Source organism: Mercurialis annua, linkage group LG8, assembly GCF_937616625.2.
Source record: "Mercurialis annua linkage group LG8, ddMerAnnu1.2, whole genome shotgun sequence".
Classification (NCBI taxonomy): Eukaryota; Viridiplantae; Streptophyta; class Magnoliopsida; order Malpighiales; family Euphorbiaceae; genus Mercurialis; species Mercurialis annua.
This window is the reverse complement of record NC_065577.1, coordinates 4,872,212-5,016,390: the sequence shown is the minus strand read 5'-3', so window position 1 is coordinate 5,016,390 and position 144,179 is coordinate 4,872,212. Positions and strand designations below refer to the sequence as shown.

General features: G+C 30.5%; 10 protein-coding genes, 1 long non-coding RNA gene, 2 other non-coding genes and 1 pseudogene across 14 annotated transcripts; 3 read left to right on the top strand and 11 right to left on the bottom strand.

Annotated features, from left to right (window-relative positions):
- Positions 1–1,624: 1,624 nt before the first annotated feature.
- LOC126660693 (metacaspase-1-like) lies at positions 1,625–4,795 on the bottom strand. The gene is made up of 5 exons (XM_050354308.2): positions 4,083–4,795; positions 3,675–4,008; positions 2,763–2,871; positions 2,472–2,648; positions 1,625–2,203 (listed from the first exon to the last, which is right to left on the bottom strand). The coding sequence occupies exons 1-5, from the start codon at positions 4,432–4,434 to the stop codon at positions 2,144–2,146; spliced, it is 1,032 nt and encodes a 343-aa protein (XP_050210265.1). The 5' UTR covers positions 4,435–4,795; the 3' UTR covers positions 1,625–2,143.
- A 592-nt stretch (positions 4,796–5,387) lies between these two features.
- LOC126660687 (uncharacterized) lies at positions 5,388–10,657 on the bottom strand. Of its 2 annotated transcripts, none has more exons than XM_050354299.2 (5): positions 9,705–10,657; positions 8,828–8,966; positions 7,600–8,745; positions 6,674–7,065; positions 5,388–5,746 (listed from the first exon to the last, which is right to left on the bottom strand). In XM_050354299.2, exons 1-4 carry the CDS (start codon positions 10,577–10,579, stop codon positions 6,685–6,687), a joined length of 2,541 nt encoding a protein of 846 aa, XP_050210256.1. In that variant the 5' UTR covers positions 10,580–10,657; the 3' UTR covers positions 5,388–5,746; positions 6,674–6,684. The 2 variants fall into 2 exon arrangements, with proteins under 2 accessions (XP_050210256.1, XP_050210255.1); XM_050354298.2 differs by having other exon boundaries at positions 5,388–5,743; positions 9,705–10,656.
- Positions 10,658–11,412: 755 nt separating this feature from the next.
- On the bottom strand, positions 11,413–11,497 carry TRNAM-CAU (transfer RNA methionine (anticodon CAU)). Its single transcript is given in 2 exon segments — positions 11,413–11,448; positions 11,460–11,497. It is a non-coding gene; the product is annotated as a tRNA-Met (tRNA).
- A 3,809-nt stretch (positions 11,498–15,306) lies between these two features.
- On the top strand, positions 15,307–16,400 carry LOC126660695 (uncharacterized). Its single transcript, XR_007635426.2, has 2 exons — positions 15,307–16,063; positions 16,186–16,400. It is a non-coding gene; the product is annotated as an uncharacterized LOC126660695 (long non-coding RNA).
- A 1,313-nt stretch (positions 16,401–17,713) lies between these two features.
- Positions 17,714–19,865, top strand: LOC126660689 (7-deoxyloganetin glucosyltransferase-like). Its single transcript, XM_050354302.2, has 2 exons — positions 17,714–18,259; positions 18,731–19,865. The coding sequence occupies exons 1-2, from the start codon at positions 17,749–17,751 to the stop codon at positions 19,669–19,671; spliced, it is 1,452 nt and encodes a 483-aa protein (XP_050210259.1). The 5' UTR covers positions 17,714–17,748; the 3' UTR covers positions 19,672–19,865.
- Positions 19,866–23,346: 3,481 nt separating this feature from the next.
- Positions 23,347–25,919, bottom strand: LOC126660688 (7-deoxyloganetin glucosyltransferase-like). The gene is made up of 2 exons (XM_050354301.2): positions 25,338–25,919; positions 23,347–24,422 (listed from the first exon to the last, which is right to left on the bottom strand). The coding sequence occupies exons 1-2, from the start codon at positions 25,846–25,848 to the stop codon at positions 23,482–23,484; spliced, it is 1,452 nt and encodes a 483-aa protein (XP_050210258.1). The 5' UTR covers positions 25,849–25,919; the 3' UTR covers positions 23,347–23,481.
- Positions 25,920–42,494: 16,575 nt separating this feature from the next.
- On the bottom strand, positions 42,495–46,454 carry LOC126660691 (GDSL esterase/lipase At4g16230-like). The gene is made up of 4 exons (XM_050354304.1): positions 46,022–46,454; positions 45,071–45,295; positions 43,886–44,141; positions 42,495–42,937 (listed from the first exon to the last, which is right to left on the bottom strand). The coding sequence occupies exons 1-4, from the start codon at positions 46,400–46,402 to the stop codon at positions 42,696–42,698; spliced, it is 1,104 nt and encodes a 367-aa protein (XP_050210261.1). The 5' UTR covers positions 46,403–46,454; the 3' UTR covers positions 42,495–42,695.
- Positions 46,455–53,411: 6,957 nt separating this feature from the next.
- On the top strand, positions 53,412–53,515 carry LOC126662386 (small nucleolar RNA snoR97). The gene has a single exon (XR_007635763.1). It is a non-coding gene; the product is annotated as a small nucleolar RNA snoR97 (small nucleolar RNA).
- An 8,481-nt stretch (positions 53,516–61,996) lies between these two features.
- On the bottom strand, positions 61,997–66,781 carry LOC126661510 (GDSL esterase/lipase At5g08460-like). The gene is made up of 4 exons (XM_050355362.1): positions 66,473–66,781; positions 64,899–65,123; positions 63,072–63,327; positions 61,997–62,238 (listed from the first exon to the last, which is right to left on the bottom strand). The coding sequence occupies exons 1-4, from the start codon at positions 66,779–66,781 to the stop codon at positions 61,997–61,999; spliced, it is 1,032 nt and encodes a 343-aa protein (XP_050211319.1).
- A 1,219-nt stretch (positions 66,782–68,000) lies between these two features.
- Positions 68,001–70,500, bottom strand: LOC126660300 (7-deoxyloganetin glucosyltransferase-like). Its single transcript, XM_050353713.2, has 2 exons — positions 69,841–70,500; positions 68,001–69,026 (listed from the first exon to the last, which is right to left on the bottom strand). Exons 1-2 carry the CDS (start codon positions 70,493–70,495, stop codon positions 68,080–68,082), a joined length of 1,602 nt encoding a protein of 533 aa, XP_050209670.1. The 5' UTR covers positions 70,496–70,500; the 3' UTR covers positions 68,001–68,079.
- A 3,338-nt stretch (positions 70,501–73,838) lies between these two features.
- LOC126660302 (solanesyl diphosphate synthase 3, chloroplastic/mitochondrial) lies at positions 73,839–83,606 on the bottom strand. Its single transcript, XM_050353714.2, has 13 exons — positions 83,311–83,606; positions 82,509–82,733; positions 81,669–81,752; positions 80,995–81,075; positions 80,760–80,831; positions 80,094–80,225; positions 79,884–79,970; positions 78,009–78,080; positions 77,452–77,537; positions 76,224–76,356; positions 75,048–75,137; positions 74,279–74,377; positions 73,839–74,209 (listed from the first exon to the last, which is right to left on the bottom strand). Exons 2-13 carry the CDS (start codon positions 82,635–82,637, stop codon positions 74,030–74,032), a joined length of 1,245 nt encoding a protein of 414 aa, XP_050209671.1. The 5' UTR covers positions 82,638–82,733; positions 83,311–83,606; the 3' UTR covers positions 73,839–74,029.
- A 10,884-nt stretch (positions 83,607–94,490) lies between these two features.
- Positions 94,491–98,301, bottom strand: LOC126660301 (7-deoxyloganetin glucosyltransferase-like; annotated as a pseudogene).
- Positions 98,302–100,561: 2,260 nt separating this feature from the next.
- On the bottom strand, positions 100,562–102,226 carry LOC126661509 (uncharacterized mitochondrial protein AtMg00810-like). The gene is made up of 3 exons (XM_050355361.1): positions 102,211–102,226; positions 101,672–101,880; positions 100,562–101,569 (listed from the first exon to the last, which is right to left on the bottom strand). The coding sequence occupies exons 1-3, from the start codon at positions 102,224–102,226 to the stop codon at positions 100,562–100,564; spliced, it is 1,233 nt and encodes a 410-aa protein (XP_050211318.1).
- A 3,124-nt stretch (positions 102,227–105,350) lies between these two features.
- On the bottom strand, positions 105,351–108,648 carry LOC126662306 (uncharacterized). The gene is made up of 6 exons (XM_050356238.2): positions 108,316–108,648; positions 107,685–107,897; positions 106,713–106,808; positions 106,437–106,582; positions 105,795–106,014; positions 105,351–105,681 (listed from the first exon to the last, which is right to left on the bottom strand). Exons 1-6 carry the CDS (start codon positions 108,448–108,450, stop codon positions 105,499–105,501), a joined length of 993 nt encoding a protein of 330 aa, XP_050212195.1. The 5' UTR covers positions 108,451–108,648; the 3' UTR covers positions 105,351–105,498.
- Positions 108,649–144,179: the final 35,531 nt, after the last annotated feature.

Here is a 144,179-nt window from a genome sequence, read left to right as displayed (position 1 = left end):
TTTAGGTAAGAATTTCCCGCTTTTATAAGCATATTTGCTAATAGATCATCACACTTTATAAATGAAAATTAAATAATTTTCAATCAAAAAAAAATCTTTAATAAAAAAGAAAATTACACCAATGTCTGGGCTTTTTTAAATCTTTTATCTTGATATTTGAACTTTAATTTTTTCTATGTTAATATTTAAATTTTATAAATGTGTCAAGTGACTGTTTTTAGTCATTTTTCAATTGCAAGGCAACTATTAAAACTAAAAAATATTTTAAATTTACAGATATGGTTTGTCAATTTAACTTCACATATACAAATATATTATTACACACAACCATCGTTTTTATTACTAATATGACAAAACGTTCAAATAGAAAAAAAAAAGTGGTGCTACTAAACCCAAGACTTTTGTCCCTTTTTATTGTATCACCTAACGTGAAAATAAAAGAGTAGAGCAATTTAAAGAGGAAAATTGAAGATAGGTAGTGAGCAAATTAAAATTTGCCACGTAAGGAGGAATATTAAAATTGGTATAAAATGGTGGGTTAAATAACATTTTCCTAAAAAAATAACTTATTTTTATCTTTTAGGACATTGACGATAAAAAAACGATAAAAACACTCATGTGATACGATCTTAATAATTAAAAATCACTAATATAAGTATATAAGAAATACAAGTTCAAACACCGAAATAAAAAAATAAAAGAAGTTCAAACACCACCACTAATAATTTTTACATAATGAAATATTTATCAGCATCAATATGTTTCATTCCGTTATGTTTTTATTATCACAAAATAAATTCATCTTTGCCGAAGGTGTACCCAAGTTCAATCATCAATCTTTTAAACCGTATCTCATAAAATTATTTGGTTATTTCTATAAACTCTACCTTTGCAGTCGGCAAAACAAGGCTTAATCATCCAAAAATATCTCACATAAACAGTAAAAAAAAAATTCAAAAATGATCGAGCAATAAAACAACAATACTTACTTTTTACTTCTCTAAATAACCAGATTTTTCTCTCCATATTCCCTCTCTTAGAAGACACTTTCGAATATTGAAGTATTCAAAGAACTAAAACTATATGATGTTTCGGCGCATTGTGACTCGACACTAACTGCATACGCAATATTCGAAAACGCGTATGTAACAAATAATAGAACTTCCCAACTAACTTATGATATCTCCCCTCGCTAGTCGACCCTTGATCTATTTCTACTCTAAAATTAAGATTATGGATTAGGGGAGTATCAATCGGTTTACAATCAGCCATCCCAGCTTCCTAATCAGTGTATTTAGAATTTGTATTTGAACTTGATCGGAAAAATAGCATGATGACTCATTGTTAAAGTACACGTATCATATTTCCAATCATACTGCTTATTTAAATTAGCTAATAAATCCGAAAGTATATGTTTCATGTAGCTAAATATCACAGATTTTGCTCATTTACAGAACTTATGTAGTGAGTATTGTAAACTTCATCGGAAACAAAATCGTTTACAACGTCGATTCTTTGCTAAAATACAAGCATCACATTTCCAATCATAGTCCTTATTCAGATCAGCAAATAAATCGGTAAGTATGTGTTCCTGGATTTATGCCATAACAAGAGTTTTTGCACATTTGCAAAACTTATGCCAGTCTTTATCTGAAACATAATCATCTACATAGTATATAATACTACAATGTAATTTCAAGCATGTAATTTCAGCTACTAGACAAGTAGTTGAATTTCTAACCTCTAGTTAAAGCAGCAAATGGTTCAGTTATTTCAAGCTTGGATCATTTCATATTTAAATCATTTTGTTTTATACTTTTTAAGGTCATTTTAGATAGGGAAAAGGGTCATTTATGCCCTTAAGGTTTGACTTTAGAATCAAGTAAGCCCTCAACGTCCGAAAAGGTTCAAATATATCCCCAACGTTTTAAAAAGTGAACCACCATGCCTTTGATTTTGACAACGAAGCCCCCAACGTCTCATTTATGTGTCCAAATTGGGGGCGTGGTTGTTCACTTTTAAAGACATTAAGGGTATACTTGAACCTTTTCGGACGTTGAGGGTGGTCCTCGAGACAAATCTTAAGGACATGAATGACTCTTTTGGCTTTTAGATAACTTGATTTTCCTTCTGATGGATCAGACTACAACTTGAATCTTATTTGTTGAATGTCAAACTTGTGCGAAGATGATAGTTGGACCTCCTGCATACCCATTGGTAAAAACATTCATCAACATCAAGATATCCAACTCCGGGGCTTACAATAATAATCGAGATTTGACTAATTTATTTATACAGCTTTTCATAATTTAATAAATACTTACAATAATACCTCTAATTTTAAACTAAAATTTAATATACATATTTTTAATATTAAGCGAGTCAAGCCAAGTTGATAACATAACTTAATCTATGAAAGGAACAGAAATATTTGGGCATGAAAGAAACCAATTTTGTGAAAAAGTTTATACCTGTGAAAAAGCAGACCTGAAAAATGTCCTCATAAACCAAGTTTTGATGCCTCGTGCTTCAATAGCGTCGTGAATCTTGTTTTGAACAGAGGTTACTAGCTCACCATATGTCAATTCAGGGTTTCTGTTAATCTCATGGATGAAATTATATGTTAAAGTTGTCTTTCCACATAAAGTCTGCACTTTTCATTTATCCGTAAGAAAATGTTAGTTAGTCCTCTAATACATAGTTCCAAGTTGAATGAAAATACTGCTCAACTCAAAATGATCAGAAGGATTTGAAGTACTCACCGAAGAATCAACAACTAGTTGATCATCTCTGCAAGCACTAATACAAATGGCAAGCCCACCACTTGTGCCCTTATAGATCCCTGATGGAGGATTATTATCTGCCCACTTCCTCCAATTAAAATTAAATTAACCAAAGAGACATGTTATTTAGATAATATACTTTAACAGGCTATTTAAGTGCATTCTAAATTCATTTTCAGGAAAATGAAGTCTGTCCATTGTACAAGTTAGGATTTTAAAAAAGGATTGTACAAGTTAGGTTAAATGTATTAATTGATTCACAGTTCAACCCATTCAACCAATTAAATATAGGGTTAATTACTATTACCCCATGAATTTAGATCCGAACTACCGTTTTCCCCTCAATTTTAAAAAATCACTATTTCCCATTTCACTTTTATGTTTTATATAACTGAAACCTCCTTATAAAAGGGGGTGTCACTTAAAGAAAATCAAAAAAAGAGAGGGAGATAGTAATATTTTTAAACCCATGTGAAAAACAGTAATTCAGACAAACTCATGCGGGTAATACTAATTAACCCTTAAATATATATGTAAAATATATTTTTCTAGAAGTCTGCATGTTTACAGTTTAAACATATACAAAACTTCTAACTAGCAAATGGTTTTCCGGTTCTAGTAAATAAAGAAACGGACAGTTTAACCGGTTCATACGGTTTTTTTTAGTTCAAAGAGATTGAACCGTATTTCAGATTTTTTAGGAAGAATCAAACTGGACTGACCAGTTGAACCGGTCGGTTCGGTTTGATTCTTAAATCCATGTTTAATACACACCTTATCTACCCGAACAATTCTAAAATATTTGTTAAGTTACTGTTATCATAGTGAATGATTAGCTATGGATAATTAGATAAAGAAATTCTGAGTCTCAATCATGCAGCAAAAGCTTACTCGTTTGCACTGAAGATATGTGGCAAATCGAGCATTGTTGCACTGTGGCAAGTATCCATGATGGCATGAAGAGTGACTCCATCAATAAGTGGTCTAACAATTACGGAGTTGATGTAGTCATCAACGATCATTCCATTAACTTTAAAATCAAGAGGACAAATTATTTCATCATGTCCATCAATTTCATCCTCGTCAATGTCAGTCTGCTGTGAGCCATGTCCAGCAAAGTAAAAAACCAATGAGTCTCCTGGACAACAATCCTCTACAAGCCATTGCAGGGCCATCTCAATATTCTTCCTAGTGGGAATTAGTTTAGGGTCTTGATATTCCTCATCTGAAAAAACATGTTTTCGACAAAAAGCATATCATTGGCAATTCGGAGAAGCTGTAAGAAAGATACATACATACCTGTAAGTAGCCGGATGCAATCTTTCGGAAACTTGAAGTTGTTGATCAGAAAATCTCTCATATGCTTAACATCACTTATGGTACCCTTTAACTTGTGCTTTGTGCTGTCATAAGTAACTCCGCAAAGAACTGCACGCTTTCTCTTGAATTTTAGTGGTACTTCAGGAATTCCTCGACTGTGCTTGGAACTATTGCAGTCTCTATCTCTAACCTGGAAAGTTCGACTAGATTCTTCGCTGCCTGCAACTGAATTAATATGTTTGCAAGCTACACAGCGACTTGTTTCCGAGCCTGTTCGTACCCATAAATGATGCTGACAGGATTGGCATTTGATTATTCTAGTCTCTACCATAAGTGCTAATATTTTTTCAGCCTGTCAGGTTGAATCATATAGATTGATGGAAATGGCAACTTGATAGGGAGAAGATTTGGAACATGATAAAGTTCAACCAGATTGCTAACGAAACGAAGATTCCAAGGAAACTTGGCATATGATCGATGTTAGTACAGATCAGAATTTCATTGTCCTAGTACAGATCAGAATTTCATTGTCCCCAAATGCTCAAGGAATATTGAATTTCTTTATTTTAGAGTTTACCCTTTATCTGGTTCAGTTCTATTCTAGAGTTTATTTTATTTGTAAATGAATTCAATTTAGTAGCTTAACATAAACATAACAAATTCTACAAATTTACAAAATAGAGTTGCTAATTAAATTTCTAGATAAATCAAACACAAGTATATTCATTTACAAATGTATTCTATAAAATTTGTAGAGATTATCTGAACTAGATGCACAATTAGAGTGGATAAAATATTAGCAGATTCGGGTGGAAATGATTTCTTTGAATTTATCTGCTTTTGTACTTTCAGATGTGTTCTTCCCTTTATTCCACCCCCTAATGCAAATAGAATCAAATCCTTTTTATCTTTAAGTTTTAGTGGAACAGATATCAACTTAATAGATTCCCAAATGACAATGGGGCCAGTCAGTTTAATACCCCCTTCATCTTGGGGATGAAATTTGAACTCCAAGTTCAAAAAGTTCCAGCAAAACTTATTTTCTAGACTACTTTTCCTTATGAGTACTCTAATAAACTTAAACTGTTCATCAGCAGGTTGCAGGCAACTTAAAAATCTACCAAGATTAATTCTGTTCAAACTTAATAATTAGAGTACCCTACAAACCCCAATCTTTTAAGAGATGTTGATATGATCCATTATGCATAATATTACCCGCTTCAGATAACAGAAGTTGCACAAGAAGATACATGCTTTTTTCATATTTTTATCCAAAGAAACCCATTTATGTATAAAATATACTGAATCAATGGAGGGTATAAGGGATTTTAATGTAAGAGCTACATATGATGATTCCTCAAATACAATCCCTATTTCAGAAGTAAGCCAACAAGGGCCAAAGACTACTCCGTATCTACTTCATCTCATTTGCAGACAACATATTATGATACATCATTGCACACATCCCGATGGTCTTCATAATCGGTATTTAAGGAGACAAAAATGGGCAGATACCAGATACAAATATCTACTTCAGTACATATATATACAGATAACTTAAGATACACTGACCAACTTCTTGCTGCAAATTTTCAGTCCCCCAACTTAGCTGACACATACACATACCTCGTCCCCAATATCTGCTAGCAGAAAAGGAAAAAAAGCATCAACGGCCAAGTCAACAACATGTCGAAAAGCAAAAAAAAGGCAAACATATGATCAATAACTGCTACAAACAGACTATCTAGGAAATTCCTTTGTGATGGAAGGGCCACGGTTAGGTTAGTCTAGACTTCAGAAATGAAGTATTAGTTTGCAACTATAAAATAGTAAAGTTTTTCAAAGCTTCATTTCATGATTTGTTTGCAATATCTTAATGGTCAAAGTCACTTTGAACACCAAACATATATGAGGAACTAAATTTAGACTGAAATTTCATAGGATTATTTACAGGCAAATGATGATAATGGATCCAGTAATCCAATAAAAGTTGTAATCCATGTGTTAAAGAGAGAAAATGTCTAAGATAATGCGACTGATAGCTATGTCATTTCCATATTGTATATCTCCTGCAACCTGCCCTGTGCTCAGGATAAAAACTGCCTGCTAATATTTAGATGTTCTAGCAACAGAATAACTTATTAAAAAAAATTCGACACCATTTCTAGGGACTTGTATTTACAAAAATGAAGCATTGCCCAAACTATTTATATCCTTTAGTTTAAGATATCAAAAACAACCAGGCACATGAAACCAAAAACAAAGCAAATAACATATCTTATTCTATGGTAAGGACTACATAGCAATACAAGTAAATTCAAAACAAGATACATAGATCTCGATAAGGAACATATAGCAAAAGATGAATGCAACGTTTTATGATAATCTAATCATATATCACATCTTTATATAAATAAGGCACAATAATATCCTAGCAGCAGTAAAACAATTATCTATTCCTTGTTTATGTTAAAATGTACACATACCAAGGAGAATATACATATCACAAAAAGATGGAAAATACAGTTATTTAGCAAATACTGATCCAAAGAAATTGACCGATTCCTCACCTAAAAAGGCTTCATGAGCAATTACCACCAAATGCGTTTAGTTGCCCAGAAATTCTTGCCTTGCAGGTTGAACACATATAACCAACTGAATTTGACTGTATTTCAGTATCAACAGCCTCGTGGATGAACTCTACTCCGCACCATACACAGACAGTAAGCTGCTGTCCATCAGCTGTATCTCCAATAACCTCCGATTCAAACTGAACCAGGGCACCATATGCCTCGGCCATTTCTGTATTGTTTTCCAAATTTAATGGCACCTCTGCCTCAGAGTTAGGTTCTTGCCCAGTCCCAAAACTAAATTTTAGTTGTTCAATGTCCTCCAACCTCAACTCCTCAAATCCTGATATTCTATCATGCCTCTGGTCCGTTGTACTAAAATCATTTTCTACCTGTTCAAAAGAAAAGAACTACCCACTCAATCTCCACATGCAATCAGCTATCATGGAAAAATGTGAGTTTATATTGAACTCATTAAAAGCTTGATTGCATAAGCTAAATTATAGAAACAATCAAAGCAACCCTATCAAATTTGACACGTAAATCGGCACTCAATGTAGTTTCAATAAGATATGCAAAGTTAAATATAAGAATGTGCAAGGAGCATGAGATCTTGTTACTTCTTTCTTTGACATCTAACCCAGACTTCTTTCAGATGCAAGTTTCATCTTTATTCACCATCATTGAAAATGATTCTCCAATGTCTAATATCCAGAATAAAGATATTTTATTTGCTGGGTACCATCATAGCACTTTGAGTATATCAAAAATCATAACACTTTTAGTAATACCTTTCCCGTACTAGCTGGTACAATCAATATTTACTATCACCTAACCTAAGACAAAATAATTCACTTGACTGAGATAAAATTGAGGGGCTAAAAATTGCTTCCAGCTAGAAATTATCCAAAAGTAGGTGAACTCACATTGCGTGCTGAAAGACCATGAGATATTTGCAATAGAGATGCAGGTGATTCTGTAATGTCATGCTGAAGTTCATCTCCGTTCATAGACTGATGGTCAGTGTTTTGCACAATGACGATATCTTGTATGTCGTCGTTGCTTCCAAAACCGAATTCTATCTCAATACTCCTTGTTTTACCAACTTCATCAGTCTTGCACTTGTCTTGATAATCTTCGTCTTCGCCAATCAAAAGCATGTTACTACCTGTGGTACAAACTTTTGGATAGCTCAATGGATCAAACCCGTGGAATGCAAAACCTGTTTCCTGCTCAATGACAGACTGGCCGATGTCATCTGTGCAAACTAATGGACAATCTGTTCCACCAAAAGCGTCCGATGGAGCACCGAGTTTCTTTTTAGCAGATGAATCAACCATAATATTCATAATATTTCCAGCATCATTGAGCTTCTCTGTCTTTTCATCACTAACAATATCATCTGGTTTTTGCTGAAATAGCTCCAATTCCTGAGTTTCATCAATCATTGCATATTCTATGCCTGGTTCGCTGAGAGTAGAATCAGATTTCAGCTCATGATCAGAAACTGAAGCCAGAGGTTCTTGATCAGGATCCACAGTCTGCTTATCATAAGTAAATACACTACTGGGTTCACCATTAGGATCAGAAGATGTTTCTCGAATCGAATTTTGAGCTATTTCAATCAAGGCATCCATTTTAGAAATTCTAGTAGGCAATTCATCTTCAGTTGGAGATTCACTGTTCTTCTGCAAAGCCATCCTGCTACTTGGTGATTCTTCAATTCCCCTTACATAATTCCTCACATGTATCCCTACATGACCATTATATCGACGTCTTTCATGAAATACCTTATGGCAAAACTGGCATTCATATTTTCCATCTTTAACTATTACACCGTCACCAACAGAAGAACCCAGTCTAAATCTCCTAGTAGTCCTCTGGTGAAATGACAAAAGGTGCTGCAAATATGTGTCCTTTTCATCAAACGTCATGTTGCATTTGTGGCATTCGAAAAGATCTTGTATTTGAACCTCTGCCAACTCCAAATTCTCAACTCCAAGCAGGGCAACTGCCTTCTCATTCTCACCAGAATGCCTCTGATCTTCCTCTTTCCCGTAATATCCCGCTTGCTGTTACATTTATCATAACTCTTCCTTAAGAATGTTAACTTTCAGCATTTTCCAAAGTTACTAAAAGCAAGTATTAACTTACATTCTCAGAAGCTACTCTATGTACTTGTGGAATATTGTCACTTGCGCGACCCGTCACCTGTTGTGCATTGAAAGGTGTAAAGAATGACTGCAGGTATGCAGAAACTTCCTTACAGGACAAAAATTGCTCCCCGCTAGGGCTGTATAACATAAAATAAGAAGAAATTTAAGCAATTAAGCCACAGTGAGAGACAGAGAAAAGCCTACAAAAACACTAAAAAGAAAACACAATATCTGATATAAGTAATTAGTATGATGAGGAAGATAGTTCTCGAGGTGGATAGTAAGGCTGCTGTGGACAAAGTTCTTAGTCAAAATGATGCGGCTCATTTGTCAAACATTGTTACTGCCATTCGGAACTTGATTACAAGGAATTGGATTGTTAAGGTGCATCATATCTATAGGGAAGCTAATTTTGCAGCGGATCATCTAGCGACGATTAGCAACGATTATGTTATTGGGTGTACGTACCATGACAGCCCTCCTCCGAGCCTTAAACCTTGGATTATTCATGATCTCCATGGTACCTCTTATAATAGGAATGTTAGTTTCTAATTTTTTCTAGGCTTTGCCTCTTTCCCTTGTACCAAAAAAAAAAATTCTACTTTATCACGAATAAAAGATCATCACTCTCATAGTTTAATAAGGTTTCATTAACTACAAACATGGATGGAATTTCCCAGACACTTAAAAGTTGCAACTAACACTACAAGAATAACTGAAATAACTAATTAGTTTGACTGGCTATCATCTACATTCTACCACCATCTGAAAGGACAAAATCTTTTACGAACTACCGATACACATAACACCCAACTACCAATCATACAAAACAAAACTAAAGTCACAAAATTAAACAAGAAAACTAAAAGAATCACCTTAAATATCTGCGGCAATAAGCCCAAGTTTTCCCTTCTTTTCTCTTAAGTCCAAACAATAACTTCCAACCAACTGGCAAAAAATCACCAAAATCATTAGCATCAACAATTCTCCTCTTCCTTCTCCTACTACACCATTGCCCATTTAAATTCCGAAAAAACTCTAACAATTCCTCTTCACTACCCATCCCTTCAGTCCTCCTCTTCAACTCCTCTTTATAAGGATCCTCCGCGAAACCCGCTAATTTAACCAAATCAATAACAACCCCATTTTTGTTCACAATCTCCCTCTCCTGCTCCTCAATACTTATCACTTTAATCTTCGGTTTTCTCCCTCTTTTCCGCGTCCTAATTTCCGAATTAAAATTAGAATTAATATTAGAATTAACATTTGTACTGTCATTAGGGTTACGGTTGAAATTAATGGCGTCGTTTAAATGAGTAAAGCTATCGAAGTCAACCAAATCTAATTGACTAAATTCAGAGTGTGTGGAGAGTAACTGTTTGAGGAATTTGATAATGGCGTGATTTTCAACGCGGTCGGTGTCGTTTGAAGTAGGGTTTTCGGTTGGGTTAGGGTTTGGGGTTTTGGGGAGAAGGCCAGCGAGGCGATGGCGGTGGTGTTGATGGGAGGATGGGCGGGAGTAGGTTTGGCGGCGGGAACCGGCGCTTTCGTTGAAGCTTGTACGGTCGACGGTGATTGGGGGGTTAGTAACAGTTTGATTAGGGTTTAAGGAGGAAGAAGAGGAAATGAGGGAGAGAGAGTGGAGTTCTGATTGGGTTAGAGTTGTCATATCTATGAATGGAATGGAGTTGAGTGGTAGGTACGATGGTTGTGGCGGTTGTGGCGGTGGTTCGGTGGTGGGAGTGGCCATTTTTGGTGGTGTTGGTGGTGGTTGTTTATGAGGGTAAGTGGGGAAATGTTATGAGCTTGAACTGAAGCTCACTAGAAGTAGAAATTTTACTGTTTTTTTATAATAGTAACGGTTTATTAAGCTTTAAAAAACACTATTTTATTTTGAGAAAAAATAATATATGGACCAATAATTTCTTCTATATAGGTTTAAATGAGAATTGTTCCCATTATAAATATTTATGAGAGTTGAACTTTCTAAAAATTATCTTTATAAAATTAATTTTAAAACTATTGTATTTTAAATAAATTAACATATATAATAAGAAATTTCTATAAAATAGAAAAATTAAAATTTGCTACTTCTTCACCCTAATAAACTAGATTACGTTTTTGCGAACTATCTCGTAATTAAATATAGAATATTTTATCGATTGATTAAAACTACATAATTTTAAATAAAAGTAATTCTATGAGTTTAATAATTTTAATGTTCAAAAATACAAACCAAACATAAATGCTTTCTTCAAAATTCGAACAAATATGAAACAGAAATGAACACCTCGTTTATATAACAGATCAAATATAAACACTTCAAAACTAACCTTGGTTTATTTACAGCATCAGTCGTGTTCGTCCGCATCTTAACTAGAAAGTTCGTAACTATGTTTAACTTAGAGTTACTTGTTCAGTATATATAATTTTATGAGTTATTGTGTTTATATAATCTTTGTAAGACTTTTATTATCAATACAAAAATGTTTGGGGAAAAAAGAATTACCTACAAGACTTGTTTGAAAATAAAGGAGGGTTTGTGCCACTAATGGAGCGATTATGAGCAAAACAAAAAGAGATTGGGGTGAGAGAGGCTCGAACTCTCGACCTCAGGATAACTCAGAAGCTATGAGACCTACGCGCTAGCCAACTGCGCCACCACCCCTTTGAGTTTTATCAGACAATTAATAACATTTTATTCCTTAGATACTAATTCAAGATCATAAAATATTTTAAGACAAAGTGTTTACGTTAATACTATAGTGAGACTGTCCCATCCATCAACCTAAATTCACATATAGAAACACTTCCGGAAGAAGTTAAAATGCTTACTGTTTAGGATGTAAAAGTGGACTGGCGGGTACTGTTCGTTCGTGTCATTTGATTCATCCTATTAACATGAATACACACCATTAGGGTCGATATAAACATAATCCTTTCAATTAATAATGTTGAAATTTCCATATCTAATACGACACAATTTATAACGGATTAACACGTTAAAAGAAAGGCTTAATCACCAAAAAAATGTCAAACCTATACGTTTTGTGTCAATTATAGTCAAACCTTTAAAAATCACCAGATTTAGCCAAATCTTATATGCTCTGTTTCTTTTTTAGCTATTTTTGAATCGAACCGGTTTTTTTGACACCGTGTCGTCCACGTCACCGCCAACTAAGCAATTGGCTGACATGTTTAATACGACTCATATAACCACTAAAAATATTTAAAACATATAAAATTTTAACCAAAAATATTTCAATCCATGCTCATATTACAAAAATTTAATATACTTATTTCATTTACATATTAATATAATTAAATTAAATGTCCACAAAAATTGTCATTCTATATTTTAATGTTTACATTTGAATTTGAATTTGAATTTTTAGATAATAATGTTATATGTTAATTCCAAAAAGATCATCTGACCCGAACAAGATTAAATATGGGTAATTTACACAAATCCCCTAAAACATGTGCTATCTATTATTTTTACCTCAGGAATTTAGTTTTGGCAGTAATCACTCAAAATATCACAAAAGTTTTTATAAATCTCTCATACCCCAAAATAAATTGATTCTGACATAAAATAGGACATTTATGCCCTCTTCTCCTCCATTGAAACAGAGAAGAAAAAATTAATGACAATTCCAATTTTGTTATCATGATCGGACTGCGGTGGTCGGACCGGCAGCGCAGTGGTCACAGCCGAAGAGATGAAGAGATCCTCCAAGCTTGCAAGGTACAACAAGAAGGCCACAAGTACTTCTAGGAAGATCCAGACTACTGCTAGATTTATTATTCTCAGTGAATTGGCTAAAGATGAGGTTTCTGAGGGCACCAAGGAAGTCGTCACTATGTTTACCAGCTCTTGGATCAATGGTGGACATTTTAGGTATCTGATGGTTTCAAATTAGGGTTACATTAATTTGTTGGGTAATAGAGTTGTTTATTGGTTCAATAGCCCGATGGTTTGATGTTATGATGATATTTCTAGTAAAATACTAATCAATAATCATAGATGTAAGAATGTAGTGGATCAAATTAAATGGCAATGCTCCTCTATTTGCAAATTGTTCTTCTTTCTTGAAGTTTTGGTGGTTTAGTTTGTTATTCTAATTTTTTAATTTATTGGTTCAGTGTTCTGATTGCTAGATCTTGTTTTTTTTTATTTGATAGATGGTTCTCATTAGTTAATCAATTGTGTATCATGCATCAATTTTCTCAGTAGTAAATATATATCAACTTTATGGTAAATAGTTTTTGTTCTACATCAAAGCAATGATGAATTTTTTAAGCTGACTTCAATTTGATATGAAGCTTGTTTTCATCTTTCCTATTAGTTATGCAAATGCACTACCATTATGTATGCATCTGATAATGGTATGTTTGTTGATGTTGTATTGTAAATTGATTTGGATTTGTTAGCTGGGTTTGTTAATGGTGATTGGCTAGAAAGATGCTTGATTTTATTTAAGGATGTCTAAAGACATTGAGTTTACATTAAATTTATACTAAACACAGCGGAAAATCTTATAAAATTTATTTTCAGTTTACTATTAGATTATTTCTCACTTTATATGTTTAATTTGAATAGAGTAAGTTAATTTTAAATTTATAATCATTTTACTAAAACTTTATTTTGAATAGTTTATATTGAGTTAATATTAAATTTACATTAGGTTCATATTAAGTTGATATTAAGTTCACATTAGGTTCACATTTAGTTTATTAAGTTTCATTAAGTTTACACCAACTATCGCGGAAAATTTATATAATTTACTTTCAATTTATTATTAGTTTATTTGTCACTTTAGAAATTTATTTTTGAATTATTAATAAATTAATTTGATTAGAGTAAGTTAATGTTAGATGTATGATCACTCTACTAAGAATTATTTTTAATTAGTTTATATTGAATTGACTTTAAGTTTATATTAAATTGATATTAAGTTCACATTGAGTTTATATTAGGTTCATATTGAGTTGATATTAAGTTTATATTAAGTTGATATTAAGTTCATATGAGTTTATATTAGGTTCATATTGAATTTATATTAAATTTACATTGAGTTGATATATGGTTTACATTGAGTTGATATTTGGTTTACATTGAGTCGTTATTGAGTTGACATTGAGTCAATGTTGAGTTGATACTAATTTTGATTTTTTATTAATATTGCACATGTTTCATAAAGGCTTAATTGCTTCAAAAACCACCAACTTTTGCGTGTTTTTGGTATTTGACACGAACTTTTAATTTTAGCATATAAATACACGAACTATCAATTTTTTTGCATATATAATACGAACACCGTTTTTGACATAAAATGACATCATTTTTAACCTAAAACGGCAATATTTAATACCTAAAATGGCAATATTTAATATCTAAAACGGCACCGGTTTTCACCTAAAACGGAAACTTGATCATATATACAAAAAATTGATAGTACGTGTACTTATATGCCAAAATTAAAAATTCGTGTCAAATACCAAAAACACGCGAAAGTTTGTGATTTTTGTGCATTTAAGCCTTTAATCAATTAATTTGATTATAATATGTTAATTTTAAATTTATTATCAATTAACTAAGAATTTATTGTATATTAATTTATATTGAGTTGATATTAAATTTGCATTTAGTTGATATTAAGTTCATATTGAGTTGATATTAAATTTATATTGAGTTTACATTAGGTTCATATTGACTTTATATTAAATTAACACCGACCACTGTGGACAGTTTTTTAAAAAATACTTTAAATTAACTATCAATTTATTTGTCACTTTATTAATAATTAATAAATTAATTGAATTATAGAAAGTTAATTTTAAAACTATAATTAGTTTATTAATGATCATTTTTATATTATTAATTTTAAATTTATTATCTGTTTACTAAAAATTTATTTTTGATTAATTTATATTGAGTTGATATTGAATTTATAATAAGTTTACATATACCACTGCCAAAAATTTCAAAAACTAAAATACCACTTAAAGTGTAAGCACCTCATCACAAACTAAGCATTCCATTAAATTGCAATTTTGTAAAATCATATCATATACATCAATACTACTGTTTCTATAGCTGGAAAAATTGAACTTGAACATACAACAATTGATTAAACAAAAACCCAATTTAATTTAAAGTCTTTTCTTTTTTACTTTCCAAACACTAAACACAAAATAATTTTCAATTCAAATAAACTATGAAAATTCATGTGTACAACACTCTGCAATTACCCAATTTCATCTAAACAATGAAAATTCATATATGAACATCTTAGTTAACTGCTTCCAATGAATGAAATTCCATCTAAAATCCCATTTCTTATACAAAAGTGAAACAAAAAAATCTAGATGTTCAACGATTAGTGAAATCCACAATCCAAACTGTGTAACTATATGTCCAAAACACACATATTACCCAAAGAATCTCTAGAATCTATTTCTGAACACACTACAACAAAAACAACTTCTTGTGACATACTTATAATAACATTTTTGACATATGTCATCCTAAATAATAAAAAGCTGTTTAAGTGGTATTTTAAGAAATGACACTAAAAATACATTTTTACTTTAATATCTTTTTAGCTGTTGAAGATAAAAATCTTATCACTATTTAATTTAAATTTTAATTTTAACTTTCAGCCTAATTTTTCTCCACGTTCTTCATCAATCATCAATAAAACCAACCACTAACTCTTCAGTTATCTCTTTATTATCGCAAATATTTTTCATTAATAGCATCAAGATACTAAAGGTTAAAAGTGCATCTGAACTCTCAATCCCACTGGGAATCTTTTCGTTGCTCAAGTTTAAACCGATCACACGGCGAAGAGCGCTGTCGCACCTTGCTCCAGCCCAATTGCAACAATCTGCAGTAGAAGTCCAGCGCAATAATCTTGTGGATGTAAATGGATCAAATTTTAAGCTATTGAGGAACTGGAGTACTAACAACAATTGCTCATCGCTCCGGCATAAGCCAGAAACAAGAGAAGTTACATGGAATGGAAGAGCAGTATGGAAGAAAACCATATTAAGAATGGATTTTCCTTCATTTGCAGAAGATTAGGAGACGCTCATGTTACTGAAGTTTGGAAGAGGTGATTGGTCTGATATTTAGGTGGCACTGCAGGTCAAGAACAATTGATGCGGTAGTCGGATCTAAAATTGCAGAATTCCCCTTGTGTCAAATTCAAATGGTTGTCCTTATTAGGTTATTGATTTCTAATCTTATTTTTTTGTTCATATTTTTTTTACAAATTTAATTTTATTGCAATTTAATTATTCAATAATTTTTTTATTTGTTCTCTCTTAAATTTTATTTTTATTTTGTAGGTTAACATCAAAAATAAAAATGGTCCATTTACAGCAAGCACCTATAAATTGGTGGACATCTACAACTGATATTAAATTCGGAGCTCGACGGAATATAGTTTGATAGAGTTCTTTTTTTTTTCATTCCCATTGTAATCTATAATTTTTTAAATAATATTAAAAATATGTGTGTAACTTTTCAGATTATTTTTATCAAATATATGGAGCATATGTTATTGATTGTTGTTCTGTATTTGTTTTTTTTGTTGATATTTATGAATGAGCAGAGTATAAACCACCAACACGTATTAAATTAAATGAAAAACTAGCCATACAAAATTATCATAGTATAATAAATGTTACAGTATCATGATTTTTTTCATAACCTATTTATAATAATAATAATAAGAAGAAGAAGAAGAAGAAGAAGAATATAGCTATTTCATAATAAATTAGCAGTTAATGCAACACTTTATAAATATTGCTCCAATATTTTTATAGTAATATGAAATAAATGTCACAATAAATATTTTTAAATGTTACTCTAAATGGCTACAAACATTTGTATTAAATATCGCTTAAACACATAACGACACCGACAAATGTAACATATTAATGACATTTATAAAAAATGTTGGTATAAATTTTAAACAACGTTTTTTTAATATTAAGTAACATTTGATCAATGTCACAATTGATCATTTTTGTTGTAGTGACACCTAATTAGCCTTCATCTCTCTGACGCATTCAATTAAGAATCCTCTTTATATTCAGTGAGTGCGAGATTTTCTACCAAAAAAGAAAGCAAAATGAAGCACAATAGTAAATCCAATTTCTAAATCTAACAATCCAAAATGAAGCTAATTGAGAAAGGAGAAAAAAATCAAAATATATGACGAAATATAATCTCTTGAAATCCTTGTTGATTATTTTCACGACAGCGGTACGATCAATGGTTGCCAATTTATCAACGTAAAATCTGATGTCTATTTGGAAAATTGAGCAGTAACTAAGATGGTGACTGGAAAAATGATGCGACGATCCCTATAAGCTCAGAGCCGTACCAAGCTACTTTATATTTACAATCATCCACCACCTCTGTTACGCCGTTGATACGACCACCGCCGCCGCCAGTCCAACCACTGGCTGACTTTTTCCGATCTGACCACCAACCAACCACTCCCAAACCCTACTCTTACACTCCAACTCCTAACTGAGGGTTATAAAAGGAACAAAATTAAAATGAGGTAGGCACTGCAAATGGATTTTAAAAATTGAGGGATTTTTGCAAAAATAAAATTCATGAGTCACTAACGTAAACTTTTTAATTTTTGGGTGATTTGGTGTAATTTTCTCATTAAATATCATATCTTGACATAAATGGAATGTGTCACATACGATTGATACAATACACACCCATCTAAATTCAGCCAAGTTTGGACAGCAAGCTAAATTTACTTGGTCAAAATTTGCAACTGGATTGAAAAATTTAAGAATAATTGACTTGGAGAATACTCTTGTAATAACAGTATATAAACACTTGCCTGAATTTCCATACATTATCCAATTCATAATTCACTGAAAATGGCTCCCATATCCAATCATCAACCCCATGCAGTATGCTTTCCATATCCAGCTCAAGGTCACATAAATCCAATGATGAAGCTAGCCAAACTCCTCCATTCGAAAGGCTTTTACATCACATTTATCCACACTGAATATAATCAGAAACGCTTGCTCAAATCTAGCGGTCCGAATTCTCTTGACGGGTTACCTGATTTTCGATTCGAAACCATACCTGACGGTCTTCCTCCGTCTTCTGATCCGGATTCTAATCGCGATATATTAGCTCTGAATCGATCTGTTACTGAGAATTGCTTGGAACCGTTTCGTAAACTTCTTGCGAAACTCGAATGTTCGGATGGTGTTCCGCCGGTTTGTTGTATAGTTGCTGATGGTATTATGACTTTTACGCTTGATGCTGCTCAGGAAATTGGGGTTCCTGATTTTTTGTTTTGGACTTCGAGTGCTTGTGGGTTTTTAGCGTATTCGTATCATAAACATCTCGTTGAAAAAGGGCTTGTGCCACTCAAAGGTATATTTTTCGTGTTCTTGGACTAATTTAATTAAGAATGATTTATTTACTAATGGGTATAGTTCAATTTGTGCTCAGCTCTGTTTTTGAGCTGTTTAATCTCGAGTTTGAGCATCAGTTTGAGCTAAAGTTTCCGAAAAAGAATGAAATAAGGTATATTTGAGTCTCTGCACTATCACATTTTTAACGATCGAGTCCCTAACTAAAACACATTCATATTGAGTCCACACGCTGTCAATTGCAAACTCATAGAGTAGTCGTTCCATCCATTTCCGTTAGAGATAAATTCAATGAGTTTATATAGACGGAAGAACTTAATTTGGATGAAATTGATAATGTAGGGATTCAAATGAATGTTCTTTTTAGTACAAGGATTCAATCGTTAAAAATGTAACAGTGCAGACCAGATATGCGCTAAGCTAAAAGAAATGATTTAACTCAAACCCATTTTGTGTTTTTGATTATGTGCAGATGCGAGCTATTTATCAAATGGTTATCTAGACACAACTATTGATTGGATTCCAGGCATGGAAGGGATTCGTCTGAAGGACTTACCGACTCTGATTCGAACAACAGATCGAAATGATTTCTTTTTAAACTTTGCAATTCAAGAAACAGATAGAAGTGCAAAAGCATCAGGAATTATTCTGAATACTTATGATGAGTTAGAAACTGAAGTTTTGGTTGCTCTCTCATCTATGTTCCCTCCAATCTACACCATTGGTCCTCTTCACTTACTGTCCGATAAAATACCTCAGAGAGATGGAATGATATCGAATTTCGGTTCCAGTTTATGGATTGATAATGTCGAATGCTTCAAATGGCTTGATTCGAAAGAACCTAATTCAGTTCTTTACGTGAACTTCGGTAGCATGACGATTATGACACCCCAACAAATCGTGGAACTTGCATTCGGACTTGCTAATAGCAAGCAAAGTTTCCTTTGGATTATACGGCCTGATATGGTCGAGGGCGAGTCTGCAATTCTGCCAGAAGAATTTGTGGTCGAGACTAAAGAAAGAGGCCTAATGACAAGCTGGTGTCGTCAGGAAAAGATCCTGAACCACCCGTCAATCGGGGGGTTCTTAAGCCATATGGGATGGAATTCGACAATTGAAAGCTTGAGCAGTGGTGTGCCTATGATTTGTTGTCCGAATAACGGCGAGCAAACGACTAATTGTTGGTTTGCTTGCAAGAAATGGGGTGTTGGTTTGGAGATAGATGGTGATGTTAAAAGAGATGAGGTGGAGAAGGTTGTAAGAGAACTAATGGAGGGAGATAAAGGTCAAGAAATGAGAAAAAAGGCTTTAGAATGGAAGAACAAGGCAGAACAAAGTGCAGATTTAAATGGCAAATCATTTATGAACTTGGACAGATTGTTTAGTGAGGTTTTGCTATCACAAAATAAATGATAATAATTTAGTTATGACTTTGTTATTGCAATTTTGGCATTTCAAGGTTTGTTTTTCGAATTATTTGTTTGATTACATAAGTTTTGAGTTGTGTATTATGCTCTGATTTGGTACCTAGTGATTGAGTTGGTGGTAACTTTGTTGTAAAATTGGAAGAATCTCTAAAAATGAAATCTATAAATGGAGTTTATGAAGGGGCCGAATTGGAGTTTTTATATGACTAGTATCGCTTCACGTGTTTCACACGTAACTCGTAGTGTGACTCGTCAAATTATCAAATAAAATTTAAAATAATGGTTGATTTGGAATAGTTTATCTTATTATATACTTTAAATGACGGTTTTAATTATTTAAAAAAATTAAATTGGTATTCAAATTTTATAATTATAGATAATTTTAATAGAAGATATAAAGTAAAAATTAAAATAGCAGTTCATGAAATAGTTTAACTTATTTATAATTTTATATAATAAAAAATAATTAAAATAGTAATCATTAAATAGTTAAAGTAGTCTATTTTAATTAGTACTCTATACAATTATCTCAATATAGTAGTTTATTTTGGTTAGTACTCTAACTTATCTTAACATAGTAGTTTAATTTAATTAGTACTCTAATTTTAATGATTATCTCAATAGTTTTTAATTAATAATTAAATTTTATAAGTGAAAAAGACATTAACATAAATTTGCATGTCCCCCCCCCCCCCCCGTGTTTTTATATGTAATATAGAAAAAGAAGAGATAAGGTAAGCGTTATTTTGTTATTGTTCGTTGCGATATCATTGAATCTGTACGATCATCCGTTGCGATGCTAAATTTAAATGCTAATGATATAATTTAGCATTTACTTTTAAAATCTAATTCCGACATAATAATTAATACTAAATTTAGCATATGCAATATCTCAGGTTAAATTTGACACCAACTAATTAATTATAATTTAATGACAATTAACTTATCTGCTTTTATTTTTCTAATTTTATTTTCTCTTTTTATTTTTATGATCTCGGTCAATTATTTTTTTAATAGTACAATATATATATATATATATATATATAAAGAACTAAAGAATCATGGTCATCTCCATCAAAGAGATCATAGTTCTTCTATAATGTTAAAAACAAATTGTTAGTGTGCTAATAATTATATCAACAAGAAAAAAAGTATAATTGAAAAAATGTCAAATAATAAAATTAATAAAAAAATTAATTAATCATTTATAGTACCTTCTTCAGCATTTTATAAAAATAAAATTAAAATTTTATGCTAAATATAGCATTTTCTTACTTTTTAATATTAAATTTTAATGTAAAAGATAATATGGTATTGAGAATGCTTTAATATACCAAAATAAAAAAAATTATAACAGCCATGCAGATTTAGAATAGTGAAAAAATATTATGTTTTTGATTTGATATTTCACTTTTAATTCGATTTGATACTAAATTTAACAAAAGTTTGTAATAGTTTGTGCAGTTAAAATTAAGGTTTCAAATCGCTTGTTTTTCAAATAAAAAATATTAAATTGTGAATTATAAAATATGTGGAGTGTCTGAAAGTAATTTACTCTTTAATCAATTTTTTTCTTTAAATATTCATCAAAAAAAATTCCTTTAAATTAAATAGCAATTTGCCCCCTCAACTTATAAATAATGGGCGCGCAATTGCATATAAATTAAATTTGCGGGAAATCAGTAGTTAAGAGACAAATTGCCAATTGAGGGGACAATTAACTTATAAATTGAGGAAGCAAATTGTCAAAATGCTGCTGATTGGCCATAATTATCAAATTTGTAAGTGTTAATTGTCCATTATTCATAAGTTAAGGGGACATATTACTACTTAACCAAAAAAAAAGGGAATTTTGTTGGTGGGTCTGATCTTCAAAACTCCACGGAAAACTACAAAAAGCATTGTAATCGATGACAGTGAGTGTGAACTGTTTCTATGGGAGCATATCATAAAATAACCCATGCTTGGCAATTGGCATTATGCTTGATATGTAGACAAAGATTACTTAATTAATGATCCAAATGGCCGACAATTTGTGAAGACATATTGATTAGTGAGGTGTTACTTTCACAATAAAAATGATTGTACATTATGTATAATTATGTAATTAGAAGCGTAATTAGATAAAAAAAATGATACTAAGTGATCATATATACTAATTTTATTAATAACTGGTTTCACATTACGTGCTATGCACGTGGCTCGTAATGTAACTCCTCAATGACCATCTTAATAAATTTATTATAATTATATTAATTTTTTATTTATAATTAATATTAAATTAGTTAAAAAAATTTGTAAAAGTAAATATAATATATTCGGTTATTAATTTTTTTTTATACTGAATTTATTCTTCTTTTGGTTTTATAATAACCATAATTAAATAATTAACTTAATTTTATTAATAATATCTTTAAAAATAATAAGATAGAAATTTAAATAATAATATATTGACCAAATATAGTATTTTAATTTTGTAGTTCAAACTAAAGATAGGTATTCCTATTAATTTGGAGACAATTTAGTTATTTTTTAATTAAATAATTAACTTAATTTTATTACTAATATCTTTAAAAATAATAAGATAGAAATTTTAATAATAATATATTGATCAAATATAGTATTTTAATTTTGTAGTTCAATCAAACTAAAAGATAGATATTCCTACTAATTTGGAGACAATTTAGTTATTTTTTACATACCAAAAATTAAATTGGAGATAATTTAGCTACATATTCTAATTAGGACTTTAATTACAATAGTGATTAATAAAATAGCTAATTGGTTAATGACTATAAAACGTTTATTTAGTAGTAAACTGAAAATGATAATTCAATAAATTTGCCTATCCCCCTCATCCGTACTTTTATATATAGTATAGATATAGTAACAAATTAAAAATAATTCAAAAATATAAAATATTAACAATTAGTATAACATTTATGAAAATAATTAATCTTATTAACTAGTATTAAATAAGATATTTATAAAAAGTTAAAAATCACTAAAAATCAGTTATTTATTATTTAATTGGAAAAATAATAATTGTTAATTAAAATAATTTTATATAATCAAAACAATTAATTCATTATATTTCAAACTTTTAGAGACTGTAAGATCAAATGTTTTAAATTTTTAATTATAAGGGCTTATGAATTAGTTTGCCATAAATAACATTCAAACCAATTTTTAAATTGATTTAGTGGTTAGATATTTTTATATTTTTTTTATGATTTTAGGAGTTTAAGTGGGACGATAATTTAATTATTTTCTGAGCTCTAATTATAGGGGCTTATCAATCCAATTCAATACCTTTTACCTATAAAAAGTCTTTCAAAACAGTTACATTGATTTAGTATAATGATATAATATTATGTTTACATTTGAAATTTCAGATTTAATATTATATATTATAATTAAAAAAATTTAATGTTTCATAAAATTAAGTAGCACGGAAACAGAAACGGGAAATAAAAGCGACACGAAACGGACATGAGAAAATAATTTTTTTTTAAATAAAGAAAACGGAACACGGACAAAATATGTAAACAATAAAAAAATACAGAGCATATGTCTGTAAAAAGTAAAAATTACAGATTTTAAAATATTAAATTTTATTTACACATTTATAACAATTAATAAAATAAATCAAATATAAATATTCAAATAAATACCCCATTTAATGATTTAAAAATACTCAAATAAAAATAAATTTTTAAAACAATATCCAAATATTTATAAATATGAAAAATGTGTTGTAAAATAACGTGGCTCATGCTTCAAAACTTCAATCCTCCTAACTTTTTAGGCTAATGATGAATTTTACTAATTCATCCAAGTTATAGTGAGAAGATCCACCAATTTCTGTAGCCTCTTCAGCCTTTTTCTTCCATTCCATTGCCTTATTTTTCATTTCTTTACCTTTTTCTCCATCCATCAACTCTTTCACAAGCTTCTCCACTTCATCTCTCTTCACATTATTATCAATCTCCATTCCAACACCCCATTCAACACAAGCAAATCTACAATTAGTTTGTTGCTCGGCGAAAAACGGCCAACAAACCATCGGAACGCCGCCGCAGATAGTGTCTAATGTCGAATTCCACCCCATATGACTTAAAAACCCGCCCACGGCAGAATGTTTTAGGATTTTTTCCTGAGGACACCAGCTTGCTAACATGCCTCTGTCCTTAGTTTCCGAGACGAATTCCACGGGTAACATTGCATTTTCGCCCACCACGAGATCAGGCCTGATGATCCATAAAAAGGGCTTCTTGCTATTTGCTAGTCCCCAAGCGAATTCCATCATTTGGTCCGGAGTTATTACGGTGATGCTTCCGAAATTTACGTATACTACCGAGCCTGGTTCTTTAGTATCGAGCCATTCGATACACTCCAATTCTTCTTTCCAAAGATTCGATCCGATGTCTTCTAACTTTTTCTCGTCTGGAATTTGATCAACGAGCAATTTCAGAGGACCGATAGCGTAAATCGGAGGAAATGAGGTGGAATTAGAAAGAGCATCTATGACTTCTTTCTCCAGGGCATAAAATGTATTGAAAACGACACCGGTGGCTCTTCGTGTACGCGCTATTTCTCTTGTCAGGAAGTTGAGCATGATGTCGTTTTTGTCTGTAGTTCTGATGAAGCTTGGAAAATCTCTTAAACGGATGTTTTTCATTCCTGGAACCCAATCTAACGTTGTTTCCAAGTACCCATTTGTCAGATAGCTTGCATCTGCACAAATTCAAATGTTAGACTTTTTACATTGGGATTTCTCTTACTTTAATTTGGGATAACTATTATTCATAAAAGTTTAGTTAAATATTATTTTCTATGTATTTCCAAAAAAATCAATTACTTTTTTAATTTTAGACTAATCAATTTATTATAAAAATTATTTTTTTCAAAGTTAGAGGTTAGTTTGCAGTTTGCACAATAAAAAGCAATCCTCTCCTATTGCATAAATTAAATGGCTTGATATATTATTTAACCCATAAACTAAACCACTTTATACTATCACACTCTTTAACTTTAAATTTCTTCCATTTATCTTAACTTCTATTGTTATTCAATTATACTCCTAAACCGTTCGCGAATGACATGCGCGTTGACGTAGAAATATATATTAAAATTTGACTCCTAAATTAAATCTCGGACCATGCATGATGAAGTTGGTGTCCGAGTTCTTGACCTGGAATATGAATTTGATCTAATCTCATTAACAATTAAGACTATGCAAACGGTCGACTCAGTTAAAAATTAACCCACTTAACTAATATTGAATCAATTAATTATTTTATCTCTTTAATTGAACTAACTTAGTTATTAATTTAAATCTAAAACAATTATAAAAATTAAAACCGAACCGATTAATTCATTTAAATCAATAATATATATATATATATATATATAAAGTCATAAAAAAATTTAACTTGATTTGGTTTAAAAAAAAAATTAAACTCTTAACTATAACCAAATCAAAAAAAATTCATTGACCAAATAGAATTAATCAAATTTACTCGAACTAGATCGATTAAACAAGTTAATTCGGTTTATCCGACCGAATAATAACTCCAAATAGTAATAGTAACTTTTTTATTTTAATCAAGAAAATATCATAACAAAAATCATCAAGAGTTTCTATAGTACCTTTGAGAGGTGTTAACCCTTTGTCCATGAGAATCTGATACTGTGCATACCCCAAAACCCCACAAGCACTCGGAGTCCAGAACAGTATCTCAGGAATACCAAATTCTTCAGCAGCATCAAGCGTAAAACTCATACAACCATCCGAAATAATACAACTAACCCCCGGCAAATCATCACACGACTTCAGTTTCAAAAGAAGCTCCCGAAACGGAGCCAACGAATACTTCGAAGTGGATTCGCAAAGAGCCGGAATATCCTGAGTAGAATTCGCATCCGAAGGCGGAAGCCCGTCGGAAATAGCCTCGAAGCGGAAGTCCGGTAAGCCCTCGAGGGAATCGGATCCTCTGGAGTTGAGTAATCTTCGGTGATTATACTCTGTGTTGACGAAGGTGATGTGGCAATTGTTGTAGTGGAGAAGCTTGGCTAGCTTCATCATCGGAGTTACATGGCCTTGAGCTGGATATGGAACGCATACAACATGAGGTTTATCGTCTCTAGCAATGGGATCCATTTTTATGTGGAGCAATGTTTTGATGAAGAAGATCTGGTTTCTTCTCTGTAGAATAATGGTAATACTAAACTCTGGTTTTTATACACCAATTTTTCTAGATATTGTATTTTTAAATTTTTATTTATTTGATCGTTTTTTAAAATTTGTTATTTAATAGATTTTTATGTTATTTATTGTTTCAATATATTTTTTGTATGGTTGAATGTTATTGTTTAGTCGCTGTTAAATAATTAACAAATTCACATAAAAAGTACTTTATTATTTTAATTTATTTATTTTGGGTTCCTTTTCAAATTTTTTAATTCAATAGTATGTTTAAATTTTTTATAATTTGATTGTATAGTCTTTTTATCAATATGTTTAGTTAAGTGAATTTTTTAAATTTAGGTTCACTCGCATTTTACGGTGAGCATAACGCATATTTTTTTCCGTCAAAAAAAACTTAACAATTCAAAATAAATCAATTACAAAAATCAGATAAGAACAAATTCCTTTGAGCCCACACATATGTTATAATTTACAGTTTGGTATTTTTTATTTAAACATCAAACGATTTGGGATTTCACTTTTAAATATGCGAACAATTATAACTTTCTGTTAAATTTTGGATATCAATAACGTAGTGATAATGTCTCTTAGGGGCGACACAATTTTACTAGAAACGACTATTGCTAAGTCAAGCGAACGAGCTACTGATGACCGAGATGTTATGCGTAAGTAAGTATCTCGATTGGTGTTAGGCGTGAGTCAGTAAGTATCTCGATTTGTGTTAGCCCGAATATGTTAGGCGTGAGTTAGTACCGGGTTACAAAGAATAGCTCGGATTCTTAAACATCTATGAATCAGATAAATCGAGATGTCAAGTCCGGCCTAGGACGAGTATCCGGGCCAAGGCTATCTTGGATATGTTCAAGAACTGATCTAAGTGAACACCACGATACCGAGCTATAAAGAGTAACTCGGGACAGAGAATATCTATATCAGGATCAGCTAAGATGCTAAACCCGATTTAAGAGGAGCCAAAAGGCAGAACCCGGTTAGCATACGAGTTTAACAAACTTTGGGGGAGGGGGGAGGGGGGGGGGGGAGATTCCCTAACAATACAAAAAATAACATCCTCTGCGCAATACGGACCGAACAAACCGCTCCATACGTAATAGAATTAGCCACTTTAGCATAATAGAAAAGTGGGGACCAAGAGAAGAAGAAAGGAGGACAACACAGCAAAGTTTGTACAAGTGATGCTATAAAAGCAACTTTATGTGCAAATCCTAATGTGCTTATTCTTTTCCACTCATTTCTATTTCTTCTTTTCTCTTCTTCTTTTTCTTTTCCTACTGAAACTGACTTGACCGTCGGAGCAGACATTCAGTAGACCCCCCACACCACTGACCTTTGTTCTTAGGTGTTTAGGTCCCTTAGTGATGGGCGCTCGTTGGTAATTTATCAGGTACTAAATCATTAATGAAATTAAAAATAAGATATCAAATTATTTGAGAATGAGATATCACATTGTTAACATAAATAAAATTAAGATATTAAATTGTTTAAAATTAAGTATCAAATTATTAAAAAATTGAAAATGAAGAATTAAATAGTTTAATTTTCAAATGAAATGTATTAAACTGTAAACTACAATATATAGGATCTCCAAGTAATTTGCTCATTGAATAAGGATAAATAATTAAAAGGTACACCAAATATATTATAAATATAAAAGCTTGAAGATACGAATCTCGGTATGTTTTGTTTTATCCGCAATCCGATAGTCAATGATCATATAAATACAATTAAATTAAACGTGAATTGATTAATATTGATAAAGAAAAATACCCTGTGTCTAAAATAAATTTAATTTGACTGTGCTTTGATATAGCAAATGGGAAGCATCATCTACCATGTGGATCGGACACGTTTAGTGATGCAGTCAAGATATTTTTTGAATAAATTAATAAAAACTGATCAGAAAAATAATGAAAAGATACAGATAATTTATAGAGAAAATAACAAGAAAACAAGAAAAAATGCCCCACACATCACACAATGCAATTTTAATAAATTTGTTTACTTTATTACCATTTTTATTACAATAATACCAAGTATGAGTGTTTTATTTCATCCAACACCATCTCCAGCCATTAGCCTACACGTGTCCTATATAATAAAGCCTATCTCGATACAGTTATTAGAAAGAATTCCCTTTTTTGTCTGATGTCAGTGACTGATTTTAAAAAACAGGTTTTCTTCTTCGCGATGGAGCTGGCTTCAATTTAAATTTTTTTTCCACCCAGTAAAATATCTGCTCTTGCTCTTCCATAGAAATACGACGTTTTTCAATTCATATTTGCAGAACCTCTCTAACCAAAAACTGCAGAACCGGTCAAAGAATGTGGAGAAGAAAAGCCTTAACCTTTCTTCCAAAGACACCAACTTTCGCCTCATCATCCTCTCCTTCACAACCTTCTGCTCTATACTCCTTTCTCGAACCCACCATTTTCGCTCTCAAAAAACAAACCCCAACCACCTTCTCAACACCAAAACCAACTCCACCCACCTTAACCATACACCATATCACCGCTCTAGAGTCCAACATCCATAATTCCATCCTCACCAATGACACTGACCAAGCTTGGAAATCTTTCAAGTCCCTCACTTCAAACCCATCTTCTTATTTCCCTTCCAAGTCCCTCACTAACTCAGTCATCACCCATCTCTACTCTTGTTAGGATACACACAATCTCAAGAGAACTTTTGCTTCTGCTGTGTTTTTGATATTTTATAAATTTCGTATTTACTATTATAAACTGTATCATCAATCATTATTAATTAATGTTATTTTCTAGTGTACACAATTTATACATGATAAATACATATTTGATACATTAATTGAATTAACTGACTACTTCGATTGGTTCGTTTTTATATTGAAAAAAGTTTATAAACGTATATGTAATAACACTAATTAAAATGAATTTTTCTAGTGCTTATTGATTTCGGATAGACTATATTTAATTATAATTCGAATATATTTTTAATACATCTCCGATACATAATTTATACATGATAGATACATATTTGATACATTAATTGAATTAACTGACTAATTCGATTGGTTCTTTTTTATATTTAGAAAAACATATAAACATATATGTAATAATATTAATTAAAATGAACTAATTAGTTCATTTTAATTAGCATTATTATATTTATTGTTTTATATATATTTGATTGGTTTGTTTTCATGATTTGACCGAAAGCCCAAGATGGAAGAAAGGAAAAAAATGAGTAGAATGGCAAAATATTCGATAAATATCTGATACATCTCGGATACATATATGATACATCTCCGATACATAATTTATACGTGATATTTATCAAAAAAATAATATTAAACATGATAGATACATTTTTCAAATGTACTTAATAGATACATTTTTTAAATGTACTTAATAGATACATCGCTGATACATAATTTATACATAATAGATATATTTTTAAATATATTTATACATGATCGATACATATTTGATACATTAGTTGAATTAACTGACTAATTCAATTGGTTCATTTTTATATTTAAAATAGCTTATAAACATATATGTAATAATACTAATTAAAATAAACCAATTAGTTCATTTTAATTAGTATTATTATATTTATTGTTTTGCATATATTTGATTGGTTCGTTTTTATGATTTGACCGGAAACCCAAGGTGTAAGAAAGGAAAAAAAATTAGAAGAAGTACAAAATATTCGATAAATTGATACATCTCGGATACATAAGTGATACATTTCCAAAATTTATATGTGATATTTATCAAAAAAAAAAATATTAAACATGATAGATAAATGTACTTAATAGATACAATCGTTGATACATAATTTATACATGATAGATACATATTTGATATATCTCCAATAAACATTTGATACATTTTTGATATATCTTTAATTCATTTTTAATACATATTTTATTCATCTCCAATATATATATATATATATATATATATATATATATATATATATATATATATATATATATATATATATATATATATATATATATATATTCGATCGTTCAAAACCTTTTCCTTATTTTTATAATTTTTTTAGTTTTGTTACATATTTTTGATACATCTCCAATATATATTTTTATTGCATGTTCATAATATTTAGAGTTTGTAAGTTTTAGTTAAAAATTAATATTTCTACTGAATATGAGAATGGTTATGTTATGTATCTTGTTTAAACAATTACTTTTTTTTTTATTTTTATTATTGTATAACTATAGCGAAATTTTCGATACATATTTTGATATTCTTCTGATATATATTCGATACACCTCCAATACATATTTGATACACCTCTGATATGTAATTTAGATCGTTCGAACATTTTTTTTATCGATTTAATTAAGTCAGCCGACTAATTTAATCGGTTTGTTATTATATTATAAAAAATATATTATTCATGCATCGGATCCATGTTCGATATGTATCAATAATGCATTCGATAAATTAATTTATTTAAAATTTATATTTTTAAAATTTACATATATATATATAAATAAATTTTTGATATAATTATTTATATTATTTAAAAGAAAAAATAAATTATTTGTGTTATTTAAAGAAAAAACCAAAATAAATTAATTAAGAATACTGTAATTATTTTTATTAATCAAAATAAAAAAATAAAAAAATAAAAAGACTACTGTAGTAATTTGTATCATTTCAAAGAAACAACAAAAAAAAATTAGGAAGTGACCCGCGCGTGTGGCTGGTACACCAGCATGATGGTGTTGGTGAAAACTTTTTTGTACAACTATAATTTTTTTCTTTTTCTTGTAAACAGTGAAAATGGTGGGCTTCTTTCTTGTATTTTTGTGATTTATTCTAATTTATACTCCCTCTATTTTTTTTAGTTGTCTATTTAAAAAAAATTACACATATCAAAACAATGCCCATTTTATCTTAAATAACAAAGAAAAATACTAATATAACTCCACTAGTTAATAAATACTTTCTAAAGTAAAATATAGAGTCATTTATTAGGCATGGATAAATTTAAAAAATAAAGATTAAAATCATCTTAAATCTCTAAATGGACAACTATTAATGAAAAAATACATTTACCTAAAGTGACAATTAAAAAAAATGGAGGGAGTAGTAGTTTTTTCTTTGATGAATAGATAAATTATAATCGCTCCATCTGATAAAAATAATTAGAATGTCTATTTCAAACATCTTAAAATATAGTTAAAACTGCTATATTAATTTGAATAGTTAATATAAAATACTAATATTAATTTTGATTAACTTTTAATTATTTTTTTATATTTTTATATTAATGGACAGTATTAAATTTCTTTGTCCTCAAATTATAAGCGGTAATTTATTACTTAATTGTTTAGATGACATATATACCCTTGTTAATTATAATATATTATTACATTAAAATAGAGTAAACTCACTAAAAGATAAATTTAACATTGCATTAAATAAAGATAAATATGGTATATTTTATAAAATTACTCATTAAATATAAATTTATTAAATTTTTTAATACTTATATTTGTCTTAAACTGTCTATCGATTTGAAACGGAGGGAGTATTATATAAACCATCATTGATTTTCACTTTATTCAATATAAAAATTAATAATAAATTTATTTTCTTAAAATTTAATTATAATTCCAAAACAATAATAAACATCTCCATAATATAAATTAATTATATTTAAAATATTTAAATAATTAAATCAAGGTTTTTTTTGGTAGAATTAAATTTTTTTGGTAGAATGAGGTTATTATTAAAAGTTAACAAAATATAACTATTTTAAACTTTAATTTTTATGTAAAGTTCACTTTTTTTTTATTTTTATAGGACGCAGGGAGTGGTTGAAACGAAAGTATGAAATAGTGCGACAAATTAAATACTGCAAATAATTTATTACACATATATATTAAAAGATAACTTCTTGTTTTATAGAAATTTTTTATATTAGTATGTAAAAAATAACTAAATTGTTTCCAAATTAGTAGGAATACATATCTTTTAGTTTGATTGAACTACAAAATTAAAATACTGTATTTGGCCAATATATTATTATTTAATTTTCTATCTTATTATTTTTAAAAATATTATTAATAAAATTAAATTAATTATGGTTATTATAAAATTAAAACAAAAATAAATTCAGTATGAAAACAAATTTAATAACCGAATATATTATATTTACTTTTACAAAAATTCTTAACTAATTTAATATTAATTATAAATAAAAAGTTGATATAATTATAATAAATTTACTAATATGTTCATTGACGAGTTACGTTACGAGCCACGTGCATAGCACGTAATGCGAAACTAGTACAAATAAATGCATGTGGTCATAAATTAAATTTTGAGCCAAATAATCAATTAGTAGTATGATCGATTACAAATAGCATCTAATTATCGCGTCATGTTGTTATTTGATTGTCATGTCGGCTATAAATCACCGGATTTTTCAATTGATGGTAAAATTATAAAAATTAAAAGACAATAAATGAAATTAATTTATTTTAAAAACCGTGATAGAACTGTATTTAACATAAAAATATCGTTTTTTCATATTATTAATCTTATTAAATTTTTTAATAGCAATAGATAATGTATCAAAAAACAATATTCATATATTAGATAAAGTATTCAAAAGAAATCGTATATTAAGCCACACATCAAAAAACACTTGGTATTATATGTCACTTTCGCTTTGCATGTTATATATATTGAAGAAGAAAAGTAAACTCAGAAGTGAAAGTGAACAAAAAATAAAAGTTGAAAAATGTAGCCGGTTGTAATTATAGATCGAATAAAGGGTCCAACGCACCCGTTAAATTTATAACACAGGCTCATTTAACTCAATTTTTACTTGTTTGAGCAACTAACTCCAAAATTCTTTATTTTTGGTTCAGATTATCCCAAAATTTATATTTTTATTGTAAAAAATAAGTTTAGAATAATTTTATTGCAATAATTATGGAACTTTTTAATTTCTATTTCGCATCCCTCACCTCCGATTGGTATGTTACGCGTTTTTAAAATACAATTATGGGGTTATCTGACCAATAATGAAGAGTTTTGGGGTTAGTTGCTTAAATAAGTAAAAATTGGATTAAATGAACCTGTGTTACAAGTTCAAGGGGTGCGTTGACCCTTTGTTCATTATAGATTAGATGCGTAAGATGTCAAAATTTTAAAGTTTCTCTTAGCTTATTTTTATGGAAATGCTATTTAATCCACCAATTTGTACCACTTTAATTGTTCCTCCTTACGTGGCAGCATTTAATTCGTTCAACTACCCTTCAAAAATGTATATTGATAGGTGCAAAATACACTTATATTTAAGAGTTAATTTCGCATGCTTTTGTTATACTTTGATATGCTTTTTCCCCGTGTATGTGTGCTTATAATATGTGTTAGCATTTCAGGGATAACGGAGCAATGCGAAATATTTTGGGCAAAAAGAAGGAAGAATTCAAGTATCGAAAAAGAAGCGAGTCGAAAAGCGAAGAAACGAGCAAGATGTGGCTGAAAATAGGAAGGGCTCGATCGAGCCCTTCACTTACTAATAGAGGCTCGATCGAGCCCCATGAAGAAAATGGCCAGGGATTTCTTGAAGAGCAATGGCTCGATCGAGCCCTCCCTCCTAAATGAATGGCTCGATCGAGCCGTAGAGGAAAAAGGCTCAGGATTTGAATTTTAAGACAAGGATAAGACTCAAGGTTCACTTCCACTTTTAGCTCAACATTCTTTTTGTGGGTGTCTTTTGTTTCCTCTTTTCTAACACTTATAAATACAACTTTATCTCATTTTTAGGTATGCAACATTTATGAATTTTTGAATATTCTCTTAGTTATCTTCTTTTAGACTAGTAATCATCTTGGAGATTGAAGATTTATCCATTGTCGAATGTTTGAAGGTTTTAATAGAGATTGAAATTTTATTATTAAAGATTTTATATTTTCTATCTCATGTTCTTGATCATTAAGGGTAACCAATCTTTACTTTTTAATGTATATTGCTCATTTAGTTAGATTTATTGTTGTTTTAGCCATGAGTGGCTAAATTTCCTTTGTTTGGGGGTTTGAATGAAATTTTGAATGTTTATCCTTATGAGATATGCTTGTTTTGTTAAGTAACTTGTGTTGATCTTAATACTTAATGCCTACCTAGGATTAACTACCCTAAATTTGTTATTAATTTGCTTAGTACACCGAGAATTGGCTAATTGAATGTATCAAATTTAATCCTTTTAAAATTTAAAGTTGTGTATCAATTTGATAATTCATATATAACATTCAAGTTTACCCACAACTTTAGCTTGTTTGCTTAAGCATGCCATATTTATCAGTGTCTTTCCGATATTTCTTGCATACATCTGTAATATGTGGCATTTCCATTTCACATAGGTTAAGAAACTAACAAATGTGTCTTGATTTGTATATACATTTATTAAAAAAAATTCATTTTTAGGTCCTTCAATTATACCTGTTTTATTTAACTGGTCCTTAAACTATTTTTTTGTCCTTATCTGGTCCTTCAACTTAGCGGAAAATCATTTTTCAGTCCTTGACTGACAAATACGACGCCGTTTAAGGTATCAATTTGCATTTTCGAAAATAATAAAACAACGTCATTTTTATCATTCAAGAACTTGAAATGCGTTTTCGCGTAGTTGAAGGATCAGATGTAATATCCCGTATTTTTAAATTATTTTTTTTATAAATTTTAAATTATTATTTTTATATTCCGTCAAGTTTAGGTAATATATTATTATTTTTATTAAATATTTTTATTTCATTTTAATTGAGTCGCTCGTTGATTCAGTCGTGGTGCGATTTATATTTGATTTATATTATTAAATCTTAAAAGAAAAAGAAAAAGAAAAAGAAAATTTATATAAAATTATTCCATAAAAATGAACCATGCATTCACTTAAAATTATCCACGTTGGCCATCCTTCTTTAAGCATGATAAGCCCATTCCTTCATAACTTAATAAGCCCATTCATATTTCTTTTTAGGGCTTTTTACACAAACAACCTACTTTGCCCATTTTATAACTTTTATACGGGTGCAGGTTTGAGTTTTCTAAACTACCATGTGCGGATTGAATTATAACTTTTATACGGACTCTATATATCAAACCCTAACAGCATACAAATCATAATTTCATTTATTTTCTCTCTCCTCATCATTCAATTTTCTCTTCCTCTCAGTTCTTCCTCTCTCTTTTTTACCGTTCGCCGTCTTCCGCTGAGCCGTCCTCTGTTCATCCGCTCCTCCGTCATCGTTTTCATCATCGTCTCCGTTGTCATCTTCGTCAACGCCATCATCTCCTCGGCTCATCGTCGTCATCTATTTGATTTCAGATCTATAATTTATTAATTTTTTTTTCTTCTTCTTCTTCTTCTTTTTTATTTTCAGATCTACAATTTTTTTACTGTTTTTTCACCATTAAACATGTATAGAGATTATATTATAAGAATATTATACTAATTTCATCTTATGTAATATAAATTTATGATTATATGGAATAAATTTTTGTTATTTCTGCATTTTTTGTGTTTGGTTGTATTTCTGTGTTTTTTATTCTGCAGTTCGATTTATTGATGATGGTTGATTGCTGAAATATTATAATATTACAGTATTGTTGATTTTATGTTGATTTTGTGTTGATAATTAGTTGGTATTTCCTTAATTTTAACATTGAAGTAATTTATTCTAAAAAAACATTAGCAAATTAGATAATTTTGTGCGTGAAATAACTAAAAAAAACAAAATCTAAATGAGATTAAATAAGGATATGTTAGCATTATCATGTTGACATGTTGTTGATTTCTTGTTGATATTTTATCGATTGTCACAATTTTTCAAAAAATTATGTTTTATTTTATTCCTTATGTTGATTCGTTGTTGATTTATTGTTGACATTATGTTCATATGTATTTCAACTTTTTTTGATTTTTAATTTTATGTTGACATGTTGTTGATATACTGTTGATAATATGTTGATTTTTCAATCATTGAAAGAAAAATAAACTTAGTCTTAAATTGATGTATTAATGAGCTATTGATATGTTTTTGATAATATGTTGATTGTTTTTGACTTAAATCAATCAATGTTCTAATTTTACAAACATCTTGACTAAATTAGCATTAATTGTTGATTCTTTGTTGATTTATTGTTGACATTATGTTGATACGTATTTTAATTTTTTTTGATTTTCAATTTTATGTTGACATGTTGTTGATATACTGTTGATAACATGTTGATTTTTCAATCATTAAAAGAAAAATAAAGTTAGTCTTAAATTACTGTATTGATGAGTTATTGACATGTTTTTGATAATATGTTGATTGTTTTTGGCTTAAATCAATCGATGTTCTTATTTTACAAACATCTTGACTAAATTAGCATTAATTGTTGATATCATGTTGACATTATGTTGATAACTTGTTAATATGATAGTAGTAATTCTACTAAAAAACAATAAAGGTACAAAATGTTTAAAATAAATGAATCAGATAAAGATATTAGCAGAGTAAGTAATCAAAACAATATGAAAAAACAACAACAATAATTCAAATGAAAAAATAAAATTATTCTTACATATAAAAATAAAAAATATTAAATATACACCAACACAACAGTTCACAAATTAAAGAAATCTATTTTAAAATATTTTTTTTCTCAATTCTCTTTGCAGCTGCACAGTTTCTTCAAAATCACTTGTATAATTGTTTTGCGTTCCACCTCTCATACCTAACTAAATTTCGACAAAGACGATTATGATACAGTTTCATTTCATCCAACGAAAGTTTATTTCACAGACAATATTATCTTATTTGTCAATGTTAAAATAAAAAGAATCAGTAGATATCAACATAATATCAACATAAAGTCAACATAAAATCAACAACACTGTAACATTACAATAATTCAGCAATCAATCATCATCAATAAATCGTTCTGCAGAATAAAAAAAACGCAGAAATACAACAAAACACAAAAAAATGCAGAAATAACAGAATTTTATTATATAAAATCACAAAATTATTCTATAGAACATGAAATAAGTATTGGATTCTTTAAAAATACTCTTTATACATGTTTAATGGCGAATCAACAGTAAAAGATAAACAACTTACAGATCTGAAAATAAAAAAAAAGAACAAAAAATTTCAGATCTAAAACTAAAAAGATAAAAGAAAGATGGCGCGGCGAGACAAAGGCGGAACGATGGAGGCGAAACGGCGAAGGCGGAACGACGAAGGCAGAACGGCGGAACGGAGGAGGCGGAACGGCGGAAGCGAAGGAGCAGAAATCGTGAAAATTTTCTTTCACAGCTCAAAAGAAATCGTGGAGAAGAAGAATGATTGAGAGAAATAAGAAAAATCGTATAAAAGAAAGGAATTTGAAGTACAAGTTATCAAAGTAAGAAAATAAGGTAGGTAAAGTAAAGATTTGGGTTGGGCCGTATAAAAGAAAATAGTGGCTGATTTCCTGTATTTTATATAAAAAGCCCTTCTTTTTATACTTAATATAAGCAGCAGAAACATAGTTATATATGTAGCAGAATAAATTTCTACGTTCTCTTTTATATTCATTCGTTTTTTTTCTTTACTTTAAAAACCCTACTTCGTTTCTAAAACCCTAGCCGCTATATCTTATAAACTTCTCTGGGACTACGTAACTTTCATCGTTTCAATCCGGTAATTCTCTCGTCTCTCTTCTATGTATTGTTTCGATATCGTAACACCGGTTTATAATGCACGTTCTTTACTATTCTAGCATCAATCTGAGTTTTCTTCGACGATTCATCTATCTCATTTGTTATCTATCATCACTACGTGTTGGAATCAAAAACGGTACGTGAATCTTACTCGTTTAATAGCCGTTACGATTCGTCGTTCTCCTTGTTCTTACTGCCGTGCCCTATTCATGTTGCTGCCTTTTCTTTTATTGTTTTTGCTGCCATGGAATCTTCGATTTTCTGGTTTGAGTTTCTTTTCGTTAAGATCAGTAAGTTCATATCCATAAAACCGACCCTCCCTTGTTAAGTTTGGTTCGACCTTGTGTTTTCTATATGTCAAGAGTTTTGGACATGGTTTGGTTAGTGCTATACTGTTACTGCCGAATTTTTGTTCTTATAAGCTTTTAGATTTGTTGTTTTCATGGCTATGTATGTTGAGTATTTGTGTGGCTCAGGGATTAAAATGGCGGGAATATTTTGCTTCAAATGTTGGGACATTACATGGTTAGATAATTAAAGGAGATGGGTTATTGATTTGATGTCAATGGACATCCATTATAGTTTATGTTTTAAATTTTTAATTTAGTTTTTTTTTTGCTTTAGTTAATAAAAAGTTTATTAGTTTGATTCATTTGGTTGAAGGTTTAATAAAATTGGTTTTTGAATTAAATTGTTTTATAAATATAATCGGAAAACGATAATTATATTTTTAATTAATAATTTATAATTACAAGGGTAATTATTAAATTTTATAATTTATTTAACTACACATGTCAATTTGACGTTTTAAGATTTTAAACGTTCTTTTTTATTTTATAAACAAATTATTAATAACTATTGGTTACTTGGATTTTAAGATATTGAATTCCGTTTTAAATACAGATTTATTATTTTATCAAATTATTAATTTGGGAATTATAAACTATGGTTTATAATTTTGATAAAATATTTTGGGTCGGGTTAGACTTGGGTCACCCGACATGTGAAACAGCTTGGTAGTTATTGGTAACTCGGCTAACCCACCATTGGAATTTAAAATTAATTTATTATTTAATAATATTAAATAATATTTTCCGAAATGGATTTTAAGCGAGAACTCAATAGACTTGCATTATTTTGGGCCTTACAATTTATTTGAGCTTTGTGATTACTCTGGATTATTTTACCATGATTGTTGTTCGTGCTAGTCCTATGTGGTGTCTAGTACTCCTTAGAGTTAGGCTCTGATTCTAATGATGATTTTAATATGTTATTTAGACCTGTCGACTGTTCGTACTTCAGAGGCGAACCAGAGTTAGATTGCTTGTCTTGACGTGGAATAGCAAGCAGTGAGTTTATATCTCTATTTACCTCTTTATTAAGTAATCATTATATTTTGTATATATATGTATGTATAAACAGCTTTTGAACTGTTTTCGGCATTGTGGATTTGATTTGGAACGTGCTACTCGATGGGCATCATCGGGACTGCGTGCGCACCGGTAATGATTATGGTATTGAGGTAGGTTTGAGATACGTCTCACCTTAGTGAGGGCACCGGTGGAAGATACGTCTCTTGGGCTCACTATTTATTAAGTGTTAGTCGGGGATCGGTTATTGAGATACGTCTCACCGACACGACAATGGATTTAGAATTGTGGTTTAGGATTTCTTTGATAATCCATAATGAAAATGTTTTATTAAACGTTTTAAAGGTTTTTAACTTAATAAATGTAAATGGTTATATAAACTCTACTCAGTAAATCTGACCCCGTTGTTTTCTCAAATTTTCCAGGTTTGTGATTTGAGCATTTGTCGATCTCTGTTTCTTCATTCTCGGAGGTTCTTTACTTATTTTCAGAATAAAAGAGTCGAACTGTTTTAAACTCTTAGACCGCAGTAGTAGTATTAGATTATTTATGATTTAGTCTTTTATTTATATTTTTAGACTGTTGTTTGTTGGTAATTACTTTATCGCTTTTGGCACGATTATAGTATTTATATTATATTGCCATACTGTTGGAGCTATAATTTGAGATAAGTATACTTTGAATTTATGTTGCTTATTGTACTGCTAGACTAGGCTGAAGTCTCGGTTGCCCCCGAGCATGTGGTTTTCTGCAGGTACTTTGTTTTAAATGGTATAAGTTGGTTATCCGCAAGGCTAGCTACAGGTTTTGGTACAACCATACCCATACCCTAGCGCCAGTCACGATTCATGAAAATGGGTCGTGACATCAGATAAGACAGAAAATAGTTTAAGGACTAGATAAACAAAATAGGCATAGTTTAGGGACCTGAAAATGGGATATTCCTTTATTAAATTGTCCATATTAATTACCATTACTTTTATATTTGACTAGACCTTCTCACCTTACTAAGTTATTTATTGCTATGGATAAATTTGGAAAAATAGCAATCAATACTTTCTTAAAACTCTAATGTGACAAATATTTTGGACCAAAAGAAATTCTCAAAAGCGACAAATATTATGAACTAGAGAAAATAATTTTATTTTATAACTAATTTTATTAATCAATAGAAATCCATTATTCCACAAAAAAAAACGATAAGATGAGTCCTAACAGAATACGCCAATAGAAATCTAAACGTAGGACTTGCCACACAACAAAGTTAAAAAAAAACTCAAATGCTAAAGCCGGATCCTGCGAGGTTCGCATGCAAAAAATGAAGTCAAAAAAAGATTCACTCAAAGAGACAACTACTGAATGCTCTAGAATTCAATTATTAAAGAAGATTAAAATCTGGATACAAATCTCATTAAAAAATTGAATTCAAAGTCAACTGTAACATCGATAAATAAGGGATATTTTAGAAGAACTAAATCTTCTAGATGAACTAAAGATAGTCTCCTATCACTACTAGAAAACTGTCGATTAGCGACGGATTTTAGCGACGGATTTCAAATCCGTCGCTAAATCCTTAAAAAAATTGGCGGGATTCATCCCGCCAACTTTAGCGACGGAAATTCCGTCGCTAAAATGGCGGGACAAACCCCGTCAATTTTTTTTCACTTTTAGCGACGGATTTCAGAATCCGTCGCTAAATGCTTACTTTTAGCGACGGTTTTCAGAATCCGTCACTAAAAGTATTAATTCTATTAAAAAACAATTATTTATTTAAAAAATATTTATTTATTTAAAAATATTTATTTATTAAACAATATTTATTTATTAAACGATATTTATTTATTAATAAAATAATTATTTATTAAAGAATTAATTATGTATAAAAAATAATTATTTATTAAAAAAATAAATATTTATGAAAAAATAATTATTTTATAATGTGGCTGTTAATTGCGGGAGTAAATATTCGTTCATTTTTTTAGTTATATTTAAATATAATATACATAGATATGTATCAAGAATTTGAGCTGTATAAGATGGAGTTACGCGTGGAGGAACTAGAAGGTTAAAGAGGTTTGGCTAAGAGCAATTGAAGGATGGGTGACCTACTGGGAAGTTTGCGAAAATTGCCGGAGGATGATGATAGGTGACCTATCGCGGGTGGGTGGGTGACCGTGGGCTATAGATTAAATAATATTTCATTTTTGGCTTTAATTAAAAAAATTAATTTTTTTTATTTTTATTTTTTTTTAAAATTAGTGACGGATTAAAATCCGTCGCTAAATTTTTTAAAATCCGTCGCTAATTTCCGTCGCTAAATTTTTTAAAATCCGTCGCTAATTTTTTCTTTCCGTAGCTAAATGATTTAGCGACCAGGAATTTAGCGACGGATTTAATCCGTCGCTAATGCCATTTAGCGACGGATTTATGCCATTTAGCGACGGATTCATATTTCTAGTAGTGTATGTGTAACTAAATTGTAATACATAAAAATTATCCTATTTAGGACTTAATCATAAATGGGAACCTTTCTTAAAATGGAAAAGATATTAAATGTGAATTATTTTCCTAATCAGATTCAATTTTCTAAAAGGAATCATTTTCCTTTTAAGATTAAGCAGATTTTCACTCATCACTATATAAGTGACTAAGGTATTGCCTACATACATAACTGAATTTGAATAAAATATTCTTCCTTAAACTCAGCACTGACTTAAGCATCAAAAAGCTAATCGTGAAACTCACCAATCCATTAATTGGCGTGTCTGTGAGAAAGCTTATAAACAGTTTATTAGAATGAGCTTTCTGCGAAATTCTATTGATCAAAATGATTTCCGACGAAACTAACCCTACGAACAAACAATCGAAAAAAGCTAAAAACTCTGACACAATACCATTACCGGTAGGAGGAATAATCAACATTATATCAAGTGAAAATTATCACCAAAAGAAGCGCTAAACAGAAGAACTGGAACTAACAAAATTACCGGTGATAACTTTTAGCACGAAAGACTTTGAGAACACAAAAATGAACAACGATGCCATGGGTGTGATGATGATTGTGGAAATTAGGAAAGTGTACAGAATTATAACAGACGAAGAAAGTGCAATAAATCTGATAACAGAAAAGGCTTAAAGCCTACAAGGAAATTGGAGAGGTTAAACCGAGTCACAATTTGCTTTTGATTTTTACTTTTTAAATCCAAACTTTTACGTCTTTTATCAATTACGACCAAATTTTTAATAATGGTCTAATTTATAAAAAAGTTAATTTAAACGTGTGGTCACAATTGATAAAAAAATTGGAAGATTTGGATTTAAAAAAATAAAATTTTGATCATAATTGCAATATTTTTTTAAATTGGATATAATTGTAAAAAACAATAAAATTTGGTTGTAATTAATAAAAAAATATATAAATTTGGATTTAAAATATAGTGAGACCTTAATTTATTGGATAATTTATTTATTAAATCTCATAAAATTATGATGCAATTAAAATGATAAGATTCATAGTAATTATATTTAATTGATATTTATGCAAAGCTATGCATTGCACATACACAATCGTCAACTAGTACAATAGAAAACATTATTTCACTCCGAAATAATATGTCGGAGAAATTAAACCGAACCAAACTAAACTCAAAACACAATCTATAAGATCATAATTAACTTAAACCGTATTAAATGAAATCAAATTGAATTGATCAGTTGGTTCATCAGTAATTGTTTGATATTAATAGGATAAACTTCACTTTGAAGATCAGAATTAAATGCCTTATTTATTATTATATCATTGACTGCTTCTGTTGGATGAACTCCATCAAAGAACACAAACTTGCTTCTGTCTTCACATATTTGTCCATTTTTTCTACAAGCGCTAAAATTGCTTTCGGATGTCACTTCACAACATGTATTTGTTGAATCTTCAAATCCTATTAACACATTTATAATATAAACACAATAAAAATCAAGATTGTTCGATTTACGGTGAAAATAATTATTTTTCTGTTGAACCAATTGATATTCGATTATTATTTTGAATATTATTTTATTCAAATTCAAATAAATTGATAATTTTATATCTAATAAATTATAAATCAGCTGCAATCTCTATATTCTTTATCATACTACTAGCATGTTCCAGCTTAAAAAATATATTAGGTTATTCTTAATAAAATATAGGCTTAGTGTCACAAAAAACCTCGACTTTTTAACCTTTTCACTTTGACATATATAATCGCCAATTATATACAAATTCACACCTTTGGATTTCAATTGTACCCAATTTTATAAATTGGACTCTTTTTCATTCTCCCTTATAAATGACTTATATGAACTATTTTTCATTTAAAAAATTCAAAAGAAACGACTTATTTTCAATAAAAAAGATGTCAGTTTAGTATTTTTGGAAACAATCGGCGATTTTACAATATCGAGGTAAAATAAAAAAAGAGTTAAAAGATTGATTTTTTTTTTTGAACATTAGGCCTAAAATGACGTGGTTAAAAAGAAAAATACAATTTCTGGATGGTGAAAATTTGAAATATGTTGACCGTCAAAAATATGTAAAAAATATCAATAAAAAAGGAATTGTTATTTTTGCAGTTATCAAACATAATTTGTCACAATATGCCATTTGTGACAAAATTTGACTATAATGTGAACAAGGCAAATTTCTTGTAGTGAATAAACTGTTAACAAATTATAAAAAGTTATAATGGTTACTGAACTATGATTCAATAATAGTTTTAAAACTTCGATGATCATTTTATAAATTTTTTATAATTTAATTAATTAATTTGTAAAAAGATTACAGTTTAATATCCTTATAAATATTAAACCCGATCTAATTATTTCACAGGTAGAAAAGTTGAAATTACCATATGAGGCCGGATTGACGATGAGATCCATAGTGATGTCGTAGCAATCGACATAGACAATGGTGGAAGCAGGCATTATTGAATGAATAGAATCTACCAAAGATTTCAATTTAGAATTGAAGATTTCAGCAGCTTCATTCAGATGTCGAAGGCATATAACCGCACCTAGTTCGTGGCTCTTTCTAGCACTCGGATAGCACCCCAGAGGATATACCGACATCATTACAAACTTTCGAGCACCTAAATTGTACAATGTCTGCACCAAAAACATCAAATTATTTTTATATATATATCATTGATTTTCTCCATGTCTAGCATATATTAATTGTATATGTTGAAAATTTATTTAGATTTAGTTAAATTAATTAAGAATTTAAATTAGTTTTAATTTGATTATGTTTTTTAGTTAGTTTTTAAAAATAAAAAAAACTTATTTATACTTTTTTAAATGGAAATAAATTTAAATTTATTTTTAAACTTAGTTAATTAAATGATTTCATCATTTAAATAAAAAAAATGTAAAAATTAAAAATTAGGGTACAATTGAAACGAGAAAATGCAAAATAGAGTAAAATTAACCAGTTTTCAACGTCAGAATACAATTGAAAGGGCTTAAAAAATCGGGGTCTTTTGAAGTATTAGCCAAATATTTTTGGACAGTGTGATCCACTAATTCTGCGAAATAATTATAGATATATCCAAAATTTATCTGGTCCAACATGAATTGCTTATGTGAATTTACTTGATTGGTCCACTTAATAAAGAGAAACTTGATAATTTTGATTAAACTGTGATTTGGATATAATTTTCCCAACTTATTAAATCGAATGGTCAAACTATTCGAATTATTTTAGGGATGTGTGTGTCAAACTAGTTAAATTTATGATATTTTTTAAATTTCAAACCAAATCAAACTAGTCAGGTCGTAGATTAATATAGTTCGGTTTGATTTTTTTGATTTCGTTTGCACTTAAATTTAACTGAATTTTTTATTTTTAAAACTAAAATAAATCAAACCAAAACTTAACTAAAAAATCAATTACCTATAATATCAAATTAAACCAAACTCGGGCTTATTGATTTGGTTCGATTATTCGGTTTGCATACCCAAATATACAAGATATATGTGCCTCTTAGAATTAAAAATGCATATTTGAGGAAGAGAAAAAAGAAAAACAAATATACCTGAAGCTGATCTGATAATGAGTTGATGAGATTGGTAGTGAAAACCTCAATTGTGACATTTTGGGGATAATAGAAGAAATTGAGAGTATAATCATTTCCTCCAACTCCAAATACAAACAAGTAATCTTTTAGAAATTTCTCACTTGTCTCACCCAATAATGTTTCCAATTGTGGTAATGTTACCTCCTCAAAGTTCTTCATTTGCTTATGCAAACCAATCACCCTCTGTTTTAATCAAATTTGAAGAGTTAATTTGGATCCTCTAAAATTTTAAAAAGTGCTCAAACCAATCACCCTCTAAAATTTAAAAAATTGGCTATAATTGACACGCAAACTTCCAAATAGGCTAAACGGTAATTTTGAAAAACTTGGTTAGAGTTGACCTCAAACGTAAAAGTTTAATATTTTTAAAACATAAGCCTTCTTTATAAAGCAGAGACTCCATGAATCTTGAAAGTGTTGTGCCTAGGGGTGTGCAGCGGCTGGTTCGGTCATCAAACTGACTAAATTAAACATAATTAATTTTTTTACTTTTAGAAGTCTATATTTTTAAGATACACAATAAATTTTTAAATACTATTTCATTTATATAAAATTAAATAAAATTTAATGAATTATCTATCAATGCACTTAAAATATACTAAAACTATACTAATGATACTAAAATTTTACTAACAATAATACAAAGATTATTTTAACTAAATATCCAAAATAAATATTTTTCTTTTTTATTTATTTACAAAAAAAAAACTATTAATATTGTATTTTTTAAAAAGTCAACTCCTTATAGCCGAACGATCTATGTTTGATTTTAAAAAATTCCACCCCCATCTAACTAAAATTTATGACTACACACTAAACAGTTCCATGAAACCCAAATTCGAAAAAAAAAAACTAAAACACATAGAAATGAAAAGATGATATAGTAGAATAGAATAGGTCATATCTTACAAGGTCTGTTCCGGTTTCGTTTAGAATCCCTGAAGCACCAGACGAAAAGCTTACGCCATGGATAATTCTTCTTCCAATGGTTGCAGGGTCATAAAAGGGTGGAATCAAAGGAAGATGAAGCTTATCGCCAATTAAATCAATAACATTTTTTCCATTCGTAAATCTTCCCGTCGGTCCGTGACGAAAATCTACTCCATAAGGCAGAAAATCGGATTTAACAACTGTATTTATGAAGTTGTTGTTGCCATTGTCAACCAGAGAGCTACCGAACACAAACATGCCTCTGATTGCTTTTTTATTATGTTCCATGCAATAGCATTTGCATGAAAAAAACAATACAAGGATAGAAATTAATTTGAATGGGACTGTGTTTCTAGCCATTTTTTTGGTGCTTAAGTTTTTTTTTTGAAGTGAGAAAAAATGATTCAGATTGAACTAATTTGTAGATAATGTAGAGTAAAAGTCAATCATCAATGCTCTCAATAGTAATATATTAAAATCATGTGATTCATGTCTCTTTAATTAACATATATATAACAAATAATGTATCTTAATATATTTAGTGTTGTTTTATATACATATGCTTCGCACGATGATATGTTTCCTCAATATAATTTCTAAAGTAATAATTCTAAATTATTTATAGTTATTGATTAAACTCGTGTTTATATATAGTTCTTTGTCACTTCAAAGTTGATACTTTTTAGATTAGTGTTTAGTCAAAAACCTATATTGGTGTGATAATGAAGCTTCCCTGCACAACATGGCTGCTAAGTTTTTTAAAAACCTGTATACTAAAGACTGCTATAACCAGGGGCAAAAATAGGAATTTTAGAATATGGTGGCTGGTGGGTACGAAAAAAAAATTATGGGGAGCGAATTGTACATAAATTAAAGGTCAAATGTTGTAAAAAGGCCAAAACTTTCACAAAAGTTTCACAAAAGTCCCGACCTTTCAATTTTGTCGATTTTGGCCAAAAACTGATTATTTGGTTTCACAAAAGTCATGACCTTTCAATTTTGTCGATTTTGGCCAAAAATGGATTATTTGGTTTCGCAAAAGTCCCGACCTTTCAATATTTGGCATGCCACATAGGCGTCACATAGGCAAATTGAAATCAAAATGGGAGTTGGCCATAATTGAAACCAAATAATTTGTTTTTGGCCAAAATCGACAAAATTGAAAGGTCAGGACTTTTGTGAAACTTTTATGAAAGATTTGGCATTTTTATAACATTTGGCCTAAATTAAAGTATATGAACATATTTTAAAATAAATATAAAAATTAAAGCACTGGATTTTTATTTTTAAAAAATTTATGGGGGCGGACGCCACCTCAGCCTATAAATTGGATCTGCCCCTGGTTACAACATCCCTATGTACCATGTTATAAGGGTCTACTTTCACCCGTCTCAACTCCAAGGTTAGTAATGTTGAAATCCACCAAGCTCTTTTCCATTTGCAACCTTGGAAAGCTCTGGCGTTGACGGATCTCAACTGCTTTCAGAGCTAATGGTCCATTATCGATAATTCTGTTTGTTCTATGATTCATAATAACTTTAAGGATGGTGTGATAGATAAAGAATAAACTCTTATTTCTCTCATCCCGAAGACTGCTAAGCCTGAAACTATTGAAGAGTTTAGACCCATTAGCTTGTGTACTGCGATTTCTAAATTGGTTACCAAGATTATTCCTAACAGGATGAAGCCGTTGTTGCCTGATATTGTTCGGCCTACTCAAGCTAGTTTTCTTACTGGTCGGAATATTTCATATAATATTACCATCGCGTAGGAAGTTATTCACTCCATGAGAAAGAAAAAAGGAAAAAAGGGTTGGCTCGCTATTAAAGTGGATCTCGAGAAAGTTTGACTGTTTGAACTGGAACTTTATCGAGGATACTCTTAAGGATGTCAGTATACCCGCATAGTTTCTCCAAGTGATTATGTATTGTATTTCTTCTTCTCATATGAATCTTCTTTGGAATGGGATTCCTTTTGAGGAATTTAAGCCATCTACGGGTATCCGTTAGGGGGATCCCCTATCTTCGTATCTCTTTATTTTCTGTATGGAACGTTTGTCTCACCGTATTGGTACTTCTATCCGAAGTGGTGATTGAATTCCAATTAAGATAAATAGATCGGGTCCTAACATTTCTCACTTATTTTTTCTAGATGATTTGATTTATTCAAAAAGGCTACTGAGGATCAGGACCTTGTTATTAAGTCCATCATAGAGGAGTTTTCAGCCAGCTCAGGCCTTCGTGTCAGTCTCTCCAAGACTAAAATCTTCTTCTCGCCTAATATGGATTTCCAATGGGCCGTGATCATTAGTAATACGCTGGGTTTTAAGCGAACCAATGATCTTGGAAAGTATCTCGGGTGCCTCTGCTTCACTCTCGTATCACAAAAGAAACTTATTCTTCATTTTGGAGAAAATCAAAAATAAATTATCGGGATGGCATGCTAGTCTCATGTCCTTAGCTGGCCGGATAACCTTAGCAAATCAGTTCTCATGATTATTCTAGGCTACACCATGCAGACAACCTCTCTTCTGAAGGGTCTATGCAACAGCATCAACAGTCTTGTTAGGAACTTTGTTTGGGGCAACAGAGATGGCTCTCGCAAGATCATACTTATTAATTGGACCGACTTGTGAGTTTGGGGGGTAGCGGCATTAAGGACTTAAAGAAGCAAAACAATGCTTTTGTCATGAAGCTTGGTTTTGCGGTCATGACTAAGCCGGATCATTTTTGGGTTTAGGTGGTCCGTAGCAAATACAGATGGATACGTTGTGCCGCTGGAAGTGGAAGCTCTAGCTTATGGAGGAATATTTCAAGTCTTTGGGATATTATTCTATCGGGTTGCAATTGGGCTCTTGGGGATGATAGTGCCGTTAAATTCTGGGTTGATAGTTGGATTGGAGATTTGGGCCCCCCTTAACAGTCTTATTCTTAATCCAAACACTGTTATTGATATGAGCTTGAAGGTTAAAAACCTTATTGTGAATGGCTACTGGAATTGGGATTACTTTACTAGTTTGTTACCAGCTTCAGTCCTTCACCATCTAGCAGCTGTGAGACTTATGGTAGTTGGCGAAGGGACTGACCAGATTTATTGGAATTTAACTAGCTCCGGTTCTATGACGGTCAAGTCTGCATTTGAGATCCAGGATAACTGGAATCACGATGTCACAAATAAATTGTGGAATGCGGTGTGGAATTGCAGGGGGCACATCGTGTGAGAACATTGTTACGGATTTGCGACAAAAATAAGCTTCTTACTAATCACGAGCATAAAAGACGACACTTAACCGATGATGAATCATGTCCTATTTGCGGTAGCTGTGTTAAGGATGGAGAGCATGTTTTCCGTTCCAGTATCTTTGCAAGGAAAGTGTGGCGTAAAATTATTAATGCAAACATCAATTCCTCCTTCTTTAACATGCCCTTCACTAATTGGTTTTCTCTTAACTTACAGGGATTGACTATGATAAAGGCAAAAGGCTGGGTTGTTACGTTTGGCATCACCTGTTGAACTCTTTAAACTCATCACAATAATCTTATTTTTAAAAATGAAAGAAGTAGCTCGAAAGACATTGTTCATTCCATCATATCTATGGTGTTTTACACTGACCAAGCGCAGCGGTTCTCGCAACTTTCTCAGCCTGGTATCGGACCCAAAACCGTTGTTCTCATTGGGTGGAATGCTCCTCCGCCTGACTGGTTGAAGCTAAATACTAACGGCTTTGTTCACTCTCCTCCGAATACTGTTGTTGCAGGAGGGGTTTGTAGAGATAATGAGGGGACATGCATCTTTTGTTATAGTAGGTTTATTGGCAGATGTACAGTGCTTAAAGCTAAGCTTTGGAGTGCTGTCGATGGCCTAGGCATTGCTTGAAATAGAGGCTACAAGAAAGTGATCTTAGAAATGGATAGTAAATTTGCGGTTGAAGCTCCCTTGAGTATTGATACCAGTGTTAATGGTAATTTTAACCTTCTCAGTGTCATTCGTAACCTTCTAGCGAGAGAGTGGAGTGTTCTTATTCGGCACACTTATAGAGAGAGCAACTGATGTGCGGATTGGATCGCAAACCTCGGCTTTACCCATTCCTTAGGGTTGATAGTTTATATAGACATGTTTATTGGCATTTCTCATATTATCATCGATGACATGGTCAAATCCATTTCTAGAATATGTAAACCCTCTTAATTTTCTCTTTGGCCTTAAACTCTCTTTGTAATAAAAAAAGAATCTATATGACAAGTGATGTCTCCTTCTCCTCCAAAAACAAACAACCTCATTATAAAAAGGGTTATTTTTTATTAGTTATTGGTTTCATCAGTGACTTAAGTGGCAAAATGCCCCCTCAACTTGTAAGTAATGGGCAATTAACACATAAATTAATTTTGGGGGCAAATCAATACACAAACTTGGTGATTATGGACAATTTGCCCCATTTTGGCAATTTGCCCCTTCAATTTATAAGTTAATTATCTCTTAAATTGGCAATTTGCCCCTTAACTTGTAAGTTAATTTGCCAAAATGGGCTAAGTGCCCATAATCACCAAGTTCGTGTACTGATTTGCCAATAAAATTAATTTATGTGTGAATTGCCCGTTGCTTACAAGTTCAAGGGACAAATTGCTACTTAAATCTTTATCAGTTATAGCTCAACCTTTCAAAATTGGCAGAATTAATTTATTTTAAAATATTCATAACCTTTATAGCTATTTTTTGAATTTTAACACTAAATTATTACATGCAGGATTGACCTAAATGATTTAAAAAAAATTAAATATTCTAATATGAGTTAATCCGGACGATTTTAGATTTTTTAGCCATCATTAACAAACTCGCAATATAGTAGCCTAAACACCATTAGATCTTACCACATACTCGAACACAACATACACTATCTCTTATCTATGTTAACTCCAGTTTCATTATTTTGTATTTTTAAATATTTACAAATATTAAAAAAATTCGTAAAGCTATTTTTCTGAAGAATTTTTTTTGTAAAAGTATGCTCTACATTGATTAGTTTCATCTCCAACAGCACATTAATGCAATATATTTTTGTGTATACAATGATAGATACACAAAAAAAACTCAATCAATAACAATATCATTATTTTTAAAAATTTATTACCATTGTTGCAAAGATAAAATATACAATTAAAATAAATCTTATACATATCTGAATATAAGTAAAAAAAGAAATATTTATGATTTTTTGATTTTATATAGATTATCAAATTTTAGAAACAATTCAAATATATCTTAAAATTATTTAAATACAACTTAATACATGATAAAGTAGAAAATATATATTATCACAAATGACGCATCTTTGAATACTTTTAATACATGATAAAGTAGAAAATATATATTATCATAAGCAAATATACATCTGTGCTGGATATTATTATAATTTATTTTAAAAAAATACAAAGTAAATTAGGTGATTTGAGTTGAAAACTAAAGAGTATTAAAATGTAAAAGTTTTAATTTTTTTTTTTTACGAGAAAAGCTAAATAAGTTAAAAAACTATGATAATAAATTTATTTATTTTTCGTGACGAGGGAACCCCCGGCAGAGCCCGACCACCTGAGTAAACTCCCGGAGAGGCTAGTCTCGGCATCCCACCGCCCGGACCTCCCACTTAATATGGGTTTAACAACTCATTCACAAATGCTTCCAATAAGTCCTATTTGTGGGAAATGAGATTCAAATCTTGGTTCTTTTAAGCCTCATGCTTACTGTCCACATTTGTAACCAATTGAGCCAACCCATGGTGGGTGATAATAAACTTATTTTCAATTTATTTGTCGCGCTTTTGCATTGTAACATCCAAATTGATAAATAACATTTTTTGATATTAAATTATAGAAAATTATTTTTAACTGCGATGATACTTGCTCTTTATATATCACTTCAGTCCTTCATTAATTATGGTAAATGTGTTAAAAAAACTAAAAATAATAATATTGCTTTAACTCAAATTATGTACATAAACAAAACAATCTAGAAGTTGATTTAATTTTTTGTTTTAATTAGGTTACTCTTTTTGATAGTTTGCACTCAAATTTACCAAAATTGAACTGAAAATCTACTTTTCTATGTAACGTCAAATTAAATTAAAAAGAATTTATTAATTTAGATGGATTATTCGTTAAGTTCGATTTTTGCACCTAATATGATTTTCTAGTTAGCACCCCTCTATATTGATTAAAATATTCTGATAATATATATAGGATGCCTATAAAACATATAAAAATATGAAGGGATTAGCAAATAAGATTATGATAATCAACAACGGAGCCAATATTTTAACATTGGAAGGGCTAAATTGCATATGTATTGCGCGGGGAGGAATTTTTTTAAAAATATAGGCTAAATTATAAAATATAAAAAGTTTTGACACCAACTTTAATTTTTTTTTTAGAGTTAGCGGGCCTGTTTGCCATTAATGCCTTGAGAAGATTACAAAACTATACAAAAAAATTAGAGAAAATTACACATATGGGCTAAACACGGGCCTTTATTACAAAATTGCTAAGGCTCCCATATTCTTTCATCAGTGCTAATTTATTTATTACATTAAAATACTAATAACTGGATTATTTTACATGTTGTACGAGAAGCATCCCTACCCTACATGTGGCACTCCAATTACAATTAACCCACTTTCTCCATCCCTTCAATCTCAACCCTCCCGACACCATTTGTACAGCTTCGTGCTTCATCTCCATTAATCCTCTTAATTTGTCGACCAACATCATCGATTTCACGGTGAATGAGTTAGTGAATTCATATAAATCTCAATTTAGGGATTGTTTATCAATTCTATAAATTAATTAATTTTGGGAATTTTAATTTTTTTTTTGATTTGATTAGAGAAGAAATAAATTTACGTCAGAAATTAAAGGGCGGATGTGAAAAATGCAACAGCAGGACTGCACTTTCTGTTCTAAATTTGATTTATCCGTAATTGTGATGTTGGATTTATTTTGTTTTATTTTTGACAGGTGATTTTAAAATTTTCAGGAAATTTGACACTACAATTCTATTCATGATTTTGATATGATTTTGTCTACTTTAAAATGTTTGATTATAAGATACATTGACCTATGTTTTTGTTTAATTGGCTGACGAACTATGGTAGTGATGATATATACTATGTTTTGAGGTACAGTTGGTATCAAGTTTAAACAGGAAGAACCTACTTGAGATTATTGCATCATTTATGAAATTTATTGGATTATCTGAGCCTTATTATTAGTTGATTCGCATTATGTTAATTGATTTTATTGAAACTATTAGATTTAATTGTTTATTATTCTACAGTATAATTGTGTATTGAATTTGAATTTCAATAATACTCTTGTACCTTTGTTAATGAAAATAGGGTAAAAAAAACTCATGAAGTTTCTGTTGTCATTAGCTTCATGTTCCAAACCCAGGAGCTAGGAGTTAAATAACAACACTAAATTTCTGCTGCTACTGATTTTATTTATTTTGTAATCATTTTTTGTTTGATATTTTTTGGTTATGTGTTCTTAACTTTATGTTTAATTATAACTGAATTCAGATTGCAGGTGATGGAATTTTGGAACCGATATTCTTGAAGATTAACACAGAATATGAAGAAATTGATGCCTCCATCTCTGCTGCTCTTGTGGCTGCCTTGTTGTTGCTCTGATGACTTGTCCCTGCCAGCTAGATAACAGCTGGATAATAGCTGGATTACAGCTGGATAACATGCCATTAGTGTGTAAATTAGGAGTTAAAAATAGTCCTTGATTTCTTTCTATAAATACTGCTTAGTAGCTTTGTATTTCTTTAAGTTTGTAATCTACAAAACTTCAATCAATATAGTCTCTGTTCTCTGTTTGTTTTCTGATATGGTATCAGAGCGGGTTCGAGCCCGGGATCAGGCGTTGCCGCCGGAGTTGCCGCCGCGTTTCAGTTTTATCGTTTCTTCTCCGTTGTACTGAACTGGATGTCCAGTCCCAGCAGTCCGGATTGATTTCAGATTCAGTTTGTTGAGCATCGCTATCGGTGACTCTAATTTCTCGTTCATCGCTATCGGTGATTTTCTATCGGTATCAGTATCAGCTCTTTGCTATCAGTGATTGATTTTCAGTTGCGAGCATTGTTATCAGTGTCTCGAGTTTCAATTTCAAGTTCGATTTCAGGTTTTTATCATTGCTATCAATGATTTTCAGCTTCAAAGCTTCAATTTCAGGTTCCTATTCGATTATTCAGTTCACGGTTGCTCTTGATTTCAGGTTCTATCTCTTTGATTCTTTGATTTGATCAACGTTTGATTTGTTCAACTCAATTCTGATTTGATTTTCTGTTTTACTAAATTCTCAGTTCATCTTATCAATTTCTATCAATTCATAGCTATTGATTTCAATTTTCTATTTTAGTATCCACTATCAGTTCTGGTTCTTGTTTGATAAGCAATTTCAGCTCGTCAATTAAGATATATTCTCATATTCTCTAATTCTTGATGTTCTTCGATCAATCTCTGATTTGATTTCTCAATTTCTTATCCCTTTGTTCACAATATTTGTGATTAATCTTCATTTTTCTCACAAATATCAATTTCTAATTCCAAAATATCTCTGCAAATCCTTTCTCTCTTTGTTATCATTTGAGTAATTCAATCTCAATTTGATTTTTGTTTCATTGGTTGTTTAGTTCATAACATCAGTTTGTTCATTAATTGATATATACAGTAATCAGTTGAATGCATGTATTGGCAAGTATTGGCATTATAGATTGATTTTATTGGAATACTTGTTGAAGAAAGTACAGAAGTTTTGGTTTTGGTTCAGATTCTTCATTAAAGAGTTCTTAGTTTTGCTCACTACATGTTTGCTGAAATTCCTCAATGGAGATGGCAATGAATTAATCTGAATGGCAGTTTGGGGAATGAGTTCATTATATGTGGATTGTTGAAAAAATACACAGTGCTGAATTACTCGGAGTTGTTAAAATGGTTCAGACCAATTATTTTGGGGGATTAACAGATTTATCTACTCCATTTGCTGCTAATAAATTGCTGAAGCTGCTTATCAAGCAGGCATCAAGGCTAAATCTGCTTACAATGTTTTGTTGATGAACATGAAGCATAATGAAGCAACTCAAGGTGCTGCTTATGTGTTTTCTTATCAAGCTAGGCATGTTTGATACCTATGCCTAGCTTGAGGGGGGGGTAACACATAATATGAAGAAATTGATGCCTCCATCTCTGCTGCTCTTGTGGCTGCCTTGTTGTTGCTCTGATGACTTGTCCCTGCCAGCTAGATAACAGCTGGATAATAGCTGGATTACAGCTGGATAACATGCCATTAGTGTGTAAATTAGGAGTTAAAAATAGTCCTTGATTTCTTTCTATAAATACTGCTTAGTAGCTTTGTATTTCTTTAAGTTTGTAATCTACAAAACTTCAATCAATATAGTCTCTGTTCTCTGTTTGTTTTCTGATAAAGATTGCTTGTTTTATTGTTTGTTCGACAACAAATGATATGGATTCGTATATTATTATTTGCTAATTTCGAAATACATGTTTTATACATATCAAATACATATATTATGCATCTCCAATACATGTCAGAAACAGCTCAAATAAGAGACACGATCAACAGCTCTCATGAAGTTACCTCAGAATATGGCGTCGAGTAAGAAGCGGCAAGTTTTTGTATCTTATTTTCCAATGTATGTGTAGTTTTCTTTAAATTTTGAACTTATATTATTTATGTAGTTGAGATGTACCATCTATTTATATTATTTAAGAGATGTGTTATTTTTTATTTTTTATGCATTATGTGATATGGATTAGTATATTATTATTTGCTAACTTCAAAATACATGTTTGATACATATCCAAATACATATATTATACATCTCCAATACATGTCAGAAACAGCTCAAATAGATTCATTTATATATATATATATATATATATATATATATATATATATATATATATATATATATATATATATATATATATATATATATATATATATATATTAATTCATTAAACGTGTTTGATATGTTTTTTAGTTGTATTTGTTATATAAATTTTTGATATATAATTTATACATGATAGATATATCCCTAATAGTATGTGCGTCACTTCGTCAATGGTGGTACCTCAATGCCTTCAAAATACATTTTCGATACATTTCTTATGCATATCCATACATCTCCGATACATCATCAATACATACCAAAAACAGCTTATACATATCAGATACATTATAGATGTATTTGTTAGATACATCTTTCATATACAATTAAAACATGATAAATATATCCTTAATACGTATCATTGATAAATATTTTGTACAAATTACATAGCATGTGGCATATTTTTATTTTAATATATGTTATAGATACATTTTAACTACCCGTAAATTATATATTCAATGCGTTAAATATACAATTCAAATAAAAATACTATACATATACACCAATGATACATTATAGATACATCACCTGATACGTCATAGATGTACCACCGGTACATTATAGATACATTATTGATACATCATAAATACATCAATAATACATTACCGATGCATCTTTGATACATCGTAGATACATCAATCGATTTTTAAACTAGTGGAGTAGCCCATACAAGTGATAATTATATGTTAACGCTAGTTCATCTTTGATCACAAGTCAATTTAATTATTATGCTCGAGAGAGTGTTAGAAAATGAGGCCATGAGTAAAACATTCCCTCTTATGATACATTGCAGACTAAATTTTTTTTTTTGTAATTTTGTTATAACATAAATGTTAAGTTATGATACATTATAGATACATGTTTGATGTATAATTTATACATTGTAATTTTTATATTAAAATTGATGGATTATTATAAGAGGCTATTGATATTATTTAATGCGTGAATTTTAATTAAAATATGTGATACATATATATTTTAATTTAAAATATATTATACATACACCTTCGAGACACATAAATAATACATATTAATAAATATATTTATTTATTTATTTATTTATTTTTGTTAAAGAAAAATGAAAAAATAATAATCAAATATGTCCTTAATACATATCTGATACATAACAGATACATAAATGATACATGTTTGAATAGTTTTGACAAACTGACGCGTGATTGGTGCACAACTCTGATGCGCGTGGCAGACACATGTCAGACGCGTTTCTGACGCGTTTTTGACCTATTTGACGCGTTTTTGACTTTTTTTTACTTGTTTTGTGTGTGCCATGTGTTGCATCCTCACTGATAAGGTATTAAATGTAAAGTTTCAGCTTTTTGAGGTGCTCATGTAATATTTCAACAAACTTAGCATTTTTGTTATTTTCTTCCATTTTTTGAATATTTTTGTTATCTTCTCAAAAAATTAATAAAGTTTACAAAAATGCTAACTAAACTCATTTATTACACTAGCACCTAAAAACTTAAAAAGTTTACATTTTATACCTAACCACTAAATAAGAGACACATGTCTTACTCAAATAGCAAAAAAAAGCAAAAAAAAAAACGTTCTAAACAGCTGTCAAAACGCGTCAGAAGCGCGTCTGACGCGCGTCTTACACGTGCGTCAGTCACGCGTCAGTTTTTCAAAACTATTCAAACATGTATCGGATATGTATCTGTTATGTATCAGATATGTATCGAGGACGTATTTGATGATTATTGTTTCTTATTTCTAAAACAAAAATAAATAAATAAATAAATAAATAAATAAATTATTAATATGTATTATTTAGGTGTCTCTAAGCAGTATGTATAATATATATTAAATTAAAAGATATATGTATCACATACTTTAATTAAAATTCACGCATCAAATAATAGCAATATAACATATTACATACATGTGATATATAAAAAAAATGAACTAATAACAATATGTATCCCCTTCATTAAATCTATCACTATTGATAAAAATAATAAATGTATATATTATTTATGTGTTTCAAAACTATATTATTTATATGTATTATTTATGTGTCTCAAAATTATATTTTTAATATGCAGTATTATTTGTGCGTCTCAAAAACTATTCAAACGGACACAATTTACTTCAGAATTTTTTCATATTAAATACAACTTTAATGGTACATCTTAAATACAAATAATACATATTAAATACAACTTTAATGGTACATCTTAAAATACACCAAAAAAACATACTAAATACACAAATAATATCTCTTTCTACTACTGTAATCTAAAATATTAAATACACTATTGTGCCATCAATTATATAAAAAATAGAGCAAAAAATCAGAAAATATGTCAATAGATGTAATGCGTACAAAAAGTTTTTGATACACAATTTATACATAATGCATATCAAAATACACAAATAATATATATTAAATATAATTTTAATAATACATCTACGATACATAAATAATACATATTAAATACAATTTTAATAATACATCTATTTTAATATAAAAATTACAATGTATAAATTTTACATCAAACATGTATCTATATGTATCATAACTTAACGCTTATGTTATAATATTTTTTTTACAATTTAAAAAAAATTAGTCTGCAATGTATCATAAGAGGGAATGCTTTACTCATGGTCTCATTTTCTAACACTCTCTCGAGCGTAATAATTAAATTGACTTGTGATCAAAGATGAACTAGCGTTAGCATATAATTATCACTTGTATGGGCTATTTCGCTAGTTTAAAAATCGATTGATGTATCCACGATGTATTAAAGATGTATCGATAATGTATTATTGATGTATTTATGATGAATGTATCTAAAATGTACTGGTGGTACATCAATGACGTATTAGGTGATGTATCTATAATGTATCATTGATGTATCCAATATTTATATACATGATATATAAATAAATAAAAAAAGATGAACCCATAGCAATATAATGTTGTCATAAAATTTATCACAAATTGAAGTTAATCTTTGAGTTTATGTGAAAAAATGTAAACATTTTACATAATACATATTAAATATAATTTTAATACTTGTATGGGTCACTAGTATAAAAATCGAACGATGTATCAACAATGTATATTAAAGTATTATTGATGTATTTACGATATATCAGTAATGTATTTACAATGTACTGGTGGTATATCTATATGACGTATCAGGTGATGTATCTAATATGTATATACATGATCTATAAATAAGAAAGATGAACCAATAACAATATAATGTCGTCATAAATGTATTTGTGATGTATCTGATATGTATCATAAATGTATGAAATATGTGGCACCGAACCGAATTTCAATTTTGTATCCAACTTTTCCACCTCGACGCCCAGTATTTGCTGCATAAACTTAAAAAATGAAATTATTGCATTTTAAAAATTATACCCAGTTCTCATATTTATCAAATCTCAAACTCATATTAAAATTTAAACTAAAATAACTTTTTCATTAACAAAAATGTAAACAATAATTACAAACGCTAATTTTATCTAATATTACATAACATCTTTCTAATTAATAATTACCAACACTAATATTATTAAATATTACAGAACACCGTCCTAATCAACAACTCCATCAGAATCATCAAACTCAAACTTTTACAAGAACAAAATATAAGTCATGGTGTGTAAATTCACTTTTAATTCAATTCCTTATAATTGCAAAGGGGGGGATTATCAACGTATGCACAAACATTTTCAAGCTCCAATCCAAAAAAAATTATCAACTGATTGTCTACATACTGAAAATTACAAGTACCTACTGTGAAATTTTAATCTCTATCTTTTACCACAAAAAGAAAAAAGAGAAACAAAATAGAAGGAAAATGACAAAAAACCATAATCAAATCCTAGTTGCTCTTCACTTTCTCATCTTTCTTCATCTCCTTTAGATTTCTCCACTAATTATTTTCTACTAGCCATGTCAACAGATATCTAAAATCCATTTTGAACCATCTGCATTAAATAAAATTAAGAATTAAAAAACAAATATAAAACAGAAATTCAAGAAAGAAAGAAAGAACCAAATTTGAAATTCAAGATTTTAATTAAGAAAAAAAATAAACATAACCTCTTTGCATTGAATTCTTGATTAGTGTTATTATCTTGCAATGGCTTCTTCTCCGGCGTTGAATCATCGAAAATTGCACTTTCAATCTCCGACTACAATCTGACCGTCCTCCAAGCAACATACCCAGCCAAAACCGCTCAGAAAAATACCAAAATAAATCTAAAAAGGCACATCTTTTACTCTTTCTTGAAACACACAGAAATAAAAAATGAGATTCCCCACGTGGCTGAGAGCAATCCTGATGCAACACTCGTCTTCCTCGTGCTGAACCAAGCCTCGATCTTCAGCTTCCGTTTGACGATGGAGTCGTTTGATGAGCTGGGAATCGAGATTAAAGTGCTTGAAATTGCAGATTATCTTTTCTCGAGGGCCCTCCACCTCTATCACCTTGACTTTCACCTGTATTTTAATGTCGTATTGTATGTTCATCAGATCTCGTCGGAGTTGAAATTGTTGAGTTTGTCGTTGTTGTTGACGATGCGGTGTTGAGCGAAACTTTTTTAATCAGACGTTTAGCTGCATTAATAATGGTGTTTTGGAGCAGGGCTAGTGGGGATGATCGGAGAGAAGCCGATTGTCGGGCTTGAATGGTGATCGTCACGACAGCGGTGGTGGCAAAGGAAATGTGAAAAGGGATGGAGGCGATAACTAATTAGATGGAAGGGTTAGGATTAAGTAGGTATTAATTGTAATAAGTTATCCTTTTTAAGTATTTATTGTAAATGACAAATTAGCAGTCAATGAAAACAATTAGGAAACTTAGCATTTTTGAAATAAATCAGCGCTTTTGGCTTATTTCTGTAATTTTTCCTAATGCCTTCCCCTATCAAAGGAAGGGAATGCAACCTTGCCCGATCGAAAGAAGCCTCTATAGCAACCAGAAGGCCATAACTGATCCAACTCAGCCAAGCATACCAGCCAGGGAGCCAAAAGAGAGTGAGTTCATCCTTAGTAATTGATGGACAGGAGCGAGAATCTATATACTCACAATCACGGTTTTTCGAGCTATAAGACAGGTGTAAGTGAGTAAGTAAATCTATCACTTCAGAATCGACTATAACTTGTTCAAAAAACAAAAGCTATAAATTATGACTTGTACGAGCGAAATGGAATATTAGTATGAACACTGATAAAATTTGAGAGAAAAAGAAAATTTATTTAACCGATGTGGATCTGTTTAAGAACAGATCCATGACTTTGGAAGAATAAACTCATATAATTATAGTTATTATAAAACCAAAAGAAGAATAAACTCAGTATGGAAAAAAAATTAATAACCGAATATATTATATTTGTTTTTATAAAAATTCTTAACTAATTTAATATTAATTATAAATAAAAAAATTGATATAATTATAATAAATTTACTAATATTTACATTGACGAGTTACGTTACGAGCCACGTGCATAGCACATAATGCGAAACTAGTATAATCAAAAGGCAGAATATACAAAAAAAACTAACTTTTTCTCAAAAATACAAATCAGCTCTTTTATTTTTTGGACATAATTAAGCACTCGTGTTTTTAAAATTGAACAATTAAACTCCCGTTGTTTTAAAATCAAACAAATAAACTCTTTTAATTTACTTTTGGGGCACTTACACCCTTAAATTTTTGATAAATATTTTGAACATTAAAATCATTTTTGAACTTTTTTCCTATATTATTATGAGAGACATGTCAGTAATTAACGAGTATTTCTAATAGTGTTGGACGAAATGAGTTATTTGTTCTATTTGAAAACAAAAGAGACTTAATTATACTAAAAAAAATAAAAAAAAAATCTGTACTTTTGTAAAAACTATAAAGATTTTCGTACCTTTTGCCTAATCAAAATGAACCAAACTAAATTCAAATCAATCAGAATGATATCATAAATTAACTTACACCGAATTAACAAAATCAAATTGATTTGATCGGTTGGCTCATCACTAATTGTTCTATATTAATGGGATAAACTTCAGATTGAAGATGAGAATAAAAAGCCTTAAGTATGATTATATCATTGACTGCTTCTGTAGGATGAACACCATCAAAGAACACATAATTGCTTCTATCTTTACAAATTTTTCCGTTTGGCTCACAAGCTGCGCCATTGCTTACGGATGTTACTTCACAACATGCATTTCTTGAATCTTCAAATCCTGTTATACACAAATTTTATACATAATTAAAAATTTAAGTTTGATCAACTTATGGTGTGAATAATTAATTTTTGTAGAACCAATTCGTTCCGAGCATTATTTTGAATATTAGTTAATTCAAAATTGAACGTAATAGAACGATAAATGTCTATCTAATAAACTTTAATGCAGCTGAAATATCTAAATTCTTTATCATAGTGCTAGTATATTTTTGCTTTCAAGAAAACAAATCTATAGTGTTCTGATTAAATATATATATTGATCGAAAGAAAATTTATTTTTCACATGATATTCTAATGTTAAAGACGTTGTAATTCAACTTTAAGATATTAGATATGTTTCTCCATCTTTGTGGTATTAAAAAAATATTCTGTATTTATAATCAATGTATTATTTAATGAAATGTGATGATCGTCAAAAATAAATAAAAAACAGGAAAGACTTTTCCACTTTTTAAAAATTATCCAAACCTTCTAAAAATTATAAATTTATCTCAATTTTACAAATTCGCTAAAAATTTATTTAATTTTCCAAAATCGATTTAATAATATATGTGTGGTATTGTCAAATTGGCATAAAATATGAAATTATAATTTAAGGAAACCACGTGACTTTTAAAGGATTATACAATCAATTTTCACTTATGTACAATTAAATTAATTTTAGAAATTTGGATAGATTCCAATGAAATGGCTTAATTGAAATAAATTGACAATTTTTAAAAATTAAATATATTTTTATAAAATTTAAAAATGCTTGATTTTTTTGGTACAACTAAACCAAAAAAATTATAATAAAAAGGGATAATTTCATAGGAAAAAAGTTGAAATTACCACTAGAGGCAGGATTTAAGATGAGATCAATAGTGATGTCATAACAATTGACTAAGACAATGTTGGAAGCAGGCATTGTTGAATCTTTAGAATCTACCAAAGATTTTAATTTAGAATTGAAGAGTTCAGCAGCTTCGTTTAGATGCTGAATGCATAGGACATCAGCTAGTTCTTGGGATTTTTTGGCACTTGGATAACAACCCAGTGGATATGCAGACATCATTACGAACTTTCGAGCCCCTAAATTGTACAATGTCTGCACCAATATCATCAGAATTCGTTAAATTTGCATTTCTAAAAGTTATTTTAATTATGATGGATAAGTTTAAGGCCTAATCGCTCAAAATCCTCTATTTTTAGCCCCTTTTGTAATTATATCCTAAAGTAGGATTTGTTTTTTAGTTTTATCTTAATTTGTCCTTTTAATCTGTGTTTCAATTGTACTATAAATTTTAAAAATTCTGTCAATTTAATTACTTTAAAGATGAAAAATTCAAAACAACTAAATAGAATTGCATTATCATATTTTTTCTATTTAAAAAATACTAACAAATCCTTCATCTTTTAAAATTTTCAAATAAATCTTGAATAAATAATTAATTAAGTTTTTAAATTTTATTAAAAATTAAATAAATTAAAAACCAAATTATTAAAATTGCTTCTGTCCCCATCGCCGGCACCGTATACTGATACCACCATGACCCACTGGAGGACGGAGTTCTTTCTTCGATGGAGAAGGTGCTGCCGTTCCTTCTTAAATTTGAAAAGGAGCGGCAGCTCCTTTTCAGATCTGAGAAGGAGCGTCCTTCTCAGATCTGAGAAGAAGCTCCTTCCAAGATCTTGAGAAGGAGTAGCAACTCCTTCTCTTGAAAAAGCAAAGAGCTGCTTTTACTTCTTCTCAGATTTCAAAAGGAGTTCCAGCGGGTCGGTAAAAAGTAAATTTTTTTTAATTTTTTTAACTTATATTAATTATTAATATTTTTTTAATTTTTTTGTAAGTCGATTTCATGTGAAGGGTATTGTTTAACGGTTTTGATTTTAAAAAGTTATTGATAATTTATATAAATTAAGTTATTATTATTTTTTAATTTTAGTGGGGGAGAAGGCTTTTATATCATCAATAACATTAGCGTCTAATTATAATATACGCAAAAAATGAAGGATTATTTTAAACCTTTTTTTCAAGTGAAAAGAGGTTAGTTTAATAATTTGGGGTACAATTGAAACACAAAAAAGCAAATTAGAGTAAAATTGAAAAAATTCCTACATAAAAATATAATTGCAAAAAGGGCTAAAGGCTGGGGTGAGGGAAAAGGTCGAGTGATTAGGCCTAAGTTTAAAATGCTTACCTCAATTTCTTAGTTTTATTTAAGGCGATTTGATTGAACTCGAAATTTTATGTTTAAAGATGATATAAATGTCAACTGAGTTACACTAAATTACGGTTTGTATTCGGTACAAATTGAACTAAGATAAAATTTGACGTTTTTTTAAAAAATAGTAACCTTGGAAGAGTTTTGAACTATGCGAAAGTTTTAAAATAAATACTGAATAATTTTGTTACAAGATGGATATTAAATTTAACGAAACGTTACAAAACAAGGACTCTCGGCCATTTTTTTGTCCAATCAGTAGGGAACACGTGACTGAAAGTTCTTCTTTTATAACGTTTCGCTAAATTTAGTATCTATTTTGTAATTAAAAAACTTATCCAGTATTCATTTTGCAATTTTTGTATAGTTTAGTACCCTTTCAAAATTTATATATATATATACTAAGAATATATATAAGAATGCATGAGAAAGAAGAGAAGGAAAAAAATTGCACCTGAAGGTGAGTTGACAATGAGTTAATGAGATTTATAGTGAAAACCTCAAGAGAGACATTGGGTGGATTAGTGAAGAAATTGAGTGTGTAATCATTCCCTCCAACTCCAAATACAAACAAGTAATTTTTTACAAATTTATCACTTGTCTCACCTAATTCCTTTTCTAATTGTGGCAATGTAGCCTCCTCAAAGTTCTTCATTTGCTTATGCAAACTCATCACTCCCTGTTTTCATCAAAACTTGAAGACTCAATTTTGAACTTTAAAAAAAATCACAAAATTTTCAGAACTAAATTTATCATTTAATAGTGCAATCGACATGCTAAAAGATATAAAATTATTCTCTATAATAATAGTTAAAACGGCAAAAAAAAACTATCATAATAACAAAATATCTTGAAACATAAATTTGATGGTCTGATCCGTTTATTTTGTAAATTCTAATAGTTATGTCTAAACAATAAATAAAAGGTCTAATCACTCAAAAACCCCTCACCTTTAGACTTTTTTTCAATTCCACCCCGACGTTGAAAAATTGTCAATTTTACCCACTTTTGAATTTTCCGTTTTCAATTGTACCCCAAGTTTTTAATTTTTATTAATTTTTTTACTTAAATGATGAAATCATTTAATTAACTAAGTCTAAAGATGAAATTAAATTCTTTTTTCTTCAAAAAAGTACAAATAAGTCCTTTATTATTAAAAACTAACTAAAAACTATAATCAAATTAACACTATTTTAAATTCTTAATTAATTTAACTAAATTTAAATAAATTTTAAAAACATACAATTAATATATGCTAGACATGGAGGATGTTTTTAAATTTTTTTCAAGTAAAAAAGACGTTAATTTAATATTTCAGGGTACAATTGAAACACAAAAATGCAAAATAGAGTAAAATTGATAAATTTTCAACGTCATGGTATAATTGAAAAGGGGCTAAAAGGTCGGGGTTTTTTAAGACATTAGGCCTAAATAAAATAAATGAAACGTCTAAATAATTAAATTATAATATTTTTTAGTCTCCCAACTTATTTTTATGATAATTAATATTCCAAAATGAAGGAAAAATGATAGAAAATTTAAAAAGAAATTCTAGTTTTATAAAAAAAATGTAAATTATCTGTTTCTTTATCTAAATTGAGTATAATAAAATTTCTAAAATATTTCTCTGAAAATGTAATAATTGATCATAAAAATAACTTAATGTATCTAATTTTATTAAATAGACTCTTTAATGTTTTTATTTGTTTTTTAATATAACTGCCATGACTTGTAGTATTGAAGGATCATATTATTAAAATTATTTTTAGAAAACATTTATGCCAATTTTGTCATAGTTATGGATGTGTGACTTAATTTTACCAAATAAAAATTACAAGTGATAAACTTCCAATAGTTGCAATAAAAAAATAATGGTACTCATGAACAGGTTCTACCATTGCATCTTCAAAAAAACGTAAAAATGGAAATGAAAATGAAAATGAGAATGAGAATGAGAATGAGAATGAGAATGAGAATGAGAATGAGAATGAGAAGATGATAATAAAATAAAAATTGTTCATATCTTACAAATTGTGATCCAGTGTCGTTTAGAATTCCTGAAGCACCGGACGCAAAGCTTACACCGTGGATTATTTTACTTCCGACGGTTGAAGGATCTAAAAAGGGTGGAATAAAAGGAAGATGAAGCTTATCGGAAAGAAAATCGATAACATTTTTTCCATTTGTGAATCTTCCTGTTGGTCCGTAACGAAAATCTACTCCATAAGGCGTATAATTGGATTTAGAATTTGTGTTGAGAAAATTATTGTTGCCATTGTCAACCAGAGAGCTACCAAACACAAACATCCCCCTCACTACATTTTCATTATATTCCATACTATAGCATTTGCATGAGAAGAAAATTACAAGGATGTGAATATATTTGAATGGGATTTTGTTTCTGGGCATTTTGGTGAAAGTTATTGATTCCTTCAGATTGAACTAATTAATATATAGATATATAAAGAAATAAACTTGAAATTAATGTGAAATATTAATTGAGTCGATTTAATTCTGACTTATTGAAATAAACTTTGAACCTAAAAGAAAATGGCTTGATTAGTGAACATAATTAATAGTACTATTAAATGAGTCAACTTACCAAATATGTCAAAGTAAAATTAATTGAGTTTAACTTACCAAATAGGTAAACATTATTAATATAGAGAAATTCTTAGATATACTCAGTCCATCACGTCATCCGTGGACTAAGCCAATTATATCATAACACTTCATTAAAATGAGGATATTCTTGTAATATCATTATTAAAAGTGTATGCAAATAACAAACGAAATTACAAGAATACCCTCATTTTAATGAGGTGTTATGATATGATTGGATTAATTTACGAATGACGTTATAGACCGAGTCTACATAAGAATTTCTCATTAATATAATCAACTTAATTTCCTTACCAAATGTGCATATAATGAGTTAAATTAATTTCCTTATCAAATATTACAAACATATAAAGTGGATGTTTGGTTGAGCTTTTTGGTGGAGATTTTAACTTTTACTTTTTAAAAAACTCTACTAATTATAAAACCAACCAATATTTTGATTTTAAACTTAATTAAATTAATTATTTCTAATTTAAAAAACACATAATAATTGGACATTATATATGTTTAAACAATATTATGTTAATCAAAAGTTTAGATTAAATTATTAAAAATCATAAAACTATTTGATTTTAACCGCGTAATACGCGGGCATCGACCTAATTACATTAAATTATTAAGATAAACATAATAAAAAAAAGCTAAAATTGACATAATTGTAGCTTCACAGTTTCTATAATGCCTCCACACATTTTCTATTAAAACATAATTTTATCAAATAGTAAAATGATGTAAAAGAAATTAATGACTCTCATATTATCAAAAAAAAGTCATCAAATTAATATTTAATATTTCTTTTGGAGTTTAAGAGACATCAAATATTAATTTGGTGATTCCCATTCGAGATACTCTAATTCACTTATATACACAACAACAAAATGATAGCTTAGCAATGTGGGAAAAATTAACACAACTTCAATAAGATGATCACGTCTACAAAATTAAATTATTATTATTATTTTTCAAAATAAAACTTAAGTTAAAATACAAACTAATGAACATAAAATAACTTTCTAGTTTTTCTTTCCAAGAAGTGCAAGAAATTTCTCAAAATTCTGATAAGAAGAACCACCAGGTTTTATAGCTTCTTGTGCCTTCATTTTCCACTCTCTTGCATTCTTTCTCATTCGATTTCCTTTCTCTCCTTCCATCACTTCTCTTACAAGACTTTCAATTTCCTCTCTTTTTACATCACTATTTATCTCCATGCCAATCCCCCATTCATTACAAGCATACTTACAATTTGTCTGTTGCTCAGCGAAAAACGGCCAACAAAGCAACGGAACACCGGCGGACACACTTTCGAGCGTCGAATTCCAACCCATATGACTCAAAAACACTCCTACCGATCGATGTTTCAACACTTTTTCTTGCGGGCACCAACTCGCTATTAATCCTCTACCCTTTGTTTCCATTAGGAATTCGTCGGTATTTATAACATCAGATTCGCCCGTTACTACGAGATCACGCCTTTTGATCCATAAGAACGGCTTTTGGCTATTCGCAAGTCCCCAAGCAAACTCGTTGAGTTGATTAGGGTTAAGTACTGCTATACTTCCGAAATTTACAAACACAACCGAGTTAGGTTTTTGTGAATCGAGCCATTTTATGCATTCCGAATCTTCTTTCCACAGATTCGAACTGATTTCCTTCGGTTTATCTCCCGGAATGTGATCACCAGCTTCCAATAAATGAAGCGGACCGATGCTGTAAATGTCGGTAGGAGTAAAAATTGTCGAGAGGGCTTGTAAAGCGTCTTGTTCGAGTGCATCGTAGGTGTTCAAAATGAGTGCAGAAGCTCTACGAATATGTGAAATCAGCTTTGGGACAAAATTAAGCATTATTGCGTTTGGGTCTGTAGTTCTGATGAAAGATGGAAGATCCTTTAATCGGATAGATTTCATGCCTGGAATCCAATCTATGGTAGTTTCCAAGTATCCATTTGTTAAGTAGCTTTCATCTGCAAAACCACAAGAACTAGAAATTCTTAAGTAAACACAATTAGCAATCTCATAATAGACATATGTAAATAAATCCACGTTTAGCAATTCATGTCCTACAAGACCAGAAATTCTTAGATAAACTCGGTCCACAACGTCATCCGTAGACTAAGTCTATCACATAATGACACGTCATTAAAATGATGACAATCTTGTAATATTACTATTCAAATGTGTAAATAAATATTAAACAAATATACAAAATTGCCATCATTTGACGTGTCATTATGTTATAGGCTTAGTTCACGGATGACGTGGTGGACCGAGTCTACCTACCTACAAGACATATTTTGAATACCAAAACCAATTTTGACATCTAAAAAGGTAAAAAGTAACCTCCTCTTGTTGTAAAAATGATGGTTAATATATAACGAACGAAATAATGATAACCATTAAAAGAACTATAGGTCGGTAACTGTAAACAAACTTAACTTTTTATTATCGATTACAATTTAATTTTTAATTTTATATAATTTTATATTAACTTAAAAGGTTTGTTTCTATCAGGGGCGGAACTACCCTTAGATTAGGGTAGGAGTCTGCTCAGGCTAGGGCGACGTCAGAAATTTTTTAAAAATAGAGAAGTGTTTATAGTGAATTTAGAGATAGACAGAAGCTAAGTACGACCCGTCGGAAGGTTAGAGGTGAACTAAAAATTAATATCAGACTGAAAAAATCTTGAATCTGCCGCGGGTTGAAATTGTAAAAATTTCAATGAGATCTTTCCTAAAATAAAATAACAAATTGTATATTAGAAGCTTGAAATGAATGTACCTTTAAGAGGTAAACCTCTTTCAACAAGCTTAGAGAATTGGGTGTATGCCAAAACACCACAACCACTAGGTGTCCAAAACAATACCTCAGGAACTCCGAACTCTTGAGCTGCATCAAGAGTGAAACTCATCGAACCGTCAGCAATTATACAACTCACCGGCGGCAAAGATTCCGACGTAGAAGAAGCCTTATTGATCTTATGAAGCAAATTTTTAAACGGAACCAAACAATTCTTTGAAGTAGATTCACAAAGAGAAGGAATATCTTGTGTTCCGCCGCCATCATCGTCGTCGTTATCGTTATTTAAATGAAAAAGACCGTCAGGGATGGATTCGAAGCGAAAATCCGGCAAGCCGGGGGATGTTCCGGATGTAAGTAAGCGTCTGTGATTGTATTCCGTGTTGACAAAGGTAATGTAAAAGCCTTTGGAGTGAAGAATTTTGGCTAGCTTGAACATAGGGTTTATGTGACCTTGAGCTGGGAACGGTACACATACAGCATGAGATTTATTAGCATTATTATTTTCTGAATTGAAATCCATTTCTCTTAATTTTTTGGATCTGAAAGAGAGAACTGTGAGAATTCTTAATTGATTGCAGCAGAAAAAGAAGCCAATATTTGTGCAGTTAAACGAAAAATTCTTATGGTAAAACATATAAAACTATGTATATATCCATTAAATCTATGCCACGAAATATAATCACATTAAATAATTTAATCAATAAACAACACTTACTTCTAATTAATATATATTTAGTCATTTTTTGTTTTAAAAAAAAAGCATATATTTAGTTATAATTTAAAAAAATTAATTTTAATGATAGAGTAGGTTTACCTAAAAAATTATTACAGTTTATTGATCAGATATCTCTTTTTTATTGAAAAGTGAACGTCAAATCACTAAAACAGAATAAATTTAGTGATGGTAATTATTTTATAGAAAATAAGATAGTTGAATTGAATAAACACAAAAGTATTAAATCTCCAAATCATCTATATTTAATTTTAATAATTTGAGATTTTTCATTATTAGAAAAGAAAGATAAGTTTGAAAAGAAAAAATAAGAAGTGGACCATGCAGCTAGAGAGGCAAAATATTCAGTTATACTTCTTTGTCATGATCGTTACTCATAATTGTAAAATTCAGCATGTGATGAAACAGTTTTCATAATGGTAAACAGACAAAAAATTGATATACAATTTGGATCAATTTCGGTATAGTTTGGCTGGAAGTGTAGCTATATTTTTAAAAATTAATAAGTAATATTGTTTTATTTAAATTTTTTAAAAGTATAAACTACTATTTATTATTTAAATGATTAATTGTACTCTCACTAATCATAATAAATATATTAAAAAATATTTCTATATCAAATAAAATTTATAAAAATAATTTTATAAATTTTTATATTATTTTAAATAAGGTTATTCAATTTATTTTTTATAAAAATATAACACGTCATTTAAACTGCCAAGATGGTTGATAAACAATTTTGATCCATTTTTATGATTAATCTGCAAGATTGATTCCTGACATATATTATGGATTTATTTTATGTTTATTTTGCATTTATTGTTGAAGCTCTAATTTCGGTTTATACTTTCGTCCTCCAGCCCTTGTCACGATCCGAAAAATCGGATCGTGACAGGTCCTTTCAACAAACAAGCTCGGTTCCTCTAGAAGATCAAACAAAAATAGTAACACTTGTCATGTTCCTCCAACTTGATCATGGGAGAACATGGATTGTCCTTCTATTCAGACTCCTGAAGTTGGCCGCTTTTCTTCTCAGTTTGTATACCGTGGATCTCAAATTGTGTATGTGAAAAGCAAAATAGATGAGGTTATTAGAATAAAAAGCTATTTATTGATTGGATATTATATTTAATTATATTATGGGTCATGTATTTTATGGATGGTTCATAATTTTACATAATGAACTATATTCATACAAAACAATTCCCTGAAAAAGGATCCAATTCTATATCCAAATGCGATGTTGTCTTTGAAAATGTGGTTCCGTAGTCTCTTTATGTATTTTACTTAACTAACCTATGATGCACGGAATTCGTTAAAAAATGATGCACAGAAACTTTATTTAGGGTAAGTTTTTCTGTTTCGGAAACGTTTCTATTTTGGTAATTCTCAAAAACTCTTTGGAAACATTTCGCGCCCGTATTTGTAAATACTAAAAGTTCAACTCATTTCGTAAAGGCCTAATGTCTTAAAAACCCCCGACCTTTTAGCCCTTTTCAATCATACCCTGACGTTGAAAATTTGTCAATTTTACCCTATTTTGCATTTTTGTGTTTCAATTGTACCCTGAAATATTAAATTAACGTCTTTTGCGTTTGGTAATTTGTTTAAAACATTCTCCATGTCTCGCATATATTGATTGTATATTTTTAAAATTTATTTAAATTTAGTTAAATTAATTAAGAATTTAAATTAATGTTAATTTGATTATGGTTTTTAGTTAGTTTTTAAAAATAAAGGACTTATTTGTACTTTTTTGAATAAAAAAGAATTTAATTTCATGTTTAGACTTAATTAATTGAATGATTTCATCATTTAAGTAAAAAAATTAACAAAAATTAAAATATTGGGGTACAATTGAAAACGGAAAATTCAAAAGTGGGTAAAATTGACAAATTTTCAACGTCGGGGTGGAATTGAAAAAAAGTTTAAAGGTGAGGGGTTTTTGAGTGATTAGGCCTTTCGTAAAAGAAAACATGTTTTCTATATAAAAAAATATCAAATAGTTAATAAACACTAAAAAAGTTACCTATTTAATAAATAAAGGACCTCATCAATACCCATAATTATTATGGAATTTATTAATTTATTATATTTATTATATATTCGAATAATTTATTTTATTATTTGTTATAATAGTTTATTTATATATATATATATATATATATATATATATATATATGAAAATATATAATATATAATATATAATTTCATAACTTTTAATATTTATAAATATACCCCTATAATTTTACTATTTACATGTTTCCCCCAAATTTCCGTTTCCTATATTTTACAAAAAAAATATGTTTCGCCATTTCCGTTTCTGAAATCGTTTCCGTGCATCATAGTAGCTAGCCCTTAGGATTTTTAGATAAAAATTATAATTCTCAATTCTTTATCTAGAAAATAATATCTTTAATGTCTTATGACTTTGATTGAATTAGAATGCTTCTATAATTACTTTTAAAATATAAAAATAATATTTATGAAATTCACAAAAGTTAAAAAAAAAATTCTTCATTTAGAAAATAATATCTTCAACTAGGGCAAAGCCATCTTATATTTTAGGTGGTCAAGCTTTATTTTTATTTATGTTTATTATGTAATTAATTTTTTTATATATATTATTACACTTTTATTTATTTAATATATTGTCCTCTTTTAAAAATATTTCTAACGTTGCCCCTGATTTTCAGTATTACTCCATATGATTTTGATTGAATCAGATTGACTTTCCACATTACTTTTACAGCACAAAAGAATATTTTAAAAAATTAATAATTTTGGTAAATTCTAAAAGGATCTCCCTACAATTCTTAGGTGAAAATTGAAATCATCATTTTTTTATCTAGAAAATAATACCTTGAACGTCTTATGGAATTATATAGCTTCTAACGTTACTTTTAAAGCACAAAAATAAAGCATGCTATTTGGTTATTAAGTAATTATCATTTTGATAGAGGAAAGGGAAGCAAGCAAAACATCCACATAAGCAAAATTGAAGATGTATTGGGGATAAAAAAAAAAATCAATCATTTTTTCTTTACAATCCTATCTACTGTGATAAGAAAACACTTCTGAAATGAGCTAGTATCTTCACATTTAAAAAAAAAATTAATCGAATTATCAAAAAGTAAAATTAAATTTTTTACAGCCATTTATTTAAAAAATATACAGCTCGATATCCGCAAAGCTCTTAACTCAATAGTAATAGTTCTTTTGCATATGTATCTAACACCCAAAATAGAAAATTTATCTGATCTTTATGGGACGAGAACACTCGTTAAAACACGAAGTTGGCGTGGAGTACAAATACAATGTTTTCGTGTTTGACTAAGAAAATCAAAATTTACAAATGTTTTTATTTTCTTGGCAAGGAAATGAATAATAAATGCAAAATCCTATTGCAGTATCGTTGGTATGGAAAGTGTTGGGCTACTTATTTCTTGTGATTACTCTTTGAGTGAGATCAACTAATGCCCTCCTTGATATTCTTACTTGTTCATCTTCAGTTTCTGGGAGCGAATCGATAGCCTCTGCAGCGAGGTTAGCATGCTTTGCAGCTAATTCTCTCGTCCTTTGTATTCCCCGACTCTTGCCCAGATACTCTAAGGCCTGTTTTTAGTAAATTCGTCAGAGAGACCTTCAATTTCATTAAAGACAACGAAGTCTACGGAAACTTACAATCTCAACATTTCCAGGTTTGTCAAAGCCCTGTTCGACAAGTGAGCGCAACTGGGGGAACTCCTCCATTGCAAACAATATTGGAGCTGTCACGATGCCCTGCAAAATTGTCTCAAAAAAAAAAGATAAATTAACAAATGTAGGCTATAATACGACTTGTTATTTGCAATACTAGTTACCCAAATGAATACCATCATGTGAAAAAAATAGTCCCAACAGGTCAAACACTGATATCTAGCAGTGTCTATTCTGAAGTCAGCTAAAATTTATTAGGATTTAAATATTTTCAACCGAGCCAAACTTAATTCAGGTTGTACCAAAAATGAACTGAAAATGTTCACTTTCAAATTGAACTGAATCAAAAAAACACACTTTTTAAATATATGAAACCAAACCGTTTCTTATTCAGTTTAATTCAATTTTTGCACACCCCTAATAAGATCACTTAAACTTACTCAAAGTTCAATCAAATTTAAAATCCAGCATTTGCAGTTCACGAAAAGGGCCAAAAAAAAAAAGCAGCCTTCTGGAGATAAAAGAAACAGCCCACGTGAAAAAAGACAACCACATGAAAGTTCAATATTCATGACTTGGTGTTCCATAAGCATTTGATTGAAATAAGTCTACATCTGAAAATGTATCAATCTCATGTCAATTTTATGTTAGATTAATTATTACCAGTGGCATGTGAACTTTTCTAAATAATTAGTAGTTTCAATCATCTAATTTGTCCACCATTCAGATATCAAAACAAGGAAAGAGAGATTACATGACGAATGTCAGATAATGAACCCTTTCCGAGGGAAGCAGATGTGCCTGTGAAATCAAGGACGTCATCTATCAATTGAAATGCCAAACCCTGGAACATGAAGCAGGTTAAGTTATACAAATTAAAGCACTGCGAACAAATAAAGATGGTATGGCAACAAGGCAGCCAACAGCAAGTGCAGTGATGTAAAGCAAACCATGAAACTCCAGGCAGCAACATTTCCGTTACAATAAAAAGAAAAGGAAAACAGAATAAAGTGCACCAAGCCTCCAGGCCTCAACTTTCTATACTTTTCGACAAACATCATGCTCATACTTTTAGATAATTTTGATGTGAACCAGAGATTTTCAGTTAGTTCAATATGAACTTGAGAATTCATAAACCATTACAATTGAATACCAGTCCAATTTCAAATCCCTAAATTTTTGTTTGTTTTTATTTGAAATCTCAAAAAGGTGGTCTGAATAAAGAATTTGTCAAAGTTTTAGCACGATATTTATATTAATCTGTACCTCAAATCAGAAAAAGTCAAACTTATTTCTAAGGCTCTACAAGCCATTTATTAAAATAATGAGAAAAGTTAATTATATAATTTTAAGCCATTTGTATCAAAAAAAATAAGAACAAATCCAGAATGGATGACTAGCAAAAAGAAATATCAGTAAGGTCATTAACAACATTGATTGGTAAGAGTTCAGATTGAAATTAAGGGATTAAAGTTAACAAAGCAAAATAAAGTCAGTCCTGAAGGTTAGGAGTCATCATAGAATGTCAGTGAAAAAGAAAAGTAAGGGACTAACACACTTTGACCGGCAGAGTTCACCATTTAGCAAAATTCACACTTTAGGCCAGAGAGAATTAGACCACACTAATGGACCATGAGCACAAAAATATGAAAAATTTCACCATATGTATTTGGTTCTCTAGTTGCTACAAATAAAATAGAAAGCTATAATTTAGAAGCAAGGTAAAAATTTGAATTTCTCTATCTTTTACTAGGTTTCCCAAGAATTAGGTTATTATTTTCTTCCATCTCTTATTCCATCCCATAATTTTTTCTTTAGCATCGCTTTGTATGATTCTCAAATAAAGGGTAAAAGACTTTCCACTTCAAAACATGTTGCTAGAAAGTACTAATGGAGAAAACAGAGGAAGCCCAATAAAGAATTAACAAACCAGATTTTTGCCATACTCAAAGGCCAATATAGCAACGTCTGCTGTTTGCCCGGCAAGAAGGGCAATTGCCTTGCAGCTGTTTGAAATTAAAGAGGCTGTTTTGTAGTATGTCTTCTCCATATAATACTCCATACTGCATTACATAAAAATACAATTTTGAGTTTTTACACAAATTGGGAAACATCATGAAGGTAACTGTCGGTAAAATGCCATGATACAAAACTTGCACCAGATACCAAGACTATACATAACTGTATGCAATCATAAAAAACAGTAACATCACATGTATCCACATGCATGACTCTGAGCCGCATCTTAGAAAAGTAATATCTACCAATATGCATTGTATTAGACACCCAATTCATATGCCAGAAATGGAGATATAACTTGTTCAGAATTTAGCTGTTAAAAAACATGGATCTGGCATACATCTGAAATCTGAATATCAGAGGAATTTATCAAGTAAATAAATCTATAGAACAGTCTGTCTAAGCATATTCATGTAACATTGATATAGACCAAACACAGAATAAGACCAATAGTTAATGGCCACGAAACAGAAAAGGTTTGAAAAATATTTGTTGGACCAAAACACAGAAGCTTTTCTAGATGACCAAATAGTAGTGGTAAATTGTAATAACGGGGTTCAGCTCTTTAATTAGCTGCACTCCCCTATGCTCCTGTTTTGAACTACATCTACGAAAAGGAAATCAAAAAATTCCACAAAATAGATCCTGCTACTTCATATTTGATAAAATTACTTTGATAAACAGTAGCTAAGATAAATATGCATGTGTTGAGAAAAGAAATACGCAGCAACCGAAACAAGAGAATGCACCGCCCCACCCTCTAAGAATGTAGATGGCCAAAAATAAGATCTGTTACAAGAGTCCGTCATTTACACAGAGTGACGTCAACAGGCAGACAAATGTTCCTGTGTATTTTTAGAGCAGAGAAATCACATCCAAGTATTCAATAACGTAGACTTCCATTTATAAGGATTCCCATTTTAATTTGCCACACAAACCTCTAAGCCCTTGCTAGGCATGCAAGAAACGAGCAATCTTAACAAGTTGGAGCCAGAGGAAATGATGTTTGCACAATGCGGAAGTGATTAGGAGATAGACATTCAGATCGCAAATGCTGATTACAAAATATGAAAAGAAAAAAGGAAACATACAACGCTATTAAAACCTATAAACTATCTACAAATAAAACAAAAGCATACCTGCAAAGTTGGTCAGATGTACTAGTCATCTGCATGGTTTCACCCGTTACAAGATGCTCTACAACTGTTGCTAAGAGTGAAACCACCTACAATTACGAAGTGTAATGGTGAAGACAATGGACTAATAGGACGTAGATGTTAAATATATTTAAACCAACACAACAACTCCAATTCCCCCAAAAAAACCTCCCTGAACTGTTACATTCTCAGACCAATACATTCATCTTTAAGCACGCACAGATCAAAAGTATGGATCAATAAACTAATTTGAAACAAAAATTACTTAGCACATGAGTGTCATTAAGGTATAATTGTAATGGCAGAAGCGGAAAGGCTATTAGCTAAAGAAACTTGCGCACAAAATGAAAATTGGTTATGAAGACTTCCAAATTATCAGCACTCACTCTTACTAGGATTATTAAACAATGATAATGAAATCTGAAGGATAGTAATAAGAATATTTTGAAAGTCCACTTTAGAGATGAAAAGGCCAGGAATTAGTATTGCTACAACTGTTTATTTATATGCTTAATTAAGAGAGAAGAATACATAAATACCTCGGTATTTTTCAACGAAGCAAGAGTCACACAAGCTCGTGAAAGCAAAAAATCTCCAGCTAGTACCGCTACCTGCAATAAATGAGAACATAAACTTGGGTTCCAATTCTTTATGATTTTATCCTTTACAGGCTTGTAAGGTAAACAATGTAGAAACTGACTGGCATATATTGAAAAAATAGCGAAGTCAAAATTCTAGGCAAGGCAACATTTAACATTTATATGCAAAAGAAATTCATGCTTATCTATACTGGTGCACTGATGTTATTTAAAAAATCAGTAGGTATGTCATTGCTACCATAATGTCATGCCAATATTTCAATTCAGCAAGGCAGAGCAATTGAGTAATTCCTTCACTTCAGAATTAGATTTAGATGAGATTTTGAAGGAGATGATTTTCCCTCTCTCTCTCTCACCCTCACCCGCCAATTTAGCAGGTGCTTGACACTTCAATTTATCCAATGATGATATCAATCAATTTTCAATTGATGTTTATCATTTAGTCATATCTAGCTCTGCAAACCCAATTTTTATCCAAACTTAGAACCAACTATGTGATGTAGCACAGTTTGGAGTAAACAATTCTTCTGTTAAACTTGTAGAAGCTAATGGTTTGATAGGCTTAAAATCCATGATAAAACATGATTTTTTTTGAGATCTTGAGATTTGAATCGTACCGAAAAAACAAAAAAGATAAGAGAATTTTTCTAAGATCCAACCATTAAAAGAGTTCAGACAATTGCACCCAAAACGATCGCACTTAGGGTTTGTGAACTAAATCAACAGAGTTCAAAGAAGTACAAAACTGAAATTTTGCTTCATTCTCCAAATCTATCTACTAAATAAAACAATACAAGATATTATTTGTAGTTTCTCTAGCAATAGTAACTAGAAAATTTCAAACCAATTAAAACTCCTAAATAGAATGAAAGACAGAATCCAGAAATTATAGAAATACCCCTTGACAGTTAAAATTGTACATACTAGACCAAAAATTTCAATTTACTAACTTCTAAAAAAAGAATTGATTCTTCCTTTTCTGCATCAGTATGTGGATTTTTTTTTCCTCCAAGCCACAGTGTAGGGTAAATAATTTCACCAGACTGCTATATTATATCTCACCTTCTTCCTTCTCCCACATCATCCTATATATCCCTTGCTTATATTTCTCATAGAATTTCAAACGTGGTCAACCATTTACTAGTAGAGAGTCGTCCAGTATAACAATCTCCCACTTCCACCTACATATGTCTATGTTTCACATCCTTGTATTTCCACACTAAGTATAAAAATTGTGTCCTTATTTCTGCAACACAAATCCTCCGTACATGATGTCCTTATTTCTGCAGCTTCTTCTTCATCTTCAACTTGAGGTCTAAGTTATCAGGATTATAGTTTTCTTTATTCCTATTTTCAGTTTTCAATTTCCTTTTTAAAAATCAATTCGTAAAAAGAAGTAATAAGATCATGAAAATCTGTATCTTTTTTTTCCTTTTTAATTTGTTTCTTGTTCTTTAGTCTGATTGGACAGCAATACAAAAATCTCTAAAGTTACTCCTATTTCTTCGAGTTTTGTTTGAGCATTCTATTTAATTCACTAAGTTCTAGTTAGTCAACCCCTAATTATTTTCTTTTCGTGTTTGTATGAAAATTGTTGTATTGCATTTTCCAAGTTTGTTTAACTGATTTTTCTGACAAACAATTCTTTGTCCCTCCTAACTCCTTAAAAGCCAGCTTAAAAATAGACTATTCAGAATGGAGGAAGCATAATGTACAAGTGCAGATGCCAGGAAATCACCACAAAAGATTTGTAACATAAACAAAAACAAATAACAAGTACCACATAGACTTAAAGAGCAAACACAATAATTTTACCTTATTGCCCATAGCAAAATTTAGCGAACTAATACCCCGTCTTGTGTCTGCATCATCCAACACGTCATCATGGAGAAGACTTGCTACCTAAGACAAAAAAAAGTTGCGCCAATGACAGTGTGAACTCGCTTCAAATATTAGACCATGACAGTAAATTCATGCACCAGCACAATTGATGAAAAGTATTTAAATAAATGATTGGAAACTAACATGGATCATTTCAGTAATTTCAGCAATACGCTGTTGTCTTGTACGTAGCTGTGTTTCCACAACATCTCCAGCTTTAGTTGGTGTTGATTCAGGTATATGCACATTCAAAGCTGTTGCCATAAGCAACAAAACCTGCATTTTAGATGTGCTTTATTCCACTTAAGTAAAAATTAACATGATATAAGTGAACTTGTAAGCATTTAGCAAATAATTCATCGTCAAAAACATCTTGGGATTTCCATGTTTCGAGACCAGAAATTAAAGAAAATGACCCTGTATACAGTGGGCTTAGAATGTACGGATGAGATATGTATTGAATGATAGAAGCCTATGGTTATGGACGGTGTCAAAACTTTATTGAAAAAGCTTTAGCATGCTAGGCTGCAAGCATGCACCTGGAAAAACTTGTTGGAAATTCTTCTCAAGCAGCCAATCTCAAAAACCTTCAGTTAATACATAAACAATACTGAAAACCACCACATGAAATATACAGAATGTACTAAGATCAACCCTCTCATCATAAATGATTAAATGGGTTTGGTTTCCTTTAAGAAAATAGGAAATATAGCAATAATAATAAAAATAATAAAAAAGTAAAACAAAGCACACAATGCTAAAAAAAAAACATGAACCTTAACAGTGATCAACAAAGATTATTGAACATACAGTGGGACGGAACCTCTTTCCTTCTACTCCCATCTTAAAGAAGTACTCAGCAGCTAAGGCAAGCTTGGGAACCTACAAAAATTAAGAATTGACTTTCAAACATCATATTACTTCACTGAAAGTAGAAAAAGAAAGAGAGAAATATGTAAAAGTATAGAAAGGATGAGAGGTTTGACATTGCTACTATCCAACCACATATCACAGATAGATGACAGGAGAGAAAAAAATTAGATACCTCAGCAACTACCATTGACCGCAACCTATTTGCAAGAACTGATAGTTCATCAGCAACCAGTGAAAACGGATCAAGTTGTTCCTGCAATTACAAAAAAAATCCCCCACTCTCTTAATTAGGCAGACAAGTGGTTTTACAAGTATAACATATCTATGTCCATAGCAGATTATAGTCTACTTAAGTTAAATGCCAAATCAGATTGATAGTCGAAAAAGTTAAGATGCATTCATTATTTATAAATGAACAAAATAGCAGGCGAAAACAGAAAAATCTGGAAAAGATGAGGAATGAAGATGAATGCGTCAGAGAACCAATCAAGATGAAGAATCATATATGAATTTTCTAGCGGGAAGAGAATTATCAAAAAATTGCACTACTCTTCAATTTTTATTTCATTTTAATTCAATCACAGATATAGTCTCAATTTCAAGCTAAACAAAAATAACTTTAAATAAGGTAAATAGCTATATAAATGCAAAAACAAATGTTTCTTTTCTAGTTTTTATTTTTCATAGTTTCAATTGGCGCACAGTTTTTTTTTTCATTGACAAGTGAACCAAAGATTTAAAAGTCATAATACACCTCAAATGACGCAAATTATGCATCCTACAGTCATGAACTATCATGCCCTAATGCTACATATGAAAATGTATACAGAAATCATTGCACTTAACCTCGACCAATGAGCTGCTCTGATGATGAATTTGCTGTTTAAAAGCCAGTGAACTCCAGGAAGAAGTTTCTCTGTGATTTAAAATCTACCAATTGCAAGAGACATCCAAAATGAAGTTTATAAATTATTAACATATGTATGAGACAAAAATAAATCTGCACAAACTCAAAGCAAAAGTAAATTGATCTCATCTCACCAAAATATATAACAAAATAGCATAAGCAATATAAGTCATTTTTATAGAAAAAAAAAGTCCTGATCACAATTCACAAAAATTCTAAAATCTTAACCACTTTGTTAAATGAGGCTCAATTCAGACTCATGACAAGCTTCGGTTCATCCCTTAGCTTACTCTTACAACAAAATTATTGCATGCTAAACCATACAAACTAAGCAAGGTAATGAAAATGAGAAGCTTAAAATCATGTTCTATTCACCCACTTTTATTAAAATCGTATTGCTTTCACCTAAAATGTGACAATTTGAATGTCGATCAAGCATCACAATTTGGCATTAAAAATCATAAAACACTATACTTCACCATTTCAAGGAACATTATGAAGTTCAAGTCATTACTTATCCATTCTCTAGTTCCGAGGCAATTATCTTTCTAAAGTTTATTCTTTACCACCAACACACTCCCCAACCCTCATATCATACAAACAAACAACCAAACACCACCAAAAAGGAAATTAAACCAACAAGAACTCATTAACAAGTACCTAAATCCATTCAAGTGTTTGTTTTTTGATCCCATTCTCTCAATCGTCAAACAATTACATGCACCATTTAGAAAAATAATAAGTTACGTAGGGGTATTGCTATTAGTATTATCCCATACCTTTTGAGAGGAATCTACAAGAGAGTGGAGACTATAATTAAATAGAGGGGAAGGGTGATTTAATCTGCGAGAAAGAAACCAGTGAGTGTTCTTTCTAGAAATCCGTGAAAATCCCCGTAAGAATGACATTGCCGCCTTCTATATTTTCTTTGTTGCTGCTCTTTCAAAGCAAATGAGCTTTCGAGAAGAATAACATTGCCGCCTTCTATCTTTTCTTTGTTGCTTCTGTTTCAAAGTAAATTAAGTTTAGAGAAAGAGAGAATGGACGAGTCAGAAAAAGGAAGCAAAAGAGAGCAAATAACAACATTCAAAACTGCCTCGGGATTTTCTTTTCTCATTATTTTGTGCGTGTATTAAACTTACATTACAAACTAATTGATCGAGCTGAGCCAAATCGAGTTTTGATTAAATTTACATTACAAAAATTAATGCATTTATACTTTTGATCCACATGAACAAAGACAAAACTCGATACAAGATACTTTGTAGATTAGCTCTTGCCTGCGCAACATTATATATATGAACAAATGAACAATTTGCCGACTCAACTTGGCGCGGAATATCAAATAAATCATTTTCAACAAAAAACTCAAAAGAACCCGCACCTTTAATCAATTCAAAAATACGTGAAAACACGTTGTTTTAATAGTATTTTAGTTAAAAGATTAATCAGTTTTTAATTCTGGTTGAGACATTTTATCAAACACCTTGAATGCATACATATATCCCCTTCATTTCATTAATAGATCGATTACAAAGTTAAAACAATCAATTGGCCAGCAATTACAAGAGAACGAGTTACCTAAAAGATTGCAGCAAACGGAGGAGCACAGCACGAAGCAGCAGCTGAGACGGCAGAAACAGATAGCAGCGGCACTAGCAGCGGGGTTGAAGGTGCAGCACGAGCATCGGTGGGGAAGGCGAAGCTCTGACGGCGGCGTGGGAGGCGGCGGTGGGCGGAAAGGCACAGCTGTAGCAGCGGCAGGGAAGAAAATAGTGTTTGGTTCTGAGTTTAGGTTAGAGATTACAGGAAAGGTACATGTGTGATATTAAGGTAGCACTGTGTCGGTTTCTCTGTTAATTACTTAGTCTTACAGAGATTTAGGCTTAATATCACCCAATGTCCCTGACTTTTGAACCTTCTATTATCATAGTCCTTAATCTTCATTTTCGGCTTGTAAACCTCTTAAGCTTTAATTTTAGGCTCTGTAAAGTCCTTTTGTCCGAAAACGATCAAAATATTTGCTAAAAACGTGTAATCAATAAAAAAAATGATCCAACCCACTAAAAATAAATATAAAACAACCTAATTAAATCTAAATTCATCTAACTAAACCTCGTTCGGTACAAGAACGCCGCAAGAACTTGAACGGAGCTAACACACATACCGTAAGCGAAGCGGGGTTCAGGGCCCGCTCATTCAAGCTTATGGTTGATTTTTTGTTAATGAAGTCGTCGCTTAATTCAACTATAAAATAATTTTACTCGCTTATAGGTAATATTATCGTGCATCAGACCAAAAGATTGGGTTTGTGGGTCTCCTCGATACTCGTATGCTTGGCTTATCTGTTATTAGCTTAATTTACCGGACATATTCATTTTATTCTCATCTCAACATTCGATAGCAGTATATAGGATACAGTGCAAGAAATAAACAAGTTTGAAAGCAGTAAACACGTTTAACACGCATATTACTCGATCTAGACTGTACATGCAAAGCAAGTAGCAGGTACTGCTAAACATACATCTAAACCTGGTGATTTTTAATAAATAACAAAAGTCTGACTGGTCTTAATTGATTATATGCATAAAGCATAAACTGTAAGTTTAAGTTTGATTAATTTAATTTAGGTGATCTTGAAAGTCCTACAACCATTACTACTTTTTTGTGGTAATCCAAAGATATCTAAATAATTGGCTGGAATTGATTTGATTAGCTAAATTAACGTTGTTAGTTTTTTAGAATGTTAATGTTGGATTTAGCATATGATTTTGAAAAGCGGTAAACAATGTCAACATGCTCACGGACAGTTGGTATGCATATAAGGTGAGAAATACTTTTAAACCTTGTTAACTTTTGAGTGTCTTGCATTCGTGCAGGTTTACCCTCCGTGTGGTCAGAATTGGTTCTCAGTCAGAACACGGAAGTTATCCGTCTCGTCGATACGGTTCAGTCGGTTTAAACCACGATTGATTTCGAGTTCTGGTGAACCTGGAATCTACTCTGAAAGTTGTTGGATTTGCGGGTCTCGGGCTTGTGTGTCCGGTTTATATTTGAGAAAATTACATGTGGTGCTCCTTTTTCCTTAAACTTTGCAAAATTACTCTTAGTAAAACTAGTTTCGCATTACGTGTTATGCACGTGGCTCGTAACGTAACTTGTCAATGAACATATTAATAAATTTATTATAATTATATTAATTTTTTATTTATAATTAATATTAAATTAGTTAAGAATTTTTGTAAAAATAAATATAATATAGTCGGTTATTAAATTTTTTTCCATATTGAATTTATTCTTTTTTTGGTTTTATAGTAATCATAATTAAATAATAAACTTAATTTTATAAATAATATTTTTAAAAATAATAAAATTTAAATTTAAATAATAATATATTGACTTAATACAATATTTTAATTTTGTAGTTCAATCAAAATAAAAGATAAGTATTCCTACTAATTTGTAAACAATTTAGTTAATTTTTACAAACTAAAAACTAAATTAGAGATAATTTAGCTACCTATTCTAATTAGGACTTTAATTGCAATAGTGATTAATTAAATAACTAATTAGTTAATGACTATAAAACCTTTATTTAATATTAAACTGAAAAGGATTATTCAGTAAATTTGCCTGTCCCCCTTCCGTATTTTTATATATAGTATAGATATAGATTACTTATGCAAGCGTGCGTGATTTGTAATTCTTATTTTCATATTTATGCCTTTTTATGCATATGCATGCATGTGATTTTTTTTTCTTTAATAATTATACTGATTGTTTTTTTATTGCATAATTATTAATTAAATTAATTTTTTTTTAGTTTTTTATCATTTAAATTAAATTTATTATAATTTCAACATAAACACTTAAATATATCCCCTCGTCCCAATATATATATAACTATCTTATATGTGGAAAGAGGGGAACATGCAAAATTATCGTAATAGGTTTCATTAAGGATAATAATAAAATATTATAATTAATAAATTAAGAGTTCAATTACTATTAAAAAACATAAAATATTATAATTAAATAATTAAGAGTTCAAAAGTTCAATTACTAATCATACATAATGTTAGAAAATGATATACGTAATTAAGAGTTCAATCATGGGAAGTGATAAGAATTGTAAAGGATAAATTTTTGTGTCTTAATAATAACATTGGATTTCATAATTTCATCTCATAATTTCAGTAGGAAACTATTCTGAAAGTTAATTCATATATATATATTCGTTGGTAGTAGCTACTCTTATTTCAAATCTATTCTATAATGAAAGTAAATTTTATTGAGAGAAGTTGAAAGTAAAAACGGGCTAATAATCATCGACGGTCTTCGACTTTTACCCCAAACTTCCCTAAACCCCTTATATTTTCAAAAGCTTCCCAAAACCCCCAACCTTTGTGGCGGCGCCATTCACGGTCCTTATGGACGAAAATACCCTTTATTTTTTTACGGATGTAAATATATATAAAAAAAAGACTGCGCCAGGTGTCCACTGACATGTCTTAAATATCTTAAAAAAAACACCCAAAATACCCCTAAACACTCAATCAAATCGTACCACACCAATCGAACTCAACCCACCGGGTCAATTTTTCAATCACCGAAGCCTGCCGCCACGCTCCACCACCGTCGCCCGCCGCCCTCCGGGCATCTGTTCTTGATGTTCCTTCAAGAACAGATCTGTTCTTGAAGGAACAGATCGTTCAGTTGGTCTTCTCAGCTCGTTTGAGAAGACGAGAAGACGACCCAGCTGGGTCGTCTTCTCAAGTGAGAAGGCGATCCAGCTGGGTCGTCTTCTCACCTGAGAAGACGACCGGCTCCGGTCATCTTTTTACCTGAGAAGACGACCGGAGAGGTCGAATGGGTTGGGTCGGGTGGGATGGGTCGGGTGTTGGGTTGATGATTTTGGTTAGGTTAGATTTTTTTAAAAAATATTAATTTGGGGGTATTTTGGGTTTCTCAAATTTTTAGTGTATTTTGGTGACGTGTCAGCTGACATGACGCCGTCAATTTTTTTTTTAAATGACAGCCGCCAAAAAATGACGATGCTGAAGGGTATTTTTGTCCATAAGGACCATGAATGAGCGCCGCCATAAAGATTGGGGGGTTTAGGGAAGCTTTTAAAAATATAGGGGGTTTAGGGAAGTTCGGAGTAAAAGTCGAGGACCGTCGGTAATTAGTAGCCGTAAAAACGACAAAAACATGAATTCTTTAGAAGTTGATGCCATTGAAAGCCAAGTTTACAATTGAAAGTGAAGTTGAAAATAACAAAAGATATAAATTCTCTAATCAATTTAATTGAAAAAGGTCAAAAAGACTTTACAATTAAAGTGATGCTCCTATGGATATTTATGATCCAAGAACCATCAATTAAAAAAGTTAATTTTGACTATTCTGAGGTAATTTTTTTAAAAAAATATATTATATTTTCCTTAATATTACTACATGTTTTACAGGCTTATTTACAATATAAAGATTGCATATACATGTTTTACAATTTTAATGTTCATCCTAATTAGACGACTCACTTTTGTAATAATAAAATATTATAATTAATTAATTAAGAGTTCAATTACTATTAAGAGTTCAATTACTATTGAAAAATATAAAATATTATAATTAAGTAATTAAGGGTTCAATTACTAATTAAAGTTCAATTACTATTCAATTACTAATCATACGTAATGTTGGGAAGTGATATACGTAATTAAGAGTTCAATCATGGGAAGTGATAAGAATTGTAAAGGATAGGAATTTTAGCCTTAATAATAACATTAGGTTTCATAATTTCAGTAGGAAATTAGGTCTCATAATTTCAGTAGAAAATTTATTTTAAAGTTAATTCTTATATATATATATATATATATATATATAGCCAGGGCCGGCCTTAGATAAAATGAGGTCCTATACGGTAAAATGCATATAAATTATATTATTAATTTTTTAATTATAGTTGATAATATTTAATATTTTAAATTAGATAGTAAATTGCCTAATGTAAAATTAATACATTAAACCAAATACATAAAAACTTTAAAATATAATTACAATAATAAAAATAAAAACTCTTTAAAATAAAATAAAATTGAAATGAAGTTTTTTAGTGCGTCGCAATCTAAATTTTTATCAACTACCTGTAATTTATTTAAATATTGAGAAAATTACAGATATATTCAAAATACGGGTGTTTTTTTCTTAAATGGCCACTTCTTAAAATGTTTACATTCTCTAGCCAGGGTTTTTGACATATTTGTTCCCCTTATCAAGGGGGAATTCTTAATTTGTGCCTCAGACCACAAAAATTCTATTTTTGTGCCTGAGGCATATCCAGCCCGCAATTAGCCATTGCGGGCTGGTATTAACCAGCTAATTAGGCCTTAATCAGCCCTAATCAGCTGGTTAATACCAGCCCGCAATGGCTAATTGTGGGCTGGTCTCTCCCCATGATTGGGGAGAGAGTAGACACACTCTCTCTCCAATCATTGGGGAGAGATAATTAATTTTTTTTAAATAGATATATTAATTCCTTTTAGAAAAATAGTTAAATTGTTGAACCAAAAATTAATTTTTAAAAGTCTAACAAATAATAATAAAAGGAAAGAAATGACAATTAATAAAAAGGATGATTTTAAAATTACCATAAATAAAAGAAAAACATTAAAAAAGGCAGGCAATAATACACCAAATTCTTTCACCATAATTTACGCATTAATTTTAGAAGTCTAACAAATAATAATAGGAAACAATGGCAATTAATAAAAAAGATTATTTTAAAATTACCATAAATAAAAAAAAAATTGAAAAAGATAAGAAATAATATAATAAATCATCCTACCATAATTTACGCATGATATATATAAATTAAATATTGCTATAATTAAGTTGGAAATAAATATCACATTTGACATAAATATTGAAAACCTACCATTTTTAAGTCAATTGGCAAGTAAAAATGTTTATCAAGATTTCATTACCAAATGTTAAATAAAATAAATAAATGACATACCTTTTTAAATTTTAATTAAAATATTTAAATTAAAGTATAATCATATTTCTTTAATTACATATAAGATTAACCTTAATAAGTCAAAAAAATTATGAATTATTACAGGATTAATGTTAGAAGCCTAACAAGTAATAATAATAATAGAAAAGAAACGACAATTAATAAAAAAGATGATTTTAAAATTACCATAAATAAAAGAAAAAGATTGAAAAAGGTAAGAAATAATATAATAAATCATCCCACCATAATTTACGCATCATATATATGTCCACATTTGTTTCCTCATAAATTAGGAGAATAGTCAAATTAGGGAATAAAAAATTAAAATTAAAGTGGGCTAAAAATAGTAAATAAATATTAAATAAAGTAAGTCAAAAATAGAATAAGATTAAATAAAAAAAAAATCAATTTGATTAAATATCAAAAAAGTCACCACTTTAATTCAATTAGCAAATTAAATTCAAAATATAATTATATTTTTAAAATCGTTTTAGGCAATTTTATATATGAATTAAGTATTTCTATAATTAATTTAGAAATAAATGTCATATTTGACTTAAAAAATGATAAGCCAATTACCAATTAAAATTATTTATCAAAATGCTACACTCATAATTTATTTTTATTATAAAAATACTTTTTATTAAAAAGAATTAAAATATAAATTTTAAAAAAAAAATTATCTCTCCCCAATGATTGGAGAGAGAGTGTGTCTACTCTCTCCCCAATCATGGAGAGAGACCAGACCGCAATTAGCCATTGCGGGCTGGTATTAACCAGCTGATTAGGGCTGATTAAAGGCTAGTCAGCTGGTTAATACCAGCCCGCAATGGCTAATTGCGGGCTGGATATGCCTCAGGCACAAAAATGGAATTTTTGTGGCCTGAGGCACAAATTAAGAATTCCCCCTTGATAGGGGGAACAAATATATCAAAAATCCCTCTAGCCATGTTACTTTACATTTTATGTCCTGCCAATAGAAACACAACAGATGTCTCCTTTTTAATTTTATGCGTCAGACGCGTCACTGCGTCAGTGCGTCTGACGCGTTAATTTAAAAAACAAACAGCTGTAATTGTATTTAAAATGTAAATGTGCCGTAAATAAACACAAAGCAGTATCTAGTCTAATGGTATTAGTCTTGCTTAGTTAAGAAAATGTCACGAGTTCAAGACGGGACATTCCCTTTTTTTTCTATCTTTTTCTATCTTTTTCCTAGACATACTGACATTCATATATTGGTATTTTTTATTGCAAAAACTCAATCACACTTATTTTAAGAGAATTACACATTATTTTATTGGTAAAACAATAATAACACATGATCTTTCAGTTTTGATATATATGAAATTAAAAAAACAATATACACTATAAATATATTTTATATATACATATGATTTTATTATATTATGCGTTAGAGATATATTTTAAATATATATTAAATATAATTTATTAATTTTTGAGATGTGATTAATATATTTTTTAAACGTATTTGATTAATACATCATTGATACATAATTTATGTATAGTAAATACATCCTTTTCAAAACATAATATATGATAAATACGTCTTTGATACGTGTTTGAGATGTTTTTAATAAATTTTTGAATATATTTATATTTTATAAAAAAAACTATTTTTTTAGTATACATTACATGATATGTACATTAGTGATACATAATTTATACATTTTTAGAGCATTTCAATTCTTATACTTTATCTTATAAATATATATTAATTTATAAGTCGTGATTGATATATTTTCTAAACGCATTTGATTAACACATCACTGATACATAATTAATATATGATATATTCATCTTTTTCAATATATAATATATGATAGATACGTGTTCGATACGTGTCTGAGATGTTTTTAAAATATTTTTGAATATATATATTTTTTATATGTAATTTTTGATAAAAAAATTTAATATATATTACATGATATGTATATTAGCGATATATAATTTATACATTTTAGAGCATTTCAATTCATATACATTTTCAGAGACGTGATTGATATATTTTCTAATTGTATTTGATTAATATATCACTGATGCATAGCTTATATATGATAGATACATCATTTTGAATACATAATTTATGATAGATACGTCTTCGATACGTATTTGATACATGTGGAAATATTTTTGAAAACTCATTTGATTAATACATCGTTGATACATATTTTATCAATTCTTAATCAAAAAATAAGATAGATACGTATTTGATACGTGTCTTGAATGTTTTTAAAATAGATTTGAATAGGTATATATTTGACATATAATTTGCAAGAAATGTTTTAATTTTTTTTGCATAATATTAACATTTAGATACATAATCTATACATATTAGAGCAAGTTAGACATTTATTTTTGATATAAGATACTCTATGAATACGGTATGTATACGCATAATAACGTTCAATGCGTAGAGTTACATATGAAATATGTAATATAATAATTCTTATATATATCTTTTAAATATATATTAATATATGAGGCGCGAACGAAAATATTTTCAATTGATAAATTAGTGATTCATAATTTATATATGATAGTATATTTTTTGATATATGATGTATAACATATACATCTTTAATACTTTATTTATACATAATTAGGTATTTAATTTTTAATAATTTAATAAAATTTTAATTAAATAAAAAATTATTATTTTATTATTAATAATGATTATGTTGATTCATCAATTAAAATAATTTTTTTAATGATTATTAGTAAATAGATAAAAAGTAAATTAATAAAAAGTTGAAAAAGAGAATAACCAACCATGTGGGGGACAAGGATTGACGCGCGCGTCAGCCCTTGTCTGCGCGTCAGCCCTTGCCCCTAAGTGGCTGGTGTTTTTAAATTTTAGGTCTTAGGTCTTTTTGTTTTGACGTGTCCTTTTTTTATTGGGTGGCTAGTAATGTAAAGTTTTTGACTTTTTTGTTATGAATGTAAAGATTTCCGGTTTTGGCTATTTGTGTAAATTTTATATATTTTAAAATATTTTTGTTCTTTTCTCTTAAATATTTTATAAAAATCTATTTTTTTTTATTTTTTGAAATGCAAAATCATTCATTAAATACTTTAATTTTTTAAAAATTTTATTTATATAGCTTATTCAAAAAATCTGTACTAAGTTGTATTAATAAGTAAAAAGGAGAAATATGATGTTAATTTGAAATAAGGATTTAGAAGAAAAAAAATTAGAAAAAAATTATGAGATTTTAAAATTTTAAAAGAATATAGTGAATAACTATAATTTGACAAAATTACAAAAATATGTTTGAGAATTGTTAAAGTAATTTTTTTTCTGATTTTTTAACAGTACCATTATCAGATTTAATAAGATTTAAGGTAGCTAAACTAATTTTGGTTGATTTAATTATAGTTGTAAATATCAAAGATTTGTGAGTATTTATTATCTTTGACCTTCATTGTGCTGTATATAATCATAAAAGGTAAATTATAATACTACGTGGCTAATGCAATAAATATCGCTCACGTGTGTAGCACGTGGCGAAAGTTTTAATAAAAATTGATTTATAATTATTTACTACAAATTAGAAATTTATATTTGTTTATTTAATTAATATTTAATATATACAACAGTTCATATGAATGTCGCTCACGTGTGTAGCGCGTGGCGAAACGCTAGTATATCTTCTATACTATATATAAAAGTACGGATTGGGGGAGGCAGACAAATTTACTGAATAATCCTTTTCAGTTTACTACTAAATAAAGATTTTACAGTCATTAACTAATTAGTTATTTAATTAATCATTATTGTAATTAAAGTTCTAATTAGAATAGGTAGCTAAATTATTTCCAATTTAGTTTTTAGTATGTAAAACATAACTAAATTGTCTTCAAATTAGTAGGAATACCTATCTTTTAGTTTAATTGAATTACAAAATTAAAATACTGTATTTAGTCAATATATTATTATTTAAATTTTTATCTTATTATTTTTAAAAATTATTAATAAAATTAAGTTAATTATTTAATTATGGTTATTATGGAGACAGACAAATTTACTGAGTAATCCTTTTCAGTTTACTACTAAATAAAGGTTTTATAATCATTAATTAATTAGTTATTTAATTAATCAATATTGTAATTAAAGTTCTAATTAGAATAGATAGCTAAACTGTCTTCAAATTAATAGTAATACCTATCTTTTTGTTTGGTTGAACTACAAAATTAAAATACTGTATTTGGTTAATATAATACTTCCTCCGTCCCAATAGAGTTGTCCACTTTGAGAAAAAAATTTGTCCCAAAACTCTTGTCCACTTTCAAAAAATAATTAACTTTTACACTCAATTTTTCTATATTACCCCTATAAAAGATCCACTAATAAGTAAATTAAAAGTAAATAGTAAATGGACCCTATATTAAATAGGGATATGACAAGAAAAGTAAGAAAATATTTATAAGATCTATAAACAATAATTGCTTTTCTAAAACTGTGTGATATATGCAAAATGGACAACTCTATTGGGACGGAGGGAGTATTATTTAAATTTCTATATTATTATTTTTAAAGATATTATTAATAAAATTAAGTTAATTATTTAATTATGGTTATTATAAAACCAAAAGAAGAATAAGTATGGAAAAAAAATTAATAACCGAATATATTATATTTATTTTTACAAAATATCTTAATTATGTTAATATTAATTATAAATAAAAAATTGATATAATTATTATAAATTTACTAATATGTTCATTGACGAGTTACGTTACGAGCCACGTGCATAGCACGTAATGTGAAACTACTATATATAAAAGCACGGATGGGGGGACAACAAATTTATGAAATAACCCTTTTTAATATTTAGATAAAAGAATTATTGTTTAATCATAATTAAAACAGCATTAAGGACATTAACGTAAAAGTGCCTGTCCCCCCCCCCCATCCGTGCTTTTATATATAGTATAGATTAAATAACGGTTTTATAGTCATTAACAAACTAATTATTTAATTAATTACTAAAAATTTATTATAATTAGAATTTTAGTTAAAATAAAATTGTATCATGACAGAGAAATAGTAATTGGGTATAGAAAAAATAGCTAATCTTTTCCAAATTAATAAGAATATCAATTTTTTGGTTTGACTACACTAGCAACGCAATTAATATTGTCCAAATCTTTATTAGTTATGTGTAAACATAAAAAAAATTAATTTGATTTTTTTAATTTTGTTTTAAGTGCGTAGCACGCAAAGCGATACTATCATATATATAAAATTAAATTTGTTTAATTTTTATATTCTTAGAGAATAAAATGCTTACAAATATTTTTATAAAAATTAAATAATTGAAAACTGAATTTAAATTAAAATGCTGAAAATAAACTTTACATTTGTTTATTCAATTAACACAATTAAAAAGGTAAAATTGACAGATATACCGTTCAATTCACGCAATTATTATGTTGGCTTTAGAAATGCTCTATTAATATATTATAAAATTTTATGATACTTTAGATTTTTATTTTTATTTAAATTTTAAATTAATAAAAAATAAACTATAAGTATTATACAATGTTATCAAAAAAAAAAAACAATTGCTGACTCTCTCATGGAGAGTAAAAAATATCATCAAATTACTATCCAGGAATTTGAAAAACGTCAAAAATTAATTTGGTAATTCTCATTAAAAAGTAAATAGCAAACTAATAGCTTAACAATGTGGGACAAAATTAAGAGAACTTCAATGAATCAATAAGATGATCACGTCTTTAAAATTAAAATTCAATCGCAAATTAATGATCATAACTACCCAAATACATTCTAAATTTTCTTTCTAAGTAGTGCAAGTAATTTTCCAAAATTCTGATAAGAAGAACCACCAGGTTTAGTAGCTTCTTGTGCCTTTATTTTCCACTCTCTTGCATTATTTCTCATTCTAATTCCTTTATCCCCTTCCATAGCTTCTCTTATAAGACTTTCAACTTCTTCTCTTTTTACATCACAATTTATTTCCATGCCAATCCCCCATTCATCACAAGCATACTTACAATTCGTCTGTTGTTCGGCGAAAAACGGCCAACAGATCAACGGAACACCGGCAGACACACTTTCGAGCGTCGAATTCCATCCCATGTGACTCAAAAACACTCCTATTGATCGGTGTTTCAACACTTGTTTTTGCGGGCACCAACTCGCTATCAACCCTCTACCTTTTATTTCGGTCAGGAATTCGTCGGTAATTGTACCATCAGATTCGCCTGTTACGACGAGATCATGCCTTTTGATCCATAAAAACGGCTTTTGAGTATTCGCTAGTCCCCAAGCGAACTCATTGAGTTGATCAGGACTAAGTACCGCTATACTACCGAAATTTACAAACACAACCGAGTTTGGTTCTTGTAAATCGAGCCATTTTATGCATTCCGAATCTTCTTTCCACAGATTAGAACTAATTTCCTTCGGTTTTATCTCCTGGAATGTGATCGTCGACCAGTAAATGAAGCGGCCCGACACTGTAAATGTCGGTAGAAGGAAAGATCGAAGACAGGGCGTCTAATGCATCTTGTTCGAAGGCATCGAAAGTGTTTAAAATAAGTGCAGAAGCGCTAGGAATTTGTGAAACTTGAGTTGGGACATAATTGAGCATTATGTCATTGGGGTCTGTAGTTCTGATGAAGGATGGAAGATCCTTTAATCTGATCAGTTTCATGCCTGGAATCCAGTCTATGGTAGTCTCTAAGTATCCATTTGTTAAGTAGCTTTCATCTGCAAAATCACAAGAAATTTTACGCTAGAAATTCCTAAGTAAACACCCAACTAATATTTTTTTTAAATGCAAAGTTATTCGTTCATTTTATACGTAATTAACCCTAGAAAATATAAGTTGTATTATCAAAATATTACAAATGAAACGTTGTATATTTCGGTAGCCACAATTGTTTTTACTTTATAACCTCACAAAATATAATGTAGTCTAAAATAATAAGGTGAATTAATCTGCAATTGTCAAGTGGCAATTGAACCTCGATAATATATTGGCTTTATATACTACATAAATCTAATTGCTTTTAATTATTTTCAATTATACATGTTCCAAGTAAAGATTAACAAATCCATTACTCAATATCCTAACTCATGATCAGGGTGAACCAAGGGGGACCTAGTAAGAGTTTGTGGTAAACAGTTATCTATTTCGGTAATTTGATTTTTAAAAATAAATAAATATATAATTTAATAATATAATTATGCCTTAAAATTTATAACATTTTTTATATTAAATTTATATTTTAACAAAAAAAAAATTATATAAATTTTTTATATAATTTTTGCCATCTTACAAAATATTTATGGGTCTACCACTGCCCATAATCAGTTACCCCTCCAATCCTAATATACACCCCACCCCAGTCTGAAACGGATATATTCTTTAACGGTTAGTTTAATTTGAAGAAATTTTATATGAATTGTAGCTAATCACTTAATTGGCAGCTACTGAAAACGTTTGTCTTTTCCTCATGTGGCAGTTACTGAAAACGTTCGTCTTTTCTTGTATTTATTCTTTGAAGAGATTCTAATAAAAGTATCTAAAATCACAAAAATATTTATAAAATTTAACCTCAAAACTACAATTGAAAATTTTACTCAAATGCATTTCACACTTTATTGTTTTTTCTCTCTTTAGAGTTCATTACTGCTCTAAATTTAATTCCATCGTGTTGAAAAAAACAGTAGCAAATAAACAGTTTTTAACGATTTCAAAAAATACAATTTGCAACTGTTTTTAAAAATTCGTTTTTTAAACAGTTTCTAAAAGAGTTTCACACGATTTCTATTAGTTTCAATTAATTTCAAACATTTTTTTAAAGAAATTCAAACAATTTCCAATAAAAAGTTTATAACGGTTGCAAATGGTTTCTAAAAAATAAATAAAAGAAATTTTTTTTTAAATTTTAGAAATTACAAACACAAATCTATATCTATACTATATATAAAAGCACGGATGGGGGGGGGGACAGGCACTTTTACGTTAATGTCCTTAATGCTGTTTTAATTATGATTAAACAATAATTCTTTTATCTAAATATTAGCTACCTTAAATTACTTTTACAATTAAAATACTCACCTATTTTATAGAATTTTTCCATCTAAAAATTAGCTAACTTAAACTATTTTTAGTACAAATTAAATACTCATTAAAATACTCACCTAATATATCAATATCTTCTCACAGTATATAATTAATAATAAATGTATAATTTAGCTAGATAGGCAACAAATTCCCTAAATATTAGCACGACAAAATTAATGCTTCTACATGCAATTGACAACATTAAATTAAATAACTTCAAACTCTATACGGTGGATACAATTTATAATTATAATTATAATTATAATTATTAATTAAATATAAATACAATTATCCTAATTTATAATAAATATAATTTTCACTATTTGCCGAGTTACACTACGAGCCACGTGTGAAACACGTAAAGCGACACTAGTACTAAAAAAAGTAAAAAATAAATTTTTTAACAAATAAATTTTTTTAAAAGTATTTTTTATGAATACCCTTTTTTAGTTGAATTTGATGAATTTTGATTCAATAACTATCATTCAATAACCGGCACTAAGTAAAATTGTTTATAATTAATCCAAGACTTGAAAATTATTAATATTCAAATATTTACGTTCATTATCAACTACAATCAAAATTTTATAGATTCACAATTTTGTCGCAATTTGAAAAATTTGTTACAATTGTGTCTCAATTTTTTCCGCGTTTCTTATGTTTCAATTTCCGTGCATAAATTTTAACGTTATCTTTCATAAAATAAGGAATAATAAATGAAAAAAATAATGAAAAACTAGTTTGTGTATAATAATTGAAGTTTGAGATGAACATATATACCTTTAAGAGGTGTTAAACCTCTTTCAACAAGAGTAGGGTATTGAGTATATGCCAAAGCCCCACAAGCACTTGGTGTCCACAGCAATACTTCAGGAACTCCGAACTCTTGAGCTGCATCAAGAGTGAAGCTCATCGAACCATCAGAAATAATACCAACTCACCGGCGGCGAAACTTCCGACGAAGCCTCATTGATCTTATAAAGCAACTCCCTAAATGGAACTAAGCAATTCTTTGAAGTAGATTCACAAAGAGAAGGGATATCTTGTGTTCCATCATCATTATCATCGTCGTCATTCGGATGAAAAAGTCCATCCGAGATGGATTCGAAGCGAAAATCCGGAAAGCCGGAAACGGTTCCGGATTTAAGTAAGCGTCTGTGATTGTATTCAGTGTTGACAAAGGTTATGTGAAAGCCTTTAAAGTGAAGAAGTTTTGCTAGCTTGAACATAGGGTCTATGTGACCTTGAGCTGGATATGGTACACATACAGCATGAGATTTCAAAGTATTTTTATGTTCTGAATTGAAATTCATTTCTCTTTTTTGGGTCTGAATTAAAGAGAGAACAATGGGAGTTCTTGGTTTTGTTGTATAGCAGAAAAAGAAGCCAATGGTTATACTATGAACAAAAGGTCAACGCGCTCCCTAAACTTGTGTCACGGGATCATCTAACACAATTTATACTTTTTTGAGCAAATAACCCCAAAACTTTTCATTTTCGGGTCAAGTAACCTCATAATTGTATTTTTAAAACGCATACAAATCGGAAGTGAGGGATGCAAAAAGATAATTAGATACTTCCCTAATTGTTGCGATATAATTATCCTAAATCTATTTTTTAAAATAAAAATATAAATTATGGGGTTATTTGACCCAAAAATGAAGAGTTTTGGGGTTAGTTGCTCAAAAAAGTATAAATTGGACTAGATGACCCCGTATCACAAGTTCAGGGGACGCATTGACCCTTTGTTCGTTATACTATTATATAACTACAAAATGGATTGGTTAATTTATACCAAAAATGAAGAGAAAACTAAAACGTTAACCGAAATAAAAATCGAAGATAATACAGATTGATTTTCAAATAAAAAAAGACACAAGTGTGAATTGGAATTTTCATAGAGGACCTGAAAACAACTTGCTCTAAATTTTATATGAAAAATTGTTCTGTGAAAAATAGTATAGTGGATAAATGCACGAATTTGTGACCTCAACTAATCTGTGTATAATCATAATGATTCTCACTTTTTGTTATTTGTCTTTATGCAAATGAAAAAAGCGACCGTTCATGGTTGGTTAATATGGTGCATCGAAAAATATCAATTTTTATGGTATCTTATTTTTCTAATAAAATCTGAATCATAAAATTAATTTTATATTTACAATCTATTTCTATAAAAGAAATCATTATTTTTAAGTTCTTTTTTAACAGCAGATTAAAAAATTAAGAACTTAATCTTCAAAGTACATTGTAATCAAAATTATAAAAAATAAAATTCATTGATACTCTATAATCGATCTACGAAAAAAAAAACAAAATAATAATAAAAATTTAAAGATATAAATTTTACAGGTGATAACAAATAGAAAAAATGTCAAGTGTTGAGTATTTCCTGACACCAATTGAACTTCTGAATTTCTATTGATCCCTTGTTCTATTACTAATATTTTTCAAACGATGCTATCAAAATTTTAAAACTTCAAGAACTTAAATCTGAAATTTGAACAAACGCTGAAAAGTATTAAACAATACAAGGATATACATACAAATAAACTACATATCGAATAAAAACATACAAATTTCCACCAAAGCAAAGCAATTTATAATAAGAAAAGCAGTGAAAGAAACGAGTTAAGAGACGATGATTTTTAGCTAAGAGCCGTAAATCATCGTCTCATGCGCTCAAAAACGATAAAAATGACTTTCTCTCTTTATAAATAATTTTCTCTCTCTAGACTAAAGAGATAAAACCACCGGTTTATCATTTTTAAGTTCAAACATTGTCTTTTTATTTTTGTGTGGATATAATTAAATTATTTTAACACAAATTATGAAAAATTTATGAGTGGTACATAATAAAATTCTAAATTAAAAGTAAAGTGACAATAAGAATTATAAAAATAAAGTAATACATAGTAAAATTTAATCCTACTATATTAAACACTTATCACATTAATTTATAAAACTCAACTTTATTTAATTTGATTATCTAGAATTCATTTAAAATTCTTTGAAAAAAAAAGTTTGAATGGAAAAGAACAAGAAATGGACTATGCAGACAGAGAGGAAAAATATTCTCAATTTCTTTTCTTGCCATGATCATTCATGTGGATTCTTTTTTTTTTGGGTAAGCCCATCCGGTTTCTAAAGCTTCGCCCTGACTAATCCAGATCCGACCCGCGTTGCGCATCTGGCATGGTGGGTGAGTCTGCCAGTAAAAAGTTTCTGCATTCAGAAGAACTCGAACCCAAAATCTTGCTTAAGCGATAACAAGCCGCTTATCACTTGGACCAACTCCCATTGGTTGGATTCTTTTATTCTATATGTTGGAGAGGTCAGAGGTGGTGATGATTAATACAAACCAGAAACTAGAATTAGATTGATTATTTTCTCAACAGAGCTTTTACATCCTAAGTACCTCTATTTATAGGCACTAAGAGAAAACTAATTCTAGATTACACAATGATCACATGTGATAACTGCCTAGCTGATAACTGCCTTGCTGAGCTGGAACTAGCTGTCATCCAGCTGTCAACAGCTGGAAATACACACACACAAAACATGCTGCTTGCTAAGAAGGAAGAAGCTATGATCTGTGTTGCTGAGCACAGTAGCTTATGCTGAGCTGCAGTTAGATTGAAGCTTGAAATGAATGCCTTGAGCTTGAAGCAAGAAGAAGCTGTAATACCCCCCCTCAAACTGGATCATAGAGATCTATGAGACCAAGCTTGGATATTGAGTGATTAAAGCAAGAAGGAGGAAGGGCTTTTGTCAAACAATCAGCAAGTTGATTGTCTGTAGTAACTGGAAGAAGCTTGATGACACCTGCAGCTATCTTTTCCCTGATCAAATGACAATCAATAGCTATATGTTTGGAACGTTCATGCAGAACAGGATTGTGTGCTAATGAAATAGCAGACAAATTATCACAATAGATTGTAGAAGGCATGGAAGTCTTGTGTCTTAAATCTGTCAGCAAATACTGCATCCACTGCAATTCACAAGTTAAAGCTGCTAAAGCCCTGTACTCAGCCTCTGAGCTTGAACGAGAGACAGTTGTCTGCTTCTTAGACCTCCATGAAACAAGAGAAGTACCAAGAAAAACACAGTACCCTGATATGGATCTTCTAGTGTCTGGACAAGTAGCCCAGTCAGAATCAGAAAATGCTTGTAAGTGCAAGTTAGATTCTGAAGAAAAGAAGAGGCCTTTGCCTGGAGCTGCTTTGACATATCTCAATACTCTATGCACTGCTGTCAAATGAGTACTTGTAGGACAATCCAGAAATTGACTCAGTTGTTGCACAGCATAAGACAAATCTGGTCTTGTAACACAGAGATAAAGCAGTTTACCAATGAGTTTTCTGTAAAGAAAATTATCAGGCAAAGCTTCACCATCACCTTTGCTAAGCCTCTTTGAATTAATCATAGGAGTAGAAACAGGTTTTGCCTCAATAAATCCTGTGTCCTTGAGCAAATCTAAAGAGTATTTTCTTTGACATAAAGAAATACCTTTGCTGGATCTGGCCACTTCTAGACCAAGGAAGTATTTAAGAACACCAAGATCCTTAATGCTAAAAGCATTGTGTAGATAAGCTTTTACTGATTGAACTTCTTGTATGCAATTGCTTGCAATGATTAAATCATCCACATAAATGAGCAATGCTGTGAATACTGAACCAGAGGACTTAATACAAACCAAAAACTAGAATTAGATTGATTATTTTCTCAACAGAGCTTTTACATCCTAAGTACCTCTATTTATAGGCACTAAGAGAAAACTAATTCTAGATTACACAATGATCACATGTGATAACTGCCTAGCTGATAACTGCCTTGCTGAGCTGGAACTAGCTGTCATCCAGCTGTCAACAGCTGGAAATACACACACACAAAACATGCTGCTTGCTAAGAAGGAAGAAGCTATGATCTGTGTTGCTGAGCACAGTAGCTTATGCTGAGCTGCAGTTAGATTGAAGCTTGAAATGAATGCCTTGAGCTTGAAGCAAGAAGAAGCTGTAATAATGATAACAAGAAAAATCACAATTGTAACTTCAACATGTGATGACGAAGTAGTATTCAAATTGATATTCAGACAAAAAATTGTTTTACAATCTCGATCAATTTTGTTATGGTTTGGCTGCAAGTATACATAAAATAAAAGTAAAATTAACTTTATATAATTTTTTTAAACTATAGTTAGCAGGGTTAGCAGGATAATTATGTTAAAACTGATCTAGAAATTCATTTTTCAAAAACAGCTCCAAGGACGGAACTAACTTTTATAAAAGGCTTAATTCCTTAAAAAATCCCCACCTTACACTTTTTATTCGTTTATATCCTAACCTTGTAAAAACACCATTTGTATCCACTTTTGGGTTTTTATATTTCATCCCTACCCAAAAGCATTAAATTGTACTCTTTTTATTTGGAAAAGAGTTTAAAACATATTTTTTTTATTTTAAAAAATATAAATAAATTCTTAAACTTAAAAAATAATTAAATACATCCAAATAATTAATTAATTTTTTTAGTTTTATAAAATAATAAAAAATTAAAAAAAAAATATTTTTAATTCTTTTGTCAGAAATATTTCAAAAAAAAATTTAAAAAATTTAAAAAAATTAAAAAAAAATCAGAAATACTTTTGAAAAAAATTATTGTTATTTTTAATTTTTTTGAAGAAGATGGTATTTTTGTACTATTAATAACATTAATATCTAATTAGTATATAAGTTAAAAATGAAGGATTATTTTAAACTCTTTTTTAAATGAAAAGAGTATAATTTAATGTTTTTGGGTAGAGATGAAACATAAAAACTCAAAATTGAGTACAAATGGTGTTCTTACAAGATCAGGGTATAAATGAAAAAAAATGCAAGGTGGGAGTTTTTTTATGGAGTTAAGCCTTTATAAAATAGAGGGACATAATAATATAATTTTTTTTTGAAGAGGTGAAAGGTATAAAAATAATTATATTTTTTAAAAAATAAAAAACTTAAAAGGTGTTTTTGTATGAAAAAAATATTAAGGGAGCAGATGCCTCTTCAGACTATATGTCTGGTTCCGCCCTGAACAACACACTGGCTGGCGGAGAGAAAGTCGAACTCCTGCTCTCTAAAAGCAATGTAGAGAATACCAACTGGACCACTATCTCATATGCTCATATAAAATTATCATTTTTATAATTGCAAATCTATGACGGTCTGTTTCTGCAAATTATTGTACTAACCACTTTTTAATCCTTTTTAATTGTATCATCTTATAAAAATTCCGGAATTTATAGTTGATGTGCCGTGAACAAATTATATGCCACAATTAATTGATCATAATTTATACTAATATTTAGAGCATAATTTGTTGTTTTGTAATTTTTATTCACATACATATAGTTTCAAATTAGCTTTCAAGCTGAATAATCAATTTAGCAGTATGATCAATTAATTACTTGAGACATTCGACTTCAATTACTTGAGGCTTACGGATTATTGTGCCACATCTCAGCTTTAGGTTGTCATATTTTCAAACTGTGATATATATAATTGTAAGTAAACAAAATTAATAACTTTAGAAGATCCTGATAGTTTTGGAATTTAATATAAAAATGGTGATTTTATAGTAATTAACTTATAAAAATATTATATTAATTTAATATTTTTTTGTCCCATATTTCTATCTCAAATTATAAGTAATAATTTATTATTGGAATAGTTAATTGTACTCTCATTAATTGTAGTATTCTTCCGTCTCATAAAGATAGAAAAATACTTTTTTTAATTTGACAATTACTGTTCTTAATAACCGTGTTGAACAATACTTTCTAAAATTGGAAACAAAAATATTCAAAACAAAATTACTATTTCAATTAATCAAGTCCAAAACTTTATCAGTTGTGATTTTTCTTCTATCTTCTGATATTCGTCTTCCTCGCATAGCACTCTTTCCTCTGATTTTCTCTCTAAATTGCAAGGCTGCGACTACAACGGCGATGAGTTGCCGATCCATAGGTTGTCGGCGATGGCGGCGGTGATGGGTGTCTAAATCTGCAATAACAGCTCAATCTTATGAAAATGGAACAATCGTCGATTAATGGGTTGTTGATCGATGGTTGTGGCAGTTGAGGGTTTCCCAGAATTTGTGGATTTGTTAGAATTGATGGGTTTGCGGTGTTTGCTGGCAGCGGTGGATCTGATGAAATCAGTGCTGGATTTTTGATTAAAATTGGTAGTTGGTAATTTTGGGAGTCAGTGAGCAGTTGAAGTGGGTATGTAGTTCACTAACGGTTTATTAGTAGTTTACTAAAAAAATTATAAGTTTATTTTAGCGAAGCCATTAATGAAAAAATAGAACCAGAGATAAATTCTCTTTCCTTCTGTTTAGTTTTTTTATTAAAATATCCATATACTAGGCAATTTGGCTCTTTTAAATTCATTGTTAAATTAAAGGCATGGTTTATTATGAATAATACTCTATGGGTTTAAATTTTTTATAAAAACGTTAGTGAACTGTTAATAAATTAAAAATAAATTAATTAAACTGTTAGTAAATTATTAGTGAACCGTTAGTAAACTAATAGTGAAAAATTATTTGTAAGCCGATAGTAAATTAATTAATATTTTATTTTCATTTTGTAATTCAAAAATAAATTTATAAATTTAATAGTAAACTACTAATAAACCGTTAGTGAACTGATAGTAAATTTTTTATTAGAAAATTGTTAGTAAACTGTTAGTAAGCCTACCAAATGTTTTGAAAATAAAAACCGTATTTTTAAAACCTTTTAAAAGTCAAACGTATTTTTCAACTCAGACTGGTCAAACGTATTTTTCAAATTATTTACACACAGTATGGGTATTTTTGAAAAACTCTCTTTTATAAATGGTATATGAGGTGTCTTGAATGAATCTTAATTATAAAACGATAATTTAAATTTTTCACATTCAGATTAATTCTCATTCGAGTTGAGTAGGTCCTTTATAGGAGACAAATTCTAACTTTTAAATTTTAACCGTCTACATATATACATATATATATATATATATAATTTAAAAGCACAACTTCATTTAAGACTAAAAACGCCTTACCAACTTACACATGTTTTTTTCTCAAACAAAAAAATTACACATGTTTAAAAATGAAGTACGAACGTTTTAGATGGTCTTTTTTTATATAATTATTTTTCTTTTCCTATTTTTTTATGTCTTATCGTTTTGTCCTTAAATGAGAATTACTTTAATTTATTCTTTCAAATCAAGTCTCCAATTCACATTTTTTAAATAATAACCCACTTATAAACTTAAAAAAAAATCAATTACCTCCAATTATTTTATTTTATTAATTATTACAAATATTTAATAATATATTTATTTGATAATATACTTTTATAAAAAAATATTTAATATTTATTTTTATCTAATTTTTAGTATTTATATTTTTATTTATTTACATGTTTTTATTTCATATGTATTGAATTTACGTGCAACATATACGCAACCAAGCTCATTTACAAGTAATTAAATCAGTAAAGTACCAACAAGGCTGTTATGTACTTGAAACATTTTTTGTGCACTTCCTTTATTATGATAAGATTTCAAACTCTGAATAATTTGCAAAATCATGAAACAAGCTAATTGGCTAGCTGAACTCTTGCTTGATCAGTCGTTGAGCTCCTTCAACTAGCCTTTTAACTACTTCACCGGCAGGTAGAATTTCATCTATGAGTCCGACTCCTTGACCAGCATACATTGCCATGGTTTCTATGTCACCGGTAGTAGTTACATTCGGAACTGTACCTGCAAATCGACGAATCTCTTTCTCCTGCGCGAAAATAAGAAAAGAAATTCACAATTCCGTCTCCGACAAATATATTTACAACACCTAATGTCTTTTGCCTCTTTTGAACTTATGAAACTACAGAAAGTGATCATCACCTGCCCGTGTATCACAGATCGGCCAATAATAGGTTGGTTAGCCTCATTTTCATGGGCTGGAAGATGTTTCCAATCGTTAAGGAATGGAGTTACTAGAGCACGTTGAGGCGCATTAGGCCATCTAGCGCGACCAAACACATTTGTATACTCCGTATTGTGTAGCTCAATCAACTTCCTCTTGTAAATCGGATGAGCATAGCTTTCCTCGGTCGCAAGAAACCTATACATATTGTTTTGATATGGAGACTGAGCAATTGATTTTTGAGACTCAATTAAACGAAAAAATAGTTCATCTCTATCACAATTTACAGAAAATAAATTCTGTAGTTTTTAGTATGTCAGGTAAATTTTTCATTGTTGGCAGATCAGCAAGCCAAGTTTCTCAGCTATGATGCACATAAACTTATTGAGTTCTATGTTTCAAAGTTCTATGTTTCAAAGTTCTATGTTTCAAAGTAGCGTTCCAGTTTCCGAAATGCTTCTAAAACTCCAAAACTATAATATATATATATATATAATGTATCCTATGAAACTATCTTTTTTCCATTTCCCGTTTCACTGTTTCCATTTTCGTGCTATGTACTTTTTAGAATCTAGAAGACAAATGTTTTTCTTATCTAAGAAAATATTGTTGCTTCATACCTAGTTCCCAGGCAGACACCTTTAGCACCGAGGGCCAGAGCAGCAACATAGCCACGCGCATCTACGATACCGCCTGCTGCAATTACAGGGATATCACGATCACCAACAAGATCTATTACTCTTGGCAACAATGAAATTAGGCCCTCCTGAAGATAGTTTATTGTCACATGAAAAGCATAAATTGCAAGTAGAAAACTCGTTTTAAGTCCATAGAGCGATAATTGAAGTTATAGAGGCTAAAATAAATCTGCAGATGCGACACGCGAGGTTACATACCTGACCAATTACATGGCCCCCAGCTTCACGTCCTTGGACAATGATTGCATCCACACCAACGCTGATTGCCTTTTTCGCATCTTCGATACTCCCAATCTTTGATAAAAACACATAACTAAATTTGTTAGCCACATTAACAAATTCACACCATTTGGCTATCTAGGACCTTTAATATATTTTGCACAGAACCTTGGCAAGTTCTATGCTTTTGGCATTTCACTTTCGTATTTGAAAATGCTTCTAAGACTCCGAAACTTTAAATTTATCATTTATTGGAAAAATGCCCCACTCCATTTACTGTTTCAACATAGGCTTTAATAACAATGTTCAACATCCAATTAATCTAGCCACAATTGAACGTTTAATTCAAAACTGTTGACACAAAAGTTGATACTGTATTAGACTCCAACAGCAGTTCTATTAACATCCAGTTTTTGAATCTCGCCGCATTAACAAATTCACACCTATTGGCTATTGGGTTCTTCAATCTATGTTGTACGGAAACTTCACGAGTCCTATGTTTCTATGTTTCATTTCCGTTTCTGGAAATACTTCTAAAACTCCATAACTTTATATTTAAAACCTATTGAATAAATATTGTCTCCCCATTTATAGTTTCAGTTTTCCCGTTTCCGTGCAACATATAGCATTCAATAACAATGTTGAACATCCAATTTCTGAATGTAACCACCCCAAGAATCTGTAATTCAATACTGTTAAATAATCATTCGACCCAAAAATTTAATCCAGCAACAGTTTATATTATCCGTAACACCACAACAACTACGCGGACCACATCATATCATAACAACATTCATTTACGCACTATGTAGCACAGACACAAATACGGAAAAAAAGGATACAAACGCGGCGAAACAGTGTTATTTTGAATTTACTTTTATGTTAAAATAAGTTTCCGACACGTTTCCGAAACGAAAAACGTTGATGGAATGAAGTGTTCATGCTACTTACTTGAGGAACAACCTTGACACCAGCCTGATGAGCCTGAAAAACAAGCTCCTCCGAACAATCACCCCAATAAACTTGCAAAAATGCAACTTTTTCATCTAATACAGCTTTTAAATTCTGCTCATGAGGAAATGCCAGAATAATACCAACTCCAAAGGGTTTATCAGTTAAGGTTCTTGTTTTTCTTATCAATCCCCTTAGATAATCAGGTGACTCCTATTACAAAAAAATAAACCAAAAATATACAAAAGATCTGAGCTTTATGATTGAATATTCAAAGAATTAGTGAAATAAGCAGGGTAATTAATCCGGATATTGGCTAAATTTTTTCATATTAGTTATTAAATTTTATTTTTTTCTTTTAAATTACTCAACTTTCATTTTAGTTTTTTCGGCCAAAAATGTCTAAAATTTGATATGAGACAGCTGAATTTTATTAATTGCACGTTAAAAATTATCAAACATGCTTAATATTTGTTTGGAAATGCATTTTTAGACTAAATTGGAGTACAATTTTCAGGAAAAAATAAATAAATTCCAAATGTCATCTAAGCATTTTAGGCAGAAAAAAATATTTAATAACCAAAAAAATTTAAGTTAAGTGACTAAAAAAAATAAGCAGAAGAGAAAATACCCAATCGGGAGCTCTGAGAAACCCAAGTCCGCCGGCGTTAGAAACAGCAGCAACAAGCTCCGGCGAGGAAATATCGGGTCCTAATGGTGCCTGTATAATCCCATATTCAATACCCAAAAATCCTCTCCAACCCATTTATGTTTTTCTTCTCTAACTTATTGTAATTTTTGTGGGTTTGATCTGAATTTATAGATGTTGGCAAAAGGAAGTGTAAAATATGATTATTGTAGTGATAAAATTAAATTTGTAAATGACCAACAATAACTTAAATGATTGATTAAGGGAACTACAGTACAATATGCATACATATGCAGTGATGAAGTATGAAACAAATACAAAACCCAAAATTGGCTTTAAATATTGGATTAGCCAATTTGAAGTCCTTTAATTTTATGAAGTTTTGTTTATTTAGTCTCTAAATTTTTATTTGGTGTTATTTCGATTTTTAATTTTATATTTTTTATTTATCTGATTTCTAAACTTCCATTTGGTTTTACATATCCTTAAATTTTAATTTTTTTGCTTTCTCAAGTCCTCAAAATTGTAAAATTAAAGGACCGGATAATAAAAAAACACAAAATTGAGAGATCAGATAAAAAATAATGTAAAATTAAGAGACTAGATAAATTCAAATGAAAATTTATAAATCAGATAAATAAAAAAACATAAAATTAAAAGATCAGATAAGCCCAAATAAAAGTTTAGGGACCAGATAAACAAAACTCGTAAAGTTGAGGGATTATAAAATAGATTAATCCTAAAATATTAATATAAAAATGTTAAAAACATTATAATTTATGAAGTAATATAAATTTATTCTAATATTGTAGCGTGGCTTAAAATATTGATATTAAAGATATATATTTTTTATATTTTTTATTTTTATATATTTTTTGTGTTAGAATTAAGTTTTTTATGAATCACATATGACATTTTAATATTTTATTATGTTTGGCTGAATTGATGTCTTTTATTATAAAATTTATTCTCAATAATCACACATAAAAACAATGCAAATTTATTTCTCTTTTTATAACATTAATTTATATTACAAATTTCTTGTACAACTTTTTATGCTAAATAGTATTTAAAAATTCCAATTATATATAGAGCGTATATATAGAAATAAACAATTTTAAAAAATAAAATGCTTTATAATCCACCTATTTAACCAACTCTTTTAACATACCTTATGTGGCAAGCTTTTCATTTGTCTAATTTCCTACCAAAAATGTATATCTCAAAAAATAAAATTTAATCAATCCACTTTTTAACTGCCACGTCAAGCGGTACAAACATTACTCTTTAAAAAATTGATTTAAAACAATTTAACTATAATTTTTAAAAAATAGTTTGTCCAAACGTTCGCACACATCCTATGTAATATTGAGTTGGATCCGAAATATTGTATGTAGGCCGCAAATTTCATGGGAAAATTACTCTCTATATCTCATTTTTTACAAATTTGAAAAAATTGTCCTTTTATCTCTAATCTATTAATGAGTTAGATTACCAATAATCTATTAATAAACTATCAAAAAAGGGGTATTAAAAAATTAAAAAACAAGGTATTTTTGAGAAAAGTCTAAATATCATTAGTTGTGACATATGCCAGCCCAAAGTTTTGAGTATACTGGACTATAATTCAAGCCCAAATGTTTCTCCAAATAAGGCTCTGAAGAAGCAAAAGTCCGGCCTATATGAAGCTCATGATCATTTTTGTCATGTGTTGAACTCTGGCAACCGCATTATTATGGATGAGTTGGTGGTGGCTGAAAAAGGTGGCGGTTTCCGATTTGATGGTTTGATTTAGTTGAGTGAAATAAAGGTTTATGTTTGATTTTTTTGGATGGATGATTTATGTTTTATTTGGTTGGATGGATGATTTTAAATTTGATCGGATTGGATTGATTTTTTTAATAGATTTTAAAAGTATTTTGGTTACTTTTGGGGCAAAAAGGGTTTACCGGCCCAATTAGCAAATTTTAGAAAAAATTTAGAGTTTTGTGATAGGAAACCCTAGATGAGATGTCATGAGTAATTATTAACACATTTTATCGATTGTGCTTAAAAAGATAAACAAATAAAAATATTTTTTTGACAATAACCTTGAATTCAACAATCACAAACTAACAGCTTCCGAATGCATCAAATATTAATTCTTTTGTTAATTTATGTTGTTTATGTTTATTAGCAACTAAAACATCCGTCAAAAATACTCAAAACATTGCCTCACCAACCGTCAAAATTACTGTCTTTTTTGTAAACCTTGAAATTTGTGGATGATTTTTGCACAAGTATCAACCATTTATAGAATGCAAAAGACAAAGCTTAAGAGCAACACTTGTAAGTTGTAATATTTGTTAAAATACAACTTATGAATAATATGTATATAATTCGATTTTAGTTTTAATTTTATTTTACGGCTTGATTTGGTTAGTATGGTTATCAATCTATATTTCTATTTTCAATCTATATCATACCAAATAAAAATAAGTGTATGATTCAATATGAGAAAAAAAAATCAGTGATCAATAAATATATATTAATTCTATATACTTAACTTCGATATACAATTCGAACTTGGAGATTTTTATAATCCGTGTACAACCTTAAAGTAAGATCATGACATACATTAATCGCAAGAGTAAAGCATTATGTCATTATGTGCAAAGACGGAACTACCGTTAGGTTAATGATAAATTTCAGCCTGAAAAAAAAAATAGAAGTAGAGTTCGTAGTGAATTTAGGATTAGAATGAGATTAAGTTTGGACTGTCGAAAAATTAAACCCGAGTTGGAGAAAATAAATTCTATCCGCCACTGAATTTATATGGTAAGATACACATATACAATTAATGCTGGTACCAAAATTTATGTTTTCCCACTTTAATTGAATTATAGGTCCCTTTGAAATTGCCTTGTTGGTGCAACAATGTCCAAAGGGTACTCTTGGCTGATTTTGATAATCATAATGTAAAATTTTCTTAGTACATTTTGGCTATTTTGTTAAAATTATGGGAACCTTATTTGACACACTAAAATTGGAATGTGATAACTATTATTTCTTTATTCTAACTTACTCCAATGTCAGCAAGCTATAAAAAGCTGAACAACAATTGTAATCATATCCAAAGTAAATTTAACATTCATGAGTGAAATAATTGAATATGACTAGTTAAATCAAGCCATGATTTTGAGTAGGGCATATATCTCCAATTTTCATTCTCAAATAATCAAATATATTCCTAGAAGGGTTATTGAATTTAAAATGCGAATAAATATATTTTATTTTATTTTAAAATACTTGAATAAAATAAATAAAAGTTTTTAATCAAACTCTAAAATTTTATGATTTTAAATATTCGTAAATTATTAAATACTCCTTGTATTCCACTACTTAAAGTTTCTTTAACTCACATTATAAACACTAAATTATTAACACATCATAAGTAACATCATTTAGTATTGTATAGTAAAGATACTACTTAATTAAAAAAAATTAATTATAATATTTCTCTACAAATTAATTCATTTTATTTATATAATTAATTTTAATACATATTTATCCTAAAAAAAGATGGCAAAATTGCCGGAAAATAAATTTGGGCAACAAAATATAAAAATGGAAAAGGTAATGATTTGTTTTGTAACGTTTTGAATATTGAGATTAAATCGCTATAAAGTTGAAACGTTTGTATTTATTTTGTTAATACCTCTAATTTTATTATCTGTAACACCCGTTAATACGCATAAAACATAAATAATTGATAAATGAATATAAAGTGGATTATCTTTTTATTAAAATAAGAGGGAGAAATTAAAATTAATACTCCCCCCGTCCCAATAGAGTTGTCCACTTTGTCTTTATCACACAGTTTAAGAAAAGCAATTGTTATTTATGGGTTTTATAAAATTTTCCTTAATTTTTTTATTATACCCCTATTTAATATAGGGTCCACTTGCAATTTACTTTCAATTTACTCATTAGTGCATTTTAAATAGGGGTATAATAGTAAAATCGAGTGTAAAAGTTAGTTATCTTATAAAAGTGGACAAGAATTTTTGGATAACATTTTTTCTCAAATTGGACAACTCTATTGCGACGGAGGGAGTAGTTTTTATGGTGAATCATAATACATCTCCTACTAGGCTAAACCTGGGGAGATGATACTAGTAGTTTATATCGAATATGCTGCGAGTGGACATTACAAATAGTAGTTGATGAAATATATAAATATGCAAACATCAAGTTGGTAGGTGTAATTGATAAATTAATACACAAAATGTGCTGGATAGCATTCACTGTTATAGGAAAACACAACACCAAATTATATTTTTGGATTTAAGATAAGCTCTCTAAGAACATCATTAGGGTATTAAAATTCGATTGTTTTTGGTAATGGTGTCTGCTAGTAAAAGAAAATAGCATTATATGCCCTCAAACTGGCCTAGCTAATGAGTCTTAGGTACAGCTGCAATTGAAGATGTGGAGTGATATAATTAATCTGATTTATTTTTATTAGACTGATTTCATAAATAAATTTATCAATGCAACCAATTAAATACTCCCTTCGTCCCACTCTAATTGACAAAATATGAAATTTTTGATGTCCCATTCTAATTGACAAAACTAACATAACTATAATTTTTTCCTTTAGTTTTCCATTTTTACCCTCATTTAAAATCATGTCTTTTATAGAAAAATGGTAAATATTTAATGAAAATTTGATTAATATAATAATAGCATTAATTAGCTTTATTATCAATAGAAGGGTATACAAATAATTCTTTATGTCATTTATTAGTTTGTATTGGTTATTATAATTTAGTTATTTTGTCGATTAGAGTGGGACGGAGAGAGTATAATATATAAAATACTATAATTTTACTAAGTTTGATTTCTGATTGATTTTATGAATCAAATATGAATCAAAAGTAGATGGAAAAAAAATCTAATCCTCAATTTCTAACTAGCTTTTAAAACAATATCCATTCAATAAATTGTTCTTTCTGATTCATAATACTTATCAATTTGTAAAATCAATCTATAGTTGTCTTATAATACCCAGATGACATGTTATTATTATTTTTTATATTTACCCCTTACTGAATCATTGAAAAATATTAAAACATAAACAGAAAATAATAATTACAAATGTTAATATGCTTTAAGCAGGAGTTAATTTCATAAAAATGCTTACAAATTCAAATTTAATTATTCGTTTCTTAATTATGTGTTAGAAAAGATAAGTAACAAGTATTATGAACTGAAATAAATATTAAGAAGTTGTAGAGCCTCCATCCAAAGGATAATTTATACTATCCGTCTATGAGACATCGTTTTTTTTGGCAAAAGGGCTGAAAAACTATCCATCTTTTATTTTTTTTCAATAGCAGCCAGACCTTATAATTTTTTCAATAGCACCCTATTTCGTATTTTTCGGATTCAATAGCACCCTAAAGCATTAAATTGAACTTTTTTCATTTGATTAATATAAAAAAAAAATCCTTCATATATATCATAAGTTCTAAATATTCTACAATATTTTAAATCATACATAAACGCCCTCTTCTTCACAAGATAAAAAAAATATGAATAAATATTTAATGAAATTAGACTCGTAGCCGAATCCGGAGACGAGCTGCTGGTCTTCCATGGAGGAAGACCAACAGCCGCTGGGAAGACCAGTAGCTCGCTGGTCTTCCTCCATGGAAGACCAGCAGCTCTGTTCTTCCATGAGACGAGCTGCTCGTCTTCCTCCAGAGCGGGTTCAGTTTTTTTAAATTTTAAATTAAATTATTAATATATATTTATTTATTTATTGGATTTATTTGAAAGGTTTTTAAATTAAGGGACTTATTTGAAATTGTCCAAGTAAAAAAAGTATAAAATGACCCTTAAATTTAATTGTTTTAAAAAGTTTAATTCTTATAATTATAAAATTATCTTTTTAAAAAAAAAAATTAGGGTGCTATTGAAATCGAAAATTACGAAATAGGGTGTTATTGAAAAAATTATAAGGTGAAGGTGCTATTGAAAGGTGGGTAGTTTTTCAGACCTTTTGCCTTTTTTTCAACAATTTTGAATTTTTATTTTATTTTATTTTTTTATTTGATAATTTGTGTTGATGTCGATATATATTCGCCATTTTAGTTAATTTTATGACATTAAGTTAGTCCTATATAAATGCCTAATTTTTTTATTTCTATCAGGCGACGTCATGTGACAGTTTTAGGTGTTCGTATAGAACTCCAATTGACACGTCATGTTCAATAAAAATGAAAAATGAGTAAAAATATATTTAAGTTAGTAAATATAAAATTAAAGACAGTTAGAATATAGATTAAAATTTTAAGACGGATTTGAGGGAAAAAAACTAATAATTCATATACAATTTGTGAAAATTATCCCTCTTCAAGCATATTCTAGTTCTAATCTAAATGAAATTCATGCTTGTTTTTTGGAGTTGTCTTTACATTCTGTTATAACAAGAAGTGTACATTAAAATCAAATTGAAATTTAACTGTTTTTAAAAGCAAATCAACACATATTTACAAAAGTTGAAATTAGCTCAAACTAAATTCAACTAAATTATCCAGTTCAGTTTGATTCAATTGATATATTTTTAAGCTAAACTGAACTTAATTTAGTTAGATTTTTGTACTCCTAATTATAAGAATTCATCAAGAAATCCAAAAAAGACAATCATGATGATCTATCTAACTCCATGTAAGCCCCATATCCTTGTAGTCTTTGCTAATTATTTTTGGATTGAATTTGTCAAATTTGTGTTGTAAGGTATGGACTAACCCTAGAGCTTGCTTTTCACTCAAAAGACTAATAATGATAAAGCCTGTCCAAGGCAACAAAATGCCAAAATGGTGTGACTTAAAGTTCAAACAAATTGGCTCCATTTGGACTCATCTAAGTGCTACTTTGTGGTTGGAAAATAACTATATAGTATATCATTAGTATATATTACTAATATTTGATTTTGGTTTTGATTTTATTGCCTATTTTAGAACTACTTGCGTTGGCCATAAAATATTTTCATTCATCATGCATAAGATTTGATAAAATCTCATGCATGCTTGCAAATATTTGAAAAGTAAAAATGTTTGTTTGAAACTCACATCGAGATAATAAGATTGAAAAAAGGGAACTACTAAATCCAAAGTCATTTTTGTATTCTTGTTATTGCTTTATACAAAAGCAAAATCATTATATGGAAAAAATAAAGATGTAGTCATCCAAAAAAGAATTATATCTTTTCACCTTTTTAGAATATATACAATCAAATTTTTTAATCGTAATAATTTTATTTCAATTTAAAATATCAACAATAATTTCTCTAATATCATCAATTATTCAATTTAAAATGCATTTTTAGTATTTTACTGATAAGTTAAAAAGGAATTTTCGTATGCATTTAAAAAAAATCATAATTTCACAACCATAGTTTATGTGTATGTATGAATTCTTTTCGGGCTTAACCTATTCCCAAATTCATGTACTTTTTATTTTTTGTTTACACGATCCCTAGTCTACTTTGCTTTTTTAATTAGTTCTTATAATTTTCATTTTTTATTTACTTGATCCCTCTGCAATTAAATTTTCCAGTGTTTTAATCTTTAAATGGTAGATTAGGGATGAAGTAAAATAAAAAATGGAACTTTAAAAATGACTAATTAACCAATGTGCTATAGTTCAAACTGTTAGGTCGTGGGTTCGATTTCTTCTGCAAGCGCTCCCTCTCCTCAAATTATCAAAAAAAAAATGACTAATTAAACAAAAACATAAATATAAAAACTCCGTAAATAAAAAGTGAAAAGTATAGAGACCAACTAAAAAAAATAGATCAAGGACCAAACAAACAAACAAAAAATACAGAAAACTAAGGATGAGTTATGCCTTCTTTTTAACATTAAAGTCATAATCAATAATAAGGCAAAACACACTTTTATTTGGCGGAACACATCGTAAAGTAGTGACTTTAATTATTATAAAAAATCACTCGCTTGAATAAACTCAACATCTCTACCTCTTAAAATGGAAAAAAAAATATTTAAATTGGGAGTTTCAGATTCATAAACTTTCATCTCATACCGTATTTAAAAAAGAAGATCCACCTAAGCTAGATCTTGTTCTACAATTTGCTTATTCAACATAATATTGGGCATGAGTTGTACTCAATCAAATTCTGACCTCAAAATTTTTAATAGACAAGTTAAAATCAAGGACCCATTTATAGGACCCAAGTTGAAATATGCCTTTGCCAATTCAAAATGACAAGTCGGCTGGCTTCATAATTTATTGGTCTTTACTTTTCAATGTGACTATATAGCATTTCTTTTTCCAAAAAGTATTTATTGTTTTATTATGTACATTTCGTCAATTGGTCTGCCTAAAATAATTATTGTCAATTTGGTTATTTGAGTGGGATTCACAAGTTAGAACAAGATGTGATACTTGCTTCCATTATTGCACTACTTGAAAAAAAAATTATATACATTATATTAAACTTTATTTTAAGAAAAACAATTTATTTACATTGTAGTAAACCTTATTTTATAGAAAACGTCCATTTTTTTTATCGTAAAAAAAAGTAGATGAGAGACTATATTTCCCTAAGAAAGAATTAAGAGGTTATTTTACGGATTGACGGCAAGCTTTGGTGATATATATATATTACCTTTGATAATTTGTTATATGGTAAACGATAAGTAGATTATTACATCTACAAGGTGTGGAAGGTAAAAACCAAGAAGTTATAAAGCCGGGAAACCAAAGAAATATTAAATTCTATAAAAAAAAAGCAAAAGATACAAAAAAACCATCGAGTTTTTTCAGTTGGTACAAATAGCCCATTGTACTAAAAAAGTACATATAACCACCTGAACTCGATTTTTTGGTACAAATAACCCACTGCCGTTAACAAAATTTTAACTCCGTTAAGTTTATAAATACGAGGTACAAAAAAACCATCATACTTTTTAAAACGGACAAATATAACCCTATAAAACATTAAACCTTATATTTATTTTTTAGACAATTATATAATTACCTTAATAAAGGTATATATTCATTATAATTTTATAAAATACCATGTAAATTACATACATAGCATTTGAAACATAAAATTATTTTTCAATCAATAATAACATATAGAAATTATTAATTCTTATACATTCTTTAAAATATCTATATATATATATATATATATATATATATATATATATATATATATATACTGAAATATTATAAATATATAATAATATTATTATTACTACTACTACTACTAATAATAATAATAATAATAATAATAAACTGCAGCTATTTTAATAAAAATATTATATAATAACCAACGAGTTGTTGCTCAAATGGTATAAGCATTTGACAACAAAACTGTCAAGATCGTGGATTCAATTCTTTTCACAAACGCTCATCCTCCCTCAATTATAAAGAAATACTATATAATATTAAATTTACATATAACTAGTATGTTAATATATATAATGATAATTATATTTAAATTTAAATTTAGAAATATTTTAGTACAAATATAAATATATTTTAAAATTTACATATGATTAGTTTTTTTTAATAAACATCTCATATTATAATTTTTAAAATTTAGTACTTATACTTCCATGTGTGCGCGCGTGCGTGTATGCATAAAAATATTTTTCAATCAATGTTAAATATAAATTATAAAGTTTACATATTTTTTAAAATACAAATATAAAATATAATATATATATATATATATATATATATATATATTATATTTTTAGAATTTAATATTATTATACATTTATAATATATTAGTATATAAATAGGTATTTTAAGAATGTGTAAAAATTATTAATATATATAAGACATTAGTGAATGAAATTTTTTTTATTTCAAATATTATATATATAATTTATATGGTATTTTCTAAAATTATAATGAATATATACCTTTATTAAGGTAATAATATAATTATCTAAAAAATTAAATATAAGGTTTAATGTTTTATAGGGTTATATTTGTCCGTTTTAAAAAGTATGATGGTTATTTTGTACCTCATACTTATAAACTTAACGGAGTTAAGATTTTATTTACGGCAGTGGGTTATTTGTACCAAAAAAATCGAGTTCAGGTGGTTATATGTACTTTTTTTTAGTACAATAGGCTATTTGTACCACGAAAAAAATTCGATGGTTTTTTTGTACCTTCTGCCTAAAAAAAACTCCTATAACATCATTATCATCATAGACAAAATGTGATATTTGTAATGAATAACACTCTTATGAATAGAAATAAAAACTAAATCCGAGTAGTATGTTGTCTTGCTGCTATACAACTTTTTTGCTCCGAGCTTTCTAAACCTCCTAAACACTAAAACATCAAATTGTTTCTCAAAGATCCATGAACTTTGAATTTTCATACATTAAAAATAAAATCATTGTAAATCAAGCGGAAAAGACCAAACGGAAACCTTTAACAGAGATCAAAGATGATGCATGCACTGTGATGGTTTGATGCCTCCATCTCTGCTGCTCTTATAGCCGCCTTGTTGTTGCTCTGATTACTTGTCACTGCCAACTGGATAATAGCTGGATTACAGATGTATAACAGCTGGATAAACATGCTATATGTGTGTGAACAGAGTTAGAAATAGTTATTAGTTTTTCTACTATAAATACAGCTGAATAGGTTTGTATTAGTTTTTAAGTTTTGTAATCACAAACTTCAATCAATATAGTTGCTCTGTTTGTTTTCTGATATGGTATCAGAGCGGGTCCGAGCCCGGGATTAGGCATTGCCGCCGGAGTTGCCGCCGCATTTCAAATTTGAGTTTCTTCTCCGTTGTACCGAACTGGATTTCCAGTCCCAACGGTCCGGATTGAATTTCAGTTTGCGAGCATCGCTATCGATGACTCGAAGTTCGATTTCAGGTTCTGATCATTGCTATCAATGATTTTCAGATTCAAAGCTTCAATTTCAGGTTCTTTTTTATCAGTCTTGATAAGTTGCGATTTATTATCGCGACTATCAGCTTCAATCTCATATTCTTTGTTCAAATATATTTTATGTTTCAGTTAATCTCAGATTCCCATTATCGATCTTTTTCTCTTATGAATCATTGCTATCGATGATCTCAATTTCTATTCCAGGTTCCATCTATTAATTTCGTTTTCATTCAATGTTTAATTTGTTTAGTTATCGATCAATTTCTATCATTCTCTATTAATTGTTATCGATGATTTGTCGACTTTCTCAAATCAGTTCAAAATTTAGTCAAATTCTTTGATTCCTCTTCTTATTGAAGAAGCAAATTATTAGTTAAGTAATGAGTGTATTCTTTGTCAAAATTGTTTTTGGATTTTCTGATATCAATAATTTCAGATTTCGGCATTTGATGGTTTGAGGTAATTCAGTTGTTAGTTTGAGATTGTTCATTTGCGGAGACAAATGGTTTTATTTCCAGTAAGCTCATTATATGTTTGACAAAATTCCTCAACAAAAAGTCAACTTCTATAGAACGAAACTGTATATGATCTTTGGTGGTGTGCTATTTTTGTTGGAGATGTAATTGATGATGTCTGCACTGTGTGGAGAGGTCTGCTTCACCATATTGATGTTGCTGCTCCTTATGATGGTTCAAAAATGTTGTGAAATTGTTGCATACCGCTGCTGAAAGTGTTGCAAGGCTGCCGCTGCAGAAATGCTGCAAAACTGCTTTAAAACTTCTGAAATTGCTGCTCTTATGTTGTATTTCTACTGCTGCAAGTTCCACTGCTATCTATAGATCTACAGTCAAGGCATTATACTTTCAACATATATCATTTCAAGCTGCACATAAGTGGCATTTGTCCAGCTTGAGGGGGGCTAACAAAGATCAAAGATGATGCCTGCACTGTGATGGTTTGATGCCTCCATCTCTGCTGCTCTTGTGCTGCTCTTGTAGCTGCCTTGTTGCTGCTCTGATTACTTGTCACTTCCAACTAGATAATAGTTGGATTACAGCTGTATGACAGCTGGATTACAACTGGGTAAACATGCTATATGTGTGTGAATAGAGTTAGAAATAGTTATTAGTTTTTCTACTATAAATACAGCTGAATAGGTTTGTATTAGTTTTTAAGTTTTGTAATCACAAACTTCAATCAATATAGTTGCTCGGTTTGTTTTCTGATAACCTTCAATCTACTTAAAAAATGGCACAAAAAACACAAGGAAAAGAGCAATGGATGATAATGTGAATTCCCGGTTCAATCTCAACCAAACAATTCAGACAAAAAATAGCATTCTCATTAATAATACAGTGATGAAATAAGATTTCGAAGCTATACGATCCATGTGAAGAAGTCAAACAAAGAAGAGAATTCTCGGAGGTGCTTTGGCCTTCAGGCCCATTATAGAACACATTTGCAGGGGCCGCAACTGTACTGTTATAGGAAATTTTGATAAGGTTGTTCTACGTGAAATTAATGCTCGACGCGATCCCATAGGGCTATTTTGCTGCACAAGTCACGATATAGTTCTCGTTCACCCACTCTAAGTCTTCTCCTCCAACTGAAATTAGAAAACCGACCAGTTTTTTTTTTCATAACTGAACTAAGCTTGCCGTCTTGATTGAAAAAAAGGTTGAATAAAGAAGAGTGAGATATTTCGAAAGCCTAAACTTGATTCAACATACATGGGTCTTTCCAAATAAGAATATTAGATCCATTGCCAACTTTAAAGTGAACCAAGAATTAAACAATGTTCAAATATCATTATCGACAACACACAACTTATGAACGTTACGCCACAAAACTGATAAATATCCCGCATTTTTTGAAATTGAGCGAACTATTTTTAACCACCAAGAATCACAATGAAGCTTTGTCACAAGTTAAAATTTCTCAAATCCATTTAAGCATCAAATTTTGATTTTCTTTAAATGAATTGACGAAATATCAAACCACCAGCTGTCATATGGTTGACAAACCGTGTCTCAGGATACTTTGCAAATCCCTCAGCCTACACTTGAACCAAACCACAGGAAGTGACGGATACTATTCTCAAAAGCATTTATAGCAGATTGAGGAATTGCAAAATTACACATAGAGTAAACATGCATATTTGAAAGGATAGATCCAATCATAATCATACGGCCAACACAAGATATGTGATTATTGAAATTAGTTTAAAGGAGACGGCACAAACTCAGATTCAGAATCTTATTACACAAAGACATACCGAGGTAAAAATGAAATGACTCTCATTTTTATAATTTAGAATATGAGCAACGGGAGAGATTCTTAGGCAGACTCGGTCCACCACGTCATCTGTGAACTAACTTATCACATTATGACCCGTCACTAAAATAGTGGCACTATCGTAATTTTATTTATTACCTTTTTACACTTTTAAATAGTAATATTATTATTTTAATGACGTGTCATAATATAATAGGTTTAGTCCACGGATGACGTGGTGGATTAAGTCTACTTAACAATTTATCGAGCAACAGCTTGAATTTCCTCACTTTTAGGCCAATAATGAAAATTGATTTTCAATCCGGAAACAATCTCGAAACAAGGAAGCATTCTTAAAAGATTACTTATCATATCCAAGTAAAAAGGAAAAAATAGCAGAGTGTCATCTGCAATAATTTATTAATTAGAGTGAAACAGAAAATTTAGTTACCAAGTCTAATTTAATTAATAAGCCAAGGCATCAAATTTAAAATTCAGCCCGATTTCAATTTTCAAATTTTTTGAATATGAAATCTCTCTCATATGTAATTAGGTAATATGAATAAACTATTGAAAATCAATTAATTATTTATAATGTGAAATATATATTTTTCTTCCCAGCTAGGAATTAGATATATGAAAAATGACAAGTTGATAAATGTCATATAATAAAATTTAACCATATGATCTTTCAAAATTAAATCCAAAAAAATTAAGAAGCAACTAAGGATACAAGTCAAAAATAATTAATAGAAAAATAACTCTAATACATAAATCTCTCTATAACTTAAATACAACAGTGAACAAAGTTCCGTAAGAGCGAGGTCTTGAATTTTATCACCCATCCGATTTTGCCAACGATCCGCTTGATACGTTGAATCCTAACCTTTCAAACATTATCTTCAATAGATCCCATAAATATAGATCTAAACACATCAAAACTTTTTGAATCATAAAAAATTTAAATATAAAATTCAAATAAACACCATTGATATTATTTTTATTTTTATCATATTATTTCTTCTTGCATTATCAATTATATATTAATTTATCACTACTTTCAATAGTTAGATTCCTTTAAAATATTTCAAAGTATCATCCTAGCATATCTCTCTAAAAACTGTATTCTTTTTCGTCTTCATTATTAAAGGGTGAGAGAAGTTAATTTTCCGATTTTAATCGAAAATCGTCTTCTTTCCGTCCATAAAGAATAAATAATCTATAGTTTTAATTTTAATTTTAACTCTTCGATATGAAATTTATCTATCCGTTATGGATTTTTTTAAATGAATTTTTTATAGTTGTATGTTTATTTTGTGTTTTATTTTCTTAGATCGTTCAAGAAACTCTAGTGATTGCTCGGCCTTTAAAGTCAACTTTTTCTAAATCTAAAATTTGAGTGGTTATCGATCTAATTTTAAGAATCTCATTCACAAAAATGATCGGAAATACTAAGTTTTCAACGGATCAAGCGGGTCGTGTGTATGGACGATCTATTGGAAAAAAGGGCAAATTTAAGTAACTAATCCAACAGAACTCTTGCGTCTTGTTGGGTCAAAATATGCAGAATATATGTCTAGATTTGCCGTTTTTTTATTTACTTATTGTTTATTGTTTGTAAGTATTTTTTAAATTAAAAATTGAAAAATCATAAATTAGAACTTTTCATTTGTATTCATCAATGGATTCTTTGAAGGGAAAAAAAATCCCTAGCATATACGTTTTATTTAATCAAAATCTAAATATTAATTGATCATATACAAACTGGACTTGGTTGGCAATAGTTTTCATGGGGCAATTTTGCTTAACTTTCACAAATGCATATGAAAATTGACAAGAAAAATAATGAGAAAGAGATGGCAACCCATCTTTTTCCATAATACTAGTTGGCTAGGTTTGACCTAATTTTTAACGTTCAATAGTTAATTAACAACTTGAGGCATCTTAACTAATATTTTGATGCATGCATGCATGCATGCGAGCGTGGGTTTGAACGGCCGACATGTTGATCGCTATCTTCTTTAAAAATTAAGGCAAAATTCACGTTTTGGGTTCCTGTATTATCATACAATTTATAAATGCAACCCTCCACTTTCAATTGTCAAATTGGGTTTCTATATTTTTTAATTTTATAGATATTAAGTCCCTCCATAATGAAAATAAAATGTGTGTGCTTCACTCGCCATAAATATGTATCTGATAATTAGTTTACTTGCTTTTTTATACTAATTTTTTCTAAAAGACATATGTGTTTTTATTTTTATTGAATGTAAATTTCTCAATCTGTTTTGTTATTTGACTTGACAATATTAACATTTTTATAGTTTGAGAACTTAATATATAAATCATATTTTGCTAGGATCCAAATATGCATATTGCCCAAAATTAATAAAAAAAGTAAATTTTAAAAATCAATTTAGATATGAATATTATGTAGTAATTTATCATCAATTTTGAATATAAAATACTATTATAACTGATAAATCACGATCCGATGTAATACCCCAAAATATTTAATTATTTAATTGGACCATGTGTCCAGTGTTAAGTCGCTAGAGTGGCGATATCGGAAAGATTTCCGAAAAATTAAGATAAATATTAAATTTTAGCAGGACGGATTCGAAAGGATTATCGCGAGAGATTTAACATTATATTTCAGTTCTAAAGTTGGAATTGGAATTAGAAAAGAAATATGTTAAGAAAATCGCAAAATAAAGTACAGGGACTGAAATGGTAATTTAGCCATATAAATTCCGAAGTGAAAATTATTTCGCCAAGGTCCGCGAAATGTTTTATAGTATATGTGGTAAAAGTTTCAGGCCAATCGGAGACCTTTTAAAATTTGGACGCGGATGCGTTTTGGACTAAATTGTAACTTTTTAAAAGTTCAAGGACCAAAGTGCAAACTAGCCAATTAAATCTTGAGAATAGTAATTAAAAGATTATGGACGGAAAAATATTAATATTGGGATTCGTATTATTTATCGGATATAAATAATACGTATAAGTTATGATTAAAGAGTTAATCGATTTAGTTATGGACTAAATTGAACAAAAGAAAAGTTTAAAAGAGAAATGGTTTAAGTTAAAGAAATGAGGGACTAAAACGGCTAATTAACCAAACAATATAAGATAACATTAAAGGAATCAGATGATTCCAGAGAAAGAAAGAAGAGCAGAAGAAGAAAAGCTTCAGTGAAGGGGAAAATTGACGATCATTTCGATCCGCCGCCGTTTCGCCGTTTCTCGTCCAAATCGCGCGTTCTTTATATCGATTTGTTCGGAATTGGAAGCTCTATCAATCATAAGCTTCATTTCAAGGTAAGATTTTGTATTTGAGTGTTAAAATCGGAGGTTACGGGCTGTTTCGACGAAAAATGCTATGTTTGAATCGAAACGCTAAAAACACGTCGTTTTCCACCATTTTCGTATAGATTCTTGATAAGTTTTGAGCCTAGATGATTTAGGTATGCATTGGTATGAATTTTGGGGTATTTGGAGCTTCGGAAATGGTCCAGAAGCATCAAAAAACGCTGCCCCCAAAGTGCGCACGACGTGCTGCACTTCAGCACGTCGTGCTGGTGCGCGACGTGCACCAGAAGGGTGCACGACGTGCACCACAAGGGTGCACGACGTGCACCAGTGAAGGGCACGTCGTGCCCTTCATGAAAAATGAAGGGCACGAGGTGCCAAGCTAGCACGACGTGCCCTACTTCGATCGTGACCTCCGGGGGACTTCCGGGAGCGAAAATTGGCCTCTGATGGCATGATATGGGCGTAGAACTCTGACAAATGTCTTAAAATGAATATTAATAAGACATTATAGCAATGAACATTAACATGATGAGTAATAGAGATATGAATAGAGATCTATAGAGAAAGATACGTTTAGAACACGACGATTATATTTCGTGCTTTTGTCGTGTTAGGTACCTAGTGCAGTTTTTAAGAACAAGATTCTCTAAGTATATATTTTAACGATAGAATCCTGTGATAGATGTGACGGACTATCGATCTACGAGTATGACGAACCAAGAAGCTCGACGAGGATTGACGGACCAGTCTCCTGGAGCTTACGTTTGGATATAAGGGATAGCGGTCACTGTGAGTGGCAATTTACTTTCGCGTATTATTATTACAAAAGTTATTTTCATATATTATGAATATTATCATTAATACATCGCGTTTACATGATTTGTTCGTATGAGATATTATGTTTGATGAATTAGACTATATGAATGCCATTATATTCATTGTTTGAATATGAGTATCTAGTATGCGATCCGAAGAAACCAACTACCTATTGGGTGTCAATAGGCTGTGTGATCACCAGTATTTGAGTCAGTCTAGCGTGTCTAGATTGTCTATGAGATTACGAAATGCGCATACGATATGAATGTGATACGAGTGAGAACTCGGTTACGGTGTAACCTGAGCCCCGTATCTAGTGGGTTGGACCCACCAGTGAGTTGGACTCACACTTGGAGATTAAGAGATTGGTCGCGGCTGACGTGGTTGAGTGTGAACACTCCCGGGTCGGACCATTTGGAACAGTTTGATTCGAATATTCGGAATAAGATAAGTTCAGAGTTTAAGATTAGGGTTTCGGTCGGATCTGCTATTTATGAATATTATGTTATTTTCATATCATATCGAGATAGATATATATATATATGTTTGAGTATGCGATGTGTGTTTTGATAATACCGATAATAAGTTGCATACTCACTCAGTATTTTCCCAAATACTGACCCCTCACTCTGATGTTTGCAGGTATTAGAAGTCGGATCAGACAAGCCATCTCCATTGTGCCAAAAGTCATTGGACTTGCACAAGTATGAGTTCCTAGAGCTGCAGTAGTCAGTAGGTGTCAGTATAAGGATAGCGATTTAATTTCAAATAGTTCATTTTGAATGTAAACTCTAATATAATACTTTGATATCTATAAGTATGTTATCTAAAAGAGTTTTCTGAAAATATTCTATATATATAATAATATGTTTATAAATGCGAAAAATTATTGGTGGTTTTAGGCTTGCTACGGGTTTTGGAGCTACCACTCCCATTCCCTAGCGCCGGTCTCGGCTCAATAATTTGGGTCGTGACAATTGTGGTATCAGAGCAGTTGGTCCAGTTACCTCTGCTAAGATGCGTTTGTCAGTCAAGTAACCTAGGAACTACTGCAGCTATAGAGTTAAGGTTTGTTTGATCCAGGTCGTTAGTGTGACTTGCTTTGTGATCAGTATGACAGATTGATTTGTGAAATGTGCGTTTGCTTCTTATGACACGTGTAATGAGATACATACACGTATTTTCTTTTCGATTGGATAGGCACGTATGATATGCCTATTAGAATGAAACTTCTAGGAGATGTATTGCCTCCTGTGAAAAAAATATAAATGATATGATTTTGATTTGATGTCATATATATGTGTGCTTAGCATCAGATAACGTGATAGATGCTATAGAATTTGATCGATCGAAATTTTAGAAAGAGTTTGAAGAAGGAATGCAAAGTTATAGAAGAGGTAGAAACTTGCCGGAGACAGAGTTTTAAGGTCTAGAGAACTTACAAAACGTAAAGTTTATAACTTGTTAAAGTTATTTGTTTAACGATTTTAAAAGCATAATTGTGCCTAGACCCGTAATAGCCATTGATAATTGCCACGACATCGATAGAAAATGCATCACTACATACATCAATACATGCATTAATAGGACATGCATCATATGCATTATGTTCAGACGAAGAGGTGAGATGTGGCAACTCTTTGGGGATGAGAGACGTCATCACCCTAGTGCACAATTTTGTTAAGATTTAAATGGAATTTTCAAATGAGTCGTTTTATTTGAAAGAGTTTTCTAGAAGTTTTGTTTTTATGTAAGCATACCTAGACCAGAACTCTGTGAGGGAAGTGAAGTGCTCGCGAGCAAGCTGTGATCTAGGCTATGAGGCGAATGAATACGTATAGTTGTGAGAGCATAGGATTTGTGCCTCTAACTAATGAACTTAGCCTTGATTAGACAGACTAGTATGCGACTAGGATAGTAGATATGTGTTCGGATAGTAAAACATATCCGATTAACAACGTATGACATGTATGTTATGTTTTAATACTTTTGATGTTTGATTAAGTCCATGTGAGAGGAATGCTCACAAGACTTAAGTTACGATGCGTAATCAAGAAAATCTAGGGGACACTGATTTTCTTGAATCCGGTCAACATAGATGCTTATAGCTACGCTAGTAATATGTGTGTAACATATACAACGCGAGTATATGTTTTGATAATTTGCTAAGTCTACGATGAGTCAGAACCCTCAGAAGACTAGCAATAAGAGACGTAATCGTAGAAGATCAAAAGGAAGGAGACGTTCCTAAAGTCCAACGTACGTGGACATCGATTAGTTGTGATGATTTGTAAGTGTCATATTTTAAGGAATTTATCAGTATTCCTTTATATAAACACTATACTATGAACAGAGAACTGTGCGAACGCGTGCTGTTGCACAGCAAGTATATGAGGCGCGAGAAGAAGATCGAGGTAATTAAAGCGAACGCAACCTAGTCCTATTGGACAGTAAAGGCCAGAAACGAGATGAAGGTTAATGGGAACCTAGCAAAACAAAGTGGGATTATACAGGCATCGGGAGTGCCGCAGTAATCCAACGTCGTTATGAATCAGTTATCCGTAAAAGTAACTGATATAAAGAATTGTATGTCAATAATAAGACGATGGATACAGAAATAGTATCAACGTGAAGAAAGAGATACCTATATAGGTTTAGTAAAACTATGATGACTTTGAATTAAGCCGTTGGATCAAGTTAATATCGGGATATGGCGTTTATAAGACGATTACCTAAGTATTAATCGCTGCGATCGTTGAATTAAGGGCTTGGATTAGTTTAATAGGAGTATCAATGGAAGATATATATGGATAAGGATGATGATCCAAGAGGGCGTATGACGAGAATATAAAAGACAGAGTATAGAATTTGATTAACTAGGTACAGATAACGTCAGAGTTACATGAGATTGAATAGTTTGAAGTGTAAGATTTGGCTTGCTGAGTACAGCCAACACCAACCCTGTGTGAGAATGAATAGTTGGAGGTACACGATAAGAAAGATCAAGAGATGGACGACAAGTGAACTAGAAGTTAGAATCCCCACCACAGGTTGTGATTATAAAGCAAATGAAAGAGTAGAATAAATATAAGTATGATAGATGTACGTGAAGCACGGAATACTAAGTTCGAGTTTAACTAATAAGGAGTAAAGTGAATAATGCAATTGATCTAAAAGGTTAATAGTAACCCTAATGAGAAGATGTAGATATAATATATGAACGGTTAAGAGATGGTATATGACATCGAACGTGTCAGATATACGATTAATGTTTAGTATGTTGAAATAAGTGATAGAATGTAAAGCAGAGACTCAATATTGGAATTGAGCCATACGAAAGAAAGTAATATCAGATAAATCGAACGAGAAATTAAGATGTGAAAGTAAGGTATGCTAAAGGTATAAGATATACATTCGATGAGAATTAAGAAGGGATTAAGGATATTAAGAAATCATTCAAGATGATAAGCATTAAGAAAGTGTGAATAGCTTGCGTATGTCGCAAGGAACTCCATAAGAGAGATTGAGGTAAGGAAAATAGGAGTTACATGGGGAAACAATCAAGGAGATTAGAGAAATGGAACTCTATGTAGTCGCGGACACATAGGAACAAGAAAAGTAAATATGATAGAGAGATATAGAATTGGATTCACTGACAGTTAAGACGTCAATAATAGTACAATAGTACAATAAGTAAGTGATCGAAAGCGCACTATGTCGATAATTCAGACAAAATAAAATGTGATCCATTATTTAGTTGGTGATCGACGTTAGAGTGCTGAAACAAGAAATATCAGCAGTGCAAAATATAATAGAGATGATACCAACATACAATTGGCATTATGGACAGCCATAAAGTTAGTACGAATACGATAAGACAATACATATACGATTAAGAACGTACTACATCGGGAAATTTAGACGAAAAGACCACGATTCCCTATTAATGATCGATGTTGTGGATATTAAAAGCAAGTAGTACACGATGTAAAAAGGCGCTGAGGAGGAAAGCAAAGAATGCAATAGAAGATAATCAAGAAACACGATAAGAACGTGAATTAGGAATGCAAGAAGAATACTAGAGGATCATAGCATTTAGACTATTGATCTTATTGGTTAACTAAGGACAAGAAATCAAAGAAAGTTACGAAGAAGTACGTCTGCAATATGGACGAAAGTAGGAATAATAAGTAGAATAGCAAGATCGTGGATGATGATAAGAAGTAAGTTTAACGCTACATAAAAGTTAAAAGAAATAGTTTGGAAGTTAAGAGCCAAATTAAGATTAAGAATTGGAAAGATGATATAGCAAAGAAAGAGTTGGATTATAATGATAAATGCTAAAAGCATCTTTGAATGTCAAGAGACAACAGAGAAGGGAAAAACATAGATGAAATGATGAATAAAAAGATCAAACATAGAGCAAGTAACGATGTCATCAAGGAACATTCAGATGTAAGTATATGATTGGAAAAGGATTAAGATCTTCACTTAAGAATTAGAAGCAAAGAAAGCTTGCATGAGCATTGGTCACAAGCTGTCTTATTAAGATAAGAATTCAGCGACTAATATGACAATCCTGTCTGGCTAAAAACCAGACTGATGAAGCATATTGATGTAAAGTGAGAAGAGATAAGAAATTTCAACGCTTAGTGCATCGCACTTAAAGAATAAGAAGTAAGTCAACGAAGATACGATAGAGGAAGCCGCACATAAGATGCAATAACAAAAAAAAAAAAAAAGATCGAGTAAGTCCCTGCAGAGAAAGCAAGGACATTATAAGGATGCATCATAAGAAACATCTCATATATAGATGACCGTCGATAAGCGACGATAGTAATGAATGAAATTACATAAGGTAAGTAAATAAGACCTATGAGGATAGCGAATAATGGGATGAGGTTCCCAACACCATGATGAATAACAATCAGACGATAGTAACAGTAATGTGAAAGAGACTATGTATGTAATGAAACATGAATTAATTCAGTATTTACATCACTCAACAGGAAATGATAATAAATTAGACATTTTGAATAAAAGTAAAGAATCAAGGACATATAATGGTAAGTACATATGAGTACTACTAGTTTCGTCATCTTTGATGATAAGACGTCATTAAGACGAACTACCATTAGATATCAGTAAGGAACTGAAAGTTTAAAGAGAAGAAATCAAAAGTAAAGTTGCCAGTGATAACTGACATTAAAGTACAAGAAGTACAGAAATTGGAATGATGATTCCGTGTGCTGACCAGTGTCGTAGGATGAACACGGTATCCTTACTATTAACAAAATTCTAAATGTTAAGGGAATTAAAGTAAGAAGGCAATATGAAAATTCGAGGACGAATTTTTATAAGGGGGGAAGAATGTAATACCCCAAAATATTTAATTATTTAATTGGACCATGTGTCCAGTGTTAAGTCGCTAGAGTGGCGATATCGGAAAGATTTCCGAAAAATTAAGATAAATATTAAATTTTAGCAGGACGGATTCGAAAGGATTATCGCGAGAGATTTAACATTATATTTCAGTTCTAAAGTTGGAATTGGAATTAGAAAAGAAATATGTTAAGAAAATCGCAAAATAAAGTACAGGGACTGAAATGGTAATTTAGCCATATAAATTCCGAAGTGAAAATTATTTCGCCAAGGTCCGCGAAATGTTTTATAGTATATGTGGTAAAAGTTTCAGGCCAATCGGAGACCTTTTAAAATTTGGACGCGGATGCGTTTTGGACTAAATTGTAACTTTTTAAAAGTTCAAGGACCAAAGTGCAAACTAGCCAATTAAATCTTGAGAATAGTAATTAAAAGATTATGGACGGAAAAATATTAATATTGGGATTCGTATTATTTATCGGATATAAATAATACGTATAAGTTATGATTAAAGAGTTAATCGATTTAGTTATGGACTAAATTGAACAAAAGAAAAGTTTAAAAGAGAAATGGTTTAAGTTAAAGAAATGAGGGACTAAAACGGCTAATTAACCAAACAATATAAGATAACATTAAAGGAATCAGATGATTCCAGAGAAAGAAAGAAGAGCAGAAGAAGAAAAGCTTCAGTGAAGGGGAAAATTGACGATCATTTCGATCCGCCGCCGTTTCGCCGTTTCTCGTCCAAATCGCGCGTTCTTTATATCGATTTGTTCGGAATTGGAAGCTCTATCAATCATAAGCTTCATTTCAAGGTAAGATTTTGTATTTGAGTGTTAAAATCGGAGGTTACGGGCTGTTTCGACGAAAAATGCTATGTTTGAATCGAAACGCTAAAAACACGTCGTTTTCCACCATTTTCGTATAGATTCTTGATAAGTTTTGAGCCTAGATGATTTAGGTATGCATTGGTATGAATTTTGGGGTATTTGGAGCTTCGGAAATGGTCCAGAAGCATCAAAAAACGCTGCCCCCAAAGTGCGCACGACGTGCTGCACTTCAGCACGTCGTGCTGGTGCGCGACGTGCACCAGAAGGGTGCACGACGTGCACCACAAGGGTGCACGACGTGCACCAGTGAAGGGCACGTCGTGCCCTTCATGAAAAATGAAGGGCACGAGGTGCCAAGCTAGCACGACGTGCCCTACTTCGATCGTGACCTCCGGGGGACTTCCGGGAGCGAAAATTGGCCTCTGATGGCATGATATGGGCGTAGAACTCTGACAAATGTCTTAAAATGAATATTAATAAGACATTATAGCAATGAACATTAACATGATGAGTAATAGAGATATGAATAGAGATCTATAGAGAAAGATACGTTTAGAACACGACGATTATATTTCGTGCTTTTGTCGTGTTAGGTACCTAGTGCAGTTTTTAAGAACAAGATTCTCTAAGTATATATTTTAACGATAGAATCCTGTGATAGATGTGACGGACTATCGATCTACGAGTATGACGAACCAAGAAGCTCGACGAGGATTGACGGACCAGTCTCCTGGAGCTTACGTTTGGATATAAGGGATAGCGGTCACTGTGAGTGGCAATTTACTTTCGCGTATTATTATTACAAAAGTTATTTTCATATATTATGAATATTATCATTAATACATCGCGTTTACATGATTTGTTCGTATGAGATATTATGTTTGATGAATTAGACTATATGAATGCCATTATATTCATTGTTTGAATATGAGTATCTAGTATGCGATCCGAAGAAACCAACTACCTATTGGGTGTCAATAGGCTGTGTGATCACCAGTATTTGAGTCAGTCTAGCGTGTCTAGATTGTCTATGAGATTACGAAATGCGCATACGATATGAATGTGATACGAGTGAGAACTCGGTTACGGTGTAACCTGAGCCCCGTATCTAGTGGGTTGGACCCACCAGTGAGTTGGACTCACACTTGGAGATTAAGAGATTGGTCGCGGCTGACGTGGTTGAGTGTGAACACTCCCGGGTCGGACCATTTGGAACAGTTTGATTCGAATATTCGGAATAAGATAAGTTCAGAGTTTAAGATTAGGGTTTCGGTCGGATCTGCTATTTATGAATATTATGTTATTTTCATATCATATCGAGATAGATATATATATATATGTTTGAGTATGCGATGTGTGTTTTGATAATACCGATAATAAGTTGCATACTCACTCAGTATTTTCCCAAATACTGACCCCTCACTCTGATGTTTGCAGGTATTAGAAGTCGGATCAGACAAGCCATCTCCATTGTGCCAAAAGTCATTGGACTTGCACAAGTATGAGTTCCTAGAGCTGCAGTAGTCAGTAGGTGTCAGTATAAGGATAGCGATTTAATTTCAAATAGTTCATTTTGAATGTAAACTCTAATATAATACTTTGATATCTATAAGTATGTTATCTAAAAGAGTTTTCTGAAAATATTCTATATATATAATAATATGTTTATAAATGCGAAAAATTATTGGTGGTTTTAGGCTTGCTACGGGTTTTGGAGCTACCACTCCCATTCCCTAGCGCCGGTCTCGGCTCAATAATTTGGGTCGTGACAATTGTGGTATCAGAGCAGTTGGTCCAGTTACCTCTGCTAAGATGCGTTTGTCAGTCAAGTAACCTAGGAACTACTGCAGCTATAGAGTTAAGGTTTGTTTGATCCAGGTCGTTAGTGTGACTTGCTTTGTGATCAGTATGACAGATTGATTTGTGAAATGTGCGTTTGCTTCTTATGACACGTGTAATGAGATACATACACGTATTTTCTTTTCGATTGGATAGGCACGTATGATATGCCTATTAGAATGAAACTTCTAGGAGATGTATTGCCTCCTGTGAAAAAAATATAAATGATATGATTTTGATTTGATGTCATATATATGTGTGCTTAGCATCAGATAACGTGATAGATGCTATAGAATTTGATCGATCGAAATTTTAGAAAGAGTTTGAAGAAGGAATGCAAAGTTATAGAAGAGGTAGAAACTTGCCGGAGACAGAGTTTTAAGGTCTAGAGAACTTACAAAACGTAAAGTTTATAACTTGTTAAAGTTATTTGTTTAACGATTTTAAAAGCATAATTGTGCCTAGACCCGTAATAGCCATTGATAATTGCCACGACATCGATAGAAAATGCATCACTACATACATCAATACATGCATTAATAGGACATGCATCATATGCATTATGTTCAGACGAAGAGGTGAGATGTGGCAACTCTTTGGGGATGAGAGACGTCATCACCCTAGTGCACAATTTTGTTAAGATTTAAATGGAATTTTCAAATGAGTCGTTTTATTTGAAAGAGTTTTCTAGAAGTTTTGTTTTTATGTAAGCATACCTAGACCAGAACTCTGTGAGGGAAGTGAAGTGCTCGCGAGCAAGCTGTGATCTAGGCTATGAGGCGAATGAATACGTATAGTTGTGAGAGCATAGGATTTGTGCCTCTAACTAATGAACTTAGCCTTGATTAGACAGACTAGTATGCGACTAGGATAGTAGATATGTGTTCGGATAGTAAAACATATCCGATTAACAACGTATGACATGTATGTTATGTTTTAATACTTTTGATGTTTGATTAAGTCCATGTGAGAGGAATGCTCACAAGACTTAAGTTACGATGCGTAATCAAGAAAATCTAGGGGACACTGATTTTCTTGAATCCGGTCAACATAGATGCTTATAGCTACGCTAGTAATATGTGTGTAACATATACAACGCGAGTATATGTTTTGATAATTTGCTAAGTCTACGATGAGTCAGAACCCTCAGAAGACTAGCAATAAGAGACGTAATCGTAGAAGATCAAAAGGAAGGAGACGTTCCTAAAGTCCAACGTACGTGGACATCGATTAGTTGTGATGATTTGTAAGTGTCATATTTTAAGGAATTTATCAGTATTCCTTTATATAAACACTATACTATGAACAGAGAACTGTGCGAACGCGTGCTGTTGCACAGCAAGTATATGAGGCGCGAGAAGAAGATCGAGGTAATTAAAGCGAACGCAACCTAGTCCTATTGGACAGTAAAGGCCAGAAACGAGATGAAGGTTAATGGGAACCTAGCAAAACAAAGTGGGATTATACAGGCATCGGGAGTGCCGCAGTAATCCAACGTCGTTATGAATCAGTTATCCGTAAAAGTAACTGATATAAAGAATTGTATGTCAATAATAAGACGATGGATACAGAAATAGTATCAACGTGAAGAAAGAGATACCTATATAGGTTTAGTAAAACTATGATGACTTTGAATTAAGCCGTTGGATCAAGTTAATATCGGGATATGGCGTTTATAAGACGATTACCTAAGTATTAATCGCTGCGATCGTTGAATTAAGGGCTTGGATTAGTTTAATAGGAGTATCAATGGAAGATATATATGGATAAGGATGATGATCCAAGAGGGCGTATGACGAGAATATAAAAGACAGAGTATAGAATTTGATTAACTAGGTACAGATAACGTCAGAGTTACATGAGATTGAATAGTTTGAAGTGTAAGATTTGGCTTGCTGAGTACAGCCAACACCAACCCTGTGTGAGAATGAATAGTTGGAGGTACACGATAAGAAAGATCAAGAGATGGACGACAAGTGAACTAGAAGTTAGAATCCCCACCACAGGTTGTGATTATAAAGCAAATGAAAGAGTAGAATAAATATAAGTATGATAGATGTACGTGAAGCACGGAATACTAAGTTCGAGTTTAACTAATAAGGAGTAAAGTGAATAATGCAATTGATCTAAAAGGTTAATAGTAACCCTAATGAGAAGATGTAGATATAATATATGAACGGTTAAGAGATGGTATATGACATCGAACGTGTCAGATATACGATTAATGTTTAGTATGTTGAAATAAGTGATAGAATGTAAAGCAGAGACTCAATATTGGAATTGAGCCATACGAAAGAAAGTAATATCAGATAAATCGAACGAGAAATTAAGATGTGAAAGTAAGGTATGCTAAAGGTATAAGATATACATTCGATGAGAATTAAGAAGGGATTAAGGATATTAAGAAATCATTCAAGATGATAAGCATTAAGAAAGTGTGAATAGCTTGCGTATGTCGCAAGGAACTCCATAAGAGAGATTGAGGTAAGGAAAATAGGAGTTACATGGGGAAACAATCAAGGAGATTAGAGAAATGGAACTCTATGTAGTCGCGGACACATAGGAACAAGAAAAGTAAATATGATAGAGAGATATAGAATTGGATTCACTGACAGTTAAGACGTCAATAATAGTACAATAGTACAATAAGTAAGTGATCGAAAGCGCACTATGTCGATAATTCAGACAAAATAAAATGTGATCCATTATTTAGTTGGTGATCGACGTTAGAGTGCTGAAACAAGAAATATCAGCAGTGCAAAATATAATAGAGATGATACCAACATACAATTGGCATTATGGACAGCCATAATGTTAGTACGAATACGATAAGACAATACATATACGATTGAGAACGTACTACATCGGGAAATTTAGACGAAAAGACCACGATTCCCTATTAATGATCGATGTTGTGGATATTAAAAGCAAGTAGTACACGATGTAAAAAGGCGCTGAGGAGGAAAGCAAAGAATGCAATAGAAGATAATCAAGAAACACGATAAGAACGTGAATTAGGAATGCAAGAAGAATACTAGAGGATCATAGCATTTAGACTATTGATCTTATTGGTTAACTAAGGACAAGAAATCAAAGAAAGTTACGAAGAAGTACGTCTGCAATATGGACGAAAGTAGGAATAATAAGTAGAATAGCAAGATCGTGGATGATGATAAGAAGTAAGTTTAACGCTACATAAAAGTTAAAAGAAATAGTTTGGAAGTTAAGAGCCAAATTAAGATTAAGAATTGGAAAGATGATATAGCAAAGAAAGAGTTGGATTATAATGATAAATGCTAAAAGCATCTTTGAATGTCAAGAGACAACAGAGAAGGGAAAAACATAGATGAAATGATGAATAAAAAGATCAAACATAGAGCAAGTAACGATGTCATCAAGGAACATTCAGATGTAAGTATATGATTGGAAAAGGATTAAGATCTTCACTTAAGAATTAGAAGCAAAGAAAGCTTGCATGAGCATTGGTCACAAGCTGTCTTATTAAGATAAGAATTCAGCGACTAATATGACAATCCTGTCTGGCTAAAAACCAGACTGATGAAGCATATTGATGTAAAGTGAGAAGAGATAAGAAATTTCAACGCTTAGTGCATCGCACTTAAAGAATAAGAAGTAAGTCAACGAAGATACGATAGAGGAAGCCGCACATAAGATGCAATAACAAAAAAAAAAAAAAAGATCGAGTAAGTCCCTGCAGAGAAAGCAAGGACATTATAAGGATGCATCATAAGAAACATCTCATATATAGATGACCGTCGATAAGCGACGATAGTAATGAATGAAATTACATAAGGTAAGTAAATAAGACCTATGAGGATAGCGAATAATGGGATGAGGTTCCCAACACCATGATGAATAACAATCAGACGATAGTAACAGTAATGTGAAAGAGACTATGTATGTAATGAAACATGAATTAATTCAGTATTTACATCACTCAACAGGAAATGATAATAAATTAGACATTTTGAATAAAAGTAAAGAATCAAGGACATATAATGGTAAGTACATATGAGTACTACTAGTTTCGTCATCTTTGATGATAAGACGTCATTAAGACGAACTACCATTAGATATCAGTAAGGAACTGAAAGTTTAAAGAGAAGAAATCAAAAGTAAAGTTGCCAGTGATAACTGACATTAAAGTACAAGAAGTACAGAAATTGGAATGATGATTCCGTGTGCTGACCAGTGTCGTAGGATGAACACGGTATCCTTACTATTAACAAAATTCTAAATGTTAAGGGAATTAAAGTAAGAAGGCAATATGAAAATTCGAGGACGAATTTTTATAAGGGGGGAAGAATGTAATACCCCAAAATATTTAATTATTTAATTGGACCATGTGTCCAGTGTTAAGTCGCTAGAGTGGCGATATCGGAAAGATTTCCGAAAAATTAAGATAAATATTAAATTTTAGCAGGACGGATTCGAAAGGATTATCGCGAGAGATTTAACATTATATTTCAGTTCTAAAGTTGGAATTGGAATTAGAAAAGAAATATGTTAAGAAAATCGCAAAATAAAGTACAGGGACTGAAATGGTAATTTAGCCATATAAATTCCGAAGTGAAAATTATTTCGCCAAGGTCCGCGAAATGTTTTATAGTATATGTGGTAAAAGTTTCAGGCCAATCGGAGACCTTTTAAAATTTGGACGCGGATGCGTTTTGGACTAAATTGTAACTTTTTAAAAGTTCAAGGACCAAAGTGCAAACTAGCCAATTAAATCTTGAGAATAGTAATTAAAAGATTATGGACGGAAAAATATTAATATTGGGATTCGTATTATTTATCGGATATAAATAATACGTATAAGTTATGATTAAAGAGTTAATCGATTTAGTTATGGACTAAATTGAACAAAAGAAAAGTTTAAAAGAGAAATGGTTTAAGTTAAAGAAATGAGGGACTAAAACGGCTAATTAACCAAACAATATAAGATAACATTAAAGGAATCAGATGATTCCAGAGAAAGAAAGAAGAGCAGAAGAAGAAAAGCTTCAGTGAAGGGGAAAATTGACGATCATTTCGATCCGCCGCCGTTTCGCCGTTTCTCGTCCAAATCGCGCGTTCTTTATATCGATTTGTTCGGAATTGGAAGCTCTATCAATCATAAGCTTCATTTCAAGGTAAGATTTTGGATTTGAGTGTTAAAATCGGAGGTTACGGGCTGTTTCGACGAAAAATGCTATGTTTGAATCGAAACGCTAAAAACACGTCGTTTTCCACCATTTTCGTATAGATTCTTGATAAGTTTTGAGCCTAGATGATTTAGGTATGCATTGGTATGAATTTTGGGGTATTTGGAGCTTCGGAAATGGTCCAGAAGCATCAAAAAACGCTGCCCCCAAAGTGCGCACGACGTGCTGCACTTCAGCACGTCGTGCTGGTGCGCGACGTGCACCAGAAGGGTGCACGACGTGCACCACAAGGGTGCACGACGTGCACCAGTGAAGGGCACGTCGTGCCCTTCATGAAAAATGAAGGGCACGAGGTGCCAAGCTAGCACGACGTGCCCTACTTCGATCGTGACCTCCGGGGGACTTCCGGGAGCGAAAATTGGCCTCTGATGGCATGATATGGGCGTAGAACTCTGACAAATGTCTTAAAATGAATATTAATAAGACATTATAGCAATGAACATTAACATGATGAGTAATAGAGATATGAATAGAGATCTATAGAGAAAGATACGTTTAGAACACGACGATTATATTTCGTGCTTTTGTCGTGTTAGGTACCTAGTGCAGTTTTTAAGAACAAGATTCTCTAAGTATATATTTTAACGATAGAATCCTGTGATAGATGTGACGGACTATCGATCTACGAGTATGACGAACCAAGAAGCTCGACGAGGATTGACGGACCAGTCTCCTGGAGCTTACGTTTGGATATAAGGGATAGCGGTCACTGTGAGTGGCAATTTACTTTCGCGTATTATTATTACAAAAGTTATTTTCATATATTATGAATATTATCATTAATACATCGCGTTTACATGATTTGTTCGTATGAGATATTATGTTTGATGAATTAGACTATATGAATGCCATTATATTCATTGTTTGAATATGAGTATCTAGTATGCGATCCGAAGAAACCAACTACCTATTGGGTGTCAATAGGCTGTGTGATCACCAGTATTTGAGTCAGTCTAGCGTGTCTAGATTGTCTATGAGATTACGAAATGCGCATACGATATGAATGTGATACGAGTGAGAACTCGGTTACGGTGTAACCTGAGCCCCGTATCTAGTGGGTTGGACCCACCAGTGAGTTGGACTCACACTTGGAGATTAAGAGATTGGTCGCGGCTGACGTGGTTGAGTGTGAACACTCCCGGGTCGGACCATTTGGAACAGTTTGATTCGAATATTCGGAATAAGATAAGTTCAGAGTTTAAGATTAGGGTTTCGGTCGGATCTGCTATTTATGAATATTATGTTATTTTCATATCATATCGAGATAGATATATATATATATGTTTGAGTATGCGATGTGTGTTTTGATAATACCGATAATAAGTTGCATACTCACTCAGTATTTTCCCAAATACTGACCCCTCACTCTGATGTTTGCAGGTATTAGAAGTCGGATCAGACAAGCCATCTCCATTGTGCCAAAAGTCATTGGACTTGCACAAGTATGAGTTCCTAGAGCTGCAGTAGTCAGTAGGTGTCAGTATAAGGATAGCGATTTAATTTCAAATAGTTCATTTTGAATGTAAACTCTAATATAATACTTTGATATCTATAAGTATGTTATCTAAAAGAGTTTTCTGAAAATATTCTATATATATAATAATATGTTTATAAATGCGAAAAATTATTGGTGGTTTTAGGCTTGCTACGGGTTTTGGAGCTACCACTCCCATTCCCTAGCGCCGGTCTCGGCTCAATAATTTGGGTCGTGACATCCGAGCTCAGTGGCTGTCCGCTCCGACGTTCAAGTCAGTTTGAATAAGGGAAAGAAGAGAGAATAGAAAGAAGAAAAGATTAAATGTGAGTATAGAGTCGTATTTTGGGGTTTGCACATAAGGTGGTTTACATAGTCATCTATGCAAACCTTCTCCTCTCCTCTCTCTCGTCCCCACTTTTCCGTTTGCTTTAAGTGGACGATTCGGTTATATGTTGCTAAAAATACGCAAGCGTACGTATGCCAACTTGTAATACAGACTGTGAAGTCCGGATATCGTACCCACAGAGAAAGTTTCTAAAAATAACCAGTTAGGAGACTCGATTTGAATAGTTGAAAGATAAATTGAATGTTATTATAAAACTAAATAAACTGAAATAACAATTATGGATAAAATTAACTAAAACTGTAACAAAAATAAGGTTTTAATAATAATGAGAAGAACATGGATTATTAACTTTCATTATGTTGTTTAATCAGATTGGAATATGGATTTGGTTGTTCTACTAAGGTTCAGGCTAATCGTAAGCACCTAAAATTCTCTATCGAGCAATTGCAGGCAAAAACAGATAATAAACTAGTAACAGGCTAATTACTCACTCTCGCACAATGATTAACCTAAATTACTAATCAATTAATGTTTATGAAGTAAACCCTAAGAACACGTACTCATCAATTCACTCTCGCGCAATTAACTCCTACGTTCTTAATTATGTTGGTCTATTCTAGTTTTACTCTCTCGAGATAAAACCAAAACACAGAATAATGAATAAATTGACCAAATAAATTCAAGCTTTAAGAACAATAATTAAAACACAGTAAGAACAAAAACCCACAAATTCAATTTGTTTAAACAAACATAAATCCCATTAATAATCCCCAATGAAGGGTTTAGCTACACATATTCAAAGAAAGTTCAACAATAATGTAATAAGAATTCATGGCTAAATAAGAAACAATAAAATTAATCTCTTAATAATAATCGTACCTTAGTCGACAATAATCACAAAACAGTAGTGTAGAAAATCCAGAATACAAGCTAAAACGATGAACGAATATCAAAAATTAAGCTAAACTAACGTAAAAACTAATGTCTAATGTGGCGAACTAAGCGAACCCTTGATTTATTTTTTAGTGCGGTATTTATACGTCTTTCAGCTCAGAGAAGGATTTTGACTCGTACCCATGTGTATTTCCGAAGTTGCCCTCAAGTTTAAGTGAATTCGGGTGATGTGGCAAGGTTTAGACGACGTTTTATGCCTTTTCGGTGGTGTGCGTTCGCACACTTTGACTTATGCGGTCGCACACCTCTTGTTTCAGCTACTGGAACCAAAAAAATGCTCGTACAGGGCTCGTACAGGGGTGTGCGTTCGCACACTTGACTTGTGCGTTCGCACGCCATTTTCTGCTGCACAATTGTCAACTTCAAAACTTCGTAACTCGATGCACAGACCTCAGAATGAGTTGGTTCTTGATTCTACAAAAAACTTAGGATGTCTACTTTATTTCTTATGAAGAACACAAATTCATCAGAAGTCTTTAAGTATTCTAAAATATTCAATCAATGCAGCGGGGTCAAATTCACAAGCAAGAAATTGTGCTCTCGGAGTCTATTTTCATCGGATCTTCGCACAATTTTCCTCAAAACTTCAATTATGATCTCAATGGCTTCCAAATGGCTTGAATATCATGCAAAACTCCCACATTATGTCTGAAATGCTCAAACACAAAAATAAGTACAAAGAAGCTCAAAACCAATGTCAAATGCACATATATGACATATAAAACACATAGAATATAGGAGTATTTCTACTCCTATCATTATACCCAGGGGCAGAACTAGGAATTCAAGTGTGGGGGGACGTGATCGTATAAAAAGAATTTCAAGGAGGCGGATTGCAAAAAAAAAAAAAAAACTAGTAACCGTATTTTTAATAAAAATAATAATTTGAAGCACTATTTTATAAAAGATAAATAAATTTGGGGGGACGATTGCCCCTTCACCTGAGTCCGCCCCTGGTTACACCTTGAGTGGTACGTCAGATGCGAGCTGCGTAGGGAACATTCTTGTTTGTCAATAAATCTGATGTGGTCCCCTCAAAATCATCTCTTGCATGTGATGATATATATCTATTATCTCGGGTAAGCGGACAATGGCACCCTTGCACGAATTCTAGATTGATCGGTTAGATATAGAGATTTTGAGCTGGTGTTCAACCGAGGTATTGTTCTTCCGCGTTGTGCTCATACCGAGGTATGAAACCGTTAAGCTTTCACCTAGATCTAGGGCTCTAGACTATACTCCTGGTGGGTTATCGTTGCTCCGAGCTATCTTGAGGAGCCGTGGTTGTTCGCAAGTCGGTACCGTCCTGAGTTACCCTGTATAAAGGATCAAAATATATGATTTTTGATTACAGGGGTTTATTTGAACTTTTTATTTCGAAGAAACGGAATTTTTAACGGAAAATGACCATATGAGTTTAAATGAGTTATTGTCCATTTCAGAGGTCTTAATATTTTTTTTAGCTCCGATTATGAGGATCAATTTGAACCTTTTGCCTATTTTCTTAAGATGTAAAGTAACGTATACATGTATTAGATGTGAGTCGCTATCACACGTTGGGATTGACATCGTCCTATATTTTACAACCGTGTAGCCATAGATTAGGTCTTTGTGGGTTTATATATACCCAATTAATGTGTTACGTCCTTTCAAATTTATTTCCTTTTCACAATATTGGATCCACAACTTATCTTTCTTCTTATTTCGTGTTTTGCAACGTCAATCCAACTTATTGTAAGCTTTTTCCATTGATAATTTACTCATCACATTAATAAAAGTTACTAATATAAAAAGATTTTATATCCAACACGTCAATGTTTTTAGACAATATATTTTAAAAAGCATACACTCCTGTATGTTTTTTTATTTTAATCTTGTAAAATCTTTACATTTACACAAATTATCACTTTTTACTTCAATTGTCTCCAATTTTAAAATTCGAGTATTTTTCAATCGACAAAAATTCAAACATATCATTTATATTTGTCTCAACGTTTAAGTCATGAACTGTCTTAATTCATTTTTATGTCAAATTTAGAAGGAAATGAACCTTTGTTCATTAAATACATTAGATGTAGAATACAAACAATGAAATGATATATTGCACTAAAAGAAAATTATTACACTGCAAACCACTGTTTGAAACTGGTGGCTAAACCCGTAAAATCACTGGTTCGACCGTTTCGATCACCGGTTCAACTGCCGATTTGTCTTGTTCAATCTGATTTAACCGGCACATCTGTTTAGACCAGATTTTCAATTTTTTTGCTGTTTTAGAACCGGACTATTGACCGGATTCCGGTCTGACTGGCTGGTTCAGTCCATTTTTTAAACACTGCTACAAACAATAATTACATAAGTTAAAAGTGAATGCAGCAATAGTAAAAAAACAGTAATGAGTTTGAAACAGTGACTGTGCAATATCAATACCTAAAATTCAAAATT

Excerpts from the sequence above, each read along its gene's own strand:
- LOC126661509 (XM_050355361.1), bottom strand. Across the intron at positions 101,570-101,671 it reads CAGCTAGGCAGTTATCACAT|TTTTTGGTTTGTATTAAGTC; the intron begins GTGATCATTGTG and ends ATCTAATTCTAG.
- LOC126662306 (XM_050356238.2), bottom strand. The coding sequence starts at position 108,450 with ATGGGTTGGAGAGGATTTTTGGGTATTGAATATGGGATTATACAGGCA. Across the intron at positions 106,583-106,712 it reads GGGGCCATGTAATTGGTCAG|GAGGGCCTAATTTCATTGTT; the intron begins GTATGTAACCTC and ends AACTATCTTCAG. Across the intron at positions 106,015-106,436 it reads GGTGTCTGCCTGGGAACTAG|GTTTCTTGCGACCGAGGAAA; the intron begins GTATGAAGCAAC and ends CAATATGTATAG.
- LOC126660688 (XM_050354301.2), bottom strand. The coding sequence starts at position 25,848 with ATGGATCCCATTGCTAGAGACGATAAACCTCATGTTGTATGCGTTCCA. Across the intron at positions 24,423-25,337 it reads AGGGTTAACACCTCTCAAAG|ATGCAAGCTATCTGACAAAT; the intron begins GTACTATAGAAA and ends GAATTTGTGCAG.
- LOC126660689 (XM_050354302.2), top strand. The coding sequence starts at position 17,749 with ATGGCTCCCATATCCAATCATCAACCCCATGCAGTATGCTTTCCATAT. Across the intron at positions 18,260-18,730 it reads AGGGCTTGTGCCACTCAAAG|ATGCGAGCTATTTATCAAAT; the intron begins GTATATTTTTCG and ends GATTATGTGCAG.
- LOC126660300 (XM_050353713.2), bottom strand. The coding sequence starts at position 70,495 with ATGTTTTACCATAAGAATTTTTCGTTTAACTGCACAAATATTGGCTTC. Across the intron at positions 69,027-69,840 it reads AAGAGGTTTACCTCTTAAAG|ATGAAAGCTACTTAACAAAT; the intron begins GTACATTCATTT and ends GTGGTTTTGCAG.
- LOC126661510 (XM_050355362.1), bottom strand. The coding sequence starts at position 66,781 with ATGGAATATAATGAAAATGTAGTGAGGGGGATGTTTGTGTTTGGTAGC. Across the intron at positions 65,124-66,472 it reads ACGACACTGGATCACAATTT|GGAGTGATGAGTTTGCATAA; the intron begins GTAAGATATGAA and ends TGATGAAAACAG. Across the intron at positions 63,328-64,898 it reads CATTGTCAACTCACCTTCAG|ACATTGTACAATTTAGGGGC; the intron begins GTGCAATTTTTT and ends ATATTGGTGCAG.
- LOC126660691 (XM_050354304.1), bottom strand. The coding sequence starts at position 46,402 with ATGGCTAGAAACACAGTCCCATTCAAATTAATTTCTATCCTTGTATTG. Across the intron at positions 45,296-46,021 it reads ACGAAACCGGAACAGACCTT|AGGGTGATTGGTTTGCATAA; the intron begins GTAAGATATGAC and ends TGATTAAAACAG. Across the intron at positions 42,938-43,885 it reads CGTCAATCCGGCCTCATATG|GATTTGAAGATTCAACAAAT; the intron begins GTAATTTCAACT and ends ATGTGTTAATAG.
- LOC126660693 (XM_050354308.2), bottom strand. The coding sequence starts at position 4,434 with ATGGTAGAGACTAGAATAATCAAATGCCAATCCTGTCAGCATCATTTA. Across the intron at positions 2,649-2,762 it reads AACTAGTTGTTGATTCTTCG|ACTTTATGTGGAAAGACAAC; the intron begins GTGAGTACTTCA and ends TGAAAAGTGCAG. Across the intron at positions 2,204-2,471 it reads TCAGGTCTGCTTTTTCACAG|GAGGTCCAACTATCATCTTC; the intron begins GTATAAACTTTT and ends ATGGGTATGCAG.
- LOC126660687 (XM_050354299.2), bottom strand. The coding sequence starts at position 10,579 with ATGGCCACTCCCACCACCGAACCACCGCCACAACCGCCACAACCATCG. Across the intron at positions 8,967-9,704 it reads TATTGCCGCAGATATTTAAG|CCCTAGCGGGGAGCAATTTT; the intron begins GTGATTCTTTTA and ends TATGTTATACAG. Across the intron at positions 7,066-7,599 it reads ATGGTCTTTCAGCACGCAAT|GTAGAAAATGATTTTAGTAC; the intron begins GTGAGTTCACCT and ends TCTTTTGAACAG.
- LOC126660302 (XM_050353714.2), bottom strand. The coding sequence starts at position 82,637 with ATGTCATTCTTACGGGGATTTTCACGGATTTCTAGAAAGAACACTCAC. Across the intron at positions 78,081-79,883 it reads ATTTTGCTATGGGCAATAAG|GTAGCGGTACTAGCTGGAGA; the intron begins GTAAAATTATTG and ends CATTTATTGCAG. Across the intron at positions 76,357-77,451 it reads ACATCTGACCAACTTTGCAG|TATGGAGTATTATATGGAGA; the intron begins GTATGCTTTTGT and ends TATGTAATGCAG.